Raw genomic sequence first — 144,179 nt, 5'->3', positions numbered from 1 at the left:
GGAATGTTCTCCTTGAGTTCATTACCCCAGTGCCAGTTAGGCTGTATGTCCTACCTGTTTAGAGTTAGTTCATAAGAAGTCATTTTATTTTAGACCCTCAGTGCAGTGTGGAGGGTTGGTAAGTGTTATGAGTTTTTTTCATTATTAAAACCAAATTACTAAATTCTCTGGAAATTTCAAAGCGGGCAGGTTAAGGGCAGAACCAGGATGACAAGGATAACAGGGATTTGGACCTGAGAGCTCTTCTCCCTCAGCAGATGGCCCTGACTCTCTTTTAAAGGGCCCCAGACCACCCAGCCAATCTAGGAAAACCCAATTGTCAAATAGCCCCTCTGCCTCATGGGGTCAGCTTGACCTTGGCCCCTGCATGTAGATTGCAGGTTGCATCTATGGCCTTCACTCTTTTCAAACTAATTTGGAGGTTGTGTGTTAAATTAATGGAATTAGGTTTTTAGGGCCTTGTCATACATACAGGATGCAAAAATCAGTTTGTGGGTTGCAAGGTTTTGCGTGATCTGTCTCCAGGAATGCTCCACAGTGTTTTGCTGAATCTGTTACAGGGATCAGGAGGCTACTGGGTCACCCAGAAATGGAAAACCTTCCCTGGAGCAGGGTGGGATCATGTTAGACTTTCCTCTTAGGTGTTGAAATAGGACTAGTGGTATTTATCTCATTGCATGTTTGTCTGCCAGGCCCAGCAGAGTTGCCCAAGTGCAGGACAGCCATTGATTGCCATTATGTGTGTGAGCCCAGTGACATCCAGGAGCTGAACCTGAGGTTTCCCCTTAAGGCCTTTTTTCCATTAACATGATCCCCTCTGGACCCTCAACTTCTGGAGAGTCTTAACCCTACACCACGACTCCATAGTAGAATAGGTTATCACTGTCAGGATTAGTGGAGTGAAGATGGAGGTGGGTGATCAGGCACTTCAATGCATGTGTCTGTAATTTCTTATTGAGGGGAGAGTTCTCTTGGAGGATCTCTGGAGAGGAATGGCAGGTGGTCTAGGGGAGAGACCCTGCTTTGGGGAAGAGAGAAGACACTGATAGAGCTGGGCTCCCCTGGTAAAGAGGTCCATCCTCCTCCGAGATGTTTCCTCCAAGATTCCCTGGGACCAGTTCACCATTGTTGTCTTTTGCACTGCCCTTCACCACACCTGCTATAATAAAAATTGTGGCATTTGTTAAATGCTTACTATGTGCTAAACTCTGGGGTAGATACATAATAATCAGGTCGGGCACAGCCCTGTCCCACGTGGTGGTCCCCATTTGAGAGGGAGAGCAGGTATTGAATTCCTATTTAGCAAATGAGGGAACTGAGGCCCAGAGAAGTTAAATGACTTGCTCAAGGTCACCCAGAGGCAAATGGCAGAGCAAGTATTAGAACCCAGGTCCTCTGACTCCCAGGATTGTGCTCTTTCCAATAGGTCACACTGTGCTGTCACCCTCTCTGTAGCTACCCTACCCCCAGCAATATCCCCCGGCATTTGACTGGACTTAAACTGGTTTTACCGTGAATGAAGCCAAGGTTTAAACTAAAAGCATATAAAGGTGTGCATTCCTAATACACATTTGTACATTCATTCAATCATATTTATTGAGTGCTTACTGTATATCTGTGTGTCTTGGGGCTTCTTCAGAATGAAGGCATGGGCACTCAGATGTGAAGACATTCTTTTGATCTAGTATCTGATACGGTATTCATAAATGTACTCACCTGGGAATTGGGAGAGAACAGTCTCCTCTTTCTAACCCAAATGTTTAATGCTACCCATGGTTTTGAAAAGTAGGTCAATGATCCTTTCTGAGGTTATTGGATTCCTGTTCTCTTGGCAATCCTGTCTGGCACCTTTGACAGACAAGCATTGTGGGTATTTTTTCACTCACATTGGGAAAATTGGGGGAGCCAGAAATAGAGGAATTTCCAATATTCAACCCCTTTTCTCTCCTTCCTCTTCCCCACCCTGGCATCGAGCCTTTGGGCAGGGGATTTCCCCAGTCAGTCTTTCAGAGCACACCTAGTGGACCTTTGTCCCTTCATCCCTGGGGTCATGGGCAGAAGGCAGCTCTCTGGCCATCTGTCTGGGTCATGTGGGGAAGTGAGGACAGTCATGAGTCATGCTGAGCAGCCAGAGGGTCAGACACCTAGAGGAAAGCTCAGAAAGCAAACGTGAGCTAGCAGAGATGGTAACAGCCTGTTTTAAAAGACCCTGAGCCCAAGAGGATTGAATGAGTGAATGAGCCCCTTCTCTGAGGGGGAAGGCGTGGTTTCTCCCTGAATCAGACGGCTGGGCTGCCTTATCTCCCGCCTTTTGTTTCCCTGTCAAAAGCAGAAGAGGAAGAAAGAGCTGGGATGGGTGTCTCTTTCCTCAAAGCCAGGGCAGTCAATTTGATTGGGCCTCAGGAAAGTGTTTTCCCCCCTCGCCTTCCCGGAGCAGGTGGAGAAGGGGGTGTTACTCTTCTTCACAGGGGATGAGAGAACTGGGGCTTCTGGAGGATGGCAGGCTGACTCAAAGCTGAACATAGCTCTCATCCTCCACATCCTATTTTCCTTCCCAACTGCTGTCACCTAGGCACTTAATCCCCCCGCCCCCAAGCATTTAGAAATTCACCCCATCTCCACGCCCACAGCGCTTGCGTACATCTCTTTCAAGTCTGTTGCTTCCTCTTACCTGTAACTTATTTTCAGTCTGTGTCCCTGGCTAGATTAAAAACTCACTGCCAGCAGGGATTGTCTAGTAATGCCCTGCATAGAGTAAGCACTCAATGAATAATATTGCTTGAAAGGATCAGCTCCTCTCCCATATCCTCTTTAGCTTCAGTTGAGCCTGAGCTGGCATTTTTTAGTGTTTTTTTTTATGGTATTTGTTTAAATGCTCACTATGTTCCAGACGCTTTACTAAGCACAAGGGTAGATACAAGCTAATCAGGTTGGACAGAGTCCATGACCCACATTATGCCTCATTTTACCAATGAGTTAACTGAGGAGCAGACAAGTTAAGTGACTTGTCCAAGGTCACCCAGATGAGTGGCAGATCCAGGATTAGAACCCAGAGACTTCTGACTCCCAGGCATGTGCTCTATCCTCTAGGCCACACTGTTTCTCTGGATCACAGAGTGGACAGGTCTTAATGCCCCCAGAGAGCAGTCGTTCACGGCTGTGGGAGTAACTCCATGCCTCTTGGGCTAGCTTCAGGGAGTAGAGTGGGGTTCTTCCCCAGTTCTAGGCCTGATCCACTTGGCCCAGGTCACTTGAAGCTGAAGTTGGTATTTCAACCTCCCAGAGGACAACCATGAGTCTTTGAAACTGGTTCAGAGGAGCTGCAGTGATGCAGTTTCTTCCCTGGGCTGAAACACCCGAACGAGAATGGGAAGGAGTTGTGGCGGAGCGATGTCCGAGCCTTGGTGAGTCAGTCAGTTGTAGTCAATTGTATTTATTGAGCACTTACTGTTGCAGGGCACTGTACTAAGCACTTGGGTGAGTACAATATAAGAATATAACAGACGATCTCTGCCCATAATGAGTTTACAGCCAAGAGCTTTCCCCATATGTGAATCTGACCCATCCACCATGGCAGCGGGGACTTGGAACTCTCCCTCCTCTGCTCTGTCCACACTTGTCCTCCCCTGTCCTGTAGGATTAACCGGGAAGGCGAAAGACCGGAGGGTGATCTGGCTTATGGGTAGGCTGTTCATGACGTTTTCTCTGGAGTCGGGTTGCCTTCCCCTCTGTTGTGCCTCTTTGGAGACATTCCTTTGCCTTTTAGGGTTCCAGAGGTTTCTGGGAGCTGAGAGGTGAGCTCCATGAGGGACAGGGATCATGTATAATTCCCACCTGTGTATCTTCTCCCAGAACTTAGTGTCAGTCAATCAGTCAATAATGGTATTTACTGAGTGCTTACTAGGTGCAGAGACCACTGTACTTAAGCACTGGGGAGAGTACAATAAGCAAAATTAGCACACACTTTCTCTGTCTGTAAAGTACTTACAGTCTAGAAGGTGAGACACACATTAATATGAATGAATAATTTATAATGTATAATTTAGAGATGCATATATTAGTGATGTGGGGGTCGGGGTGGAGCAAATATCAAATGTAAAAATGTCACAGACCCAGGTACACAGATGACACAGAAGAAAGAACAAGCTGGGGAAAAGGGCTTAATCAGGGAAAGCCTCTTGGAGGAGACGTGACCTTAATAATGCTGGTATAGTGTTTAACACATAGTAAGTGTTTAATAAATGGTATTGCAAGGACACCAAGATGCTCTTTTTTGAGGAATGTAACTTGGAATTTCCAATTGCAGACCAAGCACCTTCTCAATTCTCTGAGGAAATGTAGTTTTTGGCCAAGAATGTCCACCAAGAAATGCCCCTGAGTTTCTCATCTCTGCTCCCATTTGGCCTCTAGTTTCCTATGGGCCTCAAGACTCCTTGCCTGTCCAGCAGGCTAGTAGGGCAGGTTAGGACAAACATTAGCCTGTACATCGCCTCGTCTGCAGAAATGCTTTACTGAATTAAGTTCACATTTCTAGTAATTGAGTCAAACTTCATAGCCCTTTCCCTTCCCCTTGTGGAAGGAACACAGCTTCCCCGAAGAGACAGGTGGGGGAAGGTTGCCTGGCCAAATGTCTATTTGCCTTGATATCAAGACCAATTTCCTATTCAAAACTCCTTAAGAAAACATTCCCTCTTGCCCAAGGACCCTCCAGCCCAAGCCAAGCTAACACGCTCTTCTTTCAGGATGTCACCCACGTTTCTTAAAGACAATTTCTGAGGTCACTGGCTTCTGTCTGTGGGTCTCTGAGCAGGGCTGTGGGGACTGAGTCATGGACAGGAGAGGTAAGGGTAGTGGTTTATTTATTAGCTGGATTGTTCCTCTTCTTGGCCCTAAAATGCTGAGGTCTTCCTTGGCTGCCCAGGTTCCCAAAAGAACTACCACCGTGCCAAAATTTGCCCCAGCCCTTCAGGCCCTCACCAATGATTCTGTATGTGAAGCAGCAGGTCATTTTAGTTTTTATTAAACTTGGTGGCTGGTAAGGTGGACATTCATCAGGTTTAATACCTAACAGTCCAGTTTTCAGCCCCTCAATCCCCAGTCTGATTTGGATAGGACACCAGATGACATTGTGGCCATTATTTTTATTTTAAATGCTCGTCCTCCATCCTCTGGGGCTCCTGACTCTGCTCAACGGAACCTAGAAGGGGATCATAAAGGTTCTGGAGCAAGTGAAGCGGTTCACTAGGTTCAAGTGTTTCCCAACGACGTGCTGCAAAATTGCATGTGGTGTAATCACTTTCCGTTACATGGCCAGGATAACCCAGGTGACATTTCATGCATCCCGATAGCTATGGGGCTCGTCAGGGGCCGGTCAACTTGCAACCCAGCTCATTTCTCTTCAGTCTTCAGTCTTCTGAGCTTGAGAGACTCCTTCCATAGGTCCCAGGAAACATGAGGCCACATCGCCCTCAGGCTGATGGAGCCAAAGGGCCTTCTTGTCTGTTCTCTTCTTATCATCCTCAGTGAGTGACTCAGAAGTGATTAGACTTCTGTGACTCAGAAGGAATCAGAAAAGCATTAGCTTTGTCTCACACCTTCTCCACTTAATGAGAGGAGGGACTGAGGAGAAGTGTGTCAGTCTCATTGACACTATCTGCTGATAGACTTTTTCCTCAAGTTATGGGAAGGAGGTGGGGAGAGAGGAAGTTCAAAGACCAGTTAAGTTTACTTGGTTTAGCAATAGTGCTTTTTGTTGCCGACCTCTGAATTGAATTGTTCTTGGCCTTAAAATATAAAAATCCAGTCACCCTAGTTGTTAGATCCAGCACACCATTTTACCAGCCTTTCCGTATTTCTTAATCTATGAATAACTTTTTAAGATATGCCTAGTCTTCATCTGGGGTAAATAGGTGCTGATACACTGCTTTTTCTCAATCTCTCTCTGGCTCCCTTCTTCATTCTCTGTCTCTCTTCCTATTCTCCCTTTCCTCTTTTCTGAAATTGTGTTTCCTTTCACCCTCATCTTATCCTGCCAATGGCCTTCTGACTCTTGCCCTCTCTTTCTTGTCTATTTCTTGTCCCTCCATTCTCTCTTTCCATCTTGTCTTTTTCTGGTTCCCTACCTCATTTCCCCTCGTCTCTTCTTTGCCTACCACTCGACACTCCTCTCCCTACACCCTCTGTACTTCTTTCTCACATTATTATTATTATATTTAAGTCTTTTCTTTGTGTCAAGAACTGTTCTAAGTGCTGGAGCAGATACATGTTAACCAGGTCAGACAAAGTCCTTGGCCCAAAGGAGCTCACAGTTTGAGTAATATATCTCATCGTTCCTCATTATAACCCAACTCACCACTATACTTCAGTGGTCCCTGAAGAATACCTGCTGGGGAATAGGAAGCTTTGGTGATGGTGGGTGGGAGAGATGAGAAAGTTTCGGTGTTGGTTCCCACCCCTAAGCTTATATTTTTACTCCTGGTACAGGGAATTTAGTGACTTCTGGATTTCTCTCCTACTGCAGAAAACCAACCCGGCCCCTAAACAGGACCATTAGGACTGTTGTTTCTCTACACAGCAGGGAAATTCAGAGGCCACTAAATCCTATCTTCAATAAGGATGGAATTAAAAGCAGCACAGAGAAATTGGTGGCTGGGGATAGGGTGGGAAGGAAAAAGAAACCAGAAGGTGAGAAACATTTCTTGTTCTAAAAGAATTCTAGGAAAAAACCAAACTCCACAGATCTCTTATTGACCAGTTCCACACTTTAATACCCATTCCTGCTGTCTAATATCATTTCCTCCTGCTATAATCTAACACCTCAGGTTTTACCCTTAATAGAGGGTGTATATATAATTTAATCTTTTGGGCCCAATCATTCAGTCAATAGTATTTATTGAGTGCCTAAGTGCATGGGAACAAACAAATAGAAGACATGTTCCCTGTCCACAAGGGGTTTACAATCTAGGGATCAAAGACAGACACAATTTACAAATGGGAAGAAGTGCTCAAATACACTAGTTTATTAAATGCTGTGTACCAAAGTATAATGAGAAGTATTGAATGCACCAGCATTGAGTTGATAGTAAGGACGGATGTAACCTGGGTAGAAGAAAGATGAATCGTAATCTCAGGATGATGGCTATTTGTAGACATGAACCTGTTTCATTTCTAGAATTGGGCATATTGGAGTCCTTTAGATGAGCAGTGGCCCTTAAGTTCTGGGCACATTTAGTGAGCCTGGGGGTGACTGGGCTTCTATGGTTTTGGGGGTGGGAGACTAGCTCTTCCTAGGTATCAGGGAGACATAGGACTTTAGATCCAGCTTTAGCCTGCCCCCCAAGACCAGGGCAGATCAGACTCTGGGGAAAACCGGCAGTCTTGGAGTCCTGGGGACAGGTAAGGATAAGGTTGTTCTCCCCACAGGAAGGATTCAGTGGGTAGGAACCATTTAAAAGCAGACTCTGAGGGTTGGCATGGGACTAGATTGGAGGTCTGAAAAACCTTGGCAACCAATGGGAAGCCAGGAGAAATTTTGTTTGTGTAATTCAGTGTCAGTCCTTGACCCCTCTGTGGCCCTTCCACCAGTGGGATGGAACCTTAAACCTGATGAGTCACCTGCTATCAATCAATCAATGATATTTATTGAGCACTTACTATATTCAGAGCATTATACTAAGCACTTGAGAGAGTGCACTACAACAAAATCAGCTCAAGCCTGATTTGGGGGCCTATGCCCTCTTGCCAAGGTGGCCATTCATCCAGATTATATTGGTCTGTCCAGTTTTCAATTGGTCTGTCCCCTTTCTGGTTTGGCTAAGGCACTGATGCTTTATGTTCAGTATTTTAATTTCAGCACCCAGCATCCCTCTGCTTCAGCTCCTGCTGTTGAGTTCCATGTCCATGTTCACAGGGAGCTGGGAGGAGAATGCAATGGCTGGGGTACAAGTTGGGTGGTCAGGGATCCCTCTCAGCTAAAACCCCAAGATTCAGGTTACCTTTTACAGACTTCCCCAAAATGGCAATTGTGACATCATTAACACTGTTGTATCCCTTATGTCTCATTGCACTTTGGTATCTGGGTCATCTGGTGCGTTTTCTCGTCTGCTAGCCACAAAAGCCATCAGTGGCCACCTTCCCTATGGCAGGTGGCTACCCAGGTAGCTGCTTGGACATATTTCAGGATCGGCCCAGATGAGCTGCAGTGCGCATGACTTCAAGGTCTGCAGGCTTCACTCTTTCACTCCCAAACTTAAATAATAATTGTGGTGTTTAAGTGCTATGTGCCAAGCATCATGCTAAACACTGGGGTAGATAGACGATAGACTAGACACAGTCTCTGTCCCGCATGGAGTTTATAGTCCATAGAGGAGAGGATAGATATTTAACTCCAATTTTACAGATGAGGAAATCGAGGCACAGAGACACTAAGTGACTTGTCCAAGGCCAAAGAGCAGGTAAGTTGCAGGGCTGGATTTAGCACCCGGTTCCTTTGACTCTCAAGCCCGTGCTCTTGCCGCTAAACTATCCTGTTTCCAAGTCCAATATTTTCAAGCCCAAAGAAAATAAGTGTCCAATTCTGCCCACTCATCTAAAGGCACTTCAAAAGTAAAGGTCAGTGAACTGTTTGGCAAGAGAACAATGGTGCCAGCTCTGTTCACTGCCCTCTGCTCTGGGCTCCACTTGATAAGCTCTGTCGGCGGAGTCACGCCACTTTCACAATGTGGCTTTTCTGGGAGTTGGATTGTCCCAGGCTTGACCTTGGTTGAGCTTCAGTACAAAATAGCAGGCACCATTTCAATAGCATTTCCCTCGGGCCTTCCCTCCCTGCCCACCTCCCTCTTCCATTCCTTTCCCTCTTCTTTGTAGAGAGTTTAGAGAGCCAAGGGGTTGACATGAACTCACCCAACAGTCAGATTCACACTCTGCGTAGTCCAGTTTAACTGGGAGGAGCCTTCCCATTAATCATCAATGATGTACAGGCAGAATCTCATTCGTCTTTATCACCGAAGTGTTCAGCCTCTTCTAGAGATGATCAGTGGCCAATTTCATAGATGGGGAAACTGACAAAGAGTTCTGCTCTGGGGATTAAGGAGAAGAAGTCTCTTAAACAGTAAACCCCACGTGGGATAGTGACTGTGTCTGATCTGGTTGTCATGTATCTATCTCAGTGTTTACTACAGGGCTTTGCACATAGAAAAGGATGAGCAAACAGTACAATTATTAATGGGGAACATCCTACTGCATGACAGCCCTGCTTCCCCTTCCGCTGCCCTGGCTGAATCACGGGGGGAGCGTGATCCTAGTTCTTTCCATTACTGCAGAGCAACAAGCTGGTCCTTGTTCTACGTGAACAGCTTAGAAACCAGCTTCTGGTCCCATTAGCTGAGTTTTCAACCTCCTGCAAAGAGCCCCCCTTGTGCAGGACTCTGTTTCGGCTCAGTCTTTTCATTCTTACCTCTGCCTTACCCGGAACTTTCCTCACCCAACCCACCCACTAGGTAGCACACTGAAGGATGCCGGCTCCGAGTTATTTGTAAGCTACCCTCCCACCTCCCCCCAGACACAACCCACACCTCACCAAGGTGGGAGGGAGAAACTGCCAGAATGAGGGAGGTGCCTGCTGGGGCCATGCCATCAGCGGTGAAGGTTTCTGACGGAGCAACCACCTGGGACGTCTCACGTGGGACCACATTGGCAGGAACCCTGAAAATAGGTGCCTGACACGGGTGGTATCAGCCACAGCCACCTCTGCTATCTTGGCAACTGCCTGTTGGTGGACCTTTGGTGAAATGGCACAGCACTGGCACTATGCTGCGGTCACTTGGCCTGCAAATGGGTTTTGTCTGTGAAATTCTTTTGTCTGTGAAATGCTGCCCCTCTGCCCTTCTACTAGTTTGTTGCACCCATGGCAAGAACACAACAGCAGGGATGAGAGAGTGCTCGTGGCACTGGCAACTGAGGTTCATCCTCCAGCTGTCCTGTTTTCCCTGCCAACCCAGGCACTTCCTTTCTGAGGGCATTTCCAAAACATGCCCCCCAAACCCTCCCAACAACTCCAACCAGTTTACCCTCTCTGATCACACCCTCCTCTGTTCCTCTTTGACTCCGGGCTATGGGAACACAAGCATATTCCTGTGGTCAAGTTTACTTGGGTGTGGAACAACCACAAAAATGTCCATACCAACCCAAGAGAAAATAATAGAAAAAAAGAGACACAACTCATCAAAATACTTTTAGCTTGCTGTGGCTTTCTTGAAGGTTTGTGGCAGGTGCTGATTGCCTGGTTATATAATCAGTTACTCACAAGGAAAACAAACATTTGCAAACATAAAACTAGTTTCCATGAAAGAAACTATAGGGGATGCTAAGAAACCAACTGAAGGCTGATCAAAATAACACTGAAAACCCACTTGTTAATGACTGGAACCTGCTGGGAGAAAATCAGCAGGGGACTTCCAAATTTACTATGGGAGGGCCAGTAGAGTTAAGATGAGAACTGGGATGTTTATCTACTATATTGCTCTTCTCCCATCATCTACCCCCAAGGATTGAGCCCCTCAATCTTATCTGTGGGTGGGTCATCAGATCTTTTTCTTGGGTCAGGGAGGAGGATGGAGGGTTGGTGATATATGCCTCTTAATGGTTAATACTCACATCTCTACCTTTAGTAAGTGAGAGGAGACCACTGGTTAGGTGTTTTCTGAGTGGAATCAGAGGAAATAGATTTCAACTTCAGCCAGAGAGTCAGATGGGAGGAAGAAATAATTGGAACCCATGGTGACAAGATTGATACAGGATGATCTACCTGGATCGGTTTAGGGATTAGGATTCTGTAATTCTATCATTCTGATACTTTAAGCCTGAGCCTGTCTCCCTTTTGGTGGCTGGGATGGCCACTGATAGCCCTGATGAATACTGGACAGTTGCACGTGACATCACATGTAATGTAGAGATGTCATACCTTCCATTAGGCAGAAGTCCATCTGAGTTCACCTGAACCTAGAGCCTTTCTCTGGAGAGACCCCCTGGCTCCCCTGCATTTTCTCTACAGCCTTTTGTTCCCCTCACAGGTTCCTGTAAACATGGACCCCACTTCTAAGCCACAAAACCTGGTAATAGGAGCCAAGGAAGACATGGAGCTTAAAATAAGAATACTGGATATAACAGTGACCAGTACCATAACCTTACTGGACAGGGACAGACTAGCTGGAAACTGGGCTGTCCAAGATGAAAATGGAGGTAAGGACCCCATTACCCTGCTGCCAAGCTTTCCATTTGCACCCACCCCCTCCAACACACCCACCCACCCACCAGTTTATTACAGAGCAGGTCAAAATTGCACAATGTTGGCAGATTCTTAAGTGGCCCAGTCCCTTTTTGCACAAGGAGATTTTGAATGTGGGAGCATCACCCTCTATCTAAAGCACAGATTAGCCCAGTTACCTCTCCCCTGAGGCTAGGCAAACTGGAGAAGCAGCCTCTCCAGTGGACTGGGTGACCAGTGTGTTTGCGGATGAGTGCCTGTGGGAAATAGAGGCAAGAGGTGTTGCTACAGTGTATATGGGGAAGACCGGCATGATGCAGAGTGAGATCCATCCAACAACGTGAAGGAGCCTATGAGGGAGGCCCTGAGCTCCAGGCAGATGATAGTCCTGTACCTGGGTCTGTGTGATAAGAGGGGACCGGTGAAGAGGTGGACCGAGCACTGGATGAGCTCTGTCTTTACTTTTGCTTGCAGAGCCCAAAGGTCTACGTTTGGGTCTCAGAACAAGTCTTCCATGAGCAGGACACTAACTTAGACACTTAGCTAAGTGGCCTTGCAAATCATAGACCTGACCACATAAGGTTTTACTATCCCACTCTCCCAGGGACCTACGCCGATGGCAAGCTGGAAGTCATTCGTACCTATTGGGCTAATGTGCTCTGCCGCTTGCCAACTGTGTGACTTTGGGCAAGTCACTTAACTTCTCTGTGCCTCAGTTACCTCATCTGTAAAATGGGGATTAAGATGAGACCCACATGGGACAACCTGATCACCTTGTATCCCCCCCAGTGCTTAGAACAGTGCTTTGCATGTAGTAAGTGCTTAAATGCCACCATCATCATCATTATCATTATTATTTTTCTACAGCAAGATGATGATGGCCATTTCCCAAAAGACTTTATAGTAGGCTAATCTCCCAGTGCACCCTTTTGCTTGTGGAATCCACTCCTTGCTGTCAAATGTGTGATTTCAAACTGACAGTGGACTGAGTTCCCAGGAGTTTGCCTATTGTCCCTGCTCTTCCAAAGAATGGTTTCTTTAGCTCAGCTCTGGTGCCCTGGCTTTGGGTCCAATGCAGCTTGTCTCTGGAATTGGAAAGCTTCTTTGACTTCATTTGGACCCTTAACTCCTGTCTTGGTGTCTTGATGAAGCTGGCTCTCTTCCCTTGGACTTTGATTATGGGGAATACTAATGGATAGTGTATAGGCCCATCTTGGCCTGTGAAATATGACTCCTCCTCCAGGCCATCCCGAAGCTTCATACGGCATGTGCACCCAGATTAGGCAGAGTCCTGACCCCTCTGCCCTCAGGTTCAGCAAAATGAGGCCTGGAGACTTGGCTTTGGCCCCAAGGACAGGCTGCAGCAGAAGGGATTGGAGGGAGAAAGCTGCCTGCCGTTGCGCAGCAGGTGCCCTGTGACTAGCAGCAGTGACTGTTGTATCTGCTTCTCGGTTATCTGACTGGATGGCGGCTAGGACAAAGAGAGTACATGGCTAACATCCTCTTGGACTCCAAATGGGAGGAAGAGGAGGAGGAGGGGGAATGAAAGATGATGAAAGATCTGTTGGGCAAGAGCATCGCTATTTGCTCTTTCCCAATTAAAACTGGGAATCTGGGTTCTTTCCCTGGTTGGTCACCCACTGAGAAGTTACTTCCCTTCTCTGGGACTTAACTTTCCCATTGAGGAAATATTGCTTGCAGTGGATGTGTAAACAGCTCTCTGGGGGTCTTACTGAATCCCAGGAATTTCTGAGAAGTCAAAAGCCGCTTGTTGGCTGAAGGAACCCAAGTCTTTTGTGCTGTTACATCCACTTAGTTCACTGAAATGGATCTAACCTCAGGTGCCACCTGCTGTCTCTGGAACAATTTCATCTATGCCACATATGGGCTGCACTCAAACCAAGTGGGAGGCCGGTTTGCACATGATGAGGTCAGGGGATGCAGTCAGTGGGGTGCACCAGCTTTGAGGTAGAGGTCCTTGCATTATTTTTGGACACGGCCAGGCATGTGAGAGTGATAGATGCCAGCAGGCTACCCAAACAGCTGAAATGGGGAAATCATAGCAGGGTGGACCAGGAAAGATTTCTTTAAAGCCACAGTGGAGCAGAGACAGGAACATCTGGGAAGCAGCAGTTGAACAATCTGGGTACAGCAGTTAGAAACTGCACCTCTGATTTAGAACAGGGATGTAGGGAAGATAAGGGAACAAAGCAGGGATGAATGAAATGATGCAACAGTGTAGCAAATGACAGTCTCTATATGCACACGAGTGAAAGAGATTGTCAATGAGTCAGTTTTATGGGCCACATGTGCCCACACTGATAAAATCTCACTCAATAGCAACTTCTCTGTACCCAAAGAACAAGGACACATATATGTATAGAGGGAGAGTTGTCCTTTGGTTCTAAGATAATTCCCCTTGTAGTGAGATTGTATCTGTGGGTTTGATACACACTAGCACTCTGTGTCCATTAAAATACCTCTTCTGACCCCTCACCATTCCAATGAGCATTGTTCAGGCTCCAGTGATTGAGACGAAAGGCATTAGGAGCAGCATAGCCTAGCAGAAAGAGCCCGAGCTTGGGAGTCAGAGAACCTGGTTCTAATCCCGGCTCTTCTGGTTGCCTGCATGTGACCTTAGGCAAGTCACTGAGCTTCATTGTGCCTCACTTTCCTCCTCTGTAAAACCGGGATTCAATCCCCATTCTCCATCCTACTTAAACTGTGAGCCCCATGTAGGACAGGGACTGTGTCCAACCTGATTAACTTGCATCTATCCCAGAGCTTAGAACTGTAAGCCTAGTAAGCCCTTAAAGAATGCCATCATAATAAAAGGTATGTCTTGCCACCAGCAAGACATGAGCTTGAGTTGTTTTTGCAATTTTGGTAGTAATAATAATTGGGGTCTTTAAGTGCTTGTTCAATGCCAAGCACTCTACTAAGCGCTGGGGTAGATAGATGATACGCAGGACAGACACGGTCTCTGTCCCATAAAGGGCTCACAGTCTAAGGGAGCAGGAGAGCAGGTCTTGACTCTTCATTTTACAGATGAGGAAACTGATCTTTGGAAATCAAAGATTTCAGAAATGAAATCTTCTGAAATAAAATCAATTATGTATCTGGGCCTTAAGAGGCTTGTCCAAGGTCACAGAGGCACATAACAGAGCCAGAATTAGAACCCAGGTCCCCCATCGTGAGGGTTTGCCCTGAGCCATCCATATTCTCTTGCCTAGCCCTCCTGCCCAATGGCCCACATTATGGAATGTCAGGGTGGAGCAGCAACTGCCATCAAGGCCCAAGGCACAATCTCTCTGAGACTATACAAGTCCTAATCATCTTCCTGAGTGGCTAGTAAATAAACACTGAGTTTCAGGGAATTACATGTACCATGGATGAGCCTACTGACCCTGGAAACCAAGAGCAGATAACGACTGGGGGGAGTCACGAAAGCAGTGACCATCTCTCTCTGGGCTGTCACCACTTAAAGCTCTCGGGTGCTTTATTGCCGATTCCTCCCACTTGCTGCATTTTCTAAAGCTGAGCTCTCAGAATGGTGCCGCTAGTGGTGGGGATCTAGGTAGAGAGCTCTTGGGGAGTCCCGCTTTGATTTTGGAAGAGTTGCAAATGCCATAAAAGCCCAGTTGAGTCAGAGTTGAAACCTAACCATAATCGAATGCCTCCCCACTGAGGACAGAGGAAGAGGGGTTTTGTTGCCAAGGGAGAGATTTAGGGTTAGTGTAAACCTAAGGAAGAATTTCTTCAGTGGAGGATGTTAAAAACCCTGGAATGGATGATGGAAGGAGGCTGGGGATTTTCTGGGAATTTGAACAACTTGGAGAGACCTTCCGGCCCCCGCCACCCCATATGCATCTGCGTTGAACCAGAGTCATTTCTCCCGAAGGCGGCATCAGTGATTTAGATGACCTGGACCATCCCCTAGCCTTGCTACACACAGCTGTGTGGCTAGTGGCTCTCTTGTGGTTTTATCTCAACTCCTCTCCCTGAGGGCCATGAGGCCTTGGGAGGGTGGCATTGTGAAAGGATAAATGGATAAATCATCTTGCATTTCCTTTGCCAGTTTCACCATTTTGGAACATCTGAACAAGAACACTGCACTGCTCTGTAAGGCTGGAGCTGGGCACTAACAACAGGGATGCCTTGTTTTATTCTTGTAATGGGTGTGGTGACAACTCAGGGAGAGCAAGTCTGGGCTCAGGACAATAATAATAATATAATAATAATAATTGTGGTACTTGTTAAGCACTTACTATGTGCCAGGCACTCTACTCAGCACTGGGTTGGATACAAGCTAATCAGATTGGATAGAATCCCTGTCCCACATGGGGTTCACAGTCTTAATCCCCATTTCACAGATGAGGGAACTGAGGCACAGAGAAGTTAAATGACTTGCCCAAGGTCACACAGCAGACAAGCAGGAGAGCCAGGATTTGGGCCCAGGAATGAATCACTGGTATTTACTGAACATTTACTTGTGCACAGAACACTGAACTAAGTGGTTAGGAGAGTAAAGTATGACAGAGTTAGTGGGCACATTCCTTGTCACCCAACGAGTTTAAGGAAGAGCTGCTCTGGGAGCCTCCCTGTCATCCAAGACAAGAGCAACCCCAGGTGGCAGGGGCCCCAATTCAGTGCCTTGCCCAAAGCCAGCCCAGCTCCCACCACCTGGGCAGAGAGGAGGTGGGGTCTAGGCAGACCCCTCCGTCAGTGTGAAATGGCCAGTGGGTGGGGGAGAGGGCCTCCATGTCTCACTGTGCCTTCTCTCCCTGCCACCCTCTTGCCCCGATCACCACTGCTGCAGCCTTGAATGTCATCCTCTTTGCCTCGGCCTTTTCCCGGACCCAGAGTGACTCAGTGCATCCAGTAAGCTGTGTCCAAAGCCCCTCAGAGAAGAGAGAGAACGGGGAAGGGCTGGCTGGGACAAAGAATCTTGACTAACCCTAAAATCACTGAGTTATGAAATGCCAATTTCCCAGTCTTTCAGAATGCTGCACTGGTGTTTTCTCTTCCACTTTCTGACCAGCCCAGAGAGGTAAGAGATGGGAAATCCTATTTTCCTGATGGGAACCCGAGGTTCTGGGAGATAAAAGAAAGGCCAAAGTCTCAGTATCATTTGTAATACTTCCTGCTACGTCATTGTTCTTCCTTCTGCTCCCACTCTTTTTAAGACTTTTTTTTTTTTTTACTGTTCCCCCCCCATTACATTGTAAACCTCTTGAGGACAGGGAATGGGTACCTTGCTTGTGTTGTGCTCTCCCTAGCACTTAGTACAGTGCTTTGCACTCCTGAGATACTTCATAAATATCAGGCTGACAGATTGCCTGGGTGTCAGACCCCGGACCCTGTGTTCCTGAAACCAGTTTGCTGGCTGCTTAGCAAATATGCTGGAGTTTGGGAGTGGAGAGATAAGTACCTAATAGAACTGGAATGGAGTAAAGATTAACTGGCAATATTGCACCGCTGGTATGTTTAACTGTCCATAGCTCCTATTTGAAGGACTGACAGTACTTTATGAGTCTTATCTTGTTACTCTACATAACACTCCAGAAACACAGGCAAGATGTAAAGTGCTATTCTTCCTTTTTCCCAGATAGAGGCTGAGAGGCCACCTGTTACCTAAAGTCACAGAGCATTTTGGTAGCAAAGACAGGACATGGATTTGGGCCTTCTTTTTTCCTCATCAATGTATTAACCTGGCTTAAAACAATAATGGACAAGGCCACACAAGGAGGTTGGGAGTTTTCCAACCATGAAGATGTTAAGCAAACTAAAGTACCTCTATTGGGCAATCAATCAATAATGTGCATTGAGCACTTTCTCTGGGCAGAGCACTGTACTAAGTATGTGGGAGAGTACAAGAATAGAGTTAGTAGACAAGATTCCTGCTCTGAAGGAGCTTACAGTCTAGTCGGGGAGGCCAACATTAAAATACTTTACAGGTAGGGGGAACAACAGAGTATAAAGAAATGGTAATACACGGTCTGCGGAGAGAGGAGGTAGGAGTGGGGTGAGTAAGCTGTAGGCATGGCAGTGAAGGGTCTATTATGGAAGAAAGGAGAGGTCTTTGAGAATGGGATCTCTAAGATTGGAAATGAAACATAAACTAAACCTTTCTCAGGTCCCATAGCTATTAAAAATGAGGAAGGGCGTCCCATCAGGCTCAAGTGAGTGCATCTGGAAGTAGGTCTGCAAAGGCCAAGTCCAAACCAAAATGGCAGTGCCCAAGATATACAGGGGCCCAGGGCACATCAGGGGCTGACCCAAAACAGGCTGAGAACAAAGTCCAGTGTCTGTTCTGTTAGATTGTAAGGTTTTTGAGGGCAGGCTCATAACCACTAATTCTGTTGTGCTCTCCCAAGTGTTTAGTGCAGTGCTGTATACACAGTAAATACTCAATAAAGACAATCAATCCTATTTATTGAGTGGTTAGTGTGTGCAGTGCCCTGTATTAAGCTCTTGGGAGAGAACAATAAATATTGTTGGTAGACTTTACCCCTGCCCACAAGGAGTTTACAATCTAGAGGGGATTGATTGATCTGAGAGGAGCTGTCAGAGACGACCCTTAGTGGGTCACTAGTGACCCTTAGTTCTCTTGGCTACTGGGTGAGATCCAGCCATCAGTGGTCTTGGGGAAAGGGTGGTTGTGACATTTGGATTAAATGATCCACCCAAGGTCGCACTTAAATTAGTAGCAAACCTGCAGTGTGAACTTCTGGCTTCTGAGGTTCAGGTTTTGCTTCCCACATAGCTCTGTGCTCCAGAGACTGAGAAAATGTCAGCCAGCTTCTAGCCAAGAGGCTGTGGGGGTGTCCCCAAGGTGACAATGCTGAGTTTCCTTCTGGAGTGGTCACAGAGCAGTCTGAGTAGTAATAATGAGGGTGGTCATAAATGACATTAACTCTCCCAATGTAGTTTGTATTTTCCTCCCATATTCAGCTCCGCGGACAAGGTTCTGTAGTAACCCCAGGGATTGTTGTTGGCTTGTTATTCCCGACTCCTCTTTGGATGTTTCCATTGTTTCCAGCTGGGAGGGACCGGGTGAGTCCCAGCTGAAACTGTCTGGGGTGGGGGACAGAGTTTGAGGAGTTGCATTTGGCTGACTCCAGCACTGCTGCTGGTTTGGCTTTAGGGCTTCGCTCACCATCATTGTTTGAAGTATCTGCTGAGCGCCTACAGTATTCCCGAAGCCGCATTAGGCACCGGGGAGCGTGGCATGGAAAAGTCGTCTAAAAAATAATCTGTGCCCACAGGTGTTCACATTCTGGCACACCAGCACAGAAACAATAAACCAACTAATGTTAAACATTTTCATAATGCAGCTCACTGTGCACCTCCTCCTTCTGCAGCTCCATAAATAAAAAATTTCCCTTCTGCAGTTGGTATTTCTTCACCTGCCCTCTGCTCCTGCCTATGGTCTGCCATATGGCCTCGGACAAGTCACTTAACCTCCCTGAGCCTCCAAGAGGATTATGGGAATTCATTCCTTGCATTCTTTTACCCCTTAGATTTTAAGCTCCAGGTGAGACAGAGACCCAAGTCTGATCCGATTTCCTTGTATCTCTTCCAGTGCTTAGCCCTGTGCTTGGCATATAGTAAGCACCTAATAAATACCATAGCTAACTCACTCACTCAGATTCACCCAGGTTGGTAACCAAGCTGGCCCAGAGCTCATCTACTCTCCGGGTCTGGCAGGACCTCAGGTTGACCTCTGCTCATTCCTGGGACCTACTGGGGGAGTAAGGATGGATAGTTTCCCTGAGACCCAGGTTGGGAGATGCCCCCCTGCCAGACAGCCCCAGCTCACAGGCTCTACTGTTTACGATTAAGCAGGAAAGGGAGAAAGGGAGTTGAGACATCCGGGCATTTGGTGGTCGTTGCCCTTTTCTCTCTTCCTCCATAGCTCTCAGCTTTCCTAGTTGTATCAAAATAAATTTAGGCCTTCACCTTCTAGAAAAGAAAAAGCCACCCAGGACCGAGAAATAGTGGCCCCTGTTGAAGCCGACTTCCTGCTTGCCACGTCCTGAGTTAACCTCAGCTGAAGCCAAACCACATGCAAATAACGAGCCCATTCAGAGCCTGCCCATTCGCGACTCTGAAAAAGCAGCTCGGTTAATCCCGGCGGCTGTGCGGCCTGGCAACGGCCCTGAGAGTCAGCATCCTGTCTGGCTGGCCAAAATGTCGAGCCCTGCCCTGGCCACCTCCCCAAAGGGCTCCCTGTCCTCTGTGAAAAGCCCGAGCTCCAGGGACCCTGTCCTCTCGATCCCACTCGGGATGGTTACAAGAGCTCATCTGCTTTGGCAAAACTGCCTCTCGCTTAATAATAATTTTCACATTTGTCAAGTGCTTAGTATGTGCCAAGCAATGTACTAAGCACTGGGGTAGATACAAGATAATCAGGTCAGGCACAGTCCCTGGCCCATATGCTGCTTGCAGCCTAAGGAGGAAGGAGATCTGGTATTGAACCCCATTTTTTGCAGATGAAAAAACTGAGGTGCAGAGAAATTAAGTGACTCACCCAGGGTCAAACAGCAGACAAATGATGAGGCAGGATTAGAAGCCAGGTCCCCTTGACTTCCAGGTTCCTACCCTTTCCTCTAGGCCCCGCCGTTTCCCTATTTTCAATATCGTCGATATTTTTGTTTAGCAGAGAAAAAAATGCCTCAGGTTTTAATTTTGCAAGAACCATGCAATTAGGTATTTTTAACATCTGAAGTGTGGAAAGGGCAAATACAGCTGCCTTGTTACATGGGAGACACTTCCTGTGATTTGCTAGGGATTAAAGAGACCCAAGACTCAGGCCCCTGTGTGGTGATCTTGCTGTTGCTCCCATTTCATTAAACTCTGTTGATTTGGTTCAGTTGCCCAGTTTACAGTCAGATATCTCCTCTTCCCAAGGGAAAAGAGTTCATGGGAGATTTTAGGGAGGTCCTCTGTATTCCTTCTATGCGGGGCGGGGGGAAGGAGGGCATAGCCTTGAAAGGCAGCAGGAGGGATTTGAGTTACACATTAGCCACACTTTCTTGGCTCTGAAGGCCAAGAGACCCTGGATCTCATTTCCAGAGGAGGCTATGGTATCTCCTTTAGAAATCTCTGAGAGGAGGATACTATCTGGCAGAAAGTAGTGGCTGGTGAGCAGCAATGTCTCCCCCAATTCTGATTGTAATGTTGGCCCTGGATTATAGTGGCTTTGGTTTACCTGTGGATGCACGTGTCTTTCTAGGGAAATGGCTATTGACAGGTGACTAAGGGTCCACCTACATAATCTGTCAACCTTTTAATGTGGGCTCTAGCTCTGTTATGTTTCTGTGTAATAGAGTGCTGTGTTGCAGGAAAATAGGACAATTATACCTAGCAAGTTCTGTGGTCAACTTATTCAAGGATGTACCAGGCTTCTTGGTTTTGGCCCAGATCCTATTATGCAAGCATGGAGCTCTCTCGCTTCAGGCAGATTCCCGCCTCTGCCGCTTGTCTGCTGTGTGACCACAGGCAAGTCACTTAACTTCTCTGTGCCTTAATCACCTCATCTGTAAAATGGGAATAAGGACTGGGAGCCCCATCTGTGTCATGGACTGTGTCCAACCTGATTAGCTTGTATCTACCTCAGTGCTTACTACAGTGTCTGCACATAGCGAGAGCTTAACAAATACCGTTAAAAAAAAAAAAGCCGATGCCATTTGCCGTTCTGTGGGTGGGAACCTTTCAGAAGGACTGGACACCGACTGAAATCTTTCAGTTGGGTCTGGTCCTTCTTTCCTTTCCTTTTGGGTTTGCCATCCCTACATCTACTCACACATCTCGGGTCCTGCTCCCAAGCGGTGGGAGCTTTATTTATGGTGATATGCCTAAATGCCGCCACTCAAATCTACCACTCACATCAGTAGCCAGTCCTGCTGGGAGAATGTGTGTCTGAAGCAAGACTTGCTGACTTGCTGGGTGTCCTCACCTAATCCTTCCGCCACTCTGTGCCTCTTTCTTGCCGAGGGCACGTCAGCGGTCCAACCCACCAAACGGTCGCTCAGAAGAATGATGGATCAAAATGGATTTCTTGTTTGCCCAGTGCCCACTAAAGGCTAATAAAATGAACACCCAGTGCCGTTGCTCTGAAGAGGGAAAAATTATTTGGCAAAGACTGGTGGAAATCAAGAGGCTCTTACTCACCAAACTTACACACGCTGATCCCGATTCCTTTGAAAATATATCAGGCTGAAATTCTGGAGTCGGGGGAGCACAGGGAAACTACTCTTGACAGTGGCTTTCAGTGTTTTTCTGGCCTCAGACCGCATGAAAGAGAGCCGGGAGTCCCAGACGTGGCCTGGATCGATCATTATTAATTGTGGCTGACACCCGGCAGTTGATGTTTCAGTTCATCCAGAAACTGATCTGAATGGGATGCTGAAGCTCAAAGCCAAGGAGCCCAGATGGTGGGAATCCCGCTCGGGCAGGGGGCTGCTGGGCGATGGTGGGGTGGGTTGGCTCCTCTGTGCCTTGGTTTTCCAAAGAGGAAGAATGCTAACCTTACTTTACAGGATTATGGATTTATTTTTGACCATGCTAGTTGTAAATATTCTTATGATTGTCTCCCATGATAGAACGTAAACTCTCTGTGGGCAGTAAAGATGGCATTTCATTAAGGGCATTTTATTATGCTCTCCTTCCCACGTGGCTAGTACAGTGTACCATACAGTGGGCACTCAGTAAGTACTGCTGCTGCTACTACTAGAAAGCCAGTGGATAAAAATGGTGAAGAAGCCCATTTCAAAATCCATGATGATTGTGATGGGGTCTCCTGCCTAGAATGGCAAAAGAACCTCGTGAGAACCTGTCTAGGAAGTGATTGTAGTGCTAGTGGTCTTTGTTGTGCCACGCATTCCCTAGCCCCTGCCCAATCATGTTTCCACTGGGGCATGGAATGTGGCGAGTAAATAGGCAGCAGGAATACAGCAAAATGCACACAAAGGTGCTTTGTGCTCTGGTCCCACTGTTGGCCAAAGTGAACATAGCAGAGTGCCAGTCCTGGGTTGGAGCCCCACAACCCAGCGAGCGGTTGCTACGGTCGTCTTTTCTGATAGTGTTAGCTAGTTATTTTCTCTGGTTATATTGTGCTCTCACAAGTGCTTTGTACACAGTAAGCGGTCAATCAATACGATAGAATGAATGAATGAATCTGAGGAAAGCTATGGCATCGAGAGCAGGTCACCGAGGCGGCCCCGGCCCCACCTTACTCCAGAGCTGTTAGGTTCCCCTCTGAGGTCCCTCTTTACATAGGTGCCCCTTTGGAGCCATGGAACTTACCTTCCATCCACTCTAGCACTTAGAATAGTGCTTAACCAATACCACGGGTGGTGTCATAGGCATTTGGCAGAGTAATTTGAAAGCCTGGCTGTCTGCCAAGAGGCCAGCACTGATGGAAAAGCCCTAGGTGAGGGCTAATCCAGGGCCGAGTGAGCTGGGCCCATCTGAGGCTGCGACACCTGATGGCAGACAGTGCAGCAACATTCTTCACTCAGCCCTGACCTGTGAAGTGACCGTAGTACCGATTTGGCCTCCTTTTCCATTCTAAGGATAAAACGGAGAAGGAGGGGAAAAAAAAAAGCAGGGGCAGAGTGAGGACTCAGAAGGCCTAAGGTCTTGCTCCAGTTAACCTGATGGTGGCAGGTGGTAGCAGAAGTCAAAAAGAGAGACCTGAAATAGATATTTTTCTCACGCCTATATTCTTCACCATGAAAAGTCCAAGTCTGGCAGAGAAAGTGTATACTATATTGATTATAATGGTATTTGTTAAGCGCTTACTATGTGTCAGGCACTCTACTAAAGCCTGGGGTACATACAAGCAAATCAGGTTGGACCCAGTCCCTGTCCCACACGGGGCTCACCGTCTTAATATACGAGCTTGACTCACCAACCCGGGCCTTCTTGGGCTTCTAAGGATAAAGCTCCTCTCTTGGTGCCCTTCCTTAGTCTCCATTAGAAGCAGGGATTCCCTAGCTGCCAGTGGAGACTTTCTGCCCGATACCAGTGGTCTGGATGCTTCCCACTTTGAGTGTGCCTCCTCCCTCCCCAGTCGTTTACTCCATATGTAGGAGTATTTATTATTTACTTTTTGCAGAGCCCTGTACTAAGCACTTGGCATAATACAGTAGAATAAGTAGACATGATTTCTACCCTCAAAGAACTTTCCATCTAGCAGCATTGCTGGTGGCAGAACCGTGCCCGGGGTCAGTAAGCTCGCTGTGGGTCGGGAATGAGTCTGCCAACTCTGTTGTACTGTACTCTCCTAAGTGCTTCGTGCAGTGCTCTGCACGTGGTAAGCTCGCAATGAATATCATTGATGATGACTGCCACTGCACGAACTGTTAGCACTAACATCCAAGGTACTGGGGGAGATACATCTTCCCCTCTTCCTCCCCCTCAATGAAGTCTGAGGAGGTGATCCTAAAGAGACTTTCTGCCCCTAAGCAGGGGAAAATATGACTCAATGAAAATGATCATTGACACATTCCTCCCCGGACTAAGATAGCTTATATCCTCTGGCCAGGGAGGACACTCTGAGCCAGAAACAGATCAGCCCCGGGAGCAAGGTGGGGTTTTTCTGGAAGAGGAATTTCAGAGGCCCAAGAATCTTCTCTGCAAGAAGGAAGCAGGGATGGGGAGAGGAGGGAGGAATGGGAGAAGGCTGTTCAACCCCTCTTCCTTCTGGAGCATCTCTTACACATTCATTCAATCATTTTTATTGAGCACTTAGGGAGTGCAATGCACTGTATTAAACACTAAACAATAAACAGACACATTCCCTGCCCACAATGAGCTTGGAATTTCTTAAATAGTATTAGTTAAATGGTAATAGTAAATAACAAAGAGTTTCTTAAATAGGAGAAGTGGTAGTGGTGCCGAGCACAAAAATGAGTGCCCCGCACTGTACTACTGAGTTCATTCTCTACTGTACTAAGCACTTACACCCGTCCTGATCCTGCTACTCCTGTGTACCTCATTTGGATAAGTTCAGGTAGTTAAACGTGCCGTTGGCTCTCCCTAGGGTGCCATAGGGGTGGCCGATCAGTTAGCGCAGAGATGGGCAAGGCGCCCGCAGAGGTCATCCTCCCATGCCCGCGTGAGAACGGGATCAAAATGGGGCTCTCGGGCAAGCTAACACTGAGGCCACAGCCCCTCAAAGTGCAGGCTTTGTGCACACCCTAAGCAGGTATGCAAAATATCAGTGCCTGTGGGCACAGAGAGGAAAGAAACCAGACTCGGTGCTGTCACGCAGCATCTGCCAGCTGCAGTGCTCTGAGAGCTTCCTTTCCCCATACCGCTTCCCTTCTCCCCCTGTGGTTTGGGGCCAAGGCCTTCCCGGGGGACTGTGTTCTGTCTCTGCCCCCAAAGACCCCCCTGCCCCCAGCGATAGCCCAGCTGAGTTGCATCTGAGAAGGCAAACGAGATTCCCAGCCAAGGTCACTCTTTCAACCTTTTTGGGGGCCTTTGAGCCTGAAACACTTCAAGACCTCCACTGTCCGCACCGTTCTCTGGGGAGGATACTTGGATTTAACCCAGGGTTTACCATCTGACTCTTGAGCACAGAGTCAGCCGGCTCTAAATTGAGTCTTCCTTTTGTTTGGGTTGAAAGGTGAAGACGTTTGACGACCATCCGCCCTTTACCAACACCGGGCCCTGTGTCCCCGGACCTGTGTAGATACACTAAATATTTGACCCATAGCTTGGCGAAGAATCTCTGTGGCCTGGCCAGCTCCTAGTGGGAAACAAGGAGGGCAACTGCCTCTGGGGAGCCATCAAGCTCTGGGAAGCAGCATGGCCTAGTGGATAGAGCATGTGCCGGGGAGTCAGGAGGATCTGGGTTCTAATCTTGGCTCCACCACTTGATTGCTATATGACTTTGGGCAAGTCTCTTCACTTTTCTGTGCCTCAGTTACCTCATCTGTAAAATGGGATTAAGACTGGGAGCCCCATGTGGGACGGGGACAGTGTCCTACCTGATTAGTTCGTATCTAATCCAGTGCTTCGTACAGTGCCTCGCATATAGTAAGCCCTTAACAAATGCCATTAAAAAAAATAATCAGAAGGGTAGCCCAAGGGAGATAGGGGTTGAAATTTGGAGTGCACCCAGCCTCCCTCTCTCTGTAGGCTGTGTAAAAAGGGTCTTGGGAAGGGGAACACAGTCGCTCCAGAGAATGGGTGGCTAGGGTCCTCCCCCAGAGAGATGCTCCAGATTTGGGGATTCGGGCTGATTCCCAGATGGGCGGCAGCCTTGCCTAATGGAAGGAGCATGGGGCTGGGATTCAGGAGACCCTGGATCTCATCCCGGCTCTGCCTCTTGCCTGCAACTGTGTGACCTTGGGCAAGCCACTTAACCTCCCTGTGGCTCAGTTTCCCTCTTCATAAAATGGGGCTGTTACCTGCTCTCCCTCACCTTTGGACTGTGAGGAAAAGGAATTGTATCTTACCATCTTATAGCTGCCCCAGTGCTTAGCTCATAGTAAGTACTTAATAAATGCCTCCATTATTATTATTATCATTGAGTATTATTATCATTGAGTTACACTGCAGGCCCCACAAGGTGCGAGCATTGGGCAGCATTTTTTTAATCCAATCAATCGATTGCATTTATGGATTGCTTACTGTATGCAGGGCACTGTACTAAGCACTTGGGAGAGTAGCCTACCTAAAATCGGTCCTTTCAATTGCAGGTTGGCAGGTCACTGGATGGGGCTTGGCAGAGATTTTAGTTGTTTCCTTTCAGAAAAAAAAAGAATAAACAAAAAAGCCACCTTCTAGATTTGCAAATGGGCTGCGTTTATGCCCCAGTAACCCTTACTGCCTCCCCTAGGGGTTAAATAGAGAGAGACAGGAAGGCTTTACTCAATTCAACTGAGTCCACACATACTTCTTGGCCAAGGCAGCAGACTGGCTGCATAGCTCAATGGTCTGTCCTAGGAGGGAAAAAGGTCTTAATCCTATCAGCACCAAGGGAGGGGACACTGGGCTGGGAGAGAAATCCTCAAAGGTAACAGTCCCCCAAATCCATCTGGGGGGTCCAACTTCTTTCTGTTTGGCTAAAAAAGTTATGGATCTGAGGTCTTTTCAGAAATCAACTTAAGTAGGAAGAACCCAGGGCTGGGGCCCAGAATCTGGGTACAAATCCTAGCTTTGCCATGGACACACTGTGTGTCCTTGGGCAAGACACTTGTTCTCTCCGAATTTCACTTTATCCATCTATAAAATCACTAAAGCATTTCCAGTTATCTCCTTAGCCCAGAGGGAGACTGTGAAGACACCACACATGCAAGATGCTTGGATCTCTCCCTAACAAATGCTTCTTCTATATATAAAGGGTCTATGCGGTTGTTTAATTTCTTTTGGATTTCTTCCAGAAATGTACATTTATTTCAAATATTGACAGGTTTCTGAGCTCAGGACCATGAAATCGCCTTAACCATCTCCAATATGCAGTGAAATTTCCCCCTGTCTCTAAGCGCCTTCGGTTGTCATTGTTACACTTTTATTCATATTAATGTTTGTCCCCGCTAATTCTGTTGTCTCCCAAGTGCTTAGTACAGTGCTGTACATGTAGTAAGTGCTCAATAAATACCATTGACTGACTGTGCCTGTGCTTAGAGGGCAAGGTGTCCTCTCAGGTAGAGAGCAGTTGATACGGCTGGGCAAGCAAGGGACATGTTCACTCAGAAACCAGAGCTTGTAAGTCCTGCTTCATTTGGTCTATGGTTGGGGTGATCATTTGTCTGTGTCTACGTAAGACAGCCAGTCTTTCCCTGATCCGGCCCAGCTCCGACAGTGCTCAGCTTCCTTCTGCCTGGGCCCTTGTCATTGAGTTCTGGGCCTTGCAAGGGGCCCACCTGCTCATAAGGACCTTGCTGGTTCAAGCATCTGTATTACCCTCCCTTGATTAGTGCATCGACCTCCTCGCAGACCTCCCTGCCTCCAGGCTCTCCCATCCCCAGCCCATAATTCACTCTGCTGCCTGGATCATTTATCTACAGTATCCTTTTCCACACATTCCCCACTCCCCCAAAACCTCCGGTGTTGCCCTTCCCTCTCTACGTCAAGTGGAAATTCCTGGCCATTGGCTTTAAGGTGCTCAATCAGCTCTCAACCGTCTACTTTTCCTTGCTCCTTTCCTACTACATCCCAGCTTGCACACTTTTTTCTCTCAAGCCAACCTACTCACTGTGCCTTCTCATCTCTCTCACCAACAACCTCTTGCTGGCACCTTGCTTTCCTCCTGCAAGTCCCTCTCCCTTCTCTTCAATCAGTGGTATTTATTTATTGAGTACTTACTGTGTGCAGAGCACTGTACTAAACACCTGGGAGAGTACAATATAACAGAGTTGCTAGTCATATTCTCATCGAGCTTAGTCTAGAGGGACTTTGCATTCTGTAGAAGTCATCATGTGATGTCATTATGTTAACTATATGCCCATGTAGCATATGTGATGGCATGTCCACCCATCTGCCCAGTCCACAAGGGCCATCAATGAAGACCACTCTACCTGCCACTCTGCTGTAATTTCTGGGAAGGAAGGGGAGGGGATCCATGGGGTCTAACTAATAAGCTAGAGCCTTGTCACGTTGTTATTGGTCTCTGCCCATTCCTGGTCTTCACTGTCCTAGCCCAGAGGGCTGCCTGGAGGGAAATGATCTGTTTAAGAACCCTTTGCAGGGACTGTGGCGCCCCTCTCCTCGAGCCTTCCCCACGGCTTCGTGGCCCCTTCCTGGCTTATCATCGGAGCTGTCCAGACACCGTGGTGGCAGTCGAAGCCCTGGGGCCTGAGGCTGCGTTGCTAAGAATGTGGTCAGTTAGATGATCCTGGAAAGGGATGGAAAAGTACCCGGTGGTGTTGGCCGGCCCCTTCCTGCTGGTGACTCACTCTGCGGAAGCACGTGAAATAGATGCTTCTCAGAAAAGCCTAAACAAAACCAATTCCTTCCCCACTGTGACAGAAGACACCGAGTGGGGTGTTGTCCTGGAATTGTCCTGAGGGTTTCTGGGGTAGGCGGGGAAGCTCCCTCAGTCCCCGGGATATTCAGGGTCATGCCAAGCACCAGGGCTACAGCTGGTCTACCTCCTGAACTAAGGTCCTGACAACCAGTGATGGGTGTCAATGTCAGGTTTTGGGGTGGGTGGCCCTTTGTCCAGTTTTTTTTACCTGACAGCCCTGTTTTTAATTCTATTGTTCCCTGTCGGTTACAGATATGGCACTGGATGTCTTTAGTTGGAATGTCTTTATATGACACGTACACTCCCAGTTCTGCTCTGCTCTGAATTCTATGGTTCATATGATCCTAGAGCAAGGAAAGGAGTTTCTAGACTGAAAGCTTGTTATGGGCAGGAAATGTGTCTACTAACTCTGTACTGTATTCTTCCAAGTGGTTAGTACAGTGCTTTACACCCAGTAAGCACTCAATCAGTACCATTTATTGATTAACTGATGGGTTCCCCTGGTGAAATGCAGTAGGTTGGGGTGGGCTTCCTTAAGATGACCCATGTGAGGTCATTATGCTGGGAATGGAATATTCAATAAATGATTCTAAATGAGAGTGAGAGAGAGAGAACATCGTGTTTTATGCCAGAGGAATGTATTGTACTTAAAACTCCTCTGCCATCATTCAGATTCTTGTGCTCTGATATCACCCATGGTTATCAAAAAAATCCCTATTACTGAAAGAGGTGAAAAGGAGTTCGGCTAATGAAGGCAGTTTGAGAGCGGCCAGGAGCAGTTGTGGCTTTTATGTGGAGGCTTACTCGTCATTCCTGAGGGGACAGTGGGCACGGTGGCACTGGTTGTTCATTGCTGTTGGCCTGAGGCTGTGCCACCATAATTAGTTTTTGAGAAAAACATCATCCCCTTTCTTAGAACTGGATGGTGAAGTCAGACTCACGTCCCACTGGCAGTAGACCGACTCTGGGTGATACTCTTCCCTAGGGGCTGCTCAGAGTTTTCAAAAGGAGATTGGGCATGGAGACCACGCATCCCCACCAATGACATCAGAGAGGTCCTTTTGTTGAGCTCCGCTGAGGGGAACAACTCAGTTTTATCCATTTCCCAGGAGTAGCCCAGGTCCTCCAGCTGGGACTCACGCTTAGTAGCTTATGGGCTTAGCAGGGGGGCCCAGTGGAAAGAATCCAGGCCCGGATTCTAATTCTGACTCTGCCACTTGCCTGCTGTGTGACCTGGGACAAGTCATTTCACTTTTCTGTGTTTGCTTCTTCATCTGTAAAATCGGGATTAAATGCCTGTTTGCCCTTTCCGCCTCAGACTGTGAATCCCACATGGGACAGGGGCTCAGTCAACCTGATTATGTATCTACCCCAGCTCTTAGTGTAGTCCTTAGCACCCTGTAACTGCTTAACAAATAAATACATTTTAAATAATAATAGTAATTATAATTGTGTTATATAGGTTTAGAAAAATAAAGGCCTGTGAGCTTGCAGTTGGATTTGGCCCAGTTTGACAGGGCAAACGTAGAGAGGGTGGGGCAGGCAGCTACCTAAGAAGGTGCCATGGGGTGAGCTGAAGGGAGTCAGTGTTCAGTGAGACACTTGCCTGCAGTTCAGATGGAAAGGGTTTTTGTAACCCAGATTTAAATCAGCCAGTGGAGGTGTGCAAGGGACAGGCAGAGCAGCCCGGCCCAGGGCTGCGAGAAAGGCCTGGGGCCTTTTTAAGCAAAGGCTTCAGCCACGCTGCCAGTCCATGGTGGTAGAGAGCGAGCAGGGTTGCAAATGGCAGTAGCAATGAGCAAACCAGAGGGAACAGGCTTTGTTTAAACCTGGGCTCATTCGAAGATGGTGTTTCACTACACTTTGTCTAAGGTTTAACCCAGCCCACACTTTCATCCAAAATGGGCTTTTCCTCAGAGTGGTGAGGCTGGGGAAGGGGCCTTTCATTTTAGCCTTGGAAGAGGACCTGCAGGGGCTGAGACCCCTCAGGGAGGAAGTTCTGACCATTCGAGGACCCACCCCAGTGGGTTGGTGGGAGGCTTCATCTCTGGATTCCAGGGAGCCTGGGACCTGTTGTTTGCAAATTCAAGTGTCCTGACCCCAGGGGACACACCTCAACCTCTCTAGGCTGAATTTGTCTGCCTGGCAGATGGTCGCCTGAACACTTCTCAAAGCCTGGAGTTAGCACCCATTAAATCCTCAGAATGCCGCGGAAGGAAGACTATGGCTTTAAAGAATATCAGAGATCTTCATCTTTGTTCCAGCCCAAGGTTCACCTTTCTGCCTCTGACATCTGGTAATTAGTCCCTGAGTAATCAATCCTTTAATCAGTAATAATAATGTTGGTATTTGTTAAGCGCTTACTATGTGCAGAGCACTGTTCTAAGTGCTGGGGTAGATACAGGGTAATCAGGTTGTCCCACATGAGGCTCACAGTCTTAATCCCCATTTTACAGATGAGGTAACTGAGGCACAGAGAAGTTAAGTGACTTCCCCACAGTCACACAGCTGACAAGTGGCAGAGCAGGGATTTGAACCCATGACCTCTGACTCCCACGCCTGGGCTCTTTCCACTGAACCATGCTGCTTCCTATCAGTGGTGTTAATTGAGCACTTACCCTAAGCAAAGCACTGTACTCAGTGCTTGGATGAGTACAATAAAGTTAGTAGACATGATCCCGGCCCTAAAAGAGATGATAACCTAGTGGGTGAGCCCGACATTAAAACAAGTCATAGGTAGGAGGAAAGAGTCGGATCTGTACACTTGAAGAAGGCTCCACTGATGGTGAAATTAGCTTCTGACTGTGCACTTGTGCACGCGTGCGCGTGTGTGTTTGTGTGTGTGTGTGGCTGAAATCACCAATATCAGCCCAGGGGCCAGGCTACATGGTACATACAAAAAGACTGTCCTTTGTTGTGTTATCACGTTCAATGTTTTCAGCTCTTAGCACAGTCTTCTCTTTTGCCTCCTTGTTTCTCATTCCTTATGAAGCTTTTGCTCAAAAAGAGCCACTCCTTTCTCCCCAGAGAATTAATAAGCAACCTGTAGATGACAGCGTGTTCAAATCTGCAGTTGAGAGTGGGCATGGATCTTCCAGTTAATGTTGTGATTTGTCTCCATTTAGTCTCTTTCCTTCTGGAGGCCTTGGGGAGAGGATTATCAGGAAAGACTGCATGGAAGAGGAGGGTCCGAAGCGGTTTGGGAAAAGCAGAGGGAATGCAAAGGCACGGGCAACCTCAAGGAGCCATGATGGCAAGTTGTTGAGGAAGACAGAGTAAGGGAGTAGGAGAGAAGGCTGGGCCAGTGGCCAGAGAGCCCCTGGCTTCAAATTTGTCCCTATAGACTCGTGACAGCTTGTCTTCCCACAGACCAAGAGGAACAGTAGGGCTTCCAGGAACCATCAAGTGACTGCTATAAAATCTCTACAGTTGAAACAGATTTCTTTTTCTATTATGACTAGATATGCATCGACCTCAAGGACAGGAAAATTGTTCTCACTGGGAAGAAACTCAAGGTTACTAAAGTACATTTTTTCTGGTAAAAAACATTCTTTTTTCCCCACCTCTGGAGCCAGCAGCCTGTTTTCCAGAAACACTTGACCCAGTAGTGGTGGTTAATCACAGAAAATGTTCATTTACCCTGGAAGGATCTTGGGAAACGTTTGGGTGTCTGAAAGAATAGTACTAATAATAATAATGACTGTCATGTTTATTATTATTATATTTTAGGGCTTTGTGCCACACATTGTGTTAAGCACTGGGGTAGATCTAGTGCAATCAGATCAGGCCCAGTCCCTGTTGTGAACATGGGAAATGTTCATGTTCCCAAAAGGATCACAGGGACATTCATTTACCTCGAAAGGCTCCATATCAGAGTTGACACTGGGCCTTACCAGAGCTCATTAGAAGTTATTTGTCCAAACTTGGAGATTGAATCATTCTGGTCCTAGAAAGTTTGGACAACCAAACCGACCTGGTTTTGGCTGTCTCAGGAGGCGTGCCCCCCACAATTCTCTTCCCTCATCCAAACCTTTTATCAAGCCCCCAGACATCTTCGGTTGGGCCGACTGGTCAGGTTGGATAATCACATTTTATGATTTCACTTCTATATGACCTCAGGGAGAGAGCATAGGGCTGGGGGGCCAAGAGGCCTGGGTTCAAATCCCAGCTCCGCCACCCTCCTGCTGTGGGACTTGGAGCAAATCACTTGACCTCTTTGTACCTCAGTTTCTTCATCTGCAGAATGGAGATAAAATATCTGACCTGCCCACTTCTTAGCCTGGGAGCCCTGTACAGGACAGGGGCCGTGACTGACTTGATGATCTTGTGTCTACCTAGTGCTTAGCAGAGCACTTGGCCCATAGTAAGCACTTCGTAAATACCATCATTATTATAGTTGTTTATCGGTCGAAGAACCCAGTCTGATTAGGGGCCCCCTCTGCGTCAGAATAAAGGCCAAAACGAACTCCGTGGAAGACCTGTCTTCCTGAAAAGAGAGAATGAGGGAATTCTGCCCGGCTTTGCCAGACGTGCTTATTAAGTAGGGATGGGCCAGACAGTCTCACCTCCCGCTATTCACTGTGCCATAGCTTCCCCTCTGAACAGACCAGCTAACGTTCAGTAAACAGAGAGACAAAGGGCCCCTTTGGCGTGGGGTGGGAAGAACACTGCCGCTCACAGCCTGGGACCTGGGTGGTGGTGGTAGAGCCTGTTTTCCAACCCAATCTTATCAGGGATGGAGAACATTTAAGACTGGAATGCCTTCTTTGGAGCACAGTGCAACACTTAGCAGGCTTATCCGAGTAGCCAACATTAAGGGTCGTCTCTTGGCCCTTTGTATGGCTTTGTCTTCTTTCTCACCTTTTCCCCAGGGAATCTAACATCATTTCCAGATCCCTAGTCATCCCAGAGTGTCCCTCCTTCAGTCACATAATCATTTTCCAGAGGGACAAACTGAAGTTAGAGGGGCGAAGAGGCTCAGTGCCTCAACTGGGTCATCCCAATATCCAGTTTCCCGGTCCATAATGCTTCAAGACAAAGCCCCAGAGGAGTTAGGGACAAGTTGGAGAGTTCTCTCATTACAAGATCTCTAGGCTTTCACAAGCCTTGGATGCTTCAAGATATGCACCTGTCATGGCTTTCCCATTAGATTGGAAGCTCCTTGAGGGTGGTGTGTGTATACTCTGCCAAGCACTTGGTACAGTGCTCCGCACCCAGTAAGCACTCAGTAAGCATCATTGATCTATTGATTGGAGGACAGGCCCTGGAGAGGTCAGCCTGGACAGGATTTCTTTGCACAAAAGAAATTCCATTTATGATTGGAAGTGGCATGGGCCAGGCCTAGCAGTTGGTGCTCAATGCACAGGGGATCACTGCACACAGTAAGTGCTCAGTAAATAACACTGATTGAGGGTGGGGTCTGCAAGTGACTGCTCTGGAGAGCCCTCTCCTTCCCCCCGCCCCCCCGGAGCTTCCGAAGATGACCCTGAGTTGGCCTGTCATCCACAAGCTGGGCCGCCCATGGTATCTTTGCTGTGTCTCTGGGATTCTGCTGTTGATACACTCTTGAAAATAACATGGGTAGATTATATTGGAAGCCCAGGGGGACATGGCTTACATAGTAGCTTGTTCCTTATCATCATCCAGCAAGAAGAAGAGTTAGAAGGCAGGAGAGAGCTTAAGTCACAAACAATCTCTGGGTGCTGGCTGTCTGGCTCAGGGCAACCCAAAGCTGACCCAAATCTTTCTCAGAACAAGTCTGAGTTATGATCCCCGTCACCCTATATTCCATTTAGGCTTTGACAGTATCCAGATCTTTCAGGGACTGGCATTCTCCATGGCTGTAATTGATGAAAGTGGGGTGGGAGGGGAAGGAATTGTTGATTAACAGAAAGCCAGAAGCAGTGAGCTAAATTCCCAAGGCTCTTCCAGTTTCAGCCATACCTTGGGGTCAGAATGGGATGAGACCAAGGTCCGCTGGGACAGCCCCCAACTCATTGGCATAAGAGAAGCAGCGTGGCTTAGTGGAAAGAGCATGGACTTGGGAGTCAGAAGTTATGGATTCTAATCCTGCCTTTGCCACTCGTCTGCTGTGTGACCTTGGGCAAGTCACTTAAAATCTCTGTGCCTCAGTTACTTCATCTGTAAAATGGTGATTAAAACTGTGAGCCCTCTGTGAGACAATCTGATGACCTTGTATCTACCTCAGTGCTTAGAACAGTGCTCAGCACATAGTAAGTGCTTAACAAATACTATTATTATTATTGGCTGCTGGACCAACCCTGAAGGCCTTAAGCGCTAAGTGAGAAGCAGCGTGGCTCAGTGGAAAGAGCACGGGCTTTGGAGTCAGGGCTCATGAGTTCGAATCCCAGCTCTGCCACTTGTCGGCTGTGTGACTGTGGGCAAGTCACTTAACTTCTCTGTGCCTCAGTTCCCTCATCTGTAAAATGGGGATTAAGACTGTGAGCCCCACGTGGGACAACCTGATTCCCCTATGTCTACCCCAGCGCTTAGAACAGTGCTCGGCACATAGTAAGCGCTTAACAAATACCAACATTATTATTATTATTATTAAGTGCCTTGGGAAGATATTTGATGCCCGGGCTGTGTGGACTTTGGGCCTCTGTTCCCTCTCCAGTTTGGTGTGTAACTCCCTGGTGGGAGCCCTTGGGGATGTGAGGAATGCAGAAACGGTCTCTTTGCGGGAGAGCTTTACATCCAGGGCTGGCTGGGGCTGGTCTGAACCTTCAGGGGAAGGCTGGACAAGACTGGAACCAGAAGCAATCTGGACCCAGGGTGCCCAGTTTCTGACCCACTGCAGGCTGCTCTCTGGGAAGAGAGCAGCAAGTGGCCAGAGTTGGAGGTGGACCTGTGAGGGGAAGAAGTAACCTCAGCCATGCAGTTAGGCCGGGACTCACTGCAGAGGACATTTTCACCTTTGTTGACTTTCCTGGCTCTAGGGTTTTCAAGCCAGGAAATCAGCCAGTTTAACAAAGACCGTTCTTTGAGGGATGGTTCTCAGCCCCGGAGCTGGACACCATGAGCCGCTGGGGTGCTCACCTGTCACGGAGGTCTCCTGACCATGGAGTTCTACCCCTTTAGCAAGGCGGCGAAGTAGGAAAGTAATTCCCCTTCCCTGTCATTTTATAGATTGAGAAACATCCTCAAACCAGGGTGGGGCTGAGTCAAGGGATTAAGACTAGAACCTCATTCCTCTTTCCTCCCAGGCCCCAGGGTTTTAATATGCTCTTCAGGCAGAGACACCCAGGGTAAGATTGGTTCATCTCCTTTTGCAGATTTCACCCTGGGTCCTTCAGTTCCTTCAGCGCACTGCCCAGTTTCCTCATGGTGGCTAGGGAAACCAGGGCCCCTTGAGCCCACCCCTCAAGGTACCATATCACGGCACTGATGCAAACCTTCAGGACTGTATTATAGAAGAAGCAAGGAAAGGGAATCAGTAACAGGGAGTTGGGGATAAAGTCACAGGAGACCTGGAGAATTAAGAAATAAAGAAAAAAATCAAAAAACAGCAACTTTAGCAGAGCTAATATTCCTAAAATGCTTAGAGCAGTGAGCTCCTGCCGCTCTTGGCATCATATACTAAGGCATTATATAGTGCTCTGCACACAATAATCCCTCAATATCCATTGTTATATTTATTGAGGTCTTACTGTGTGCAAAGCACTGTACTAAGAGCTTGGGAGAGTACAATAAATAGCACTTCGTGATTGCAGGTGAAATGGGGGTAGAGACTGAGGCCTCCTCAGAGAATTACACTCCTGAGCCATCCCTCAGAGCAGAGAAGTCAGGTGGTGTGTCAGTTGATTGTTATAGTGAACTCTCCCAAGCGCTTGGTACAGTGCTTTGCATGCAGTAAGTGATCAATAAATATGATTAAATATATGAATGACAGTCGGGCTCCATCAGCTCCCCAGAAGGACGATAAATGGAGATGGTTGTCAATACCACCCAGATCTCTAACCACACAGGCTAGAGACACCCTTGCTGTGGGGTGAGCATGGCCTCGGCTGGGCCTCAGACTTTGCACGAACTAAAATTCTCCCAGGACATTTGAACTTCTGACTTTGCTACGACTGACCCAGTCTTTGAGCTGTTTTCATGAACCTTCTAAAGATGGTTATCTCTTCTCTTTGCCTCAGTTATCTCCTCTTTAAAGTGGGGATTAAATACCTGTTCTCTCTCCAAACTGTAAGCTTCTTGTGGACAGGGAATGTGTCTACCAACTCTGTTATGTAGTACTCTCCCAAGCATGGAGTACAGAGCTCTGCACACTCTAAGTGCTCAATAAATGCCACTGAGTGATTCTAGGGGCTGCAGTTCCCATTGGAAACCTCAGGTCTGAGGTGAGGGTGTCTAGAAGACCAGCTCATACAGCTGTGGGTGGTCCTATGGCCCCCTTGGAGTGTGATCTTGGGCAAGTCACTTAATTTCTCTGTGCCTCAGTTTCCCCATCAGTAAGATGGAGATTCAATACCTGTTCTCCCTCCCCCTTAGACTGTGAGTCCCATGTGGGACAGGGATTGAGTCCAACCTGATAATTTATCTACCCCATCTCTTAGTACAGTACTTGGCACATAGTAAGCACTTAAGATATTACTATTATTACTAATAATGATAATAAAGAACTACCCTGTTTTCTTAACCACCAGTATTCCCTAACCACGACTAGGTGTGTAATTTGAGTGCTTTCACCTCTGTTAATACATATGCTCAGAGTGGTCATGGGACTTTCATTTTTTGCAGGTAAACACAGGAGTTTAACAGCCCCACAGATGTTCCTTAAAAATGATTTCTAGTGGCCTAGTTACTTCACCATCCTGCAGAAAGTGACTGTCCATGCAACACTTTCCACTCACAAAAATAAATGCTCAAGTGTCTTTCCCCAACAGAGCAATGCATCTTGCTTTCATTTTTCTAGACCCAGGTGTGTATGTGACCCATCTCCACTCTTCTCTGTGTTTCTGCTATAGGCCTGATTTTTGTCCTTCCTTCACATTCCTTGGTGGATTCAAAGCTCCTTATCTCCAGTGCTCTGTTAACCAGCAGTTTCAAAACGTCTCACTCTTTCTGACAATGTTCTTCCCAACACCCCTGTATTATTTTTGGTGAAGACCATAGAAGTTGTGTTTCCTGGAGATAAATTTGGAATATCCCTTCCAACAAAGTTTAACGTGCCCCTCTGAAATCTTGCCTCGTCCTACGGCACAGTTTTATTGAAACTCCCAGTTTTCTATTTTGATCTATTTCTATTCTATTTCTATTTTAATTCTTTCCAACATGGTCTACAGCTGGTGTGTTTTCTGTTTTCAAATCACCAAGCCATGGGTCTTCACTTATAGTCAAGCGAGTCACCAAATATTTCTGAATGTTTTTATTCAGTTCCAAATAACTTGTTTATAGGGCTGAGCTATGAACAAGTGAACCTCTTTCATCTCGCTTCCTCAGCTGCCAGTGGCTGGCTCTCCCAACATTTCTTGTACCTTGCTGGAATTTTCTCTCTAGAAGATGTCCTATTTTAGGCCCCTGAACCCTCTCCAGTTTTTCTCCGTCCTTTTCTAAGTGTGATCCTCATAAGTGGAGAAAGCCCTGGACTAAGGGTTCTGTTGTGTGCTACATGTCTGTTGATATATCCCAGTTCCACGCTGGTTTTTAATAGCATATCATTGCTGTCCATTCAGATGTTTTTCTGTTGAATTTGTGTCTAGCCTGTTTTTCTCCACCCTGGATTGGTGGTGCTTATTTTATTTTATGAAAGGCATCCCCTTACACTTGTCTTTATTGAATTTCCTCCTGTTTTTGAAGACCAGTTTTGCGATTTGTAAATTGGCTAACTCCGAAAGTTTGTCGAAAATGTTAGGCCTGCCCAGTGTAGTTTCACCTGGATGGATTTAGTTGTGTTCTGTATGGCTTAAGTGTAGTTTTGCTTGGAGGCAGGGGGCTGGACCAGGTGACTTATTGAATGGTCACTTGTACCTGTAGGAGTCTATGAAGAATTAAGCATTACATTAAGTGCATATTTACATTTATGTCTCTGGTTTTATATTAATATGCCACCTTTCTCTACAGAGCGAAAAGCCTTTACATTCTGCATTAGTACTCACCATGCCTGTATGGGACAGGGAATAAGATTCCTTTACTAAATGGGAAAAATTCGTGGAAGAAGGTAATTAACGGTCTTGCCCATGATCCTGCAGTGAGTCATACTAGCCGAGCTGGGAAAGGAGAATCCAAAGATTCTGAATCCCAACTCCAGGCCTCAACAGATGTCTAATGGTTGGTTCTTTCTTTGTCTCTGTTTCTCTCTCCTTTGTCTCTCTATCTCTACCCGCTGTATTTCCTCTCTCTGTATGTCTCTGTCTCTATCCCACCCCCGCGACCCCGGCAAGCCTATCGCCGTTTGATTTTTGTGGCCTTGGATTTAGCCAAGTCTCTGCCGTCCTCTGGTGGTCACCTTCTGATAAGCGCAGGGATTGTCTCTGTTGCCGAATTGTCCATTCCAACCGCTTAGTACAGTACTCTGCACATAGCAAGCGCTCAATAAATACTATTGAATGAATGAATGAAGTGACCATTGTGAAGCTATAGGTGACATCCTTTAGAAGTGGCGGCTTCTAAAATGCTGGATTCAGCCTTGCATTCCAAAGCTCCCACAGGGCACCTTTGGCTCTCCCTCTTTGTAGGGAAGGGAACCGAGGGGCGTCTAATCATTCGTAACACTGGTTGGAAAGACCACTTGCTTCGTCAGACTTCTTCCCCAAAGATCCTTTCCTGATCTCCATCGCATCCTGAAGCACAGACCGCAGAGATGTTAATCAATCGATCATATTTATGGAGCACCCACTTTCTGCAGAGAACTCTGCAGAGAATTGGTAGACACATTCTCTGCCCACAGCAAGCTTACAGTCTAGAGGACATTCCAAGCTTAGAACAGTGCGCGGCACATAGTAAGCACTTAACAAATACCATCATTATTATTATGACAATAGAATTTAAGAAAAAGGGCTGAGTCGTATCTTCCTCCTAAAACTCCCCCCAATTTGAGACTAGTTATGTGGAACAAAAAGCAGTAGGCCTAGTAGGTCTTTCCTCTCAGAGTATTTCCGTAGGATTTCAGAGGTGGCAGATAGGTGTCCCAGGGAGTTGATGGGGGGAAGGGGACTGAATCCTCCCACCCATCGGAGTCTGCCCAACCTCCACGGAGTCTGCCCAATTCACCATGCAGACTCACAGTAAAGTTTTCCAATTCACGGGATGTGAGCGCAGCTCGCCCTCTAGTGACTACAGCCACACCTGGAGGGGTTGTTTTTTGAACAAGTGGAGCATTTCGGATTTCCACAAAAATAATTTAGTATCGATCGTATTTATTGAGTGCTTACTGGGTGCAGAGCACTGTACTAGGCGCTTGGGAGAGCATAATATAACAGAACTGGTAGACACTTTCCCTGCCCACAACGACTTATAGTCTTGAGGGGTACTAGTAAGAATTTTTATTAAGCACCTATGATACTAAACACTGGGAAAAATATAGAGATGAAAATTAGACAAAATCATTGGCCCTTCAAAGGCTCATCATCTTAGAATAAGATGGGATAGCGTTTGGTGGCAGACACAGAAGGAAAGAGGAAATAATACGAATGCACAAATACCATAAGGGGTCGAGTTCAGAGTCCAACCAATCTGGTGGTAAAGGGGCGTGTAAGGGCCTCAGGCTGCAGTCACCCACATCTTCAAGAGACCTATCACAACCAAAGCTTTCCAGTGCTCCAAAATCTGCAGAGACCTCGTGCTGCTGCAGTTTAAGTCCTCCATGGCCCCTCATCTGCAGGGAGCAGGACCTGAGGGAGTGTTGTGGTAACAAGGTGGTGGGGGATACCCTTGGTCTCACTAGGCAGTCTGGTGAGAAGAGTGGGTTGAGAGGCATACTGCTGCCCTGTAAATCAATCAATCGATTATATTTTTCGAGTGCCTCGTGTGTGTAGGGCAGTGTACTAGGTGCTTAAGAAACAGTGTGGCTTAGTGGAAATAGCACGGGCTTGGGAGGCAGAGGATGTGGGTTCTAATACCGGTTCTGCCACTTGTCTGCTGTATGATCTTGGGCGAGCCACTTAACTTCTCTGTGCCTCAGTTCCCTCATCTATAAAATGGACATTCAACGTCTATTCTTTGTCCTACTTGGACTGTGAGCCGCATGTGGGGCCTGATTATCTTCTATCTACCTAATGCTTAGTACAGTGCTTGGAGCATAGTAAACACTGAACAAAAAACACTATTATTATTATTGTAGACAGATGTGCCCTAGGATCCATATGTTCCTTGAAAATGAGAGTTGAGCCACGGAACTGTGGGATATGTTTTCCCGTAGTCTTAAATGTATTTTATTAGTTTCTGTTTCTGACTTGATGACAGATGTGACAACCGAGCCTTACTGATAATTACAAAGACACTGTCTAGTCCTCCCTGCCTGTCCTCTCCTCTCTTCTCCTCCATTATTCCTAAAGACTTTTCTGACCTTTTTGCACCCCAATCTTATCCCCTTCCACCCCGCACTCCCCAGCTCCTCTCAGCCTCTCACCCCATGGTGGTCAGACACGTGGGTCCCAGCCTTTGAGCTCCATCTGGCCTGGCTGCCTCACTGGTTTCTGTCTGGCTCCTATCTCTGCCCCCTCATACCTGGACTTTCCAGGCTCTGGCACTTGCCCCACCCCTCCCCTTGGGTCTCTGTTTAGCACCCACTCAATCCCCAGGTTCTAGAGGAGCTCCAATCCCCTAATCCTCTGCCAACATCCCTGTGCCCCTCCTTTCTCTAATTATGTTAATTGCGGTATTTGCTACGGGTTTAATACATGCCAATGTCTCTGGGAGAGATATAATGTAAGTAGAGCAAAAGCCATCCCTGCCCCACATTGGGCAAGTAGACTTAAGCAGGAGGGAAAACAGAGAACTCAATCTCCATTTTAAAAATGAGGAAATTGGGGTACAGAGCAGTTAAGTGACTTGCCCAAGGTCACACAGCAGGCAAATGGTGGAGCCAGGATGAGAACCCAGGCTTACTGACTCCCAGACCTCTGCTGTTTTCACTAGGCTGTTTTTGCTTTCCTCTCCACTCCTTTCGCTCCACTCTTGAGGCTGCAGTAATCAACCCCATCTTCTGTTTCCATGCATGCTCACCTCTGCCATAGATAGGCAGGGGCTGGAAACATGGAGAATTTATCAGTCTGTCGGGAATAAAGCACCAAATCATTTCTTCCTTTTGTTTCTACCTAGTGGGACTAAGGGGAGGCAGGCAATGGAAGGGCCAAGGTAGAGGTTTGAAGAGGGAAGGAAAACTGCTCAGCATAGATCAGATCACAGCAGGAACTGAATGGCCTCCAGCAGTGATTAGATGTAATGTTAGGTAGGACTTTCAGATCCTGGGTTATGGCAGCAATTAATGCCTGAAGAATCTCTGAATTCTACATACTGTGGGCATTCAGAACGATTGGCACCCCTGTACTCAATTACTTCTTCCTAACTAATTTAATTTATTTTAGTCATTTATTGTCTTCCATGCTAGACTGTCAGCCCCTTGAGGGCAGAAATCTTCTTACTAACTCTGTTGTACTCTCTCAAGCCTCCATTACACTGCTCTGCACAGAATAGGTGCTCAGTAAATAGTACTTATTAATTGATAGTGGATGTGGGCAGTGTCTGGGTCACATCCAGAAAACAGAACTCGCAGTTCAGTGACTTCTCCAATATCATCATATGAGTTAGAAGGATCAGAGAGCCCAGGGCTGATGTGTGAAGCATTTTTCTTAGTAATAAGCATGAAGACATCAGAGGAAGAAATTTTGGGGGAGATGGGCCCTCACAAATGATCCACCCATCTTTTTGCATTTCATTTGCTTCATTTTAGGTATCTTATTCAAATTCTTTACATTTTGTACTGTGCCCTGAGGTATTTAATAGCAAGAGGGCAATTTTAGAAATTGAAAAAACAAATAATCATCATTTGCATAGATCTACATAAGTGATGTACCCTTCTTATTTATATGCGAATTACTATGCCCTAGAGGCATTTACACAAGAAGACATGTAGATGATGGTGAACTTCTTTGCATAGGCGGTCCCACATCATCAGCTCAAACAAAATCAAGATAATGTACCAGCCTGCAAGGGAAATCCTATACACTCCCAAAGTTCTCCATCAGCAACATGGAACTGAATTCTCCTAGCTAGGAGGCAGTGTGGTCTAGTGGAAAGAGCACAGGACTGGGTGTCAGGAAACCCGTGTTCTAGACCCAATTCTTACACTGTCACCTTCATCAGTTAATCAGTATTGTTTACTGAGAGCTTACTGTGTGCAGAGCACTGTACTGAGCTTGTGGGAGAGTAAAATACAGTTGTAAGACTCAATCCCAGTCACAACCCCTCTGAGCCTCGGTTTCCTCCTCTGTAAAATGGGGATAAGATAGATCATGAGCCCTGTGTGCCAGAGGGGCTCTTTCTGAACTGATAACTTTGTGCTTACATTAACTAGATTTTCCCAGTCATCTACCTCACTGCTGACCTCTTGCCCACATTCTCCCTCTGGCCTGGAACTCCTTCTCCTTTCATAACAATCAGATGATCACTCTCTCCACCTTTAAAGTCTTATTAAAATCCCATCTCTCTCAAGAGATCTTCCCCAACTAAGCCCTCATTTCCCCTGCTCCATCTCCCTTCTGTGTCATCTATGCACTTGGATCTGTCCCCTTTTAGGCACTTGATATTCACCCCACTCTCAGCACTTGCGTACATATCCATAATTTATTTTAATGTCTGTCTCCCCCCACCCAGACTGTAAGCTCCTGGTGGGCAAGGAATATGTCAACTGACTCTCTGTATTGTAATCAATCAGTAGTATTTACCGAATGCTTCTATGTGCAGAGCACTATACCCAAGTGCTTGGAAGAGTACAATACACTTGTAGTGTATTATACATTTATTCATTTAATCGTATTTACTGAGTGCTTACTGTGTGCAGAGCACTGTACTAAATCCTTGGGAAAGTACAATACAATAAACAGACACATTTCCTGCCCACAGTGAGCTTGCAGTCTGGGGGAGGGGGCGGGGGAGGGGGAGAAACAGACATCAATACAAATAAACTACAGATATGTGCATAAATGCACAAAAGGAGAAGCAGCGTGGCTCAGTGGAAAGAGCACGGGCTTTGGAGTCAGGGCTCATGAGTTCGAATCCCAGCTCTGCCACTTGTCGGCTGTGTGACTGTGGGCAAGTCACTTAACTTCTCTGTGCCTCAGTTCCCTCATCTGTAAAATGGGGATTAAGATTGTGAGCCCCACGTGGGACAACCTGATTCCCCATGTCTACCCCAGCGCTTAGAACAGTGCTTGGCACATAGTAAGCGCTTAACAAATACCAACATTATTATTATTATTAAGGAGCAAGTCAGGGCGATGCAGAAGGGAGTGGGAGAAGAGGAAAGGGGCAGCTTAGTCAGGGAAGGCCTCTTGGAGGAGATGGGCCTTCAATAAGGCTTTGAAGCAGGGGAGAGTAATTGTCTGTGGGATTTGAGGAGGGAGGGCATTGAAGGCCAGAGGCAGGATGGAAGAAGAGCTAACTCAGACAGCCACTCGTATTTACCAAGCACCTACCTTGTGCACAGCACTGTACTAAGTGCTTGGGAGAGCACAATATAACAGACACATTCCCTGCCCACAGCGAGCTTACAGTCTTAGAGAACTACAAGCTAGCTACGAACTACCAGCTCTCGTCTTTATGTTCTTCAGGACCTTGGGCCTCTAGAAGCTGGATGGGCTAGTGGCAGTAACAAAGCTGTATAACCGCCTAGTTCGGCGCGCTGTGCAGAGCGAACGCTCAGTAAAACTTGCTGAATGACGGATTGCCTGGTGTCCTCCAGGCTTCTGAAACTTTCCTTCCTGATAGTCTCTGCTGAGACCCTAGAGGGAGCCTCACTCCCGTGCATCAGGCCCCGGACTATTGCGAGGACGGGGAGACGGCCTCGTTTCCATGGGAACAGACGGTGGGGTGTCTCGCACCTGGGAGAAAAGAAAGTTCAAAGTGGCACTGTAGTTTACGATTTCCAGGGGGTGGATGCCATCTCTGAGTGCATATTTTTAGAAAGATTGACTCGAATTTGAGGAGGCCTTGCTGGACTGACATTTTCCCGCTTGTCTTGTAGCTCGAAACCCTTTGTTTAACTGGCCAGGCTTCCAGAAGCCTGCCGCAATGGGGGGAAATCACCAGTATAGACCGGTTCTAAGCTTCTCTGCTGAAAAAGCCTTTTGTTATACTTCCATCTAAAGGGGGCTACCCTCAGCAGGGCCAAACTGGCCTTGGAGTTGCCCACGGCACTGTTGTAAATATTTGGGAGAGTACAATAGTTATGGATATGATTCCTGTCCTCAAGGAACTTACACTTGGATTTGCTCCCTTTTTTCACCCCTTCCTCAGCCCCACAGCACTTCTGTACATATCCGTAATTTAGGCATATTACTGTCTCACCCTCTAGAATGTAAGTTCGTTGTGAGCAGGGAATGTGAGTACCAACTCTTTTACATCGTACTCTCCCAAACACTTAGTATAGCGCTCTGCGCACAGTAGTCAATAAATACAATTGATTGATTACAGTCTAGCTGGGGGAAGGTGGAGCGAGTCGGACAAAAGGGAAAATGGGATTTTTTTCTTAGAAAACACAATGAACCAGAACATTCATTCAGTCGTATTTATTGAGTGATTACTGTGTGCAGAACACTGTACTAAGCACTTGGAAAGCACAATACAGCAATAAAGAGAGACAGTCCCTGCCCACAATGGGCTCACAGTCTGATGGTGTTGGGGGAGTCAGACATCAATACAAGTAAAATAGGCATCAGTATAAATAAATAGAATTGTAGAATTATAGATAGATACATAAGTGCTATGGAGTGGGGACCGGGGGAAGAGTAAGGGGAGCGAGTCATGGTGACATGGAAGGGAGTGGGAGCTGAGGAAATGTGGGGGTTAGTCTGGGAAGGCCTCTGGAAGGAGGTGTGCCTTCAGTAGGGTTTTGAAGGGGGGAAGAGTGATTGGCGGATTTGAGGAGGGAGGGCGTTCCAGGCCAGAGGTAGGAAGTGGGCTAGTGGACAGTGGTGAGACAGGCGAGGTGGAGGCATGGTGAGAAGCTTAGCTTAGATTTTTCCGAAGATAATGTAAAACCAAGTCAGTGTTTCTCTGGGAACTGGGAGTTTGGAGTGTGAGCCCTCTTTGGGTCAGGGACTGTGTTCAACCTGATTAACTTGTATCTATCCCAGCACCTAGAAGAGAACTTGACACACAGTAAGCACTTAACCTATGCTGATCAATCAGTGGTATTTATTGAACACTTACAATGTGCAGAGCACTGTACTAGCACTAGGGAGAGTACAATACAACAGAATTAGCAGACAAATTACGGGCCCTTAAGGAGTTTACAGTTTAGAGGGGAAGACAGACATGAATATGAATAAAAAAGTAATTTAAAACATGCATTTTAAAGATATGTACATAAGTTCTGTGGGGAACTACAGTTGTTAATATTATTACTAAGCTCAATCAGTGTTTTGATTTGAACAAGGTGAATGATGGGTTACCAGGACAGCTCTCCCTGCCTTGGGAATCAGCTTCCCAGGCTCACCAATCAAGTAGGAAGAACAGTTGGAAATTACAGTCAAGTAAGGGGTCTGTATGCTGTACCCTTAAAAAAAAAAATCCCTGAACTAAAAAATAATCCCCCTTTCTTCTTAGGTAACCAGGAACTGCTCAGTCTCGGCTGTCGTGGTAATTCACGACATCTGCGGCTGTCACGGGTGTGAGTGTTTGTGTTGTTTAGTTGTAAGTGCCTGTGTAATAAGGAGAGCTGCCATTATGCCTTTTCCTGCTGACTCGTTGGGTAGTAAAAGCACTTTAATGAGCGTGACTTGTTCAGGCAACACTGAATGCAGGGGACTCCTGTCAGCCAGATATAATCCCCAGACAGACTGACTCCCTCATCAGAAGAGCCGTCAACTCCTCCCACTCTCCAACCCGCTCCCTTCCACCCCCTCCCTCCAGTTGTTGACCAAAGCCTGAGTAGACTGGGGTAGCTTTTGATAAAAGTGGATGAAGCACGGGCAGGAGAGTCAGAAGGAGCTGTGTTCTAATCCCAGGTCCGTCTCTTGTCTGCTCTGTGACCCTGGGCAACTCACTTCACTTCTCTGGGCCTCGGTTCCCACATCTCAAAAATGGGGCTTAAGACTGTGAGCTCCAAGTGGGACAGGAACTGTGTCCAACCCGATTTGCTTGTATCTATACCAGTGCCCGGCACATAGTGCCTAACAAATACCACAATTATAATTATTGTTACTGTTTGTTCAAGAGACCTCGTGAAAAAGGCTGGAGAAGCCTGGTCAGGATTTTTAAATGGGCAGAGGCTAGAGAGGTGTGTCTATACATTCTTCAGGACAGATTTGCAGGTAATCAGGAATCAATGGGGTCTCCAAACATCTTTACCAGTTGGCAAAATTTGTATTTGTTTCCCCCATGTTTACAAATTCTCTCTATTAACCACCTGCCCTCTTATCACCAATCCATTTGGCCAAGAGGCCAAAAATATCTTTGTGCATTAAATACCCTCAGAATTACCCACAGGCCCAGATTTCCATGAAACCTCAGCCAACGGGGGATAGAAAGGAGAGGTTGAGCTCATAAAATTCACTTTGGCTGGGAAATCTGATTTTCTTGCTGGTTAAACATTGGGCACAGACTACTTTGAATGTATGGGTGCATGCATGGGGACCACAAGAGGTGGGTTAGAGTTACGAGGTTCCTCCAGGAGCCAGCCTAGCAGAGCGACAGTCAGATTTTGACCCTGTGGGAGTTCCAAAGGAAGAGTTAGAGTGCCTCAGTCTAATGACTCATTTTTGCCATGATGAATCCCTGGAACGGTCTGTAAACTCCTTGAGGGCAGGAACTTTGGTTCTATTGTTCCTACAGTACCTTTCAGGTCCCAGAGCAGCTCATTGTCCAGATGAGATGCTCAGTAAATTCTGCCCCTACAGCTGTTACTAACCATAGGCTGCATTCCCTATCAAATTGAACCTGGAGTTATATCCTAGGGCGAGGCCAGGCCAAAGATGGGACAGCTCTGAGTGGTCAGTCTCCCTGAGGGGGTCCAGCCCCCCAAAGCTGGGCCCCATTCCTCTGATCGCAGGACCAGCCCATCTGGTGTCCTCCAGCCCGCAAATCTAATGGTTTCTACCAGTCAACCCCAAGCTCTCTACCAGACCCGGCCTGAGGGCTGGATGTAATGGCTTCTCCATTCATTCATTCAATAGTATTTATTGAGCTCTTACTATGTGCAGAGCACTGTACTAAGCGCTTGGAATGTACAAATTGGCAACAGATAGAGACAGTCCCTGCCCATTGAAGGGCTTACAGTCTAGTCGTGAGGGTATCCCTGAGGCCCCCTCACCTCTCAGTGCCAAGGCAGTGTGCTAGCGGGAACTGAACTCGGCAGAACTCAGATTCCAGGGATTTGGAACTGTCCTTCCCCACTCTCTCTGCTCCCAAGGATCTGGCCAGTGGGTCAGGAGCGACTGCGGTGGCAGAAAGTAGATCCAGTTCCTGACCGTTTGAGTATCACCGCTGCAGCTGAACTGCAGGAGCGGAAGCTTTCATTCAGAGGTTTGGGAGGATGAGCAGAGGCTGGAGAGCCAGCCTCACTTCAGCCCAAACTGAATCAGACTCAGGTTGTTGATGGATTGTTCGTTTCTTTTTCCTAGTATTTAAACACCTGGAAAATGATTTTAGTTTTTCTTTCACACTGTGGCTTTAGAATGAACCCAGAATGAAAAACCACAAGCACCCAGCATGTTTCTGATGACTGAATTGCTGCTGAGCAAAGCAGAGGAAAAGGGGTTGCTAAACATCCAAGAGTCTCTAGGTTTTTCTTCATCACATTTACTCTCTCTCACACACACCCTTTTACAACTCCAATCCATTAAATCACAACATTTTATTAAACTGTACAAACAGCACTGACACTTTAAAAATTTATGTTCACAATTCTAAATTAACAAGGCGATCGAGGTAAATAACACACATGGCTCTCTACACACATGACTCTCTTATCTTTATGTTGCATGAAAACAAAACTCCCCAATAGGACGAGGATATTTTGGACGGTAGGTTTTTTTGTAATTTTGCCTTTTCCCATAGGTAGTTCCCTTTCCTTTTACATAGTGAGGCTAGTGACAGGTGACAGCTCCTGGACATGGTATCAATTAGCAGTGAATGGTTGGAAAGTTGAGAAGAAGATTTAATTGAAGGGAGCGATGAAGATTACACTTTCTTGGTGGGAACCTAAATTTAATTTCTGCTTTGATAAGATAACCAGATTACAAATTTCTATTAGGCTTCCAATGGAAAAATCCTATCAAGTGACTGGAGCTCTTCCCATTTACTGTTTTCATCTCTCATCCTGGATAATCAGGATGAATGGTTTTGCAAATCTCAAGCGACAGACTATGTTTATTGTGAAGAGATCCTGGGAAAACCTTGTTACTTTTTAAGGGTTATTTCTTTTTTCCTTCTTTTTGTCCATTTACACTTCTACAGATCCGAACATATCGTAAAATAGGTCAGCAGCCACTTGTCAGCAGCTGGGGAAAATCACTTCTGCGTCGACAGCAGCGTGCTGTTTCAGTTGGAGAGTTTGTCCGCAGTTCGTATCTGGATTCATTCAGGCCGCCATTGACGGGGGCTGCATGCTCAAGTGCAGAGACGTAATTTACGGGATTATTCAGCTGTTCAATCTTTCACAGTTCAGAGTACTATCCTTCAAGTAAATTGCTACATTGTGATGGCTGGAGTGGCAAATCCGAACTCCCCAGCTAGGCCTCCCTCTGACACCTGGACATTCACATTCAAGAGCATTCGGCAAAAGGAGGGCCAGAGCCGAAACCAAAGTGTCTTTAGTGAAGTAGGGCTGGTTTCCGCCACAGGAGGGCTGTCCCGGGACCATCTGCTCCCATGTTTGAAACTTGGGGGGGTTGAGCGTTTCCCCTTTTGGTGCCAGGGTGTCATGAGGGGCCCAGGAAGTGTTCCTTGAACCGGTCCCCAGGCAGAACCTTTGGCTAGACAGGCTCTGGGGAGTGCGAGTCTCAGGAGAGCATCCTCTCCATTTTAGGGTTAACGAAGGAAAAGTTGCTGAACATATTTTGGTCCATGCTGTTTATCAGTGCTCTGTCGGCAAAGGACAGCCGGGGTTTCTCATTCAGGAACTCGTTGTCGAAGTTGCTGCAGTCACTCGGTGATTTCTGTCAGGAGGAGGAAAACGAACAAAGAAAAAGCAGGTGGTGAGATTTAAACTCGTTGATTTCAAGCGAGCCTAGGACCTGGGCTTCGGTGAGAATACAAATCCCTGACTGGGGCCAGACCAGCTTGAGATTGGGCTTTCCTGGCTAAAATCAGACATCTGGCCATCCTCTGAACCAGTAACCATTACCCTTGTTGTCTTTGAGCTTGCGCTCTCCCCGCCCCCACATTACCCTTGGAGAACATGCCAGACCAGAACCACTCTCTGCCATGGACTGGAAGTGCTCTACCACCTAAGATTCCCTAAAGCTTGGATCAAAGCTCTAAAGCTTGGACACTCGAACCACCAAGTAGAGGGGAGGCTGCCCTGTGAAATGGCAACGGGATCTGGGAGCTGGCCTTTAGTAGGAACTGGCCCCTGCGGTCACTAACCCTGACAGTTTTGCACATTGGGTCTCAACACACCCCAACTCCCGGCCTATGGCTGCATTTTTATTGCACCTCCCTCTGCACACTCGCATCTCTTAACTTGCCCATCCTCCTGCTCCCGGGCATTCTCATTCTTATTTGCCTGCAACGGGGAAGGCATAGCTCAGATTACTCCTTCCTGCTGAGCTCCATCCAGTTCCGCTGGGGGTGCTTTCTGCGCACCCTCCCCCCGCCCCCCGGGTCCAGCATCAGTGCCTCATTTCCAACTCCACACCCACTAGCATGACCCCTTTCAGAATCTCTGGTCTTCTTTCATATCATACACATGATAGATGCCAGGCACCCTCTTCTAGCTCTCTGATTTCTTTTGTACTCATCAGTCGGATGACCCGTTTGCAGACATGTGCAATCCTAAATCCCAATGAAATAATAATAATAATGAGGTATTAAGTGCTTATTCTGTGCCCACACCCCCATGGGGATCACAGTCTAATGCGGGTGGAGAACAGGTATTTCACTGCTATTTTACAGATAAGGAAACTGAGGACCAGAGAAGTTAAATGATTTGCCCTCAGTCACACAGCAAACAAGTGCAAGAGCTGGGATTAGCAAAGACGCTCAGTACGTGCTCTTTCCACTGGCCATGCTGGTTGTCTGGTGAGCGACAGGATACAAAAGATTTGGGGAGAAAGTAGACCTGGAATCATTGGTGTCTGTTGTCACTGGGAGTCAGGACCCCATTGGCAACCAGTGAGGTCAAAGGCAAATACTCAGGTTGGTTTTTGTGGGCAACTGTGTGCACTTTGGGGGCTGTGCAGTAACTGACCAAGTTTACCCTGAAAGTTTCTTTTTCTTGCATCAAATTTGACAGACTCTGAGAGATCGTCTTCCCATCTCCCTAACACATCAACTTCAGTGCCAGTAGAAAATGTCCTCCAAGCCACACCTAATCTGTCTTTTCAGGGAGTCCACAGACCGGGGCTATAGCCATCTGAGAACGCTCCAGAACTGGACCAGCCCCGGGAGACTGCCCATCACCATCACGTCTTCCGGGGGCTTGCCTGCCGCTAAGGACTAAGGAGAAGTGAGGAGAACGTGCAGCCGGGAGCGGTGAGTCCTTACCACTTTGGGTTTGAACGGTGGTTCCATCTGCCTCTTTTCAAGCTCGTCCCAGCGGATCCCCTGGAAGAAGGCATGCTGACGGATGTTCCCCTTCACTCCCAACCTCCTCTCGGGTTCCCTCACGAAGAGCTAGGGCGGGTAGAAAGGAAAATGGGTTAAGTTCCCGGGACGAGTTGGTCGAGGGTCTCTGTTCCAGGACTCGGAACGTCTGCTGTTCCCAAGCAGGAGGTGAGGGGATGGCCAAAGGCCCAGTTAGGGGCAGCCCCGGCCAAGGTTGGGACAAGCCATGCAGAGGGGGAGACGTGGGTGGGGAGAAAGGGGAAGTGGGACTCGATTCCAGTGTTGTCACTCTTTCTCTAGACTATGAGGGGCTTTGCTTCTTACTCTCTCTGGGAGTTGATTTCTCTGAGGAAACAGAACTAACAGGTAAAATGGCTGAAAATGATGGTCAAGCCCCTTGCGGTTATACCGAACTGTTATTCATGAATAAAAGAGTCAGGGTGGGTGGCTCCTTGCCTTGCTAGGCCAATGGCCAAATCTCCGCATCAGTCCCAGGGTGTGTCGATCAATCTGTGAGCTAGCCATTTGCTGTTTATTTCACAACTGCCCACATTGCTGCTTTGGACTTAAGTATTGGAAGATCCACCTCTCTGTTGTCCCTACCACCGAATTGGGGTAAAATCTTGCAGTTAGGTTTGTTGAAGCATCATATAGTTATCCACTTCTCTGCAATGAACAGGTGTAAACCAAGCAACAGTTTGTGTGAACCTGCAGGGGGCTGCCCGAAGCCTGGCCCAGGTGTCATTTTCCAGAAGCCCCGTTTTCCTGTCGGCCTGTTACCAGCCCGGTGCACTGGTAGACTGCAGTTTAGCCACCAAGGAAATTTCTCCTTATGCCGTCCTGCAGTGTTCACAAATTTGAGCTAGTGGAAGCATAGTTCTTTCCAAGTCTCTTGACCCAGCTCAGGCAGTCACTCACTCAACTGGGGTCAAAAGAAAATTGTTCAAAGACAGATTGCTGAGCCCCCAGAGAAGTTCCTCCCTCTTTCCCACTGTCCCTTATCCTTCCGGCTCCCCTGGTCTGTCAGAGGCTGAGATAGGATGGAAAACCTTTTTGTGTGTAAATAAAACCTGTCTTGGGTTTAAAAGAGCAAGACAGTCTGAAAAACATCAGCCCTCTTTAGGTGCTGGAATTAATGGTGGCTACAGAGGGCCATCAACTTGTTTTTCATTTTAAAACAGCTCCCAAGAAAAGTTTGTTTTCCAGGTACAGGGCTCTCTAATACAGGTAGCAGGCTCTGGTATAATAGGAAAGTTTTTCGACTAAGTTATTGGTAATTGACTGGCCTGAATGAGGGACCATGGGCAGTATTGTACCATCAGTTATCCTAGATTGCAGAGGTTGTGTTTTGAAGTTCCTCGCATCACAAAGAACTATGGGTGCCTGACCGGCACCTTGTGGGTATGTAGAACAACTTCTTTCCATCAGAGTGCCTGATGGGCAGGAATCATGTCTCTTGCTTCTGTTGATTTTCCCCGAATGCTTAATAGAGTGCATTGCATCCAGCGGATGCCTGATATAATTACTTCTTCCAACATTCTGTCACATTGGAGCCAGATGGGCATGCACTGTGGGAAGAGAATTCCCTAACTCCTCAAAAATGTTCTAAAACCATCACACAATGAAAATGTGTTAGAGCAGAAGTAGACTGTGCTGATTTTGCAGTGGCAGAAGTAGGTTGTTCATTGCTCAGGAGCATAAATGTGTGTTTAACTTGTTTCTGGTGTCTGTATTAGTAGAAGTAGTAGAATTTGTTCAGTTTTCTGTTTGCTAGGTCTGCCCAAGGAGACTGTTTTGTGTGGTGAAAGGACACCCAATCTGTGAAGGGGCCAATCTACCAGAGGCAGGACTGGGCTGTCCAGCCAAGGCTAACAACTGCCCTTGATGCCAGAAGGACTGTATGAAAGAAGGAACACTTAGTTCTGAATGAAGTTGAAGGGTCCTCCCGATGCCTTCAGGCCCTCTCTAGGGCCTCCGGTGGGCGTGCTGAACTCCAAGTTCCTCATCAGCATTTCGGAGAGTGCGGGAACTCCCATCCTGATTGAGTGGCTGAGCTTCTTGCATTTCTCCAGAATTCCTTTTCTCCCTTCCTCATTTAGAAGCAGGAGGTGATGTAAAACCCTAAACTTCCCGCTTCCCAGTTCTCCACAGGGATAAATTACAGTCGATCCTGTGGCAAATCACTCACCCATGGAGTCAGGAGATGAACCTCACCGTAGCCTTGTCAATAACTTTGGGAGAGGAAGTCTGGGAAAATAAATTTTTGGGAAGAAAAACTTGTCTTGTCCACCAAGGCTGTAGAAGGGTGGTTTACATGGGTAGGAAGTAGCTCGTCTCTCTTCTGATGATATCCAGAATGCAGTCTGAGTTGCTTTAAATTTATTTTTGTGTCTGGACCAGAAATCAGACCAAGGTGGCAGCAACCTGTCATCAAGGCTCAGCACCTGTGAGCCAGGGAGAGAATTCTCCAGGCATGGAGAATCCCCTCCGACCCCACCTGCTTTCGGCCTCCCACTCCATTTCAGAAAACATCTTTCTGTAAGCGGGATCCAAATTTCTATTTGAGGACATTCACTTTCCATCATTTCTGCCCCATAAGGGAGGGCCCCGAGTTTTGAATCAGCCAGGAAAAAAATGGCATTTGTTCTGCAATAATCAGCTGGACAATCCTCTCCCAGCAGTAATTCTCGATGGATCTCAATCTTGACTGACGAATAAGAGTCCCATACAGTGTATAAATCAATGCTCTGCAAATGCTGACTCTAATAGAATTACAGGACTAACCCTGTGGGGCTTCATACTGTCTGACAGGACTGTGATTCTGCCAAATGCCATTTCCTTTGTGCAACATTCTGCTTTATTCAGCATTCTGAGAGTTGGCAGTTTTACATTATTACATTTTAAATTCAGTTATTCCTCACAGGATGCTCCTCCAGAAGCAAATTTGCATTTGATGGATGAGAGAATTCAGGCACAGAGAGTTGCCGCAGCTTGCTCAGAGTCACCCAGCAGTTGTAAAGCCAAGGCCAGACCAGAAATCAGACCCTCCATGCCAGGATTTTATGTGTCTATTGCAAAACAGCAGTCAGGAGACTCCGGTTGATGTAGGGGATTATCTGTGCCATGTGCACAACAGGATATTTGAGCCTCACAACCCTGAACAACCAGGTAAAGAAACTGCAGATAATTAGAAAAAATAAAGTTTCGATAGCTGGGCCAAATTGGGTGTGTACCACCCAAGAGAGAAAGATAGAGAGAGGAAAATTGGATTTGGTCAAGATCCCAAACTTCCGATGATCGGCTGGGAGTTATGATGGGAATAAAATGATCTCAGGCCTCTAAGATCTCTGGAAAACTGATGGGATTCTTATTGTTTGAGGGAAAGATGCAGCAGAGGCTGGTCAAGAGAAAGAAGAAATAGTAGCTTGGCTTTTCAAAATAAGCTAGTGGGGCCTAGGGACTAGGCTTTCCCCCCTTGCTGCATGAGGTGATAAATAGAAACTTTGTCATATTTCCCCCAACCCATCCTCCTATCCACTCCCCCCCCATCTATCCATCAGAATTGATTGCAAACCCTCTGTGAGTGGAGCCTAATCCTGGGCCCTGTAGGAAGTGAGTTCCAAAGGAGAAAACAATCCACTGTCCCTGCCCTTGAAGTGCTTGCAATCTAAGGGGGAAAGAGGGTCGATACTAAGGTAGATCATTTAAATGGGTTGAAATCCCATCTGAGGCCCCCAGGGCTACTGATTTGTAATCCTGAATGGGATCCATAGGGCGTGGTCGGAAGGGCCCAGTGTCTGGGGGCCGGGGAACCTGTCTACTTACTTTCACCAAGATGTCCCGGGCGTCCTTCTCCAGCCAGCGGGGGTAGAAGGGGTTGTCCATGCGGATGGAGTGGAAGAGCTCCTCTTCGTCCTGGCCATGGAAAGGGGACTGGCCAATAAGCATTTCATAGAGGAGGACACCAAAGGACCACCAGTCCACTGATGTGTTGTATTTCTGCCCCAAGAGGATCTGTGTAGCCGGAGGAAGAAAGCAGATGGAAAATGTGGGTGGGGGATAAAAGAGGGGAGTTAATGCTGATCTGGCTTGAAATATGGGGGTGGGGGAAGATGTCAGAAACAGAAAGACAAACCTAGGTATATGGTATCATGTGAATGTGGTCACTCAAGGTCTCCGATAATGATAATTATGGTATTTATTAAGTGCTTATTGTGTGGAAAGCACTAGGGGTAAAAAGCTTGTGAGGTGAGTTCCTGTCCCATAGAGACTCACAATCTATGGGAGGAGATGGAGTTTGTTGGAAGCAATATCATCATATAGGCTGGAAGTTTATGTAAAGCTAATGCAGTCATGGGTCTCTGAGATTTGATCCCTGATTTTTCATTGACTTGCTGTAACATTCTGGATGAACTGGACTTAATACTTGCATTTTTTAATTTTTTTTATGGTATTCGTTAAGCACTTTGTGCCAGGCACTGTACTAACGCTGGAGTAGATACATGCTAATCAGGTTGGTCAGAGTCCATGTCCCTCGTGAGGCTCACAATCTTAATCCCCATTTTAAAGATGAGGTAACTGAGGCCCTGAAAAGTCAAGGGACTTGCCCAAAGTCACACACAGCATTTGTATGGACCTTCCATTTTTCCAAAGTGCTTGAACAATTATTTTACCCTGTCAATACCGTTGTGAAGTAGGGAGAGCCAGGTATCTTATCCCCATTTTATAAATGGGGTCTCAGCTTCATGGAAAAGATATTTAGCATGCAATTGCCCTGCTTAGTGGGGTGCTAATGAAAGTGCCAGGGAAGATGCATGTGGAGTGGGATGAAGGAAAAGGAGGGGTAATATATTCTGGTGTGTGGTGGTGGTTGCAGTTAACACATAAGCACACCTCTCGCATACTAATCAATCAGCCAATCAATAGTATTTATTGAATGCCTGTCTACATAGCAGTGTACTAAGTGCTTGGGAGAGTACAGCAAATTAATAAATTAGTAGACATAATCTTCAACCTTAAGGAGCTCCTCTGCCAGCATAATATACTCCCATCCCCCAGTTGCTGAGGATGTATGGGGTGAGTAGGTGTGTGTGTCTTTGTGTGTGTAGGGGGCTTGCCCCTTCACATGTTGTCCCGCCTCAGTTCTAACTCCAGGCCCTAAGAATTTGTTGGACATACCTACCTCTGGAGCTATGTAGTCAGGGGTTCCACAGAAAGTGCTTGTCTTGGCATCTCCGAACATGTTCTCCTTGCACATCCCAAAATCGGCTATTTTGATGTGTCCGTCTTTGTCTAAAAGGACATTGTCCAGTTTCAGGTCTCTGGAAAACAAAAGGAAAACCCAACCACCTTTACGTAACAGCAGATAAGACGTGGAGGACGATCGCTGGGGCCCCGGGGAAGCCCAGGGAGGACGCGGGTTCCGGATCGCTAGGGGACAGGGCTTGGTCTGAAAGGGCCGACAGTCCAGATCCGGGACCTCTACATCTAGTGTCTTTAAGCGGGTTGGAGCAGGAGAGGAGTGATGGCGGTAGCCGAGGACGAGGAGGGGATGCCCCTCATCTAGAACGGGGAGGACTGGCCACGTATTTTCTTGCCCTCCCAGCCTGGTGAGTGGTGACTGGTGTAAGAGCTTCACTTTACTGGGGCTCAATCTCTCCATCTGCAAAATGAGGTGCGGGTCCTGGGGCCTTCACCCAAAAGACGAGACATACAATAGAGCTCATTCATTCTGGAAGACGGTTTGCCAAAGCCTTATGTGGGTCAGTCATCGGTGAGCCTTTATTCTGCAGTGGCTATGTGTTCCCAGCTCTGAACTGGATTCGTATTTATAGCTATGAGCGCTAACCCAAAGCCACCTGAGTGGAAGTGCACTATGGGAAATGGCCGCTTTTGGGGTTGGTCCGGTGACCCGGATTCCACTTGCAGCTCTTCCCTGGCTTCACTCGGCAACCTTGGGCAAATGTCTTCAACTCTCTGTGCCCCCAGTTTTCACTTGGAAACTGGTGGTGATTGTGCAGGTAATGAGACCGCAGGAAAAATGTAGAAATAATTTTTATACAGGTAAGGAACCATATCTACTTCAAATGCAGGGGATATGATCCACAATCAAAAGCTTTTAAAGAGGTATGTGTTTTGGGATGTGTGGGGGTATAGTAAATTCTAATTTATCAAAATGATTATTTTCTTTCTCTCATACACCCTGCTTTTCTCTTTTGATGAATAATCGGGAAATTGCATGAGGCTTATGTAACTGCAGTGTTAAAATGGTCTTGTGGGATTTATGAGCTTTGTATGTCAGTGGTCCTAGGAGTCGGTTCTAGTCCTGGCTCTGCACTTGTCTGCTGTATGGCCTTAGGCAAGTCACTTAACTTTTCTGTGCCTCAGTTACCTCATCTGTAAAATGAGGATTAAGACTGCGAGTCCCATGAGGGACAGACACCGTGCCCAACCTGATTTGCTTGTAACCACCCCAGTGCTTAGTACAGTGCCTGGTACAAAGTGCTTAACAAATACCATAATTATTATTATTATTATTGTTACCTCATCTGTTAAATAGGATTAAGACTGTGACCCCATTTGAGACATGGACTATGTCCAATCTAATTACCGTGTTATCTACCTCAGGATTTAGAACAGTTCATGGCACACAGTAAGCACTTAACAAATATCATAAAAGAAAAACAAAATATCTACTAAGTGCAAGTTATCTTTGGATCTGCTCTTCTAAACCCCAAGGGGCAGATCCCCAGATTAGTTTCCTGTGCCAGTAACAAGGTACTTCTCCACCAAGGCCCCTTCCTGAAGCACTTACATCCCAGAGAAATGGGAGGCCCTTGGTGGGGAAAGAGGTTTAACAAAGACTCCCTCTGAGCCCTGAGTATATTTCCCCACATTCCACTCCTGTTGGTCAGAGCTGCCCAGGCTCCTGCTGCAGGGAAGGTGTGTGTGCAGGTGTATGTGTGGGAAGGGAGGGGGGAGGGTTGCAAGGACCTTTCATGCCGCACTGCAGAGCTCCTGTGGGCCACTTAAAAAACAGAGTGGATGAGACTAGAGACAAAACTCAGGGTTCTGGCAGCCCCAGAAACCCCAACAGAAAGAGGAAATCGAAGAAGGGTAAATGAATCGTGCGGTTAGCTGCCAACGAGAATACTCTGAGAAGAAACCCCAATAAAGCAAAGAAGAGAGAGCTCTGCTACCTCTTCTGGAGTTGGAGTGACAACAGACGAGGCATCTGCAGGACAAATAGGAATGAGGATGCCTCCAGCCCGCCAGCTCTTGTTATAGTCTCCTTTTCTCAGGGGGTTGTGGAAGGTTTCCTAGTTGTGTTTTTTTTAATGGTATTTGTTAAATGCTTACCATGTGCCAAGCACTGATCTAAGCACTGGGGTAGATACAAGCTCATCAGGTTGGACTCAGTCCCTGTCCCACATGGGGCTCACAGTCTTAATCCCCTTTTACAGATGAGGTAACCGAGGCACAGAGGAGTTAAGTAAATTTCCCGAGATCACGCAGCAGACAAGTGGCAGAGCTGGGATTAGAACCCAGGTCCTTTTGACTCCTAGGCCCGTGCCCTATCTACTAGGCCACGCTATTTTCTCCTTGAATAAAGCAGAGAGAGGGTAACGATTTGGAGACTGCTTTAGGATAGACATAAGCCAGAAAGGGGAAGCTTCCTCCTGGCAAACGATACCCATTTCCTTTGGCTTTTTACCCAAGTGCTGAGGTCACACAGCCAGGCCCTGGGCCCAAATCTCCCCCTCCAAAAAACAGCTGTTCAACGAGCTGGGTCAGCCATGGCCGAGGGGGTGACTATTAACCAAAGCCACAACAGCCTTTCAGACGCAAAAAGAACTTACCGGTACACAATTCCTTTAGAATGAAGGAACTGCAAACCACAGATGATTTCGGCAGCATAAAACCTAAAGGAAGGAAACACGGTATTGATACACTGCCAACATAGATTCTCATTTTTAGCTTTCTAGGGCAGCCAGAGTTCTTGTGCATGTTGCTCTAGGGAAATATTTCAAATGAAGATGCAGTGGTTTAGGCTAGTGACCGTTTTATGCTCAGAAATACTTGACGAATTGTTCATTCCTTTGAACATTTACTGGGATTCCATGGGTGCCAAGTAAAGGACACTGCTGATAGAACATCCCCACCTGCCCCTTCAAGCCCAGGTACGACTGATTCAGAACAATATATGAGGCAGAGGGGAAGAGTAGGGAAAGGGAAAAGACTCCACCTTCACATCAAACAGAAACTCTTTACCATCAGCTTTAAAGCACTTAATCAGCTCATCCCCTCCCACCTCATCTCACTGATCTACTACAGCCCGACCTGCACATTTCACTCCTCTAGTGCCAGCTTACTCACCGAGCCCCAGTCTCATCTGTTTCGCCGCCAACCCCTTTCCCACGTCCTCCCTCTGGCCTTGAACACCTTCCCCCTCCATATATGGTCACTCTCCCCATCTTCAGAGCCACATCTTTCCCAGTTAAGCCCTCTTTTCTCCGAATTCCTCTCCCTTCTGCATCGTCTTTGCCCTTGGATCTGTACCCTTTAGGTGCTAGGTATTTACCCCGCCTTCAGCCTCACAGCACTCATGTACATATCTGTAGATTATATTCTCTCTCTCTCTCTCTCTCTAGACTGTAAATTCGCTGTGGGCAGGGAACATGTCTCCCAACTCTCTTGTGTTGTAATCGCCCAAATGCTAAGTACAGTGCTCTGCACATAGTAGGCACTCAACAAATCCCATCGATTGATTGATTGTCTCAAATGGGGAGAGGGAAAAAGTGGGAAGTTGCCAGGGTGAAAGAAAGCTAACATAGAGGAAGGGAAGGAGAAAGGATGAAAACTCCTTGTGGGTAGGGAATGTACCACTTCTTTATTCTGTACCTCCCAAGCACCTAGTACAGTGTACAGTCCCAAGTGGGCACTCAGCAAATGCTACTACTGCTACTTAAAAAGATCTGGGCTGCCACACTTCAGTTTTTGGCCCATCTGAGTGGGCCAAACTCTCACTCTGTCCTCCACAAGGATTGCGACCCCTGGCATCGAACCAGCCCTCATCCCTCAGCAGACCAAGCAGAACGTTGGTCCAGCCATTGGGCTGAGTTTGGCAGTTAACTGGGGCTGGGGTTCTGAGGAACCAGGTGCTGAGGCAGACACGCCCTGGCTGCGGTGACACCGCGGTGTTGCTACTCATCTCACACACTTTTGCTCAGTCATTAGGGCCTCAGCTTTCCCTTTCTGGAGGCTGCTCCTGGAAGCCGAGGCCCTTCCCAAATCTTGGCCCCTTGCTGGTGTGGCAGATATCTACATGCTCCATCCGCCTCAGTTCCCCAGAATAAGTCAGCGGGGCCCTACCGAGAACAGCCGTGATAGTCCCGTCCTTTCCATCGGCCGATACCTGGCCGACACGGCCGGCAGAGCCACATCTATTTCTCGAGATTATGGATAGGAGGCAAAGGCTGGGGATGTTGATTGGTACATTCCCTAGGGGTGTGTTTGGATGTCACAGAGGGCAGCCATGACGCTTTCTGCAAGCAGCCTGTTGCCAGTGTCAGAAATAGAATCCTGGGCTGGATGGACCATTGATCTGACCCCATATTTACATTGTTTAGATTCCTAGGAGATGATTGGTTGAAAGACTGTGGGCCCCCAGGGACCCTATATCACCAGGCAGAGACCTAGGGGATCTACTTAATGATTTACTGACAAATGTCCCCCCCAACCTTAGAGAGCATCTTATCAGAGGTTCTCGCTGCTGCTGGAACTTATGCATCACTCAACCCCTTTAATCAGAGCCCTTGCCCTTCTCATTTCAGGGCAGATGGAATATAATTAAACTCCAAACAAGGGAAGTTATTTTCTAGCCTAAACCAATTTTCTGTGGGTTCAGGAAAAGTGAGCCTGCCCTTGATGTTAGCATGGCAACCGGAAATGGGAGGTTGCTTCCATGCCTGGACAAATAAGAACCCATGGAATCCATCAGGGAAAAGTAACCTAGTTTGTGCTGTCTTCATCAATCAAATTTCAGTACTTACTGTATGCAGAACACTGTACTGAGCGCTTGGGAGAGTACAACATAACAGAGTGGGTATGAGTCCTGCCCGCAATGAGCTCACAGTCCAGAGGCCTTACTTGCTCCACTCTTCCCTCCCACCCATCCATGTTTGATATGGATGGGGAATTTAAAAATCTGATTTCAAATAGAAGGCAGCAGAGTAAAGTGTCGACTAGAGAGAGGAGAACCTGGAGGCAGGGAAACCAGGGAGGAAGCTGATGCAAAACTCCTCATTTTCCCTCTCATCTTCCTTTAGTACTTTACCTACCTCTGTCCTAGGATTTTCTGTCCTGATCCCTCATCCAGGGGCAGTTTAGGGCTAATGAGGTGAAGTGGATTCCCATAACCTCTCCCAGATTACTTGGCCAGAGGGGTGGGTTTTAAATTTAGCAACTCTGGGGTTTTCTAAAACATTAAGTGCCTGGGATAAAACTCCTGAAGTAATGAATAAAATAAAATGGGGTCCTGTGTTTCTGGAGACGTGTTCCCCTCCCCCTCTTTCCTTCCCCTTCCACCCCACCACCCCCACAATAGGCCTAGAGTGCCCAGAGAGATGCCCAATTGTGAAGCATGGGTATGGTGGTGGCTCTTGCTGAGCAAGAAAAACAGGACATCTGAACAAGCGTAGGCTCCCGGTAGACACACAACAGATATTAACCAGCAGCAACAGTGTCAAAGGCCAAACATATTATGGGGCTCTTACGTAGCTCTGACAAGCTCAAACTTGTGGCAGCTCTGGATGTGGTACATTAGGTCTCCTCCATTGAGGTACTCCATTACAAAAAAGAGGTTTTCCTAGAGGGAAACAAAACAGTTTTAGTCTTTTTCCTCTACAAAGAAGGGATTCCCTTTGGAAGGGCCCTTTCCTCCCCCTTCCTTTGCCAAAGGAACCCGAAAGCTGTCGGCTTAGAGGGTTGGGACTGGAGACCCTTTGCCAGCCGCCCTAGGACATGCCAGTGCCCAGATTGATCAACAGAGCTTAGCAGCACGGTGTACTTCCTGATGAAGACAAACAGGATTTTCAGGGAGGTTTGAGAGGGTGGGCCCGGACTGGCCCCAGAGGCCACGATTCCCTTTCAGGCAGGTCGCCCCAGGACTCAGTGAGTTATTTCATTTTTGGAGTTCACCTTCCAAGGGCTGACCAGGGCCCCCATGCAGATCCCTGGAGATCAGCCTGGAAGCGGAAGCAATTGTATTAGAGAAGCAGCTTGGCTCAGTGGAAAGAGCACGGGCTTGGGAGTCAGAGGTCATGGGTTCTAATCCCGTCTCTGCTGCATGTCAGCTGCGTGACTGGGCAAGTCACTTCACTTCTCTGTGCCTCATTCCCTCATCTGTAAAACGGGGATTAAGACTGTGAGTCCCACGTGGGGCAACCTGATCACCTTGTATCCTCCCCAGTGCTTAGAACAGTGCTTTGCACAGAGTAAGCGCTTAACAAATACCATCAATATTATTATTATTACAGATGAGGAAACTGAGGCAAGAAAAGGCTAGTGACTCGCCCAAGGTCCAACAGAAGGCAAATGCCGGAGCTGGGATTAGAACCCAGATCTCCTGACATCCAGGCCTGTGCTCTTCCACAAGGCTCTGCTGCTTCTCAGTCTTGCTATAATCCACTCACACATGTTTATGACACCATAAACATACTGTTTTACTGCTTTGGCTTTCAATTTCCGCTTGTAAGTGAGGTCATTTTTAGCTTCCATATGACAGTCCAATTACATTAGGCCCCCTGGAAGAGATGAATGGCTGAACCACACTCAAATGCCTTTGCCTGACAAGAAAGCTTGTGATGCACTATTTAATACCATTTGCTTGTATATTAATTGACTTCCCAATTTACAAAGTACACCCTCTGGATAACAGCCTCTGAAAGAGTCAGTAACCACAGTGAAGGACCTTCACTGTGTCTCACACTCTGTATCTGACAGGTCGTTTTGAGTACCTGATGGATGGGAACCACTGCTTGCTCACCGGCACTTCAATGGTGAAAGCACTATGGCTCTTATCACGCTAGAACACAGCCCTGGTAAAAGTGCCAGAAAAAGCAGGGCTTTCTGCCCAAAGTGTTGAGATTGCAGATAATCCAGTGGATCAATGTAGAGAAAGTATAATTCTGAAGATTATAGTACATCAGTCTGGGAGTGCAGAAACAGTTGTTTGTATTCTTCTGGTGATTTTAAGGGCTGCTCTCTTTTCTTTGAACAAATTCTAGGAATTTCACGTCTGGTGAGCATAAGTTTTTGTGAGCATTTTCTTTTTCTGTCTTTTTTGCTGATGTATACCAAAATACTGCTTGGGGGCCTGTGCCAGACATTTTTCTTGGGAAAAAGGGAGAGGAGAACAAGATTTTCCACATGGATATCCTAATGCCCCAAACTTTGGCAGTTATCCAAGAACCTAAAAAAAAGCAGCTTTGCCTTCTTTGAAGAACAAATTTGAGATATGCTGATTTCAGCAATTTCTCAGTCCAGATCCTTTTAATTAGTGTGCTATTGTTTGAACAACAACAACAAATGACTTGTGGATGATGGAGTGGAAAGGGTCTATCAGGATGAGTGACATTGATTCATGCCGTCATCTAATGCATGAGCTCCGAAGTGGTAACAAACACTTTGGAGTTTGGGGCCGTGGGATAACTCTCACTCTTTGACAGAACATCAACATGACAGTTGCCCGTGGTGAAGAAAACACCAAAAGCTCCTGCTAATTGTTGTCTAGATGGCTGTCCTGTTGTTATGAGATGCTAAGTTGTGGACACACTGGAGAGAGGAGAAAATTGCACTAAGAACCTTTCCTAGTCAAAACTGTGCAAGTGTGCGTCATTCTGGGAGCTAGGAAATCTAGCTCCATAAATAACATTTCCAGCAGCAGCACTTTTGAATCCTCAGGGCAGTGTATACCTAAATGCTTAGATCCAAAGAAACGTAAAAATAAAATACCCATTTGAACCCACATACAAATCATTATGCATATTTTATATTTACATTCACTTAGGAAAAAAACTACCTACTTATCTGCCTGGTATCTCTGTTACTCATAAGCGCAATACTTCCTGAATGGGAAGCTGTCTGACTAAGTAATAGAGGGGTGGGAGAGGCAGAACAGCCTTGTTTGGGCCAAAATTGCAATGCTGGATGCAAATTCTAGTTCCCTAATTCTCCAAGGATTCTCGGGAGGGCTCAGTCTGCCTGGCGTTTATACGTAGGAGCATAAAATACATCTATAAAAGCTAGGAACACGTGCATATTCAGAGCTCATTGTGGGCTGTTGTATGATGATAGGTGAGTCATTTCCTTAATGTTCTTGTTCAGTGTTTATCCAGTTGTTTGAACATCCTTTACAAGTGTGCTTAGAGTACAAGCTTCTAGATGACCAGGACTAGTCTCTTTAGCACGTGTCTAGCCGAGGGAAGAGATGAGCTGGGAAAAGAGGGGTTTTTTTGATGATGATGACCTAAGTTTTTTCAGGGAAGAATGGGACATGGTGCAGATTCAGTATACGGGGCATCAGCTGTAAAGTAGCAACCCATTCGCCACCCGCAAAGAAATAAGGGGGAAGGCAGGATCGAAAATGACTCCGTGATGGTAGTAGAGTGACTTTGTTGTTTTCTCATTAGGATGATTAAATCTCTCCTTAATAAAAACATGAAAGAAAAGGGAGTACTGAAAATTAGGAAGTAATGAAGACCTCGTCAACACAGCTGTCCAAATATAAAGCAGAGAAGTGAAGCCGTTGCCAAATGGGAGCATATGCAAAGCTACCAGGCGTGGATGAATGGATGGCAAGCTGCATTAAGGGAATTAGTTAATGATTTTACTGAACCTCTCACAGTTCTTTCTGAAAATTCAGGAAGACCTTGGCAAGCACCAGTCCAGTGAGAAAAAGCAAATGCAACCCGGGTGCTAAGAGAAAGAGGTCAGGGAGGAGAAGATGGGTGGGAGAGAATAGTCTGAGTAATTACTGACTCAATGAATCAGACCTCAACGTCTTGAACAATAATGGCACATACTCAATTCGATTACCTGCACCAGTGGAGGGGAGAATTGGCTTGACAATGCAAAGCAGAAGATAATACAAACAAGAAGCAAAGCTTGGGCTCCATCTGGGGCAAAGAGGGGACGGCTCTGGGGCAGTGGAGCTTGGAGACCCACTTCAGGGGACTTTAGGGGCCCAAATGTGGTAGAAGTTCAGAGGGAAAGTTGAAAACAGTTTAAAAATCTGCCATGAAAAATCCAAAGAGGGATAGGTCATGGATAAGCGAGGGCCAACCGTTAATATAAACAGGAAAAAAAAATCTATTAGCAGTGAGAAAAGAATTCTTTCTTGGTACCATGAAAGAAATCTGGAGGCCCTTTTGCCAACTGTAAGGCAACACAGTGACATCACAAGGACACACAATATAAAAGGCTTTGGCAGAAGTTCACAGAACCTATAGAGTTGCTGAGTTTCTCATCAGGAGACTCCCGGCCCCTTCATTGCTCCAGACCTGTTGCCTTCCCTCCCTGTTTTCTTTGAACACTGACACCTACTCTGGGCTCCGGAACTCAGCAGCAAGAGCCGGAAGAGGGAGGCTGGTGTTTAAAAATAAAAATACGGGACACAAATGTGTCCAGTGTTGTACCAGTGTCCGTCAGGGGACGACCCAGCCAAAAACCAGAGTATCCGGTATATAGCCAGACAAATGACCATCTTAAATCCTGCTACCCTCAACAGCTCTCCCACTCATTTGTTTACTTGAAAAATTATTCTTGAGCTTTCATTTGAAGGCAGACATTCTGATTTTCCCACCACCCTCTACTTGAGACCATCCAGCACTCAACTTGCTACCACCAACGATCGAGAAACTGATGTGGGAGAGACCTTCTGTTCCTTCTGTTTTCCATATTTCTCAGTGGGCACCGAGCTACTGCAGATATGGTGACCCTGCAGTGCTGAAGAGAGATGGATGGAAGGGTGAACAAACAGGCAGATTTTCAGGTAGGGAGGCAAGTGGGCATAATGAAATGGGTGCTAATTAGGTTGGTTAGAGCCAAGGCTACACTGTGGATATGAGTGCCAACTCTTTAGAATCCCATGCCTTTCTGAAGGGAGAAGGCAGAGCTCAGAAATTACTCAGGGAAATTGGGAAGTTTTCATGCATAAGATCAGCTTGTTTCCATGGTCAATTTATGTTTGCCACTGTTCTTGTGTGCTTGCTTTCTAGCAGACTGCTTTGGCAGATTTATCGAGTACAATTTATATTTCTCATGAAGAATCACACTACGGTTTGGCCTCATTATCTCTGTTTACTTTAGAAACTCACTGTCATGCCTCCCTTAGCCAGCCCAGGCCAAAGCCCTTCACCAGAGTACCAAAGGGCAGCAGTGATGGAGCTGGAACAGTGAATTGTAACTCATCTGGCACCCTGAGGTTCTCAAGGAGATCATCTTCTGACCCAGGGAAAGAGTAAAGCCTTGGTCTATCTCTCTGAGTTCTTCTGTTCAATAGCCCTAATTGAGAAGTGTGGCCTAGGGAAAGAGCATGAGCCTGGGAAAATGAGGGCCTGAGTTCTAATCCCAGTGCTGCTACTGGCCTGCTGTGTGACCTTGGGCAAGTCATTTAACTTATCCTTACCTCCATTTCCTCATCTGTAAAATGGGGTTTGGATCCTCCTCCCTCTGACTTAAACTGTGAGCCCCATTTGAGACAGGGACTGTAACAGACCTGATTATCTTGTACCTAACCCAGTGCTTAGTCCAGTGGTTGGAATATAGTAAGTGCTTAACAGAGTATGGGCTGAAAGGGTAGGATACCTTGGTCTGGAATGTGCAGTAAACGTGGGTCAGGAAGGGATGCTCCCACGCCAGGGAGAGGACTCGCTTCTCCACCATCGTACACTCAACATCATCATCCATCAGAACCACATCTTTCTTCAGGGCTTTCACGGCAAAGAACTGGTTGCTTTTCTTCAGCTCTGCCAGGAACACCTGGAAGGGATGAAGAAGAGAAGAGGCCATTTCAGAGATGGAAACAAGATGACTAAGCAAGAAGGACTTCCCTTCTACATCCCCCTACCACTTAGCTTTGCTCATTTGCTTAAGTTCTTCTCTGACATTTACATGCCACAGGTTGACCCTTTTTAAAATGGCTTCCGTTGTTTTGTTTACAGAATCAAAAGTAATGGGATGGCGGTCAGGATGTCGTTCCTCCCCCCTCCCAACCACTCCCACAAGAGTAGGAAGGGAAAAGAGCACAGGGTGGACATCTGAAGACTTGGGTTCTGACCTTGGGAAGTAACTTAAGCTCTCTGGGCCTCCGTTTCTTCATCTGTAAAATGGGGAGAAGATTCCCACATCCTCATAAAACTGTGAGCTCTGAGCTCCAAGCAAAGAAAAGAGGAATAGCAATAATAATAATAATGATGATGATGATGGTATTTGTTAAGCGCTCACTATGTGCCAAGCACTGTTCTAAGCACTGGGGTAGATTCCAGGTAATCAGGTTGTCCCATGTGGGACTCAGAGACTTAATCCCCATTTTACAGATGAGGTAACTGAGGCACCGAAATGTTAAGTGACTTGCCCAAGGCCACACAGCTGTTAAGTGGCAGAGCTGGGATTAGCACCCACGACTTCTGACTCCCAAGCCCATGCTCTTTCTCCTAAGCCATGCTGCTTCTCTGGAAGGGGAAAGGTGAGAAGAGAGAGCACATTTCCTGAGTCTCCCTGGAGTGAAGGGAAAGCTGAAGAGCAAGTTCTATTCTCTCTAGTTCTGAGCTCCAGCCTCCTTTCTGAGTCTCGCCTAGGGCCTTCAGCCAGCATCTGCCTCCTCTCAGGTACAGAGTCCTCCAGAAGCCAGCACTGGGGGTCCTGCACTGCCCTGTTTTGGCGATGGCAAAGGCTAGCCAAATCTCAATCAATCAAGGGTCTTTAGTGAGAGCTTAGTGTATGCAAAGCACTATACTAAGTGCTTGGGAAATTACAATACAACAGAGTTGGGAGACACGTTCCCTCCCCTCAACAAGCTTATCGTCTAGAGGGGGAGATAGACATTAATAGAAACAATTTATGTATATATACATAAGGACTATGGGACTGAGGGTGGGTGACTATCAAGTGCTTAAAGGGTACAGATCCTAGTGCGTAGAGATGAGGAAGGGAGAGGGAGTCAGGGAAGAGAGGGCTTGATTGAGGAAGGCCTCAAGATATCTTCACAACAGGGGTTTGTGGCTTTAACCTAGCAGCGTGGCTCAGTGGAAAGAGCCTGGGCTTGAGTCAGAGGTCATGAGTTTGACTCCCGGCTCTGCCACTTGTCAGCTGTGTGACTGTGGGCAAGGCACTTCACTTCTCTGTGCCTCAGTTACCTCATCTGTAAAATGGGGATTAACTGTGAGCCTCACGTGGGATGACCTGATTACCCTGTATCTACCCCAGCGCTTAGAACAGTGCTCTGCACATAGTAAGCACTTAACAAATACCAACATTATTATTATTATCTTTTTTGTTGTTTTAGTGTCATTTGTTAAGCACTTGCTATCTTCCAGGCACCACACTAAGCACTGGGGTGGATACAAAATGATCAGGTTGGACACAGTCCAGGTTCCATACTGGGTCTCACAGCTTTAACCTCCAATTTATAGCTGAAGTAACTGAGGCAAAGAGAAGTTATATTACATCCCCAAGGTCGCCCAGCTGACAAATGCGGAACCAGGAATAGAATTTAGGTTCTCTGACTTCCAGGCCCACGCTCTATCCACTAAACGACACTGCTTCACCTTCTTATTCACCTTATTGAAACTGGAGAGAACCAAGTGGGTAGAAAGGAAAAGAAACAACATCTTATCACCCTCTAAAAGACCTCTAATGGTAATCATTTCCTTCACTAAAACATCACAAAACCGGCTATAAACCAAGAAGCCGAAAAGGCAGTTTCCAACTGCATAATGCGCATTGAATTTCTGGTAGCTTGTTATAATTGCCCATTAATCAATGCTAAATAACAATGAAGAGTGGCTCTAGGATTGCCTACTACACCCAAATCAACATGAGTTTGCTGTGGTTAATATTATTGCCGAGAAAGTCTAAAAGAATCAGTGATGATCAGCCGAAGTATGCTACACAGGCTATCCTGAAGGCGATGGATTGTTTTATATTCCCAAACTCGGAAGGGGGCATTCTGCATTCTCAGAATGCTCTCAGAAGAGCATTCTGCAGCCCTGACTGACCCCTGCTGAATTATTTTTACCTCATTTACTCTGCAATACCTCTTGGTAAATCCTCCTGTTAAAGCCAGGTTAACAACAAGCAGGTGTCCAAGCAGCAAGCAAGCAAATGAATTGGGTATTCTCCACTATGAGTACCTATTCTCCACCAAGATTTCCTCAGGGGTTAAACCCAGGCCCGTGAAAGCACAAGGGAGGCCATGAGTGTCTTTGGTGGATTTGCAAAGTTATGTTATTTATTAACTGCTTACTATGTGTCCAGCCCTGGGCTAAGAACTGGAGTATTTACAAGACAATCAAATCAGTTCCTGCTCCACCCAGGACCACAATCTAAGAGGGAGGGAGAAGCACAGTTTTACCCAAAATTTACATATGTGAAAATTGAGGTATAGAGAAGTTAGGTGACTTGTTCAAGGTCACACAGCTCTGCAGTGGCAGAGCTAGGACTTTTAGAGCCCAGGGTGCCCTAACTCCCTGTTCCATCACTCAGATTCTGGATAGCTATTTATGGCAGAGGTGAGCACATGCTTGGGTACTTCAGAGGCGTTGGGGGAAAGGCAGAGACAAGCAGGCTTTGGGCCAGAACAAATAGTAGAGATTGAAAGTGTGTATTTTTATTGGGGTTATTTGTAAAAATCACTCTCAGAGGTTGGCAATCCTGACTGGGAATCACAGGATGCCCCTTCCAAAGTGAACTACGCTGTTGCTGAAGTTCCTCCTCTTTCCTTCTCTCCCACACCCCATGAAAATAGGGTTCTCTCCCGTAGGAAAAACCTCAATCAATCAATCATCTCTATTGAGTGCTTACTAGGTGCAGAACACTGTACTAAGTACTTGGGAGAGTGCAATACAGAGAATTTGCAGACTCGTTCCCTGCCCATAACCAACTTAGAGCCTAAAGGAAATATACCTGAGAAGTAGGCCTTGTGGAAAGAGCACAGGCCTGGGAGTCAGAGGATCTGGGTTTTAATCCCAGTTCCACCATGTGCCTGCTCTGTCACCTTGGGCACGTAATGATAATAATAATAACTGTGGTATTTGTAAAGCACTTACTATGTGCTAAACGCAGGGGCAGATACATGCAAATCGGGTTGGATACAATCCCTGTCCCATGTGGGGCTCAGCCTCAATCCCCATTTTACAGATGAGGGAACTGAGTCACAGACTAGTCACTTCACTTCTTTGTGCCTCAGTTCCTCATCTGCAAACTGGGGAGTTACCTGCACTCCCTCCTACTTAAGCTTGTAAGCTCCGGTGGGATCTGAATATCTTCTATCTACCCCAGCGCTTCCTACAGTGCTTGGCACTTCGTAAGCCCTTAACCAGTCCCTGAATTATTATTAAATAAGGCTTCAGCTGCCGACTTGCAGGATGGGGTGTGAATTTATGCATTGACAAGACCTTTGTCTTGTCTTGTTATGAGAAGCAGCGTGGCTCAGTGGAAAGAGCCCAGGCTTTGGAGTCAGAGGTCATGAGTTCGAATCCCAGCTCTGCCACTTGTCAGCTGTGTGACCGTGGGTGAGTCACTTAACTTCTCTGTGCCTCAGTTACCTCATCTGTAAAATGGGGATTAAGACTGTGAGCCCCACGTGGGACATCCTGATTCTCCTGTATCTACCCCAGCGCTTAGAACAGTGCTCGGCACATAGTAAGCACTTAACAAATACCAACATTATTATTATTAACATTATTATCCTTGGTTCTGTCTCCACCCCTCAACCAATCAGTAGTATTTATTGTGGGTTTTACTCTGTACAGAGCAATGTTCTGAGTGCCTGGGAGCGGAGAATAGAGTTAGCAGACATATTCCCTGCCCTCAAGGAATATGCTCCCATATTACCTGGATTGACAGAGACAAACTCATTTGTTCTGGAATCTTACCTTGCCAAAACTTCCTTTCCCCAGCATTTTATGCAAAACAAAATCGTCAATGGTGAATTTCATTTGGAGGGACGGTGGTGCTATGTCAGATTCAGGTTCGGGTGCAATCTCTGGCCTCATCACCTCTTCTGGCGGCAACTCCCATGAGATGCCCTGGGGCTCTGAAATATGTAAGCCAGTCATTGTCACAGACATTTGGAAAGAGAGCAGTTTTTCAGTCATCAATCCATCAGTGGTATTTATTGAGTGCTGATTATGTGCAGAGCACTGTACTAAGCTCTTGGGAGAGTACAATACAATAGAATTAGCAGACATGATCCCTGCCCATAAGGAAATGAGTTTACAGTCTAGGGGAGGAGACAAAGCAGTTATCCAGCTTTCCACTTGCATTCCCTACTGGGGAAGCCTCAGCTATGGGAGAAGAAGGATGGGAAGAAGGGAGGGAGGGAAAGAAGGAGGGCTTGAAGCTAAGTCTGGAAGAAATCAGTCTTTAGCCAAGAATTTTAACAAAAATTGACCATATGATCTCTGCTTCAGATTGAGCGATACAATTGAGGCTACCTGCCACGGCTAGGAATGACATTTTGGGGAAAATCCTGACCACTTCTCATGAGATTCTTTACTATGGAAGGTGCTGCTTCAATTTCCCTTGAGAATTCCTTTTCTGCAGCTAACGGCTTCTCCTATTGGAAAGTTCTCCCTTGTGTCCTACCTAAATCTCTCCTGCTGCACATTATGTCCATTTCCTCCTTTTGGCTCATTGGTAGAAATGAGAAACAGCTGTTCACCTTCCTCCACTGTGTATTGAAGCCTGTTTTTGGATTGCTATCCCTCCTGCCCTGAGGAAGTTCCCTGGGCAGAGAGGCTGCTCCTAGGGATGGCTGTAGGTCTCCTGAGACCATCCCAGGCCCAAACCTGGACTCTCGTTAGGGTCCCCATTTATCCACAAGTCACCCTGAGGTTGGGAAAGATTTCCCTGATCCAGGCCCCAGGTGGGAAATCCTTGGTGCCAACAAAGTGGCATCCTAGGGTCAATTATCTGGAAATCACTAAGGCTCCAGAGACCTCAATAAAATGACCCTGGGGTCCAAGAAGAAGCACCAGTTTCTTTCCATTTGGAGTGCACTGGGGGAAGGGAGCTGGGGATTTGGAGGGGATGAGTTTCAAAGAGCTAAAAGACCAGGAAGCCACCATTTGGGGTCATTCGAGTTCTGATTGAGCACTCTTAGGTGTCTAATCAGAGAAGCAAAATGGCCTAATGGAGAGAGCCAGAGGACCTGGGTTCTAGACCTGGTTCTGCGACTTGCCTCCTGAAAAACCTTGGGCAAGTCACTTCACTTCTTTGTGCTTCAGTTTCCTCATCTATAAAATAGGGATTCAATATGGGTTCTCCCACCTCCTCAGCTTGTGAGCCCCATATGGGACAGATACTCTAATAATAATAATAATAATGTTGGTATTTGTTAAGCGCTTACTATGTGCAGAGCACTGTTCTAAGCGCTGGGGTAGACACAGGGGAATCGGGTTGTCCCACGTGGGGCTCACAGTCTTAATCCCCATTTTACAGATGAGGGAACTGAGGCACAGAGAAGTGAAGTGACTTGCCCACAGTCACACAGCTGACAAGTGGCAGAGCTGGGATTTGAACTCATGAGCCCTGACTCCAAAGCCCGTGCTCTTTCCACTGTGCCACGCTGCTTCTCAGCAAGCAGCTGCTTGCTGCTACTCTGCCTGACTGGTGATCTCGTCTCTACTCCAGTGCTTAGTACAGCGCTTGGCACATAGTAAGTGGTTAACAAATACTATTATTATTATGATTATTACTATTATTATTACTATTTTGCTTGAGTACTGGAATGAGTGAGGTTGGCAGTCCAATTCAAAAAGCTGCAGGAGCCCCCAACCCCATCGCCCAGTGGAGTTGGCCCCTGTGGACGGTGCCCAGTCACCCGAGCAAGACCCTTGGTGAGTACCGCCAGGACACCTGTCAGGAGAGCTACCTTTTCTCCCCGCAGTGGGGATCGGTAAAGGCAGCAGCGTTGTCCCTGGCTTCGTAGGATTGGTGAGTCCGATCTCGACCGGGCCTTCTCTGAAGATATGTTCAGTGTCCCGTAAGGAGCGAGCCTAAGTCACAAACAAAGAGTTGATCTCCCTGGCCCTGTCTGGGCCAGCTCAGTCTCCCCGACTAGGCTTCCCAGGGTTGAGGGGTAAACTCTGGGGGAAGACTGGGACTTGGCTTCTTCCATTTTCCCAGCTACCTCCACTGATTTTCCAACCCCCCGTCCTCCCACTTGCTGCAGGGACCTCGCCAGATCCAGTGACTAGCTGCTCACACTTAAGTTGGACTGATGGGGTGGGCCTGCTCTGTTGGCTGTTGCCTCCTTTGGGCGCACCCTTAATTCAATTTGGCATCTGGGGTTTGGAGACAGCAGGTTCCACTGCACTCGAGCCCCAGGCGAGAGTCGAGGCAGTGCATTCAGTCTGGCGGCAACTTGCCCAGATCGAATCATCTCTAAAACTGAAATCCTCCAAGGCTGCAGAAAGCAGAGTTGATTGGAATCTCAGGGTCAAAGAGGTCCTGGCAGAACATCCCCCGGAACCTTTTCCTCAGAAATCTTGGACAAGTAGCTCAATTCAATTTTAATAGTTTCCTTTTGGGCGGGGTTCTGGCAGTTCACCACATCTTGGGGAACCTCTAGGGGCCCTCACGCTACCTGCCCAAGACATTGCGTTGGACCAAGGGGGGATGACGGGTGGCCCCTGCAAAACCCACCCCAGATATCGGCCCTCTGGGAGAAGGAAATCCCTGTGGTCATTTGACAGAGGGTTGGCTTACCTGCTGTGTGCTCTCGATCATCGCCAGCGCTTCAGCCATGAGCTTCTGGTTGACCCCGCAGAGGTTTGCCACTTTCTTCTGGCATTTGTGATGCACGTTCATGCCGCAGGCTGGGAGGCGGAAAGTACCAGAGGATTAAGTGAGGGCTACAAGAGTGTTACAAGCTGCCACACCCTCACACCCTTCCTTCTGCCTGGAACTCCCTTTCTATTCACATCTGGCAGACCACGTCTCTTCCCAACTTCAAGGCCCTCCTGAAATCACATTTCTTTCAGGAAGTCTTCTCCGATTAATCTATCATCCCCCCCACCCTACTTCCCCACCTCTAGCAACTTCAGCACGTCCACTTTACCTTCAAGGGAAGTGGGGAGGTACAGTATTCTTATTCTTAGTAATGTTATTATTTTTATATGTTATTTAAAATTTACTTAGATGCCAAGCATTGTCCTAAACACTTGGATCCTAGAGACAATAATCAGGTAGGACACAGTCCCCATCACACAAAGGACTCACAATCTAAAAGTACCTCGAAAGCTACATCTTTAAAAATGGCTTTGTTCTGCCCTGGATTTAGAGCCATTGGTCTCAATGGTCATGAGTGTCGATTTATCAACAAGTCTTGCAAATAGGTACATTTTACCAGCCCACATAATTATCCCCAGCTAAAGAAGCAGTTGAAGTTCGGGCTTTTTCGTCTGGATGTTTTTTCAGGGTGGCTTCCTGGGTGAGTGAGTAGGTGGGTTTGAACTGGTCCCATAGGACTTTACTGCACCCTGAGCATGGTGCCGTAGCGGAGTAGGAGAGAGCCAAGAAAATGGCCGCTGGCAGGCTCACCAGAAGGATATTAATTTTTTCAGCTTCTGCTTTCCTGAGTTATGGCTGATCTAAAGTACCAGTGAAGGAGTCTCTTGTTTAAGGCGTGACTAGTCTTGCACACTGTTAAAAGCCAAGGGAAGTACTTTTCAGAAGGCCAAGGAAGATTAAGTGTTTGAGCATCAGAAGGAAAGACATTAGCACCTGCGGTATGAACTCTGTTCAGTTTGTCTTGGACACTCTCCGAGGAGGATGCTAATTCTGCTAAGGGCCTTGCTAACAAGAGTGCTCCTGACTGACAATAGTTCTATTTAACTCTTGGTACTGATCCTACACCTGGGGTGGGCTTTCCAAGAGCCCAGCCTCATCCCCAGTGGAAGAGAGTGTAAGGAAAATGAAAACCAATGTGCCAGGGACACGGGGTCAGGTGAGGTGCCCTGCCTCTTAGCCACAAGGCCTGACCTAGCGACTTAGTAGTCTAGTTTTTCCATAACAAAAAGTAGCACAAAGGATGGGGAAGTCAGACTGGTCGTGGCAGCACCCGAGGCAGGATGGCATGGAGAAATCCAGGCAGAATGGAGAAGAGTGGAAAGGTCTCATAACACCCCAAGATTCTTTGACCCTATGGCAGATCAGGGATCTGGACAAAGAAAATGGAAGTGTTCCTGTATTAGATTGAGCCTGGGTCCTAAGTCTCTGTGATTTACTTTGTACAACAGCATGCAGTGAGCCTACTAATGAGAAGCAGCATGGCCCAGTGGATAGAGCGTGGACTAGGGAGTGAGAAGGACCTGGGTTCTAATCCCTTCTCTGCCAACTGTCTACTGTGTGACCTTGGGTTAGTTACTTAACTTCTCTGTGCTTCAGTTACCACAGCTGTAAAATGGGCATTAATTCTGTGAGCCCCATGTAGGACATGGACTGCGTCCCACCTAATTAGGTTGCATTTACCACAGCGCTTAGTACAGTTCTTGGCACATAGTAAGCACTTAACAAATACCACAAAAAACCCTTAAGTACCACTGAAAACACTCGGACTGTCTGCTGTTTTGTCTCGATTCCATAATGCAACTTGATATAGTATAATGCAAATTGGTATAGGTACAAGGTAGGCAGGTGGACTCATTCCATTCTCTCCTACCGACTGATATGTAGCATTGTTCGGGCCCACTCAATGTGCCTCATCTCGTCTCTCTTCCCACTAGCCTCTTGCTCGTACCCTCCCTTCTGCCTGGAACTCCCTCTCTGTTCACATCTGGCAAACCACTTCTGTTCCCATCTTAAAGGCCCCCCCGAAATCATATTTCCTTCAGGAAGCCTTCCCTGATTAATCTATCATCTCCCCCACCCTGTTTCTCCACCTCCTGCCTCTTCAGCATGTCCACTTCACCTAAGCATTTGGGTACTCACAACCCACTCTCCCCATCCCGTTGCCCATATGTACATATGTTTATACTTCATTGCTTCTCTCTACCGGTGATTTATTTTAGGATTCATCTCCCCCACTAGACTGAAAGCTCCTTGAGTCTGGGATCATGTCTTCAAATTACTGTACCCTCCCAAGCACTTGGTCCAGGGTTCCTCTGCATAGAGTAAAAGCTCAAACATATTGATTACTACATCTATGAACAGAAAATACTAGGCGGTCCCAATAAAGTCACTGAGGACCTCCCCGAAGGCCCCCTTCAATCTGGTGATCAGCAAGCGTGGAAGGGTGCAGATCACAAACAGAATAGAGTCACTTGATAAAGACCCGTGCAGGAAGGAGGGGGAGGCGGTGAGGGTGTGGGGAGATGGAGGAGAGGCAGGGGGAGGCTAGGCTGGAAAGGAGGACCAAGACACTACTCTGCTTCAGCTCATTCATTTCTTCACTGAATCCTTGCTAGTAAGACTGTAAATTCGTTAAAGGCAGGGAACGTGTCTTCTGCTGTATTGTTCTCTTCCAAGCACTTAGTACAGTGGCCTGCACATAGTAAGCTCTCAATAAATACCATTGATTGGTTAATAAAATTAATATTTTTAATGCAGGGGGATTTCTATGTTTGGCTGGGAAGCACACACATTTACTGTGAACAAAACCAGTCTTCATTGTGATGAGCAATTCTACATTTACTTAAAGCACCTAAATTAAACCCGGTGGGTTTGGCTAGCTTCGGTCAGACTCACCATCACACTTTAACCCTTGTTTGGCCAGCCCCCACAGCAGAGTCCCGCAGTGCTCGCAGAATGTCGGACTTTTGTAGTTGTAGACTTTGAATCGATGTGGCATGTCGATTTTAAACCTCTCCTTGTGGAACTAGAAGGAAAAAAAGGAGGAGCTGAACACATGGGGGCTGTAGCACTTCACACTTTTTCTGCTATTTGTAACCCTGAAACGTTACTTTTGTGGTTTTATTCTTAGCCACCTCACAGTATCTGCAATTTGGTACATCCTGTCCACTCCTTTTTATGTGTGACATTGCAATCATTTGTTAGTGCCCATTCCCCTAACTGCTTCTGAGACAGGTTGTAGGTGTTATTCCTATTTCTCAAGTGAGAAAACTGAGGGCCCAAGAGTTTAAATGACTCATTCAGAGACAGAGTCTACCTAGCCCCAGGGAAGTGAAGAATCCAGCAATTATCCAGTTGATTGGCTCCATGCAGCATCCCAACTGGATACTTCAGGACCTCCCCTCAGTCAGAAAACATAAACTCTGGAATGTTTTGGGTGGGAAGCACATTGATTCGCTTCCCTTTCACCCAAGGGACAGGGGCAGTGTCTAATTAATAATAATAATATCAATAATAATAATTTTCTGGTATTTGTGCATTCTCTCCCAGCACTGGAGAAGGCAGGTAATGTGTCTGTCAACTCTGTTGTACTATACCACGTACGCAGTACAGTGCTCTTCACACAGTTAAATGCTCAGTAAATCCCATGGATTGACTGATTGCTCCGCACACAGTCAGAGCTTAATTAATACTATTATTATTGCTATTTCTACTGCTGCTCTTACTCCTCCCCTCCTCCCTCCCCCACACCCCTTCCACAGGCCAGGCAGATCCAGTTAATGTCCCCGCAAAGTAGGTGAATGGCATTGGGGGGCTAAAACAATTGAAATGGGGAAGTAACTTTAATGAGGCCAGGGAAGATCTCTGGCAGAGGCTGCAGTCTGACCTCAGGTGCCTGCATTACTGCCAGGTTTTACATGCCAACAGAAGGTTTACAAACACAGAGATGTGCTGTTTTTAAACTAAAGTCCTTGAGGAAATTCCTGTCCTGGCAGCTAGATGACCAAACAAGTACTCCTGTCCCACCTGTAACTTCTCCAGTGGGCCAAGGCAGAATGCTCACTCCCAGGAGCAATTCAGAACAACACAAGCAGGTTTGAAGAGAGGGTTGGACAGATTCCTCCTTGTCCTCCAGGCCAGGCTTTTCCTCCAGGGAAGAAAACCTAACCCTGTCCTAAGGGGCTAAAGGGCCTAAAGGGGGCTAAAGGGCGCATTATCCTGAAGAGATAGCTCCTGTCCCAAGGTAAACATTTGCCCTCAGAGGGCATCTACTCTACTCAGCTACATAACATTCAGGATTGCAGCGGGTACATGGATATTTTGACTAGTCTGCTACCGAGTTTACGGAAGACGCAGGGTTGGCACTCGAAACTGACACTCTGGGGGCCTTGTTGTGTGCTCTGAGACATGGAGAGGCTGTGAAAGCCCCAGTGAATTCCATCTCCTCATGCGTTGTGATCTAAAAGACCTAGTTAGTCACCCGAAGGTCTGCCCTGGTAAAGCTAAATATCTCAGCCCAAAGGAATGCTAAGAACCTACCATAGTTTCTCGGCTGTTGACGGCAGATCCTGTACACTTCGCTATAACTTTATCAATGCACTTCTTGTGAATGGCAGCATTGCATTCTAAGAAGGATACATACGAGAGAGCACAAAATGGTTGAGGAACAACTAAATGACAATAACAAGCCCTTGCCTTTCCTTGTGTACTGGAGTAAATGAGAGGTACAAAAAACCCAGGTTTTCTTGGGGAGGAGGGAGGAAATCAATTACCCTCCGCCCCCCTCCCCCCCCCCCGAGGGTGGATGTGGGGTTTCTGTGACAGTGACTCCAGACAGGCTCCAAGACTACTTCTTGGAGACCTTGGGTTACTTCTGTCTAACCCCCAGGTGTTGCTGGGAGGTGGAAGACTGGGGATCAAACTCCAGGTGTCCTTTAGGGGGAAACCGGCATCAAACCCCAGGGGAACAGGACTTGGCAACAAACTTCGGATGTCCTTTGGGAGATTCCTCCTAGCCCATTTCCTAGTTTCCAGAAGCTGAGGTGGAGCAAGCCGGAAAAGTTCCTCAGTGTCATCTTGCAAAGCCAGTTGCCTGGGCAAGTCTTCTACTGAGAAGCAGTACTTCTACTTCTACAGAGAAGCAGCGTGGCTCAGTGGAAAGAGCACGGGCTTTGGAGTCAGAGGTCATGGGTTCGAATCCCGGCTCGGCCACTTGTCAGCTGTGTGACTTTGGGCAAGTCACTTAACTTCTCGGTGCCTCAGTTACCTCATCTGTAAAATGGGGATTAAGACTGTGAGCCCCACGTGGGACAACCCGATTCCCCTGTGTCTACCCCAGCGCTTAGAACAGTGCTCGGCACATAGTAAGCGCTTAACAAATACCAACATTATTATTATTATTATTATTACTGGGCCGGCTTCCACTTTGGGGTGGCCAATAGAGAGGCTGGGAAGTAATTGGAGCCATCCCAGCACTTTGGAACAGTTTACTGAGTGCTACTCTGGGGAGCTGGCAGGGAAGGGAGATGAGCATTCCCTAGAAATGCAGTCAAGTCAGAGCAAGGAGGCGTAGGCTGACGAGGCTCCTGCGGGGGAAGGATGGGCTGGAGCCAAGATTTCCGGGTTCAGTGGTAAGATATTGAAACATCTTTACTTACGGCGACACTGATAGCCTTGCTTGTTAAGACCCCTGGAATAAAAAACAAGGTGGGTTACCTTTGGGATATCAGAGCAAAATAATTCTTCAGAGTTAAAGCCGTCAAGTCACACTGCCTTTTGCATCTCAACATGTTTTGGTTTTTTTTAATGGTGTTTGTTAAGTGCTTACTATATGACAGGCACTGTATTAAGTGCTGGGATAGACACAAGCTAATCAGTTTGAACATAATTCATGTCCCACATGGGGCTGAAAGTCTTAAACTCATTTTACAGATGAGGCACAGAAAAGTTAAGCAACTTGCCCAAGGTCACAAAGGAGTCAAGTGGCTCCTTAAAATCAGGTCCCAGGCCTGTGCTCTATCCACCAGGCCATGCTGCTTCTCCATGCTTTACTTTTATTTAGCCATTAACCACTGTGCAGATAATTCTCATGTATATTTTCTCTATGCATTCTGCTAAAATTTTATGCGTTCATCAAATGAGAAACCGCTGGGTTGAACTTTGAGAAAGAACAAAAGGTCCGACAGAAATGGGCAGTAATGGGGCATATCTCCAAGACGTTTGAGAATGGGGACAACCTCTAGAGAAGCAGCGTGGCTCAGTGGAAAGAGCAAGGGCTTTGGAGTCAGAGGTCATGGGTTCGAATCCTGCTTGGCCACTTGTCAGCTGTGTGAATTTGGGCAAGTCACTTAACTTCTCGGTGCCTCAGTTACCTCATCTGTAAAATGGGAATTAAGATTGTGAGCCCCCAGTGGGACAACCTGGTTCCCCTGTGTCTACCCCAGTGCTTAGAACAGTGCTCAGCACATAGTAAGCGCTTAACAAATACCAACATTATTAGTACATAACTTTTTGCTATATAAAAGAGCCTTAGAATTGACATTCAGTTTTCAGATATGATGCTGTGTGCTCTCTCTCTTTCTCCAGATACATACACATAAGGCCAAATGTCCAGTATTTCCTAATAAGAGGACAACTCCTAGTGTTTAACTTCTTGTACTTCCTTCTCAGCTACATTCCACACTCAGGCCATCATGGGTGGTACAGCAATGATTTATATTCACCTTGGGTACCTGGGAGGATTAAACACTGAAGGAGTAACTTGGCCTAACTCTGACACTTTCTTTAAGGGGATGGTGTGTCAGGGAGAAAATGTTCACTAATTGGAATACAAAACTGACTGATGAAATCTCTAATGAGTCTACTCAGCATTTGCACTGCCCCTGTTAAAACCTGATGCTTTCCATTACAATTGAGCCTTTTGTTAATTCTCCCTGTCCATCAGGGAGAAGAAGTCCCTAGCTCACCATTTTCAGAGGAGAAAAGACTCAGGGAATGATGGGAAGTTTAGTTTTAGCTCTGCCATGTCTCTGCTCTTTGTCTGTGACCATTTAAGCTGAAGTCAGTGTCTGTTTTAGGGCTGTTTGGACTCATCCTTCCAGGAATCGGTTCCAACGAGAGATTGTTTCCTGGTGGCAGTAGTTTGGGGGAAAAGTTGGGCTGGTAACAAATACATATTGTTTTCAAACGGGTAGCCAGGCTGGTAATTAAGTCAGCCCTTTCAACTCAGTTAGTTGGCCAAGGCAAATGGAGCCATAGGCCCCCAAATTGGAGCATTCCTTGCCAGGCTGGCAAAGGCAATCAAGTAAAATGCATAAACTTAAGTCGACAGATGAAATAGTAAACCTCCATACCAGACAAACTCGTGGCAAACAGAACAGAAAGTTGGTTGGGGGAAAAAAGTCGCCGTGAACTCATGACACTTGACGTGGTGGACTTTAGCTTGTTTGATAGCTCCTCGCCGATGGTGCAGGGCAAAGAAGCCTTCGGTCTCAAATTCACTCAGCTCCTTGGTATCTGTGGGGCAGAAGGAGATAAAAAGGAAGATTCTGTGATGAGTTGGCTGAGACAAGTCAGAGTCGGGGAGGGCGGCAGAGAGGTCTAATGCAGTTGCAGACATTTGTGGTCTTCAGAATAATGAACTTTCAAATACCTGTCATTCATTCCATTTTCCTAAGTGCAGGGGAAAGTTGAAGCAGTTATCCAGATAATCTTTTGTTTCACTTTAACTGTGGTCAGTTGACTTCTTTGCAAGTTTATCTTTCCCAAGAACTAAGTCACAAAACCTGTCATCTCCTCTTCACTATATCCAAGGGCATTACAGCCATTAAGGGGCATGATACAAGAGTTTAGTGGAAATACCTATGGTATAGGCGTTGAGATCTATATTCTAGGTCTAACTCACCCATGGCTTTCTGGGTGACCCTGGGCAAATCAACTGGCCTCACAATGCCTCTGTTTCTTCATCTGAAATAATGGGACTAATAACTCCTTCCTTCCCTCACCTTACAGGCATAGTGTGAGAAGTTAATGTGCTTTAGGAAGATAAAAGTGCTCAATACAGTTATTATTATTATTATGTTTTTAATCTCTTGGTCACAGAAAATACCTGTGACTTTCAACAAGTTGACAGTTCTCCTTTCTTAGTCTAATGAGAATATGTCTAGATTAGGATGTAGGGGGGAATCGTAGGGTACCTACTCAAAGCATTTTGGGTTGTGATGAGAGGCCTCAGACTTGAGGTATGGGAGAGGAAAGGAGGAAGAAAAATGCCTTGTGAGAGAAGGGAGAGGAAAAGGGGGAAAACCATCTAACTTTGAAATTATAGATGGTGCTGGGACAGTCCCCTGTTCCTATTTGTTGCTAAAAATAAACTCACTAGATTTGTCATGCAAATTAATACCAGCCCACAGTGCCTTAAACCCAAGAGAAATCAGACAGGGCTTAAAAGAAATCGGGAAGCATTTTAATAAAAAAGGAAAAGAATCTGACCCGTGAGCTAATTTCTCTCCCCACTGCATAAATTGCATTGTGGAGAGCGCTTCTGATCTCCACATCATCCTTCGGCCCAGAGGGCGACCTTCCATGCTGAATACTGGACGTCCATCATGTTGACAAAGGCAAGAAAACAGCAGTAGCTTTGCAATTGAAACCAAGGTCTAAAGCAGCAATTGGCAATTTCCTGTGGCTGGGTCCCAGGAAGCTGGGCTGGGAGGAAGGGGGTAGGGGGCACTGCCTTCTCTGGAATGACAATGGTTGGAGGTTGTTTCTCCTCCAGTGGCTCTGGGGGTTCTGCAGTGTCACTGTATTTACCACTTGCCCCCTCCTGGGCTGCTGCCCTGGGATCCTGCTCCGCCCACCCCAGGCCCTCTGCTATCAAAGGAGGCACAGGAGCCAGGCAGGACAAGGCCGGCTGGAATTAGGCTGGGATCTGGAAGCGGTGGCCCAGGTAACCCTGGACTAAACCAATAATAACAATAGCAATAGTAATCACAGTATTTATTGAGCACTTACTACTACCAAGCACTGTGATTGGCACAAAGTAGATCCAAGACAAACTGGACCACACAATTCTTGTCTCACATGGGGTTTTCTGTCTATGAAACAGAGAAAGAAGGTATCTTCTTCTGCTTTAGAAATGAGGAGACTGAAGCCTGGAGAGGTTAAATACCTTGCCCAGGGACTGTCTGTGCTATTGTTGCCTATCTACTTGTTTTGATTTGTTGTCTGTCTCCCCGATCTAGACTGCGAGCCCATTGTTGGGTAGGGATTGTCTCTATCTGTTGCCCAGTTGTACTTTCCAAGAGCTTAGTAAAGTGCTCTGCACATAGTAAGTGCTCAATAAATATGATTGAATGAATGAAAGGGACACTCAGCAGGTCAGGGACAGGCCTGGCACTCCAGTCAGGTCTCTCGATTCCCTGTCCTTTACACTTTCTACCATTAAATGCAATTTTCAGTTCAACTGGGGGCAGTGAGAGAGAGAGAGAGAGAGGTTGAGAAAGAAGGAAAGAGGTAACCATCTCTAGCACTTAAAACAACAGGGAGCTTGCCAGAGGCTAGGGTGACCGATCTAAAGAGGATGCAAACTATTCCAACAGTGTTCGAAAAGCAATTGGGCGGGGGCAAGTTATGGTGAGGTCTGGGCCCCAGATGAGTAGGACTGTTGTAAATACTACTCCGGTACATAATTAGCCAAATTCATTCAAACGCATTTACTGAGGGCTTACTGTGTGCAGAGCACTGTACTGAGCACTTGAAAAGTACAATTTGGCAACAGAGACAATCCCTACCCAACAACGGGCTTACAGGCTAGAAGGGGGAAGACAGACCACAAAACAAGTAGACGGGCAAATTTAACTGAGTGCCCTGAATGCACTTTGCAAATCTAAATTGCTTGATGACGTAGTGATTGGTCTGAAACTGTTCCTTCTGACGCTGGAGTGGCTCACTATTGAACAGAGCGCTTAATGCCAGGGGAGGAGCATTCTAATAAAAGGCACCAGAGCTTCAGCGTCTTAGAGGCTGGTCAGTGCCATGGGCTGCTCACCCCTGCCCTACCCGCCTATTCATTCATTGTGCCTCGTGCCCCACGGGGAAAATAACTGGGCAAGACGAGGGAGCACAGCACACGAACCCTGAGCACGGACTGCAATTTCCTTCCTGCAGGTTCTCAATCCTGAAGTCTCTGGTCCACTGTTCTCAATGGGAGAGACCATCTCTATGAACTAGGCTCTGTCTCAACGTGGAAAGGGAAGAGATGAAAATATGCAAATTCAGTGGTGGAGAGGGAAATTATTGCCTGTCAGAGCCCTGACAGTATTTCTAGTCATTCATTTGCACCCAGTTAAATGTTTTGCATATTGGTGGGGGTGTACTATATTTCTAACTCCCTCCTCCCTCCCCGCCACCCCCGCCAGTCTCCATCCCACTTCTGAGGACATTTACCGAAAGTCAGAATTTCTCTAAATATCAAAGCTTTCCCAGTTTGTCACGACGGCTGTCGCTTCCGAAGCCCATGCCGTATACTTTCTTGGTTTACTGAGCTCATTGCCTGGACAGTAAACCTGCCAGTAAGATTCCCTCTGGCTCATAGGAAAATGGGGTCCTTTATTGTATGTACGCTCTGTACGTACACTGGCAAAGCAGATGCTGGAGTTGGCCGGGAGAGATAGGTTTAAATGAATAATTGAAAGATTCATTTTCAAAAAAGTTCTCCTAGGCTGGTGAAATGGTTGGTTGTGGTGCATCATTTCGTGTTTTTGCCATCTCTTATTTTCTCCCCTGTTCAAATGGCAAACAGGTTTACAGTAATAGGATGACTATTCATGAATATTCAAGATAGAGACCTTTAAAACCTTTCCTGAAATAACTTGAATTCAGCTGAGGAATTGTAAGATTTACATAAAACGGGTGTGGGTTTTTTTTTATGAGGGTCTTTTTTAAAAACGTGCATATTTTCCTAATCTCCATGGGTCCTATAATTCAGTGTTCTTTTTCAGGGTATTAACACAGTTCAGTATATTTAACAGAATCAGTATAGATTATAAATACACTGCACAGGTCACTTAAACCTGTAAAATTCTATACCAAATACATGAAAGAAACAGGGTAAGACCTTTCCGATTCTTAAGGATTATGATTTATTTAAGCCAGAATTCTGTACACCTGAAAGATTTCCAAGCTCAGTTTTCCTTTTGCTTGGTTACAAAGGCTGGGATAAGTAACATCTGACCATCCTCAGTAAACTTTGAAGTGCCTAAAACAAAGCCTAGTTTGTTATATACCTGTTCTCCCTTCCCCTTCAACTGTGAGGGCCCTGTGTGGCAGGAAGTGTGTTTGGCCTGACTATCTTGTATCTGCAGTGCTTGGCATAGAAAGTAAGCACTTAGCGGCTCCCATTATTATATATTGTTCAATTAGAGAAGCAGCATGGCCTAGTGGATAGAGCATGGGCCCTGGGAGTCAGAAGGACCTGGGTTCTAATCCTGGCTCCACCACTTGTCTGCGAGTCACTTAACTTCTCTGTGCCTCAGTTACCTCATCTATACAATGGGGACATGGACTGTGTCCAACCTAATTAACTCGTATCTATCCCAGAGCTTAGAATTAGGCCTGACACAAAGTGCTTAACAAATACCAGAATAATAATAATAATAACGATGATGGTATTTGTTAAGTGCTTACTCTGTGCCAAGCACTGTTCTAGGTGCTGGGGTAGATACAGGGTAATCAGGTTATCCCACATAGGGCTCACACTTATAATCCCAATTTTACAGATGAGGTAACTAAGGCACAGAGAAGTTATGTGACTTGCCCAAGATCTCACAGCAGACAAGTGATGGAGGCAAGATTAGAACCCACATCCTCTGACTCCCAAGTCCACGCTCTTTCCACTAAGCCATACTTACTGAAGAAAAATGAACCACATTCCATTAGAACCCCATGGTTCCAAGTGATATCGAGATTTGATGATTGTCTGGTTTATTTGATCATTGGAACTAGCCTGGATCATCTAATAACCCAGAGTGAATATCTTGGTTTCATTTGTTTAGTTTGGGCATTTTAATTGTTCAGATTAATCAGCTAACTTGGAAACCTCTTCACTTTCTTTTCCACACCTGGACAGCTCAGGGCCATGGGTTCTTTTCTTCATGTTGTAAACTCTGAGAAGGGAGGGGGACCCCAGAAATATCAGTATACCTAGCCCTTCCCTTTTCTATTTCAGTCCCTCATTCACCAGAAAACAAGGCTCTGGGAGCACTGTGGCCTAGTGGAAAGAACAGAAGCCTGGGAGTCAGAGGACCTGAGTTCTAATTCCGGCTCTGACGCTCGACTGCTATGTGACTGCTGTGTGATTGTGAGCATGTCACTTAACTTCCCTGTGCCTCAGTTACCTCATCTGTAAAATGGGAATTAAGACTGTGAACCCATGTGGGACAAGGACTGTGTCCAACCTGATTAGCTTCAATCTACCCCAGCATTTGATACATACTAAGCCCTTAACAAATATCATTGAAAACCCCCCAAACTGGTTGCTTATCTGTAGAGAAGAAACCCCCACCTTAAGGCCCCAAAACAGAAAGAAATATCACTTGCCGCTCATTTCCAGAAAGTATCTTGCATTCATTAACAGGCGACCTTGGGGTTTCAGCTCTAACTGGTCGAGAGAAGGAAAGAAAAGATCAGTCATCCTCTGGGTGACACCCCTGGCCAAGTGTGATGGCGTTCACTGAAATTCAACGGCTTGGCTCGCTACTTAGGCGGTTTTAAGGGACAAGGTTTCAATGCACATTCCAACCCATCCCCCCTTCCCCCACTTTTCTTGATTCAGCATAATTCTCCGCAGCATCTGGAGCAGACCCTAACGTGGTGCATTCTGCTGCTACTGCACATGAACCACTTCAGTAATTCATCGTGCCCAGTTTAGAGATAGGAACATATGGAAGGAAGTGGGGGGAAAACAGAAACCATATTGGATTTTAAGAACAGGCATGCAAAATGGACAACGTTCTCTGAGTCCCTACACCTCTGTCCTCAGCTCCTGCTGGTGACGGGAGTCTGTTTTTCCGAGGGGGCCAGTAGCAGCGCATGGCTCTGGTGACTAGGCAATTGACTAGGTCTGATGGGCTTTTAAGGTCAAATGATAATGATCTGTTTTCTGAACTTGACCTTTGCAAAGGTTAATAGTGGCCCCTAGAGAACTGAGCATTGGATAAAGTTCACTTTATCCCCCTGTACTCTCTGATGTGTGCTGGGGACTGATTCATCAATGCCATGATAGTCTGATTGGACTGATCAGCTTTTGGACTGATCATGTGTCAGGTGAAAGGTGACATCCCCATAAGTGATCTTAGGGCAGTTGGTACAAAATCAAAACCTTTTCGACCCTCATGGCTCCAAAGTCTCCTCCAGACTTTTCATGGCAGCTGAAATATTAGATAGTAAGCACTAGACTGTAAACTCCTTGAGGGCAGGGATTGTGACTGCCTCTCCTAAGCGCTTAGAACAGTGCTCTGCACATATAAGTGCTCAATAAATATCACTAATTGATTGATCAAAACACTGATCATATTGACCAGCTCCTTGGTTTCTGCATCTTTACTTCACCATCCTTTTTCCCAGCAATGACACTGGCCCTTTTTGACTGGGAGGGTCCCTATAAGTCAGGAGCTCCAGTGAAGGTGAAGCTGACAGAGCAAACATTTACCCATACTTCTGTCTTCCCATTGCTCTTCCTGCATCTCTCTGCGAGAGGATAGAGTTCCACGGTGGTTTCCGAGATCATGTCTATGTTTTTGCCCTTCACAATGATCTGCATGACCCTCCCCTTGTTGATGTGGGCATCGAAAGTGCTGTCCCACGGCGGGTACATGGTTGGCTTCTTCTGGACGTACACTTGTCCATTCTCTGTGAATGAAGAGACAATTCAAAGTCATTCCTCTCGGCTGGGGCTCTGGACCCGAGACTGATGAATTTGGCATACGGGGTATAGTTATCTAGAATGATCTGGCTAGTTCAGTCCAGGAGAATCTTGTGGAGCTTTCTTTTCCTCACATAAATTTTCCAAACCACCAGGTGACGGACTGTTTGAAACTGGTCGGGTAGTGAACAAACGGGTCGATGAGCTAAGCTACCGGTCGACATTGCGGGACTAGGACTTCTAATCCCCATACTGACAAAATGTTGCCGGGCACCTTGGACGCATGCGATACTAAACCTGCTCCGGCCTCCTTATCCTTAAAATGAAAATTCACATCATAGAAGAAAAGGCCTGTCTCCTTTTGAGCCTCTAGTGGGGACAACACTTTTTCAATCAATTATTCCACCTTTCCAATTAGTGCTCACTCTCAAACACAGCAGACCCTTTAAACTGCTGTAACCACAACTATAATAATAATATTGATAATAGTGTTGTTTGTAAAGCACCTACTCTGTGACAAACACTGTGTAACACACTGGAAAAGATACAAGATAATCGGATAGAGACTGTCTCTACATGGGACTCAGAGTCTAAAGAGAGAACAGGCACTTAATCCCCATATTACAGATGTGGAAACTGAGGGATGGAAAAAAAGTGACTTGTGCAAGGTCACCACAGCCTGGCGAGTGGCAGAACTGGGATTAGAACCTGGGTTTCCTGACTCCTAGTTCTGTGCTCTTCTCAACAAGGCTGCTGCTTCTCTCTATTCCATTTCACAACTAAAGAACATTGAGCCTTCACACATTTACCATATTTTCTGCCATATGTAGCACAAGAACTCAGGATAATAGTTTTTTTCCTCTCGAATGGCAAAGGGGCAAAATTACAACCATAGATAATAGCCTAATAATGATAATTAGCATATTAAGTGCCAACATTTTCCATCCTGTATTTTTTGTGAGGCAATCTCCCATATTTGGAAAAACAAAAATATATCCTGACCTTGAGTTTCTGAATAGCCTGGCACCCTGGGGAAGGCTGAGGTTATGGAGGCAGAACCTCTTTAACTGTGCATCAACATGAACACCAGCCCAGGGTTACAAAGGAATTCAGGTTGGCCTAAAAGACAGGAGGATGTGAATGTGAATTCTGAATAAAAACTGAAACCACAAGCATTGGACTTGGTACCAAGCTGCTTCTGATGCCTCTCATCAAAGACACTCTGAAACTCTGACAAGGATAAGAGTGGGAAAGAATGAGTGCACATTTTGTTGGTAGGGTAACATTCTTGCAAACGGATGAATATTTTTAACTGATCTGCCAGCTCTCTTCAGTAAGAACTCTTTACCTCTAAAGCCTTTCCCCTCCCTTCAAACTACTTCACATTTTTCTCTATAAATGAAGAAAGCATTTTTCTCTCAGCAAAAGGGAACAGAATCCTGGCATACCAGGTGCCCTCTGGCCTTAGTCTTTTTGAGTTTCAGGCTTCCAGCGAGCATATCCTGCACTCTCTTAATTCTCTTCTTGCTAGCAGCAAGACCTGAGTGCTTTGGAAATTATAAGCCACATTCCTTGATATGATAAACCATGCAATTTTAGAGTGTGAGCTCCATGTGGGACAGGGACTGTGTCCAACCTGATTAATTAATCTACCTCAGTGCTTAGAACAGTACTTGACCCAGAGGAAGCAATTATCAAATAGAATAATAATACTGCTAATAATAACAACTCTAAGGGTTCATGACCAAGTCCCTCCCTAACAAGCAAAATCCAAGTGGTAGAAACATGCAGTTTCCAGATTAATCCGCTCCTGGATAGCGGGTGGCCCTCTGCAGGTTACTGCCCCGTTAATGCACAAATTCTAGCCTTCCCCTCTCAGTTCTGGTATGACCATACTAATGGATTCAGATTTGTCAGAAGCATATGCCAAATCTCGGCTTCAGAGGAGAGCGTGGCCTAGTGGAAAGAACCTGGGCCTGGGAGACAGAGGGCCTGGGTTCAATTCCTGGCTCTGTCCCTTGCCTGCTGTATGACTTGGGGCAAGTTGCTTGCCTTCTCCGGGCCCAAGTTTTCCCATCTGTAAAATGGGGATTCAATCTTGTTCTCACTCCTAGTTAGTGAGTCCCCATGGGTCAGGGACTATGCCCAATCTAATTATCTTGAATCTACCCTAATGCTTTCTAGAGTGCTTGGCAAGAGTAGGTGTTTAACAGGCACCATAATTATTAGTAGTATTAATTACCAGCTGCAGCTTGAGTTTGGCACTGAGCATGAGAAACAGAAGTATTCTAATCCCGGCTCCACCACTTGCCTGCTGTGTGAATTTAGGTAAGTCTCTTAACTTCTCTGTGCTTCAGTTACCTCATCTATAAAATCCCTCATCTATAAAATAGGGATTCAGACTGTGAGCCCCATGTGGGACAGGAACTGCGTCCAACTCAATTTGCTTGAATCACTTCAGAACTTAGTAAGTGCCAGGCACATAGTAAGTGATGAACAAATGTCACAATTATTTTTCTTCACTTGACACTATTTGGCTTTCCTGACTTGGTTATAAAATCAGTGTTGCTATTGCTTGGACCACTGGCCTCCAAACCCTGTGACTGGCTTGGAGATGACTTCTAGGAGCTGGAGCAAGTCCAGGGGTGAGGAAATGGGGAAAGAAGGAGGATAAGCAGCAGGGAGACCGGGATCATGTCTTTTATCTCTGTTGTCCTCGCTCTGCACACAGTAGATGCTCAATAAATATTACTATTTGGTTGACTGAGAAAGGAGGAGGGAGGCAAGAGTCATCAGGATTGTAGAGGGAGAGAAGACTGGCAGTTCCAACCCGTGGAGGAGAGAACCCAGCTGGAGAGGGAGTAGGAACAGCAATGGTAATAATAATAATAATTATGGTATTTGTTAAGCATTTACTATGTGTCAAGCACTATACTAAGTGCTGGGGTAGATTCAAGATAATCAGGTTGTCCCATGTGGGGTTCACAGTCTTAATTTCATTTTTACAGATGAGATAACTGAGGCACAGAGAAGTTAAATAGCTTGCCCAAGGTCACAGAGCAAAGTGGCGGAGCCAGGATTAGAACGCACAACCTCTGACTCCCAAGCCTGTGCTCTTGCCAGTAGGCTATGCTGCTTCTCTAATTAAAATGGCCCTGAGATGAGTCCGTCACTGTCTTTCTGACACCTCCCTTTCTCTTATTCCAGCTGCTGCTGCTGAGAGTAATAATACAGCTAGTAATGATAATATTTAATGTTGGTATTTAATGTTGGTATTTGTTAAGCGCTTACTATGTGCAGAGCACTGTTCTAAGCGCTGGGGTAGACACAGGGGAATCAGGTTGTCCCACGTGGGGCTCACAGTCTTAATGCCCATTTTACAGATGAGGTAACTGAGGCACAGAGAAGTTAAGTGACTTGCCCACAGTCACACAGCTGACAAGTGGCAGAGCCGGGATTAGAACCCACAACCTCTGACTCCCAAGCCCGGGCTCTTTCCACTGAGCCATGCTGCTTCTCCAATTGTTAGGCACTTGCTATGTGCCAAGCACTTCACTAAGCACTGGGGTAGAGATAAGATAATCAGGATGGACATAGTCCCTGCTCCTGATTGGGCGCACAGTCTAAGTTGGAAGGAGAACAGGTATTGAATCCCGATTTTTCAGGGGAGGAAACTGAGGCCCAGAGAAGTGAAGCAACTTGCCCAAGGTCACATAGCAGGCTCCTATGCACACTCTCGTCCTTGTTTGTCTTTGCTTCCAATCTTTGAGCATCCCAGTGCAGGCGCAGGTGAGTGAGCTTCTGAATGAGGAAGCAGAGCTCTGCACAAAGTAGATACCGTTGATATTGTTGATGTGGCTTTATCAATGCTATCAAGAGAGCATCAGGAAGGGTGGGGTAGTGACTTTTACTGCATTTTTCCAGAATGTCCACATACCAAAATGATCTCAGACTAAGTCTTACGTGTGACTAACATGTTGAGGGCAGTGTTTCTTGATACCGTACATACCCCAAGTTCTCCTAAAATGCAGGGGTTCTGTTCTCACGAGAACACACGAGATAAGAAAATATCACTCTGTAGAGCTCGCCCATTCCAACTTCACCTGCACAAGCTGTTTCTTCCCACACCACAGTGCCTTGTGCCCAATGGGGCTCTTGTTGTCCGATAAATTCTCCCCAATTCTCTAACGATGTTCCGGTCACAACATGTAAAGAGTTAAGTCCCCCTCCCTGTGTTCTGGCAGATCTGGGGGCCCCCTACTAATGCTCAGCACCCTCCTGCACTCCGTCCAGCTAGCGGACCGAGCCGCTACCCCACCAGCCAACCTTTCAGAAATCCAAAGTCTTCTCTTTATCTGACCGGTCTACTGATCCCCACGGCTGCCTAGACCAAGTTCAAACACGCCAGCCACACAACCCTCAGGAGGCAAATGCCAGCAAGACCAGTGTCTGACCGGGGAACTGGATTCCTGAGGGCGGTTAACTCAGAAGCAGCTTTGAAAAGGCAGGTGTTTTACACTTCAAAGATTTCTGTGACACTTGAAAGACTTTGGTTTGGGAGCCCCGGGCCTTCTCTCTTCTAACCAGAGCCAGGGAGATGTGTGTGTATGTGGTATGGGGGCCGGGGGGGTGGCTCAGAGGGCTTAAAGGGATGTCAAGCAGGGACCCCATTTCTAGCTGCCCTGTGCTTGGCTGCAGGGACATTAGCCTAGGGGAAGGGTGGATATCTGGACAAGCAAACTGCTATGGGAATGGGAATGCCAAACCCAACCAGCAGACAGGGATTTTACTTCCCAGTGGTCCTGGACACCTAGGATACAGTCAATCATATTTATTGAGCACTTAGTGTGTGCAGAGCACTGTACTAAGCACCTGGGTCAGTACAGTATAACAGAGTTGGTAGACATATTCCCTACCCACCACGAGTTTACAGTCTAGAGGATAAAGAGTAGTAATGTGGCTTAGTGAAAAGAGCATGGGCTTGGGAGTCAGAGGTCATGGGTTCTAATCCCGGCTCCGCCACTTATCAGTTGTGTGACTTTGGGTAAGTCACTTAACTTCTCTTTGCCTCAGTTACCTCATCTGTACAATGGGGATTAAGACAGTGAGCCCCACTTGGGACAATCTCATTACCTTGTATCTACCCCAGTGCTTAGAACAGTGCTTGGCATATACTAAGCGCTGAACAAATACCATTATTATTATTATTATTAAAGAGACACTTCATTCTGAGCAAAAATTATCAGATACAACTTCCCAGGGCCTTTACAGTAAAGTGTTTGACAGTCCACTGCCCGATACTGGCCGATCTCTGCCGAGACACACATAAAGTCATGTCTGCTTCAGTGAGAAAGCCAAGGAGGGAGACGGTGGGAACTGTCCAGGCAGCCTAAGGTCTTAAAGGCAGGAAGTTTGTCAGCAGGCAGAGAGAAGGTAGGTGGGATGAAAGGGGAAGAAAGCTGTTTGCAGAAAGTGGAGAGAGCATGGATCCGGGAGTCAGAAGACCTGGGTTCTAATTCCAGCTCTGCCACTTGTCTGCCGCATGACCTTGGACAAGTCACTTAACTTCTCTGCGCCTCAGTTACCTCATCTGTAAAATGGGGATAGAGACTGTGAGCCCCATGTGGGAAGTGGACTGTGTCCAACCTGATTAGCATGTATCTACCCCAGAGCTTGGTACTATGTCACCATTAAAAAAAAAAGAGAAAGTAGCCAGCCGCACCTCTCCTCCCGAAATCACTTATCCTGTAAAAGCAGCAGGAAAGGAAAAGGCTCTGCTAGAAAAGGGTCTACCAGAAGCATCCTCAGGACCATCCACTGCCCTTTCTTTTCTGTCAGCAGCAGGTTTTCTACTGCCCTGAATCATCCAGATAATTGCCGGGGCAGACCTAGGCAAGGTGAGCCCCTTGGCTCAGTCCGCTCACAGGGCAGCCGGCCCCGCAGCCTGCAACTGGCAAGCTCCCACGCCCCCTGCTCTCTGGCTTACCTGACTCGATGGATTCTTTGACCAGCACGGCACAGTACGGGTTAACCACCTCCCCCTGGCACGGCTGAAAGGGGCCGCTGTCAAAGTTGGACAGACCGATCCGGAGGAAAGGCGACATGGCAGCTCCTTGAAAAGAGGCAAAAGACAAATGCTATTTCATATCTTGAAAAATAATTTTTCTCCTCCTCCTCCCCCTTTCTCTGGTGCCTTATCACTGACAGCCAGGGGTCAGACAGCACTAGCTATCCAGCAGGGCAGAGAAGCTTCCGCTTCCCTTTCCGCCAGTATGGTTTGACAGCACCCTACACGGGCAAGGGGCTATCGTCTCACGGACTTGCCCAGGGTAACGAGCCACCAAGAGTTCTTTGGAAGTGCTTCCAGCCCTGCTCAGAATGAGTGGCACTTGCCCTTTCGTGGAACTTGAAATATAGAATTCAGAGGTATTTGCGTAGTACCTACCGAGTTCCGGGTACTGAACTAAATGTTTTGGGGGAGTACAAGAGAAGCAAGACACCTACAGTAAGGAGAGATTGGGGTTCATGTTTGCATTATGGGACCTTTAGCGACATTCACTAATAAGCACATAAGTTTAGGAAGCATCCAGATATCTCAGCCATAATGCACATTGCGGCTACCCAGTTTTTTCAGTCAATTGTATATATTGAGTGCTTACTGTGTGCAGAGCACTGTACTAAACACTTGGGAGAGTACAGTATAACAGAGTTGATAGACTTGATCTCTGCCCACAATAAGCTTACAGTCTAGTTTTTGACAGAACACTGTTGGGGAATTGAGGAATGTTCTTCCAACAGAGTGAGTCTGTCCAGATAGAACGCAATGCGGCATTGGTGAGTTTTCGTGAGCACAGAAAACAAGTTGACAAGAACGTGACCCTCATGTAACTTTAAACCTGTGAGTTAAGCATGACAAGTCAGTTCTGCCCCTCCTATTTATATTCTAAATAAACCTGTCTCTAGGCATTCAAGGGCTAATACATATTTATACATTTGAAATGCAACTGCATGGCCTAGTGGAAGGAGCATGGGAGTCGCAAAAAGTGGGTTCTAAACCGCTGGCCTGTGTCTGATCTTGGGCACGTCATGTAACCTCTGTGGGTCTCAGTTTCCTCATGGGTGAGATAGGGTAATATATTTTCTGCCCCTGTGGACAGGTACCATGTCTGATCTCCTCTTGTTTCTCTACATGGTAAGCACTTAATGAATAGTGTAAATATTATTAAAAATGGGAGTGTTGTCATCTGATTTCCTGTGCAAGGGGGGTTGACTGGCTCAGAGATTATTTCAGTAACTTGTTAAAAGGGGTCTGGGCATGCAGAAATGGCATGCCTATGCTGGGCCTCAGGTTACTATTAGTAATAATAGTAAGTGCTTGACGAATACCACTATTATTATTATTATTATTATAATACAGTGAATGCATAACAAATACTATACTAAGCACGGGAGTAGATGCAAGATACTCAGGTCAGACACAGCCTGTGTCACACATGGGGCTCATAGTCTAAGTAGGAGGGAGAACTACTACTGAATTCCCCTTTACAGTTGAGGAAACTGAGGCACCAAGAAGTTAGATGACCTGCCTAAAGTCACACAGCTGGCAAAGGCAGAGCTGGGATTAGAACCCAGTTCCTCTGAGTCTGAACACTAAGTTCTCTCCCCGGCTGACAAATGACCACGACTGCCCTGACTCCCACAGGGACAGAGTGGGCTAATCCCTTTCCCATCTCTCCCATCCCAGCAAACAGGGAGCCCCAACAGCCACCCAGAGACCTATCCACCCAAAATCCACCCCCGCCCCCAACATACTGCCAGAGGTGGCATAGTTTACTACCAGACATCACTGCTGCCGAGTCGAGCGGCAGCAGGGGCAAGGGAAAGTGAAGATAGCCAGCCCAGTCAGATGGGTGCAGCTGCCCTGGTCGCCTTGCTGCTGGCTAACCAGAATTCCTGGCACGGAGCTCACAGGGCAGGCAGTGTGGGGCAGAAGGCAGGAGGGGGCAGCAGTAGTTGCCCTGCTCCAGAGGTTGTTTGGTTTCAAGTTGCTTCCATTCTAGCCGCCTGAGGACAATTTATTCATTCATTCATTCATTCATTCAATAGTATTTATTGAGCGCTTACTATGTGCAGAGCACTGTACTAAGAGCTTGGAATGTACAAGTCGGCAACAGATAGAGATAGTCCCTGCCCTTTGACGGGCTTACAGTCTAGAGAAGCAGCGTGGCTCAGTGGAAAGAGCCCGGGCTTTGGAGTCAGAGGTCATGAGTTCAAATCCCAGCTCTGCCACTTGCCAGCTGTGTGACTGTGGGCAAGTCGCTTCACTTCTCTGTGACTCAGTTACCTCATCTGTAAAATGGGGATGAAGTCTGTGAGCCCCACGTGGGACAACCTGATTCCCCTGTGTCTACCCCAGCGCTTAGAACAGTGCTTGTCTGTCCGTCTCCCCCGATTAGACTGTAAGCCCGTCAAACGGCAGGGACTGTCTCTATCTGTTGCCGACTTGTTCATCCCAAGCGCTTAGTACAGTGCTCTGCACATAGTAAGCGCTCAATAAATACTATTGAATGAATGAATGCTCTGCACATAGTAAGCGCTTAACAAATACCATCATTATTATTATTATTATTATTAATCGGGGGAACTGCCAAATAGACTCCTGGTATCCTGAGAGAATTCCTGGCCCAAACCCAGCTTGAACCCACGATTCTGGGCTTGGGAAGCCACGGCTGCCCCAAGAGTTGGCCCGGTAAGGTCCTAGGCTCAGGCAGCTGCGGCCTCCCTCCAGTCTCTTTCCCCTTCTCCACTCAGCATCCCCCTGTGCAGGGAGGGAGATTTGTGGATTCTCACCTCCCTCCCCCAGTGGCCCTCTCATTGGCCGAGATGCACATCCATCTGTCCAACCTGATGGGAAGCAGCGTGGCTCAGTAGAAAAGAGCCTGGGCTTCGGAGTCAGAGGTCATGAGTTCGACTCCCGGCTCTGCCACTTGTCAGCTGTGTGACTGTGGGCAAGTCACTTCACTTCTCTGGGCCTCAGTTACCTCATCTGTAAAATGGGGATTAACTGTGAGCCCCACGTGGGACAACCTGATTACCCTGTATCTACCCCAGCGCTTAGAACAGTGCTCTGCACATAGTAAGCGCTTAACAAATACCAACATTATTATGGTCTTGTATCTACCCAAGGGCTTAGCATAGAGGTTGGCATCTAGGAAGCCTATAATAAATACTACAGTTAATAATTGATTTGTGGGCAATAAGCTCTGCTTTTATGATGGAAATCTGTTCTATCCTATTTTATGTAGCTCCTGTTTCCTTAGCATTTGGGTACTTTGAGATATTATTACAGTAGAGTGTAAGCTCCTTGAGGGCAGGGAATGCATCACTTCTGTTTTGTAGCAGTGTAGCTTAGTGGAAAGAGCACGGGTTTGGGAGTCAAAGGTTGTGGGTTCTAATCCCGGCTCTGCCACTTGTCAGCTGCGTGATTATGGGCAAGTCACTTAAAGTTGTGTGCCTCAGTTACCTTATCTGTAAAATGGGAATTAAGACCCTGAGCCCCATGTGGGACAACCTGATTACCCTGTATGTACCCCAGTGCTTAGAACAGTGCTTGGTACATAGTAAGCGCTTAACAAATACAATCATTATTATCATTATTATTACTTCCCTCGCACCCAATGGGCACTCAATAAATACTATTTCTACTGCTTCTTTAGGTTTTTTCAGGGCACAAACCAATCCCAAAGAACTAAAATTGGGAAGTGGAAGAGGCCTGCCACACCAAAATCTGGGACTGTCCCACTGAAATTGAGATACCTGGTCATTTTTCTCAAGGGACTAAAAAGTGATAAACTCAGGCAGGATTTCTCCCTTCACATCTCTGCAGGAAAGTGGAAAAAGAGATGACAGGATAACCACATCATGGACTGGTCAGGAACCCAAGAGTCCTAGCCAGCTCCCCACAGGAAACAGCATCGACCCCCAAAAGCCTGAAGGCAGATCAGCAGTACACATTACAGGCAATAACAATATTTTGATTTTGGTATAGCTCTTATTTTCCCAAAGCGCTTTCACATCAATTATTTTATTCTGACACCATACCTGTGAGGTAAAGAGGGTCAGGTATTATCTCATTTCATAGATGAGAAACCAAGGCCTAGAGGGGTTAAATGACTTGCCCAAGGTCACAGAACAGGCCTGGGCAGAGCCAGGATTAGGCCCTATGTCTTCTGACTCCCACATGCTCTTATATGGTGGGGCTTGCCATTAAGAAAAGTTTTGTGAGGAAAATGTAAGAGTTCCCCCTGTGAGGAACTCCTGAAAGAATCAATACAACCTCGAAATGAAGTCCAGCACTAGAGTGACCATTTAATCGCAGGAACTCAAGATAGGTTGACCTTTAGCAGCTCTGCCTGGCTCGGGGAAAAAAGCTCAGCTCATTATGGGTATTTGGAAATCCTGGCCTTAGAATAGAAGGGAACATCTCCGGTTACAGAGGGTTTCTGAGTAGTGGATCTTGTGAAATCCCACCTCCTCATTCAGGGAGGCTGATCTACCTCTGGGGATGCGAGCAAAAGAGAATTCCTCCCAACCTTTCCCAGTTGGCACAGCTCAGCCCTCACTCTCCACCACACAAAATTATCTTGAGCCTGTGCTCATATGGAATCTAAAGCGATTGTTTCCCGTATGTGTTTTCTTTATATGCGTACCTTTGTCTGGGTGTCTGTTTAAGGCTTTTAGAAGTGTGTCTGAGTCGGTGTTTCTGTTACTTGTCTCATTATATATCCTCTAATACACTCCTTTTTGTCATTTGTATTTCACAGGTCGTTATGTCCCTAGACAAAAAACTCCTGTATTTAACTGTATTGCATTCTCCCAAGTGGGCTTAATACAGTTCTCTACACACAGCTGGAACTTAAATAGTGTTAATACTACTGCTAGTACTTATTCTGCACACAATAGGAGCTCAATAAGTATTACGATTACCACCTTCAAATTAACATTGATCTGCTAGAGGGAGGTCTAGGCCCTCTGCTTCCTGGTATATCTCAGAATTTTCTGTGTAAAATTGAATGGAAGATTGTTGCCTCCCCCTGTGCCAGCCCAAGTGGGTAGCTCTTTGGGCTTTACTGGCTGCTTGTTTACCAACCTCTCTCTATATATATCAGGTGCCCCTGTGGGCAGGGACCACATTTCAAGGAGACACAATCTCCACAAATGGTCCTAAAGTACAAGAACTTGAAAGTGCAAGGACAAGGCAGGGCTGGTCCTCATTTTTCTTCCCCCAGACTCTTAAGATGTTTTTTTTTTTTTAGATATGATCTTTTTTCCCTTGCAGTGTGATTATAGTTCAATGGTTAACATCCTCATCCATCATAGAATCGCTCTGATGAAGGTATTGGGAGCTCCAGGTTATGGAATTTGGAGGCATTTAGTCACACAGTAAGTCAGAGTTACAAGGAGTTATTCAGGCCTCCTGACTCCTCAACCATTTCTCATCCCACAATCCCCTGTTGCCTCCATTACTTTGCCTGCATTCAGGGCAACAGTTGTGCAGAACATGTTCAAAGCCCTCCTAAAAATCCTGTTCCAACAAGCCTTCCCCAATTAACTCCCAACACCCCAAGCCATATCCACCAACTTAATAATAATAATAATGTTGGTATTTGTTAAGCGCTTACTATGTGCAGAGCACTGTTCTAAGCGCTGGGGTAGACAAAGGGGAATCAGGTTGTCCCACATGGGGCTCACAGTCTTCATCCCCATTTTACAGATGAGGTAACTGAGGCCCAGAGAAGTTAAGTGATTTGCCCACAGTCACACAGCTGACAAGTGGCAGAGCCAGGATTCGAACTCATGACCTCTGACTCCAAAGCTCATGCTCTTTCCACTGAGCCACGTTGTATCTACAACTTCTACCTGTAGTACTTGAATCCCATCCTGAGCACCTATATACCTGTGTATAATCTGCTTTGTGGCCTTGAGTGAGTCACTTGACTTCTCGGTGCCTCAGTTCTCTCATCTTTAAAATGGGGATTGAGACTGTGAGCCCCGTGTGGGACGGGGACTCCATCCGACCCGATTTGCTTGTATACACATCAGCGCTTACTACAGTGCCTGGCACATAGTAAGCGCTTAGCAAATATCACAATTATTATTATTCATTGTTCTTTCAATTATTTAATTCTCAAGACTCTTAAATCATTTTACCTTGGAGTTGGAGTGTCAACTCCGCGTGGGCAGGAAACTTGTCTCGTCTTTCTGGTGTTCTTGCCCAAATGCTAGTAAAGTACATTGCATTCAGCGAGCCCTTGAAAAGTGCCATTATTACAACCGTCACTATTACTACTGTGAATGGAAAGCTGAGTCGACTCCATTCGACAAAAGCATGAGAAAAATGAGTAATCCCACTGAGGGCAGCGCACCTTAAAAGGGAAGAAGTGACCTTTTAAAGACATTACTAGTAGCCAAAAGAACATCTTGGAACTCAGGTCAATGTCCTGCAGAATGGCTAAAAGAGCAACTCACCACACCTGATCACATTTACAGTAAATCGAGGAGAAGATAAGACAGAATTCTGTCACCGCCTTTCCTGGAAATCTGCCATTGAACCAGCATCATCTTTTTTTTCTCTCATGTGTGGGGCCTATGCCACTGAGAGCCTCTGACCTGGTTTGTGTGTATGACGATAGTCTTTAGCGGTGAATGTTCTCGGTCATGTTTTCTTCCTGCAAGGTCTAGTCACATCTCAGCCCCTGACTCACCAGTATGAGCCTGGGCAAGTGAATCCACCTGGGTCAGGTTTGCGGTGCTCCTTCTGTGTACTGAGGCAACACCACTGACTTGCATTTATATGCCAGTTTTAATTTGTTTTTAAGAGCTAGGTGATCTCATTTTTTCCATAGGGTCCCTCCAAAGTAAAGATTATTTTAGCCACCGGGATGCCCCATCCCAGTGAGTCAATCACAGATCTCGACCTTGGATTCTGATCTCCAATCCAGTGATTTATCCCAGCCCAGAAGTTTTCAGTGGAAGGGGGAAGGGAGAAGGAACCTGGGAGGGCATAGGCAATGCAGGCATATTATTGGAATTCTGGAGAACCAAGCAAGGAGCTGAAGATGGGACAGAAGCAAGTGAGAAAAGGATGTCTTGTCAGGACCAGTACCTGGTATCAGGTACTGAAGTACTGCAGTAGCACGTTGGTTTTTTTTCAATTCCTCCTGTGGATGCTGCTTCTGCCCTTGGGTCTGTCAGACTGAAGGCTTAGTGAGCATTTGTGTGTGGGTTTGAAGGCCTGTGGGAGGATGAGTAAGTGCATGTGTATCTGGGTGAAAATGTGTGTGAGGGATGGTGGACATGAGGGAAGCCCTGAATGGTTTAAAATAGAGGAAACATGGAGGGGTGGGGATGCGGGGAGGTTCCTGAGGTGAAACGAGATCATGGAAGTCCCGGTTTCTGAAGAAGGTTGAAATTGCCGTTCACATGGCCACACCGTCTCTGATTTCTTTCCTAGAGATGTCCTGGGCAAACAGCAAAGAATAGCTATAAAGAGTCTGGAGTCCTTTAGGAAATGGACAGGCTAAAGGCGTGGCCAGTATTGCCACAGATTCTCTCAACAGCTGGGACACATCAAATCTTTCCCTTCCAGACATCCATCCAATTGAAGCCAACACAGCTCTTCCAGAGCACTTCCCTCTCACAGACCGACCGAGGAGATGATTCAACAGGAAATTCCCAAGTTCCTTTCTGTCGATTCGGTGATGGACCTTTGGAATTTGGGGCAAACGTCACAGAGGCAAGAGAATAATGAATTAAAAACACCATCCCAATCTGAAAAATCTGCCAAGCTCCCTAAGGTATTAAAATTCTGAAGAGTTCAGTTTTCTTCAATCAGAATTTTCATCATAAAAATACAGTAATTTACACTCAGTTATGCCACAGTGTGCTTTCATTACAGGCTGTGGTAAGGGCGCCCTCAGGGAATTAGGGAACTTTCTCCCCCAAGAGCTCAGAGAGCCTTTGATTGGGAGCTATGAAAGAAGGGGACTCTGAGAAAATCACCCACCTCCAGCATGCAGGGGAAAGGGGCTGGAAGTTGCTCCCTTCCATTATAAAATCCTGAGTTTTGTTAGCCAGGCTCATACAAAGGAACAAACCTGAAATCTAGCGAGGACAAAATGGCTCCTTCTAGACCATTCTCAGCGATGACCTCATATCACTTGAGTTATGCAAGATACTTACTGACCCTCTGACAAGCTCTTTTATTCTTTAACCCAAAGCCGGTGCTCAAAAAAATTATTGCGTCTTTCCTACCCCTGAAGGCATCAAAGGAAAAAAATCACTGAAGTATCCTCAAATCCTGTCCATGCTGCGAAATGACCCAATGATCAGTGTGAATAAAGAAACAGCTCACAGGAAATGGCTTTCGGAAAGTAAGGTCTGATTCACGGGGCCACATGACTAAATATTTCAAATGAAGTTCAACAAAATTAACCAGACTCAGGATTAAGACAGGATAAAATTTTGCAATGGCCCAATATATTTTACTGCAAAAGATAAATCAACAACCAAACCAGATTCTGTGAGACTGGGTGAGGTTGCAGTGTAATTATACTGTACAGTCGAGTCTCCTCTAACAATATTAATAATAACTGTGGTATTTGTAAAGGGCTTACTTTATGCCACAGACAGTACTAAGCGCTGAGATAGATATGAAGAAATCAGGTCAGCCATGTCACTGTCCCACATGGATATCATAATCTAAGTAGGAGGGAGAGGAGGTATTGAATCCCCATTTTACAAATGAGAAAACTGAGGCCCTGAACATTTGAGTGACTTGTCTAAAGTCACCGAACGGGCAAGTGGTGAAGCTGGAATTAGTACCCAGGTCCGCTGACTCCCAGGCCCGTGCTCTTTCTACTAGGTCACACTGCTTCCTCTGGGGGGTTTCATTCTTGGAGAACCTTATGTTAAAGAAAATCTAGTCAGAGATATACACACACATGCACGGCATGCTCATACACAACCATTACTTCCAACTCCGTATGGTGTTCTATCCAGATAGACGCACACTGTTGAAAGAAATTCTCCAGTAGCATTCTCTCCAAAACATAGGATGCAAACAAGCAATTAAAAGCACTGGGGAAATAAAAATATGTGTTTTATAGGACTCAATAGAATATTCAAATGAACTCTTAAGTACTAATCCCAATATTTTTAGACTGTGAGCCCGTTGTTGGGCAGGGATTGTCTCTATCTGTTGCTGAATTGTACATTCCAAGCACTTAGTACAGTGCTCCGCACACAGTAAGTTCTCAATAAATACAAACGAATGAATATTAAACCTTGCTCTACATCTAAACTCTTAGTTATCAAACAAATTGCTAATCACTTTAGCCACTTAAATCCATTTTTTACCCCCAAACCTGAACAGTTTTCTTTAAGTGATGGTTAAAACTTGAAAAATTTTCATTAAAAAGTCACTAGGCCTTTCTTAAAACTGTAACTGCCCAAAGGAACCTATGTGGATTTAGAAGTCATCTTAGCTGTGTTAAATTTAGTTAAAGTTGTGTTATTAACTTTTCAGCTACCTCTTGCAATTAAGTGTTCATTTATGCTTAGCCTCAGCATTTGTGTATACTATATATGTAAAGTCAATATTTCTGTAACTGAATCGTCCATTAGAGCACAATCTCCTTGTAGGCAGGGGATGTATTTGATGCTTCTTTTGGGTCTTCCCAGTGCTTTAGTTAAGAGCATTATAATCAGTAGGTGCTCAGTAAATTCCATGACTTCTATTACCATTAGGGTATTGGTTAGTTGAATTGTGAATATTTCCACTGTGGTCAATAGACTTGGCATTTATTTGGGATGTGATAGCTAGAAGGTTTGACTTTTAAAAAATGCACCATAAATTCTTGTATATTTCTGGGGTTTTCCCTTCCCTCCATTCTATAGAGATCTGCACCCACTGTTAGTTTTTGCTCAGCTCTTCCATTAGACTGTAAGCTCCTTGTGGGCATGAAACATACCTCAGGCTTCTGTTGTACTTTCCCAAGGACCACATACAGCTTTGCAGCCAGTGGGCCCTCAAGTGCTATTCCCTTCCTGTTCTGTGAGTGTCAACATTCTTTTGGCTCCAATTATTTAGTCATTTGTGTATTTGCAAATGCCAGAAAGTAGTATTTCCAAAGAACCATTTGCCATGCAGATGTTGTTAAATGAATCATGAAAATAAATGCTAAAGTGTTTTGAAATCACAGCCAAACTTTAACCAGTTAAACATTTCTCCCCAAATGTATATATATATAATACACACACACACACACACACACAAATATATATTAAAATATATATTAACCTGCAAAACATACCCTAATATAATACACTTAATTCTCCTGTAACATGAGGGTGGTATTGTTGCAAAACCTTGCTTAAGAAAAACTGGTACTGTAGTACTCACCCATTTGGACACTGCACACATACACGCATGTGTGGGAGCAGTTTGCTATGATACTATGACACATCCAACCCAAACAGGCTCGTGTGGTCGGAAGGATATTCCTTCATTCCGTATCATCATTCTAGCTAGAATGTGTAGGGAAAACCCATGCTAAAACAGAGCCAAGTATACTGTAAAAACTCTGGTACCCTTGCTTTGAATTTCAGAGAATCCTGCATTTCAGACTTCTCCAGGACAATTACACTTACCCAAATGGATCCAGACTTTCTGGATTTGATTCCTAGATTGTTCTTAAACAGAAAGCATGGAAAAAAGAGGTGCTTATGTAAAAAGCATGGAAACTCTAGATGATGTGAAAAGTGACACAGCAGGATAAATGAGAACACAAGGCATGTTTGTTTCCTTCTTGGTCCCTCATCATAACATATTACAGGCTTTTTCCCCCAAATAATAATAATGCCATTATTATGTGTGTATGTGTGTGTGTGTGTGTGTATGAGAGAGAGAGAGAGAGAGAATATTGTTAAGCATGGTGCAGAATCAACCAGCTTCTGATTGTGGCTCTCTAGATTCCCACAATTCCTCTCTGGAACTCCACAAAAATGAGAGGAGCTAAGCATTCTTTTCCAGTTTTCCCTGAGGGCATCTGAGATCTTTCTCAGGTGCCTCTAGTCTCCGAGTGTTAGTGACTTTCTGCCATTTCACAATTTGAAATTCAAATATTGGACTTTCTTGGGTAAGGAGACCAATTTCTATTTAAGTGGCAGGAAAGAAGGAAGTGTGTGGTGAGCGCTTTCCCTTTAAGTGGCCACTGGGTTAAGAGCCTCCTTGTCTTGACCAAAATGCTGCCCTGCAGTCTTAGGAACCCTGGGAATCCTGGGAGAGGGAGGCCCAATTGTCTAGTAGTAGACAGACCTGGTCAGGGAGTCAGGAAATTTGAATCCTTTTCCTGGCTCTGCCACTATGGGTCTAGGTGACCTTAACCTCACTGGGTTCCCCTCTGTAGGTCAATTAATGTATTTATTGGGCATCTGGGAATCACATTGCATTCTCCCAAGCGCTTACTACAATGCCCTATATATAGCTGCACTCAACAAGTACTCCTGGCTGATTGACTTGTGTACTGGGCACTTGAAGAATGTACCAAGGTGCGAAAAGCGATCCCTGCCTTCAAAGGGTTTACAATCCGTAAAGTGATCACCATCCACTTCTTACCATCCTCCGGTATTTGGGGAGGATCACAGAACATCTGGACAGAACTGAAGTCTCTTTGGAGAGATCTGCTCTACCTTAAATAATTACTGTTTGTTCTATTTAATCAGGCAGAGGTGCACTGTCTAGCCAGCTGCTGCCTCATGGCCCCAGCTGAGCTCTCTGTTGCTCATCGTTTTCGGGGGAGGAGATGATTAAAAGGTTTTATTCATCAGAGCTTGAGCTCAAGAAGCTCTCCTGTGGGGCTTTCACCTCAGCTGCTCCCAATTCAGAAGTCACCCAGCTCTTTTAACTTTTCCAAACACTAGGTCTGGGGTGCTGTGAAAATGCTGACCTTTCCACCTTCCATTCCTTTTCACCAGCCCTTCCAGGTTTCCACTTCCCAGGCCTGTACAATTCAGATTTGAAACTTTCCCTCGGATGGGGCAGGATTTAGAGACTGCCCTGGGTGGTTCAAACGAGCATGGGAATTGGTCTGACTTGATTAACTTGTTTCTACTTCAGCACTTAGTCTAGTGCCTGGCACATAGTACACAATTAACTATTATTATTATTGTTGTTGTTCCCTGGGTAGCTGAGCATTTGGAAACACCATCTATATCTAAAGAACAGATGTGGCTAGGGAAGAGATCAAACAATGAATGATACTGTGTGAGGAGCTTTGAGTTAAACACTTGGGATATAACAATAGAGTTGGCCGACATAATACCTGTCCTCGAGGGGCTTATAGTCTAGTTGGGGAAACAGACACTAAGATAAGTTACAGGTGGGAGGAAGGAAAAGAATCCTACATAACAAAGAGAAAGATCTCCAGGAAACAAGAGAAATCAGTCAATTCTTGATGGAATAAGCTCATTGTGAGCAAGGAAAGTGTCCACCAAATCCGTTATAATGTTCTTTCCCAAGCACTTAGTACAGCGCTCTGCACATAGTAAATGCTCTAAGTATGACTGATTAATGGATGAAGGAATGCAGGGTGATGATGGAGTCTCCCATCAGCAACGATGGATGGGTCTGGGAATTCAGGCCTGAAAATTCACCTAGAGGATTGTGGGGCTTAGTGGTGTGCACAAGGACACTGGCATCCTCTCATCCCTGCTGTGGTCCCCAAGACCACCAAGCAAGGAGGCAGGCAGGGGCATAGCACATTGCAAAACTGTATGTGAGGCAGCTAAAGGCAGAACTGGAATTAGAAGCCAGGTCTCCTGTTTCCAGAGCAGTGCTGTTCCCACTGGATCGACATCAGGGCTAAGACATGCAGTAATGCGAGTCCCAGCTTGCACAAGAACTAAAATACTTAAGCTGCTTCTGTGGATGCACGAGGCCCAAATCTGGACTCCAACGCTCCTGATGGCTTGAATTGGCTCCAAGCTGGGTCCCAAATTCGAACTAACTTCCCCTCTCCATTCCTTTTGCCTCCAGAGCTGACATCCATGTCAAGAACTGCTAAATTTTCTCTATTCATTTGTCAGGAGAGGAAAACCTCTTACTGTGGGGGTGCCTTGCAGCTCATTTCCACTCTACCCACCTTCAAAATCCTCCTAAAATCACATCTCCTCCAAGAGGCCTTCTCTGATTAAGCCCTAATTTCTCCTATCCACCCTCCCCTTACCGTTGACTATGCATTAGAATGTGTCCCCCTTAAGAACTTGGATACTCACCCTAACCCCACAGCACTTATACTCCACTTATACTTTATCATTTTCCTTATATGTAATTTATTTTAACATCTGTCTCTCCCCTGTAAACTGTAAGATCCTTGTGGGCAGGGATCATGACTACCAACTCATATATTGTACTTTCCCAAGTGCTTAGTACAATGCTCTGCATATAGTAAGCTCTCAATAAACACTATTGATTGATTGGAAATGGAGCACACCCCAGGTTTGGGCAGACACTGGTTTTCTTAGGTTTTTAACAGAACCCCAAGAAGTCATGTAATCAGTCTGGACCCCAAGTCTTCTGAACCATCCCAGATTGGGAACAAGTGTTTCATTGCTGCTGTTGCTGCTGATGATGATAAAGAAAAGTGTCCATGTGAGTCTTAACTAAATCCAGGAGAGGATATTTCACCACAGCCTTCCACCCACCATAGATTTATTTCAGTGCCTAATAACCTTGGCCATCATGAAATTCTTCATTGTAAATGCACAACATTTCTTCTCCTGAAATTTCAGCCCAATTACCCCACTTGTCTCTGTCCTCAATTGAAGTAGAAAACATAGAAGTTGGTCAGCATCTCCCTAAATACTTGAATCTCCTTTGCCACTTGCTTGTCTTCTTTTAGTGTACCCTCCCCAGGTGCCTGGTACTTGGTAGTAGTAGCCTTCTCAATCAACACTGATGATGTTGGTTGCCAATTCTCATTTTGAATTCAGGGATGAAAAAATAGGGCACTTCAGGTGGAGCAGGAGAAATGAAGAAGTATTTGGGCTAGTGCAAAGGACACAGGCCGAGGAGTCTGAGAACCTGGGCTCTAACTGCAGCTCTGCCACTAGCCTGTTGTTTGCACATGGAGAAGTCACTTGACGTCTCTATACATTACTTCCCTCATCTGTAAAATGGGGACTAAATACTTGTTCTCCCTCCTATATAGCTACTAAGCCCCATGTGAGACAGGGACTGTGAGACTGAACTAAGTGCTTGGCATATAGTAAGCACTTAACAAGTACCACAGTTATTATGGGGCTTGGGAGCAGCAGCCAACCAAGCTCTGAAGACCAGTGGCTCAGTAAGACTAGGTTCAGAAGCCCATGAGAAGCAACGTGGCTTAGTGGAAAGAGCCCAGGCTTGGGAGTCAGAGGACGTGGGTTCTAATCCGAGCTCCGCCACTTGTCAGCTGTGTGACCATGGGCAAGCCACTGAACTTCTCTGTGCCTCAGTTACCTCATCTGTAAAGTAGGGATTAAGACTTTGAGCCTCCCGTGGGGCAACCTGATTACCTTGTATCTACCCCAAGTGCTTAGAACAGTGCTTGGCACATAGTAAGCGCTTAACAAATATCATCATTATTATTCAGGCCCACTCTGAAGCACTCAGGTCATGATGGAGACCTGCAGAGAGTGAGGCTGTGAGTTCTGGTCACAAAGTTGTAAGGGTGAACACCTGTTCTCCCTCCCTTCCTCCTTTTTTATAAGTCCTTTAACCACCTCTCCTTGTCTCATTTTTTTAAATCCCTTTCAAGCATTTTGGAGGCTCTTCCCTGGGTCATCTCCAGTTTCTCCACATTCCTTCTAAAATGTGGAGTCCCAGACTTGAACACGTGATTTTAATATGGGCCCGAGTATGGCAAAAGTGTAAACAATGGAAAGAATTGTTTCGAATTCTTGCATGTCAGAAGATACTAAGAGGAGAGGGCCCAGAAGGCACTAAAGGAAAGATCCAAAGGCCAGAAGCAATATACAGGTTAGTACCAGAGTACTTTTGAGTTAACTGTCAGATCCTTTTTAAAATAGGAGAGCAGCACTAGATTCATATTTAGGGTCTGATATAGCAAGAAAGTCTTTTGGGATGGGCACTAATTCAGAATAGAAACTGATATATCTGTACCAATTCCTGTTCAATCCTTGTTATTCCCCCTGCATTCACTCTTTGTAAATAATTTTTTCTCCATCCATCCGCCCACCCTTTTGGTTGTCCCCCTTGTCTGATTCCTACCTGTGTATTCTTTCCCAGTACTTAGTACAGTGCTCTGCACACAGTAAACACTTAAGAAATACCATTACTGCTGAGCTTCTACCAGGCCGTTATTGTATATTGCTCCCACTGCGTTCTCCCAAGCACTCAGCAGAGCACTTTATCCTTAGATGGTGCTCAATAAATACCACTGATGATAATGAAACTAACACACTGCATCTTGCTTCTCACGGAGAGTCAGTGTGAGGGAGGAAGCTAGCTTGTTACTTGCCCACTAGAGAGGGAGTCAGGAACCCACTTCTGCCCACGATCTGGCTGTGACGCCTGAAATGGTATGGAGACAGCATGGACTAGAGGAAGGAGCTCAGTTGTGACGGTCAGGTGACTTAGCTTCTGGTCCCCTTTCTGTCATCGGCTTGCTCCGTAACCTCGGGCAAGTCACTTAACCTCTCAGGGCCACCGTCTCCCCCCTTTGAAAGTGGGAAATACTACTATCTGCCTTTCTCTGGCTGGCAGGGCTGTTAAGAGGATAAAATGAGATGACCATGGTGAAAGTGCTTTAGAAAAATCAAAATGCCCTCCGAATTCAAGGTAATACAGATCACTTAGAATCGCTGTGCCTTGGTTTCCCCATCCAAAAACCAAGGCACAAATACTTGCTCCAGCCAACTTTAGAATGGTCTTGTAAGGATGAATTAGATTGATTTAAAAAAATGTAAAGCTTTGGGGGAAAGTCAGTATGTAAATTCAAGGTCTAATTATCATTATGTTTCACCTCTACAATATCGCCAAGATCCGCCCTTTCCTCTCCACCCAAACGGCTACCTTACTATTACGGGCTCTCGTTATATCCCGGCTAGACTACTGTGTCAGCCTTCTCTCTGACCTCCCTTCCTCCTCTCTCGCCCCGCTCCGGTCTATTCTTCACTCCGCTGCCCGGCTCATCTTCCTGCAGAAACGATCTGGGCATGTCACTCCCCTTCTTAAACAACTCCAGTGGTTGCCTATCGACTTCCGCTCCAAACAAAAACTCCTCACTCTAGGCTTCAAGGCTCTCCATCACCTTGCCCCTTCCTACCTCTCCTCCCTTCTCTCTTTCTACCGCCCACCCCGCACGCTCCGCTCCTCTGCCGCCCACCTCCTCGCCGTCCCTCGGTCTCGCCTATCCCGCCGTCGACCCCTGGGTCACGTCCTCCCGCGGTCCTGGAACGCCCTCCCTCCTCACCTCCGCCAAACTGATTCTCTTTCCCTCTTCAAAATCTTACTTAAAAATCACCTCCTCCTAGAGGCGTTCCCAGACTGAGCTCCTCTTCCCCCTCTACTCCCTCTGCCATCCCCCCTTTACCTCTCCGCAGCTAAAGCCTCATTTTCCCCTTTTCCCTCTGCTCCTCCACCTCTCCCTTCCCATCCCCACAGCACTGTACTCGTCTGCTCAACTGTATATATTTTCGTTACCCTATTTATTTTGTTAATGAATTGTACATCGCCTTGATTCTATTTATTTGCCATTGTTTTTACGAGATGTTCTTCCCCTTGACGCTGTTTAGTGCCATTGTTCTTGTCTGTCCGTCTCCCCCGATTAGACTGTAAGCCCGTCAAACGGCAGGGACTGTCTCTATCTGTTGCCGACTTGTTCATCCCAAGCGCTTAGTACAGTGCTCTGCACATAGTAAGCGCTCAATAAATACTATTGAATGAATGAATGAATTATGTTGTTTTGGAAAAAAAAAACCCAACAAAAACGATTAATGCATCCATTTGGCTTTTAACTCCTCTGCAGTTCAGAAGGCATCAGTCATAGGAAAATCATCTTCTCAATTTACTGACCTTTAACTCATTTCGAAACTAGCACCTAAATCAGCACTACCCAGAGAAAATTCACTGCTGTAAGGTCACACAGACAATAAGCAGTGGGGACTCTTCTCAGCTGTGGGGTTCCTCGGTGTACCAAAAAAAAGAAACAAAAAGGAGCCCCCTAAACTTTCTGACAGTGAGGTGTGCAGCTCATCTGTGCTCCCCTTTGAAGTCGCGTGTTCGTTAGCCCAGCGGTTCCTGTATTTCGGTTCAGTCAGTAATTGGTTAGCACACTTCCTGCTGTGTTTACTTTTAAAAAAGGGAGAAAAAAAAAAATCAAAACAGGTGGAGTCTTGGCTTCTGAAAATACCTAACACTGCGTCAGCATGGCTTGTGCTTCCCGTTGCTTCCTGCACAAGACTTGTCTGGTTTCAATCTCTCACTCAAAGATGAAGACAAAAAAAATGAAAAAAGGGAAAAAAAGTGAGAGGGAAAAATATTTGCCTTGAACATCTTGTCTTTTTTTGTTCCTCAGAGAGTTCTCTCCCCGCCTCCTCCCCTACTGGGAAGCAAGGCAATTTGGCTCTTAGGTTTCTAGTAGGTCAGTAAGAACCACTGTTTGTGGTTATGTAAGAGAAAACCAACACCTCAATGTAATGTCAAAATGTTGCCACTAGTGATCAAATAAGCCACCTTCTCCGTGAGCACTCACTGACAATGGATTCCATTTTAAGCCACAGTGAGCACAGGATCTGTGTGGTGTAATCCACCCCTACATACACCTGGAGCAGTCACCCCATTGGAGCCTTTGCTCTGGAATTGGAAAATGGGGGCTAACAAGAGAAACGTGAGAACAGTTTCCCAACATGACTACCATTGGAGAAACAGCGTGTTCTATTGGATATAGCATGGTCTGGGATTCAGAAGGACCTGGGTCCTAATCCCAGCTCTGCCATTTGTCTGCTGGGTGACCTTGAGCAAGGCACTTTACTTATCTGTACCGCAGTTTCCTCATGTGGAAAATGGGGATTAAAACTGTGAGCCCCACGTGGGACAGGGGCTGTGTCTAACCTGATTAGCTTGTATCAACTCCAGTGCCTGGCACATAGTAACTGCTTAAAAAAAAAGTGAATTTGACAGTAGGATGTGCCCAGCTCACTAAAGACTCTCAGAATAAACCCAAATTTTCCCTGTCAGGGGGCATAGGCATTTCTTCTGGTGGTGGTGTAGAGGCTACTGTGTGGAATGAGCAGAAGAGCCAATGGCTTAAGCTTCTGCTTTAAACACAGAACTATCTGAGGCATCTGCTGCCAAACGACAGCTCGGTAAAGCTCACGGCAATTACGGCTATAGCTACCCGGAGCAGGTGATCGCTTATCACTGGCATAATTCTGCTTTCACTGAGGGGCATCTCCTGGGAGGAAAGTGGGCTGGAAAATGGAGTCAGAAACCTGGTACATATTTTTTGTTCTTCTCTGCAAGGCCGGTTGAAGATTAGTCATCGGGAAAATGTTCTTTACAGGAGGAATCAGAAAGCCTTCAGAGGCAAAGTAGCCACAGCAATGGTTCCATAAAGCTCTGAAATTCCTTTCTTCCAAGACTCAGTTGATGTTTTCACTCTTGACTGGCACAGGGCCATCCTTGGGGATAAACACTCTTCTTGGCAGATGGGCTGATAAGCAAACATCATCACCTCAAGTGGGTACTTTGTAGGTTAGGTAGACTTTAGCACGATGGAGTTAGTGGGCAAGATCCCTGTCCTTAAGGAGCTTAGAATCTATTGGGAGAGACAATCAAATAGAGTACAATAACTAAAATGGGGGGAGTCCCCAGATATACCACTCTCCAGCCTGGGACTTGGGACAAAGTCAAAACCCTTCCTTTCAGGCACCAAAAATGCTTCCTGGGTGCCCGTGGGCAAGTCACTTCCATTTTCTGTGACTTAGTTTCCTCAACTGTAAAATGGGAATCTAATTTCTATTCCCCCTCATAATTAGATGGTGAGTCCAATGTGGGTTAGGGACTTTGTCCAAACTGATTGACTTGAATCTACCACAGCACTTAGAACAGAGCTTGACACATAGTAAGCAGTTAACAAATATAATAATAATAAAAATGTTACAGGGAACTTGACAGCCAGTTACATCCAGGTCAAGCTCCTCTAGTAGCGCTTGACCAGGCCAGAACAGACAGTCATCCCCGACCCACCCCTAAAAGACATTTACCTCATTCACAGAGGTAACAGAGAATATGTCTCATTCCCAATGGGATAATTAACCTTCCAATTCTCAACTCCCATACTCTCCCCTTGGTCCAGCTCCCCCCATTACTGTGATATTGCTGTGTTTGTAGTTTAGGGTAAGATTCTTAAGTTTGCACTTTCCATTTTGATTTTCTTTTACTTTTTCCTTTCATAAGGACCTCAAAAGAATATGGTAGATTTAAAATGTAAGCTGCAAAAACACTGGGCACTTTAAAGTTTGATTTTCTCTCAGGTTTTTGGGGAGATGTTCCATCACTCTTACATTCCTTATTGAAGACTTGAGATGAATGGCATCGGCTTATTATTACTTCCATTTCCTCTTCAGTTCTGCTATTAACTGGATTTTGGAATAGCCAGAACACACACAGACACATCCAAACACATACAGGCACACACCTCTCCTCTCTCTCAGTCATTTTCATGGAGTGCTTTCTGTGTGCAGAGCACTGTATAAGCGCTTGGAAGAGTACAATATAATAGTATAATGGACACATTCCCTGCCCTCAACGAGCTTACAGTTTAGAGGGGGAGACAGACATTAATGTAAATAAAATTACATATATGTACATAAGTGCTTTGGGACTGGGAGGTGGGATGAATAAAGGGATAAGTCAGGGAGACACAGAAGGGAAGTAGTAGAAGAAGAAAGGCAGCCTTAGTCAGGGAATGCCTCATGGAGGAGATGTGTGGCTTCAATAATACTTTGAAGGGGTGGAGAGTAATTGTCTGTTGGATATGAAGAGGGAGAATGTTCCAGACCAGAGGCAGGGCGAGGGCAAGAGGTCGGTGGCGAGGTAGACAAGATAGAGATACAGTGAGAAGGATAGCATTAGAGGAGTGAAGTGTGCGATCTGGGTTATAGTAGGAGACTGGCGAGGTGAGACAAGAGGGGGCAAGGTGATTGAGTGCTTTAAATCCAATGGGAAGGAGTTTCTGTTTGTCAGCTTTGTGACTGTGGGCAAGTCACTTAACTTCTCTGTGCCTCAGTTACCTCATCTGTAAAGTGGGGAATAAAACTGTGAGCCCCACGTGCCACGTGGGACAACCTGATCACCCTGTATCTACCCCAGTGCTTAGAACAGTGCTATGCACATAGTAAGCGCTTAAGAAATACCAACAAATACCAACATTATTATTATGTGGAAGTGGATGGACAACAACTGGAGGTTCTTGAGGAGTGGGGAAACATGGCCTGAACGTTTTTGTAGAGGAATGTTCTGGGCAGCAGAATGACATATGGATTGGAGGCAGGGGGAGATACAGGAAACAGAGTGGTCAGTAAGGAGGCTGATAAAGTAATCAAGGTGAGATAGGATAGGTGCTTGGATTAACATGGTAGCAGTTTGGATGGAGAGGAAAAGGAAAAGGTGGATTTTAGCAATGTTGTGAAGGTAGAACTGACAGGATTTAGTGATGGATTGAATATTCGGGTTGAATGAGGAAGGAATCAATCTCTTTCTCTCCCTCTCTGTCTCTCTCTCTCTCTCACTCACTCCAAAAATCATGTTTCCATCTGGGTGAAAGGGAAAAATCTATATTCTCTGATGTGGAATCACTAATAAGTATCCCAAATATTTTTATCTGTTTCCTCACCGAGAAGCACTTAAGTGATCAAATGAATTAAATCAGTGTTCCTCTCTCTTCTACCATCATAAAGGGCTACTTGCCTCGAGTGGCTATTGCAGGGCTAATTTATCACAGACCTCAGACAGCTGTAAAGTTCAGGAAAATATTGTGGAAATTGTGTTACTCTCCTTAAGGCAAGGAATAGGTAAGCACTCCACAGTAAGGACTAGAGAATGACAAGATCCAAAATGGAGACTTTCTGGTCTACCTTTCTGACACAGGTACCCTTCTGGTCCTCATCCTCTCTAAAATCCCTGCTGTCCTTTTGCCCCTATGCACAAAGTGGAAAGTTGGCTATTCTAAGGGGAGGAGAGGAGAGAGGTGCTACTGTAGATTGAGGTGGATGTTGGGGATAAAGGGAAAGCTTCTCCATTCAAATCTCTAAGATACATTTTGCTTAAACTTAGTAACAACAATCTCAAGAATGAAATAATGGGCCTCAGACTATCTGGTGCAGTTAATTTCATCACTGATGTTTTACCGTTGGGAAAACTGAATGAGAAAAAAAACTAAAGAATCTGCCAAAGACCACAGAATGAGTTCACACAGCAAACAGAGGCTTCAAACCTTTAGTATCCCAATCCCTTTTGCTAAAACATTGACAGCGCTGCCTTTCCCCCCTAAAGTTCATTAGGAGGCTTTGTTTCCCACTGTAATGTAAATTAATGTCCTATTAATATTCCTCATTAGAGGGATTTACTAAAGACACCGTCTCACTGTCCTTATTTGTGATATTGCACATATTAGTCATACCATTTTTATTGGGGAGCAACAAAATAGCATTGTTACCAAAAATGGAGAGGTAATAAAATGAATTCCACAATGCTTTCCTTGTTGGAGCACAACCACTTTGGGTCACAACTCAACTTTCCCCTTTTACTTACCTAATGTGTACAGCTTGATTGTCTACACTGCTCAAAAGATTCAGCTAATTGCTTTGCTTGGACTGCGTGTATGCCTCGATCTTCACTGGATGAATGGTTGGAAACCGTGGCTAGCATTTGAAACAGTTTCCATCCATGATTCAAGGGTGGCCTTGGGATTGTGCATCCCAACTCTAAAGCCAGGACTTCTCCACGAAGCTGTTCCTACCCTGGTTATATTGGCCCCTCACCAGCCATTCCAGAGAGTGACACTGGCAGTCCTCAATCCTCTATGTTAGCTATGGGAAAGTTTGCCAAACCTCATTTTGGGCATTGTTTTGACCTCTTCAAACAAAACAACTTTAAATAACTTAGCAGATTTTATCCATCTGTTTGTATACCTACATCTATATATACACATACAGATAAAGATATAAATATAGGCATGTGTGTACTGCTACCTACCTATCGATATCTCTCTCTGTATACATAGAAATAGGTAGGTAGATAGATGGATAGCTATACACTAGTCCTTCCAATTCAAAGAAGACACCACTAGCAGCAGTGTGTTTGTGTGTGTGTCTGAAAAGACCAATGTGGGACCCACAGTTCTGGCCACACTGTACATACAAAAAAGTGGTCCATTTGTGTATCGGCATACTCAGTGTTTGTGGCGTCTGGTGGTTTTCTCTTTCACCTTGTCTCTTCTTCCTTTGAACTAATGAAACCCAGCAGTTTTGAATTGCACCCCTTCTCCTTTCCCCTTTGCACACTCTGGTAGATGCAGGGCAGATGGACCTCAGGAGGCTGGTATGGTGGGATTTGGGGGATGAAGAGTCTAGTCTGAAGGGGTGCACAATGGAGGCACAGAGTGGGAGGCTCCTGTTGAGGGTGCAGTTTGTTGTGGGCAGGGAATGTGCCTCTTACATTGTTCTGTTGTACTCTCCCGAGTGCTTAGTACGGTGCTCTGTACACAGTAAGCGCTCAACACGAATGTTGCCGTCAGAGAGTTTGCAGTCCAACAGCAAAGGCCAGAAAAGACTAAAGGGATATGGAAGGATTAGAAGGCACTGAAAAGACCCAGTCTCCCTGTCCAGGGCACTATTATTTACTATTTATTTATTAATCATATTTATTGAGCACTTACTGTGTGCAAAGCACTGTACTAAGCACTTGAGAGAGTACAATATAAGATCAAACATATTCCCTGCCCAAAACGAACTCACAGTCTAGAGGGGGAGACAGACTTTAATATAAATAAATAGATAAATAAATTACAGATATATATAGATATAGACGTGTGCCCTGGGGAAGGGAGAGATGAAGGAGCAAATATGAGTGGCACAGAAGTGAGTGGGAGGAGAGGAGGGCACAGTTAGGGAAGGCTTCCTGGAGGAGATGTGCCTTCAATAAGGCACTACTTCATCTAGGCCTAGCCTTGGGTGGAGATGCTAATAAAGTATGATGTAAAGCAAGTAGCAGGAGAGGGAAGGAGAAGGTTGCAAGGGGCCTGAAAACTCTTAAAACTGGGGAGTTGAGCCCTGAGTATACTTATCAGGAAAAAAACCCACAATTTTATCCCTTCTTCTGGCTATACATATTATCAGAGTTTTGTGTGAGTAATTGTGTCCCAAGTAGATAAATTATCTCCTTACCAATTCGGGTAATGATACATGAAATTCTGGAAAAGTAACACAATCACATTGCAGATGCAGGCAATCACGCTGCATCAGCACGTGGAACAATTCCCTGCTATTTGGACCTGGTGTATCTGTAACAACACAACAGAAATTATCCAAATGATCTGCTGCTTTGATAGAATTCTTCCATTTCTGCACCCATCACCCGAACCCCCCCTTTCTTCTTTCAAATCCAGTTGTCATTCTGCCGGAAGAAATACTTTCCATTTCGGAAAAGTGGCGGGGAGAGAGCGCTGGGTTGTCGGGAGGAGAGGGAAGGGGCAGAACCGGGGGTCTCAATTCCTCCTAGGTCCTTTGTTTGACTGAGTTGCTACTGATGTAAGGAGCAAGTGGCAGCAATTACTGCTTTCCTCCTAAGGGGAAAAAAAGTATCTGGGGTGGATCTTAGCTCTCGCAGGAACGCTTTAGGAATTCAGCCAGCAATCCCGATTCCAAGGGTTTTCAAAGAAGCATTTCCCCAGGTCAAGCGGGTGCCTTGGCTTGATTATGCTCCTGTTGCTAGGGTCTCGCTTGCCTAAATTCCTTCCATTTATGTGGCTCCTCATAAAGCTTAGGCATTCTTTTGGATCTGCACATGGCAGTTCACCAGGGCCTGATTTCTCAGCATTTCTGCCGTCTGTTCTCCGGGGAGTGCCTGAGGGCCTGCCATGGATTGACTGGTTGAGAGCCCCAGAGCTTGAAAAAAATACGCTCTGAATGAAGCAGTTGGAGAATTATCGACCTGTGTAAAAGATTCTGGTCAAGGACCATCTGATTAACATTTAAAGTTCTGTTTACTGGGCAAGCTTGCTTTAACTGAAGCTGACACGACTTTATCTATGAGGGTATAAGATAGGTCCACCCAGAAATTTAATGGACAGGTTTTTATTTTTAGCTGTTGGCAACTTGCATATTTGGGCAGATGAGTAATAAATAGTGCTATTACTCTAGGTGACGCAATTGAGGTCATTCCCTCTCTTTTAGTATCCACGTGCCTGTAGGGGTGAAGATTGGTCTGATGGGTGCCAGGGAAGTGTATTGTAGCGCAGAAATATATGGACACTTGGATGAGCTCTGTCACCCCATATATAGTCAAAGGAGAAGGAGAGTGGCCTTTTGGAAGGAGTGCAGGCCTGGAAGTCAGAGAATATGGGTTCTAATCCTGGCTCCGTAACAAGTCTGCTGGGTGACCTTGGGCAAGTCACTTAAGTTCTCTGTGCCTCAGTTACCTCATCTGTAAAATGTGGATTACGACTGTGAGCCTCATGCGGGACAGAGACTGTGTCTGATCTCTTGTATCAACCCCAGTGCTTAGATCAGTGCCTGGCCCATAATAAGTGTTTAACAAATATCACAGTTATTATTATTATATGGTATTCAGTTGAACTTCCTGGGTCCCTAGTTCTTGCATAGCCTGGTTTTGGCTGGATCCCCGCATTCAGAGAATGCAGCAGTGTACAGAGAAAAATGGTCGGCAGGCGTTAGTGTACAGTGTGTGGCTTGCTGACAATCATTTTTGTTGGTGCCCTTGAGATAGAAGAGAACTCCAATACTAAGTCCATATCCTTTGGGCATACCACTGTAGACTGAGGCACTCATCACCCCTAGTGATCGTGGGCATTGAAAAGTGGATAAATGGTGACAACGCCAGTATTTTATATAATGGTATATTTAGAGACCAGTTGGATTTTGAGCTCATTGGAGATTTTCGTGGTCGTGGAATTTATTTTTCCTTGGGAATGGAAATCACTGTCCACAATAACTATTATTAAGATTACTATCTGTACATGCTTTTTTTCTTTACCTTACCTATGAGGGTTTGTCCCTGTCAAACTGGGGAGAAGTATAGCTTGACTTTTTTAATGGTGCCATCCTCAGTTTTCAAAATTACTAAAATTCCTGCTAGCTATATTTTGGAGTAAGATTTTTAAGACCACATGAACTCGCCAAATTGGTTAAATGGCCTAATAAAATTTATTGTTAAATAGGAAAATTTCCATTATATTTGTATGGAAACCCTCAGGGGAAGCAGCGTGGCTCAGTGGAAAGAGCCTGGGCTTCGGAGTCAGAGGTCATGGGTTTGACTCCCGGCTCTGCCACTTGTCAGCTGTGTGACTGTGGGCAAGTCACTTCACTTCTCTGTGCCTCAGTTACCTCATCTGGAAAATGGGGATTAACTGTGAGCCTCACGTGGGATGACCTGATTACCCTGTATCTACCCCAGCGCTTAGAACAGTGCTCTGCACATAGTAAGTGCTTAACAAATACCAACATTATTATTATTATGTATATGAAAACCTCACCAATAATATTGTGATTTCGTCCTTCAAATGCATTAAGTAATCTGGAATTAAACTCAACCTTATTTTTGTTGACTGCCTCTTATGCAAAGTCATCGATGTCTTTGAAGTCACTATCCATCTGGGTTTTATTTACAGACAGCATGTTATAAATATAAAAATATGGTACATATTAAGAGTCTCCTCTTCAGCTACAGGCAAGCTTTTCCATTCCTTCTGTCATTTTCCCTTGCCCTGAATCCTGTTTCATAACTATCCAACAGTATGAAAACATCATCTTTCATCATGGCCATTAAGCTTAATTTTATTCTAATGATGATCAGAGCTCACTGTCCAATAGACCAAGCGACTGACTTTTGAAAAAAATTATTGGAGATTATTATTTAGACAGTGGACTCTTAATCCCCCTCAGGCCAGCAAAATCACCCTAATTTTAGGGATGAAGAAATCAGTTTATACTTGAGTGCAAGCAAATCACACAGCAGGGATTAAACTCATAAATACCTAGCATTCAGCCCAGGCCTTAGATTCTTAGGCCTTGTGACCTCTCCTTTGCCGTGAAACTGCTTTGAAAACTAGAAGAGAGTGAGAGAGTTTTCCAGAATTTTAAAATCGCTTTCAAAAAGCTCAAATTGACCCAAAAACCACCCTAGAAAGATCAGGCCTTGAGGCTGCCACACCAGGGAGGTAGAGAGGTAGAAAACAGATCCACAAGGGCAATAAAAAGGTACTTAGCCCGAGTAAGAGCTGTACACAGAAAACCACAGCTGATACCTAGCAGCTCAACTAAAGATAACACTGATAAAGTGCAAGGAGATAAACTAGGCTAGTTATCTGAGCACATAAAACAGATGTGAGCAATGGATGGAGGATTATGAGAAGTCCTGGAGAGGAGGGAGGTTGGGGGGAATGGATGAACAGGCTTATTGGGAGAGCAAAGTCCTATTAAGGAAATGTCCGCTAGTCTTCCCTAATGTTGCGGTCGTCATGGTAAACCAAATTTGCTGAAATCTAATCACCCAAATGACTCTCTTTCAAAAGGAGGGAGCTAGGATTGGGGGCAGAAATGCCCTGAACGTATTACTGGGAGCCTAAGTGCATTAGACGTATACCTTCAATGGTCAGAGCCAAAGTCGGGTGTGAGGGGCACTTGCAGCATGGCCTGATGGCAAGAGCACGGGCTTGGCAGTCAGAGGATGTGGGTTCTAATGCCGGCTCCTCCGCCTGTCTACTGTGTGACCTGGGGCAAGTCACTTCCCTTCTCTCTCCCTCAGTTACCTCATCTCTAAAATGGGGAATAAGACCGTGAGCCCCACTTGGGACAACCTGATTACCTTATATCTACCCCAGTGCTTAGAACAGTGCTTGGCACATAGTAAGTGCTTAAATACCATAATTATTATTACTATTATTACTAAGTGAAGGTGGATCACGCTTCCACGGTGTCAGGGCACAGATTCTTGCAGCTGTCTGAAAACGTCTCAGGGACACTTCACTGAATCAAACCTGTTGAGTCAAGGTAAGCGGCTCTGGGATTTGTCGTGCCACAGAACTACCTTGGACTCCAGGGCCTTACATCCCGTGAGCACATAAGCCAAACCCCCTCCTGGGTGCTACAACTTTTCTGCCCAAACTTCACGAGGTGAAGCTGGGGAGCCACGAAATCTGGACTGCCAATGGGGTGAGGGGTGACAGGGGAAGGGGTGGGATAACCCATGCAAAACTGCAATAACAGCAACAGGCAAAGTTAAATGAAACTAAAGCCAGATGCAGCCACCACTGCCGCTCTATCCAGGATGCCACCGGAGGGGTCAGACTGGGGATCAAACTCAAGCTGCCATGTCAGCATACCTAACGCTCAGTCCCAGACCTTAGATTCCTGGGTCCTTTGATCTCTCCAATGCCAGAGGAGTAGTAGTAATAACAATATTTATTAAGTGCTTACTCTTTGCAGAGCGCTGTACTGAGCTCTGGGAAAGAATACGTTGGTGAGAAATGAAACTGACCACTACTCTCCCCACCTTGAAAGCTTTATTAAAATCACATCTTCTCCTCCAAGAGACCTTCCCAGACTACCCTCATTTTCCCTTCTGCATCACCTATACACTTTGAACTGTACCCTTTTAAGCATTTTATATTCACCCCACCCTCAGCCCCACAGCACTTATGTACAGATCCATAATGTATTTTCATGTCTGTCTCCCCTTCTGGACTCTAAGCTCTTGGTGGGCAGGAAACATATCTTTCATACTCTCCCAAGGGTTTAATAGAGTGCTCTGCACACACTAAGCACTCAATAAATGCCATTGTTTGATAATTGATTATCACACACTTCTTTACTTCTATCACACCCAAACAATTTGTTTATCTAAGGTAAATAGTAAATGCTTTGCTTCTAAGATGTAATTGTGCTTGCTTTCTAGTTGTTTTTTGCTAATCCTGACACAAATTGGGCTGGAAGCAGGGAGATTTCCAGAGTTATTTGAGAATTGTGTCAGGGTCCTGATATTTCAGGCAGCTATTTCATGGCCCCTCCTCATGTCACTGTCTCAACTGGTTCCCCCCTGCCCTTTCCCCCCAACCCCCCACACTAACTCCTCCTCACAAGCAATATCTCCCTGCATTGGTGCATTGGTCAGGGAGAAGGGGAAGGTAGTGGTCCATAGCAGTTCAAGCGGTCATCTGAATCAGATCCCTGCCTCCAGGCAGATGAATACCTATACTCTCCAGGACAAGATGGTTGCCTAGTTTTATTTTTATGGGCTCTTTAGCTACCTAGATTCATACCTATGAATCTATCTCATATTCATTCATTCCTTTTTCACACATGATCCCCAACCTACCAAGTTAGTACTTCAATCCATGTTTAATAGGTCTGGGTCACTGGAAAAGCTATGTATCCTGTGACCCACCAGGATCCCCTTATCCCCAAACACAACTTTCCCTGGAACTCAGCTTCAAACTACTTTTCCCTGGTTTTGCGCTGAGGAACTAACCAGCGACTAGCGCTTTTCTTTGGGAGCGAGAGGAAGGGTGGAGAGCTAAGGCTAGATTACTAAAGAGGAATCATTTGCTTTCTTCTCCGCAATCTCCTCATTTAGCAGCGTGGCTCAGTGGAAAGAGCCTGGGCTTCGGAGTCAGAGGTCATGACTTCGACTCCTGGCTCTGCCACTTGTCAGCTGTGTGACTGTGGGCAAGTCACTTAACTTCTCTGTGCCTCAGTTACCTCATCTGGAAAATGGGGATTAACTGTGAGCCTCACGTGGGACGACCTGATTACCCTGTATCTCCCCCAGCGCTTAGAACAGTGCTCTGCACATAATAAGAGCTTAACAAATACCAACATTATTATTATTTAGCTGTTATAGAGACTACAAAAAGCCCATTTCCGGCCAGAGAAAATATGGGATATTTTGTCAGTGGAAAAGATGATTAAGAACATAGAAGATACCTACAATTTCTGCCTTATGCTGATGTTGCCACCTCTCGTAATGTCCAAGGAAATAGCAGAAATGAAAGTCCAAGGCTTGATTTACATTGGCATCTTTTTGAGGTTGCTCCCTGGGAAATCTTGATTTCTATGGCACTATTTTTGTGGGGTTTGGGGTGGGTTTTTTCCTGTGGGGAGGAGGATACTTCTCCAGACATCAAGCTGATTGTGGCCTACCATTCTGGGGTGGGAGGGGGAAAATCAAATAGCAGCTCTTTTTTTCTGCAGTGAAAAATATTCTTACTGCTTCATGAGCCCTTTCCTCCTCCGGATCTCAAGTGTACTGCAAACAGAATGTGAGGTTAGATGACAGTGTCACACCTGGTTTTTTGGTGGTGTTGTTTTAAAATAGTATAAGGGGGATCCGAAGATTACGTGGCTGGCCAAAGGTGCAGCATTAAGAGACTGGAAACCAGGAAATCTAGGGATCTATCTGTTCTCTGCCACTGGCTCAGTGTTCAATCAATTGATTGATCAATAGAATTTATTGAGTGCTTGCTCTATGAAGAGAATGCTCTATGAGAAGCAGCGTGGCTCAGTGGAAAGGAGCACAGGCTTGGGAGTCAGAGGTCATCACTTCTAACCCCAGCTCCACCACTTGTCAGCTGTGTGACCTTGGGCAAGTCACTTAACTTCTCTGGGCCTCAGTTACCTCATCTGTAAAATGGGGTTGAAGACTGTGAGCCCCACATGGGACAACCTGATCACCTTGTATCCCCCCCCAGCACTTAGAACAGCGCTTTGCACATAGTAAGCGCTTAATAAATGCCATTAAAAAAAGAGCACTGGACTAATAATAATGTTGGTATTTGTTAAGCGCTTACCATGTGCATGGCACTGTTCTAAGCGCTGGGGTAGATACAGGGTAATCGGGTTGTCCCACGTGAGGCTCACAGTTAATCCCCATTTTACAGATGAGGGAACTGAGGCCCAGAGAAGTGAAGTGACTTGCCCACAGTCACACAGCTGACAAGTGGCAGAGCCGGGATTCGAACCCATGACCTCTGACTTCCAAGCCCAGGCTCTTTCCACTGAGCCACGCTTCTTCTAAGCACTAGGGAGAGAATTCAATGGAGTAAATAGACACAATCCCTGCCTTCAAGGAGTTTGCAGTTTAGTAAGGGAGACAAACACTAAAATAAATTACAAATAGGGAGATGCGACAAAGTTTAAAGATATGTACAGAAGTGGCAGTGGGAGAGGGGGTGAATACCCAAGTGCTTAGGTAAGGAGGAGTACAGAGCAGCATTCCAAGTGGACACCCAATAAATGCTGCTAATCCCACTATTATTATTACTTGATTGAATTAGAAGAAAAGGACGATGTGAAAAGCTTTTTTGAAAATGCCCTTTGGAAAAATGACTCTACAGAGACAAGGCATATTACCCTGAAAACTGGGACGCAGTATGGCCTAGTGGATAAAGCACGGGTTTGGGAGCCAAAAGACCTGGGTTCTAATCCTGGCTCTCCCACTTGCCTGCTGTGTGACCTTGGGCAAGTCACTTAACTTCCTTGGGTCTCAGTTTTTTCAGCTGAAAAATGGGGATTCACTACCTGTTTCTCCCTGCTACTTATACTGTGAGCCCCTTTTGTGGGACAGGGGCTGGGTCCAACCTGATTAACCTGTACCTACCACAGAGACTAGACCAGTACGTGACACACAGTAAGTGGTTAACAAATATCATTAAAAAAATTGGGGTAAAAAGCCAGCTCACCCCCAGAGGGCTTCTGCAAAGAACAGATGTAATTGTGCTAGGCTAAGCTGTTGGCGTGCACAGGAAAAACTGAAAGTGTGCCCCATGTCCCAGGGGATCCCTGGATTTTGGGGGTCTCCCTTTTTACTCCTCCCATTCTTGATGTACTGTGGTCACTCTAGATTCACTTCCCAGCTATGGTCCTAGAGGAGTTCAGCTGGGCATTGCTCCCTCACCGGTCCTTCAGCCTAGCTAAGACTGCAACATTGGCTGTTTCGCTTCTTTTCCCTCCTTCCCTTACTCCTGCAGTGCAGTGATAAACCGGGAATTCTGATTTCCGGGTTGGAAGACCCCGGTGTGTTCCTATGACAGATCTACGAACTGTATTGGAGTGTAGAAAAATCCCGAACTTGGGCCGACACCTCCTTCCATGCCCATTTGTGGCCAACAATCCAGTCCCCACTGTGTTCATGTTCAAAAATGATCCCTTGTCCCAACATTGGTTTGTCATTTGTAGAACCCAACTATATCCCTGAGTCACCCTATATTCTTGTGAGCCACTCTTCGGGGGCAGTAATTGCTACCTAGCACACCTTTCCTTACCTGTATGTTCCCTTACCCGGTAACAGACCCCACAGACATCCATTAAACAGAAGTGACCTCTTGGGTGGGGAGGGAGATGTGTAGCTGATGACAGACATTGCATCATTTCTAGAGAATCTTCAGGCGACAGGGTTGCTAAGTGGAAAGAGCATGGGACTGGGAATCGGGAGACTTGGGTTCATGTCCCAGCTCCACTCCAGGCCTGCTGTATGACCTTGGACAAGTCACTTAAATGCTCTGGGCCTCAGTTTTCTCATCTACAAAATGGGGATAAGATGGATTGGGAGCCCCGTGTGCAACAGGGATTGGACCTGATCTTTGAACCTTGTATTCATCCCAGCCTTTAGTATATAGTAAGCATTTGATAGAGTACATTGTTATTTTATTATTAGTAGAATCATTATTAGTATTATTATTATTGTTATAATGTGCATCACACACACATCCCTGCCCCAGCCTCAAAGTATCCTTGCCACACCCTTGGCAAATTTGTTTTCAACAGGCATTCTAGATTTCTATCACTTGGCTGTTCTCACTGAGTCCTGAATGATTTGATTGAAACTAAAACTCTGATCTAGATACAAAGAAAACCCAGATCACCTGACCCATCACTTACTCGTCTCCTCAGGCAGTGGTAAACCTCAACTGCAGCCCCTCATCTGCCTGGGTTCCCCCCTCCACACACAATTTGTGTTCAACACCTACCCCTGCTTGGCACCTGCTGGGGCCCCAAATTCACATCAAGGGCAAAGGGCCACAGTAAGTACTGTGCCAGTCCTTCAGATAGGCTCACTGTGCCAGGCCAGTGCCAGACAGAACTGCAAACAGAAACGGGCTCCAACGGAGCAGCTGCAGCTGGGGTGAGAGCGACTGCGTGGAAAACGGCATTGCCCCATGGCAATGTCTTTCTACTCACAGGGTAGCAATAGAGACTGTGAGGTAACCACATTCTGGCTTCAGGCCAGTATCATCTGCAGCTCAGGCATCAGTTTCCATGTTTGGAGGCAGGGAGCCGCCAACCCAGACCCTCCCTCCCTCCTCCCGTGCCCTCACCACTCTCCTCTGCCCATGCTCACCTCTGCTAGGGCAGTGTGGGCGCCATGGAGGTTCCCAGGGTGGCAGTATCATTTTCTAGGGCTCTAGCCATGTTGTAACAGATCCTGAAGCGAAAGCGTGATTGCTCTACGACCCCAGAAGCTCAGGTATAAATTGGAAAATGGCAGGATCCGACAAAGGGCAAGGGTTAGAAAAGCAGAAGAGATCAGGGCAGCACAGACACTCTGGCCAGAGAGAAGGTATGGAGACTGGAAAGAAGAAAGACTCCCAGTAGGGGTAGTAGAAACGATGGTATTTATGGAGCGCCTACTGAACGCGATGCACCATGTTAAACACCTGGAAAGTACATGGATGCACAGGACACTGACTGCCCATAGGGAGCTTTCCCTTCAGTGGGGAAGAAAGGCATAGAAATATTCACAAGCAGTGGAGTAAGAGTAAATAAAATTGAACCAAATATACATTACTTCACAAGTGCTGAGGATGGAGAAGGGCATAAACACTCAGAGGAAAAGGTGTTTCAAGGGTTAATAAGGTTTGGCTACTGATAGTCTGGGAATACTCGTTTAAGGAGGTGGGAATTTAGGAGGGCTTTGAAGATGGCCGATTTGGGGAGTATCGGATGAGAGGGAGTGAGAAGGATGATAATGGACAGGCTTGAGCTTGCTTTTTTCCTCGAAGAAGCTCCAGAGCCTCATTCGCTTTCACAAAACCTCGGAGACGCGGTCCCGCTGACAGCTTGGCTCAGGGGCTAGGAAGTAGTTTGGTCATTCCTGAGTCTGAAAAGTCTAATCCTAACTTGCTGTGAGAACCCAAGCAAGCTACATAAAAGATCCAGGGACTAAATGCAGATACTTGTCTCCTGGCCAACATACTATGGTGATGGGCGGAATGGCTCCGGGGGATTAGAAAGCCTTTTGTGTAGGGTCATGTGCATGCCAAGCAAGAACTCTTCAATCCTCAGCTCTTGAGTGGCAGCATGATGAAATGTGTCATCACGTTGAGTTCGTATTATTTTGGCACCAGCTTCAGCCCCCCGGGCACCTTCTCAGCTAGCCTGAACCCTGTGGAAACTTGGGGGCACCTCAGGGTGGTTTGAGAGACTCAGTGATGTGACAGTGGGGGTCCTGACCCATTTCAGGCCAAGGACATCCTTGAGCTTCCCACAGCTTCTGGTCCAAAGTTTCAATGGACCTAGCCAATCCCAATGTGAACCACAGCAATCAATCAGTGGTATTTATTGAGCGTTTACTGGGTCAGAGCTCTGTACTTGGGTGAATACAGTATAACAGAGCAAGCCAGGCACAGAGGTCTCCTTTAGAGCCTGCTAGAGCCACAGTGGAGGATTCTTTCCTTCCCAACTAGAGAGGGTTCCCAAACCAGGAGCCATCCTGGGCCGGCCTGGTATGGCACCCCCCAAGTCTGACCCAGCTTGCTGTTGGTTTCACAGAACCTGGCATCGCTAAGCCACGGGGAGTTCAGGGACCTTGGAGTCCCGGAAAACTCCAAGGAGTGTTTGCTAGCACTGGAAACTGTTTGAGTACTCTTCTGAGGAAGGACCAGGGTAAATATTTAAACAAACGGCAAAGCTGGAATAGGGTTTTTTATGAATTGCCAAAAGCACCAGGCACCGTGACAGCACCCTTGGGTCCTGTCCCCTGGAAGCCTCTAGACTGAACTGTGGGAAAAGGCCAACTTTGAAGACTCTCCTGTTGCCTCGCCAGTGGTTTTCTCACTGGTTGCAGTGGCTTGAACTTTGGCATCCAAGGTGGCTGGTGACCTGCTCCTCATGTGGTAATTTACACCGGATTCAGTGTGGACAAGTTAGAGCAGCACCGGGATTCCCCCCCAGGCCTGGTACTAATTAGCAAGTGAATGCAAACACTTACAAGGCCCTAGGTAAGTTGGTAAGGACTTCCTTCCAGAGAAACTCCGGGGTAAGAGGCGCTCCGCTGCCAGATCTTCTAAGCTGTTCACCTTTATCAAATGACATTATTCACAAGAATTCCCTTCGGGTTTAAACTACAGCCAGGTACTAGGTGCATTTCAGTTCTTTCACCCTACTCCACCGCATTTGAAAAAAAACCAAACAAACCCAGCTGAAATATAGTGTTTGGCTAAAGGATCTCTGTACAATATCCAGAGTTTCATGTATTACCCTAATAAGATGAATGAAAAGAGGCCAGGGCAGTTTTTAATGATTTCTGTATTCAGTACTGATTGGTTTGAGTTTCTCTTCCCATGTTTAATTGAAATAACTTAGAAACCAAAACAATAATATTCCAAGAATCATCACTTGGGAAAAGAGCTGCTGATGTAATTCTCATGTTTTGGGAGGAATGCTAAGAAAATTTAAAAAGAGTCGAAGGACACACCAGGGCAATAAAGGGAAGCTGTCGTAGGAGTTACATGTGCTGACTGCTTCTGATCTTTAAAAAAGAAAAAAATGGAAAAAATCACAATATTTTTCTCTCTGGACTTCTGAATCACACCTACTTGCCTTTGCTGCTAGATGCATCTTTCATTTCTGTGAACTCAGCAGAGATGGTTTAAGCTATGGAAAAGTAATTATGCTTTGGACACAACCACATGTCCCAAATTTATTATAATGAAAAAAGATTTGTTAATGAGAAGGACAATTGTCTTAGAAGCCGAAGGAATTCATATTGTTCTTTGAGTCCCAGGATGAAATTGTGGTTCTGGAAGTCGGCAAGAGTGCTCCAAAGTAGAATTTGATTTGACCATGGCTGAGAGAATCAATCTAGAATCCCATGAGATGGTGCAGGTTTATGGCTTTTTACTGCCCAACCAGGCTAAAGAAAAGACCCAGGAAATTTCCTGGAAAGACAATAACCCAATCCTTGGGCACAATGGTGTGGAAAGTACCTAATGTCAAATTAAGTATAACTCTTTGAGGGGAGGGTGGGAAAAGGAGAGGAGAGGAAGGATGGCCAAAGAAGGCAGTTTTGGGGGATGAATTTTCATTTATTCCTGAGGCAGGCAAAGATTGCCTGACCAGAAAACACGGATATAGAAATAGTCATGGGGAACTCATACCGTCAAAAAGTTACTTATTATTCTCACCAATCAACTATTACTAAAAGGCTGGTTCAAAGTTTTCCAGTTGAATTTCAACTCTGCTGGATAAAGGATTCCAGAATCTTATCATAGACTTGCATCGTAAACTCACTCTTTCTCTACCATGAGCCAAATCTGATTCATGGCTAGGCAAAGGAGGATTTTTTTTTCCTTTCCCATATTGCTAGAGAGGAGCAGACAGTAGTATACAGCAATAGAGTAAGAAAGTTTATCAGGGGAAGCGGACTGGACAGTGACCTATTTGGGGAATATCAGAGCACAGATTATGTCGTTACTTCTATTTATATTAATGATGTATATATAGCTATAACTATTTATATTGATGCTATCGATGTCTGTTTACTTGTTTTGATGCCCGTCTCCCCCCCTTCTAGACTGTGAACCCATTATGGGCAGGGATTGTCTCTGTTGCTGAATTGTTCTTTCCAAGCGCTTAGTACAGTGCTCTGCACACAGCAAAGGCTCAATAAATACGATTGAATGAATGAATGGGGAAATGAGGAAGATATTAACCTAACTTTAGCGTTGCTCTGCAAAGCCCAGATTGGAGAGAAGCAATATTATTATTAAACCTGGGGCGAGGTACCCATGCAAACCTACCAAGTCCTCAGGCCAAGAGATTTATCTGTTTGGTGCTTTGAACCACCATTTGAGAATGAGAAGGAAGTGGAAACCGTAGCCGACTATTCTGGAGGATTTATATGATCAAAAACAATTTTCGTAAATACGTCTTGAAATAAATCAGTCAGGAGTAGCCGCAGGTAAGAGACAAATGTTTTGAGGCAAAAAAACAACAACCGGTAAACATAACTGTTAACCTGGAGGAGTTTGACAGCAATTTTTTTTTTTTTTTGTAAGAGGAAGGACGGGGAGGGCGTGTGTCTACACGTATGTAACGCTAAGTCAACGGAAGAAAGAAACTAACAAGATCGTTGTGCACCCACCACCTGCTGGAAAACAATAGCACAAATAGCTGGAAACCCTGCAAACAAGAGATCCTAAAAACAGCTGTGCATAACTTCGGATGTAATTTGCAAAGAAATCAGTCAACGTTCCCCCCCATCCTGTTAGACTCAGCATATTTCAGTGGCCGGCGAACACATCTGCTGCCAGCCAGGCATATCACCAAAGTTACCTTGCGATTATGACAAAAGTGAATCATGATAATCAAAGGGCCGGAGGCGATTCAGGAGGTTGTGCAAGGCAACAGGACTCGCCTCCCAAACATCCCTGGCCCCAAAACTTGCTTCTCGAGATCAAGTCCCAGGAAGCCAGTTAGTTGAGTTCTAATTATGGCATTTGTTAAGAGCTTACTATGTTCCAGGAACTGTAATAGAGGCTGGGGTAGGTATAAGCAAATCGGGTTGCACAAAGTCCCTGTCCCATGAGGCCCAGAGAAGTCAAGCGACTTGCCCAAGGTCACACAGCAGACAAGTTACGGAATTAGAACCCGTAACCTTCCGACTTCCAGGGCCGGGCTCTATCCACTAGGCCAGGTTGCTTCTCAGCAGGTTTTAGGCCCTCGGCGTCACTCATTTGAACGGAGGGGCTTTGGGGAAGAGCCTGACCAGATTAAGGTAACGAGGCCAAGGAGGAAAACATAAAGCGGTCCCTTCTGACACCTTGTACAACACGCAATTCCGGGAAGGTCTTCAACCCTTCCCCTTCCTGCAGTTTAGCTTCCCTCTCCCCAGATAGATGAAAACTCCTTGAGGGCGGAACACTACTGTTCTCCCCCTAACGCTTTGCATAGCTTTGACATACGGTGTTTTGCATACGTTAAGCGTTTAATGATCACCGTTGTTTGATCGATTGACGGCTCCTTTCGAGATGCGTGGCAAAGGTGCCTAGTTATAGCCTCCTCAAGCGACACTGTTTTATTTTTCGCCACTGACCACGCGATGAAATCCTATTCCCTCTGGCCCCTGCCCACTGCCTCACCTTTTCCCTCCCCTGTCTAGCATGGGGCAGGCCTGAAGACCGTAGTGCAACTTTTAGCTGGCTCGGTCACTCAAATCTTATCTATAATTCTATTTATTTATATTGATGCCTGTTTACTTGTTTTGATGTCTGTTTCCCTCCCCTCTCCCCCCACTCTAAACCCGGTGTGGGCAGGGATTGTCGCCCTTTACTGCTGAATTGCACTTTCCAAGCTCTTAGTACAGTGCTCTGCACACAATAAGCGCTCAATAAATCCGATCGAATGAATGAAATTAAATGAAATCACTGGAAGACAAAGGGCCCCGAGGCTCTCCTTGGCCGAGAGAACAGCACGGACCTGGAAGTCAGAAGGACCTAGGTTCTTATCACGGTTCTGCTGCTTGTCTGCTCGGTGACCTTGGACAAGTCCCTTAACCTCTCTGTGCCTCAGTTCCCTCATCTGTAAAATGGGGATTAAGGCCGTGGGACGGGGATTGGGTCCAATCTGAACGACTTGTATCTACTCCACAGCTCAGTGCAGTGCTTAACAAATACCCGACTCCACCACTTGTTTGCTATGTGACCTTGGGCAAGTCGCTTCACCTCTCTGGGTCTCAGGGACCTCATCTGTAAAATGGGACTGCGAGCCCCACATGGGGCAATCTGATTACCTTGTATCTACCCCAGGGCTTAGAACAGTGCCTGGCACCTAGCAAGCGCCTAATACCGTAATAATAATAATAATAATAATAATAAAAACGGGGATTGAGACGGTGAGCCCCATGTGAGACAGGGACTATGTCCAACCCAATTTGCTTATCCCTACCCCAGCGCTTAGTACAGTGCCTGGCTACCTAGTAAAAGCTTAACAAATACCATAATTATTATACAATTTAAAAAACCCCTGGGATCGCCTCCCTCTTCCCCCAGAACAGTGAGCACCGTTCACCTTTCTCTGTCGTGACCGACTTCACTCACCCAAGGCTGTTTACATCCCTCTCTCCGCTCCTTAAAGTCTTTAAGCGGCTGCCCCCGGGCTACAGTGTAAACTCCTTCGGGGGTCTCTCGTCCACTCCCAAGCACTTAGAGCAGCGCTCTGCACAGAGTGGGCGCTCAACTCCTCCTAGCGATGGGTGGGGTACCCGGGAGCGGCCCTCCCCGCGACCTGCCTGCGGAAATCCAAGGGAGGGCCGGAGTTGGGGGTGGAGGGGTGACAGGGGGCTGCCCTCGGCTTGGTTGGCAGTCAACCCGGCCGGCTTAAACGTTGCCCGAGCCCGCTGACCAAGGGGCGAGGCCACCCTTCAAGCGGGCCTCGGGCTCTCAGGGCCGCCCTTTCCTCGCCAATGCCCCTCGTGTGGCCCTCCGCACCCACAGGCCAGCCGGCCGATGGGGGAGATGATAATAATAGTGGTATTTATTAAGCGCTGACTAGGTGCCAAGCACCGTCCTAAACGCCGGGGTAGATACAAGGTCATCAGGCAGTCCCACGTGGGGCTCACAGTCTTCATCCCCATTTTACAGGTGAGGTCACTGAGGCCCAGTGAAGTGACTTGCCCAAGGTCACTCAGCAAACAAGCGGTGGAGTCGGGTATTCGTTAAGCGCTCACCATCTGCCAGGCACTGTAATGAGCTCCGGGTCGGATACCAGCCATGCAGGTTGGACGCGATCCTTGTCCCACGGTCTGCATCCCCATTTTACAGATGAGGGAACCGAGGCCCAGAGACGTGAAGTGGCTTGCCCAGAGGCAGCCAGCAGACAAGTTGGGGGAGGCGGGATGGGAACCCACGTCCTCTGAGTCGCAAGCCCGGGGTCTTTTCCGCTAAGCCACGCCGCTCCTTTGAGGGCAGGGGGCAGGGAGGCGGAGGTCCCGGGCCCAGCCCTGCCCGCGCCCCACCCTCGCCCCGTCGTTGTTGAGTTGCCTCTCCCTCCGCTCCCTCCCTGCAGCGGCTCCGCCGGGGCCCCGGCTCCTTATCCGGGGCCTCAGCCCGGGCCGGGGGGCACGGCAGGGCAGGGCAGGGCAAGGCAAGGCAGGGCAGAGCAGAGCGCCCCTCTGCCAAGGAAAGTTGGCGCGGAGGCGGCTGTACCTCCCCTTCGCCCCCGCTCGCCTTGCCCGGCCCGCGGCCGAGGGAGCCCCTACCTGTTGGGTGGGCGCTAAGCGCGGGCTGGTCCTGCTCCGGGGGGCTTGGGGGGCACGGAGGGCGCAGCGAGGAGAGTGCTGCTCCCCCGGCCGCCGCGCCGGGACTGGCGGCTTGGGCCGGGCTGTGAGCTGGCCGCCTCCTGTGGGCTGTGTGCTGCGCGCCGCGCCTCTGCCGCAGGGGAGGGGAGGGGAGGGGAGGGGAGAGGCCCGGGAAACGCAAGAGGGGCAGGACGAGGGACCAGGGGGAAGAGAGGAGGAGGAGGAGGGGAAATGGGGGACTCAGAGGCACCGGGAGACTGGCAGCCTCTCACCTCGGTTCCTCTCTCTCTGCTCCCTCCAGCCCCACTGCCTGCGAGGAGGGGGTGCGTGGGTGCGTGTGTTTGGGGGCGGAGGGGGCTCACTTCATTTTATTGGGAGGGAAGGGCTTCGAGATGTAGGACAAGCCGCTACCCCTTTAGAAGGGGCCCACCGAGGTCGTCCAGGTTGTCGATGATGGTATTGGTTAAGCGCTTACTCTGTGCCAAGCGCGGTTCTAAGAGCTGGGATAGATCCAAGTTTATGAGGTTGTCCCACGTGGGGCGCATGGTCCTCATCTCCATTTTACAGATGAGGTCACTGAGACACAGAGAAGTTTAAGCGACTTGCCCAAAGCCCCAAATCCGGAAGAGCCGGAATCGGAACCCACAACCTCTGACTCCCAAGACTGTGCTCTTTCCACTAAGCCACAGTGCTTCTCTATGTAAAGGGTAGACTAGGAGTTGACAAAACGCCACTGATATACTTCAAGGATTTCTCCTCCACCTCCACTTTAAAATAATGGTGCTGTTAGGCGCTCAGTATGTGCCCGACACTGGACTAAGCGCAGGGGTAGATACAAGATCATCAGGTCAGAACAACTCCCTGTCCCACAAAGGGCACGTCTAAGGGTAAGGGAGAAAAGGTATTTTATCTCTATTTTAAAGATGAGGAAACTGAGGAGAGAGTACTTAAATGACTTGCCCAGTTCCTCTGAGCCTAGTAGCCCCGTGCTCTTTCCCCTAGGCCATGCCTTTGCCCTGCACTTGCAGCCGGAGGGATCTCGGTTAGAATCAGAGAACTTCCGGATGGTAAGGGGTGCTAGGAACTAGATAGGGACCCCGAGAGACGATTTGAAACTTGGTCAGGCACCTTGTTTGTGGGATAGTTTTACTGCAGTCGTGCCGGCAGGAAGATCCTATCTGAAGGTCTATAATTGTAGTATTTCTGTGGTTTGCTTTACTACTTGCTAAGTAATTTAGCAAGCTACCCTTAGCGTCTCTCTTGAGTGGATATTCTGTGATTTATGAAGCACTGAACTTTTTAGCCAGAGAATATTTTGCTATTACTACGTATAACCATTTTTGACCAACAAAAATCTGCTAGGCTTGGTCCAAATGAAACAGAGACCTCATCGAAGAGAGAATATGCCAGGGTTTTTGTGGAGCAGGGAGTCCTGGATTCTCTCTGTAGGGTCCGGTTTCAATCCGGACAGCCTGGTTTTCAGCTGGCCTGTCCCCTCTGTCTGGGTTGGGCAGTGCACTGGATGCCTTTCTGTCTGGTCCTTTTATTTGTAAGCACCCAGCCTCCCTCTCCCTTGGCTCCTGGGGCTAAATACCATAGCTTGGAAGTGTTGTCCCACTTTAAGGGGGTCTGAGAGGGGAATGTAATGATTCTGGAGCAAAGGAGAGGCTCAAGGGACTCCCTCTCTGGAGACGCACTTTAGGTTTTGGGGATTTCCATAAAGAATCACTCTGTGTATCTTTATGATACCAGGTGTGTACTTATGACATCACTTAACCTTTGAAATGTACATGATGTAACATACATCCTCTGCTTCCAGAAGGGGCAGAGGAACGTCCAGTGTTCGCCAGTCCCATGTGGCCCTCATATCTCTCTGGCTGAGAAAGGGTGCCCTTCCCAGCCCCTTCTTCTTACTCCCACCAAATAAGACATTTTATCTGAGGTCTGCTGTTCATTCATTCATTCACCACACCTCACCCTTCCCGTCTGTTGGCTTTAAACCCTCCAAATACACTCCAGCACAGTGTGGCCTTGTAGAAAGACCACTGGCCTGGGAGTCAGAGGACCTGGGTTTTAATCCCAGCTGCACCGTTTTTCTGCTGCGGGACCTTGGGCAAGTCCCGTAACTTCCCTGGGCCTCAGTTTCCTCATCTGTAACATGAGAATTCAAAACTGGCTCTCCCTCCCTTGGACTATGAGCCTCATGTGGGGCAGTGACTGCGTCTGATCTGCTTATATTGTATCTACCCTAGCACTTAATACAGCACTTGACACTATATAAATGCCTAACAAATACCACAATTATTATGTCTTTGGGCACTGACCCTGCACCTCCATCACCTCTACTTAGATGGACTGCATATAAAGTTGAGGTAGCAGGGACTGTGGGTACTTACTAACTCTTTCCCCCATCCACCCTACGCTGAAGAGAAGAGGCCTGGGGGAGAAGGCAGTGAACTTTCAACAGCATCTTATTCAGAGCTAAGTCTGTCAGCCCCTGCTAATAATGTTGGTATTTGTTAAGCGATTACTATGTGCAGAGAACTGTTCTAAGCGCTGGGGGAGATACGGGTCATCAGGTTGTCCCACGTGAGGCTCACAGTCTTCATCCCCATTTTAGAGATGAGGTAACTGAGGCACAGAGAAGTTAAGTGACTTGCCCACGGTCACACAGCTGACAAGTGGCAGAGCTGGGATTCGAACCCATGACCTCTGACTCCCAAGCCCATGCTTTTTCCACTGAGCCATGCTGCTTTTCGCTTTTTATTCAATAGGATTTGTTAAGTGCTTCTTATTTATTAGACACTCTACTGTGGGTAAATACAAGCTTGGATATAGTCCATCTCCCCCGAGGGCCTCACAGTCTTAATCCCCATTTTACAGATGTGGTAACTGAGACACAAAGAAGTGAAATGATTTACCCAAGGTCATTCAATCATATTTATTGAGCACTTACTGTGTGCAGAGCACTGTATTAAGTGCTTGGAAGAGTACAGCAGCAGACAGGTGGTGGAGCTGGGATTAGAACCCAGGTCCTGCTGACTCCCTGGCCCAAGCTCTATCCACTAGGCCATGCTGCTTTTCCCATAAGCTAGACCTCTGCCATTTAGCTGCTGAATCACAGACAAAACCTACCCTGTTGGAGTGAAAGCTCAATCAGTCAAACAGTAATAATTATTGAGCATTTCCTGTGCGCAGAGTATTGTACTAAGTACTTGGGCACGTACAGTAGTTAGCAGTCATGATCCCTGCCTTCCCAAATATAAATATATATAGTGCAAGATTTGGGTGTGGAGGTGGGTGGCGGATAGCGGATGTGTGAGTACATAAGTTCTCCAGGCAGGGAACATGTTTTATGCTTCTGTTCTACTTTCTCAAGCTCTTCGTAGAGTGTACTGCATTGCACTAGATAAATGCCATTGATCCTCTTCATCCTCCTTCCTCAGCTCCTTCTTGTCTTCCTCTTTCTGCTCCTCTTATACCTCCTCCCCCTCCTCCTCCTCCTCCTCCTACTGAAAACTGGCCGGCACAGTGTCAGGAGGGAGTGAATAAGGGGTCCTACAGTGAATGGGGGTAGATGATGGAAAATCCCTGCCTCGTTTTACATCCTGCCCCTCCCTCATGACTCTGTGAAGCTAGCTTGTTCCCAGAAGCGAGGGGGAGGGGTTAAAAAGGTGGAGGGGCCTTCAGCCAACCCTGGATCTTAGCTGAATTTATTTCCATCAATTAGTAGGTATTGACAGAGCACCCTCAGGGTGCTTAGGTGCTTTGAACCATGCCCTTAGAGTGCATTTTAAAGAAGGGTGGCATTCCCTGCTTCTAAGCCGCTAACAGTTGTAAGCGGTCATAGAAGGGGCAGTAGCCCCAGAGACTCAGAGCCGGCTGCCGCTGGTTGCCCAACAGTCTGGCTGGCCTGGTCCTGGTCAAAACCCTTGACCAAAACTGGGAATGTTCCAAGGCTTAAAAGTAACTCAGTAAGTCTGGGCCAGTCCCTGGTTATTTCTGGTCTTCAAGACCTTTGGAAGACTCAGTCCATTAATAAATATTTATAATGGTATTTATTAAGCACTTAGTAGATGCCAAGTACTGTGCTAAACAGCAGAGTAGAAACGAAATAATCAAATTAGACCTCATAGTAATCATAACTGTGGTATTTTAATACGTGCGAAGCACTGTATTAAGCACTGGGATAGATTCAAGGCAATCATGCCTGACCCAGTCCCTGTCCCACACTGGGCTCATAGTGTGATGGGAAGGAAGATCAGGTATTTAATCCTCATTTTACTGCTGAGGAAACCAAGGCCCAGAGAAGTGGCTTGCCCAAAGTCACCCAGCAGGCTTCATCCCTGTCCCAAACTGGAGTCACAGTCTAAGAGTTAGAGAAAGCAGATAGCTCATGCCAAGTGGGCTGGGAAGTCAGAGGACCTAGATTCTAATCCCAGATCTGCTACTTGCAAGTCATTTAACTTTGAGCAAGTCACTTAATTTTCTCATTCTCTGGGTAAATCTCTCCCTGTCCCCACCTATCAATCAATCAATCATTCAGTCAATCATATTTACTGAGCGCTTATTGTATACAGAGCTCTGTATTAAGTGCTTGGGAGAGTACACTATAACAGTGTAACAGAGTTGGTAGACACATTCCCTGCCCACAATGAGCTTACAGTCTAGAGGACTGTCAGGCCCTGTTCAGGCCCAAGGAGTCAGCCTGCCCCTGACACCTCTCACCCTGCTGCTCCACCACGCTCACTCGTCCTGGCTTTTCCAGTGGACACCAGAACCAGAGGAAGCTGGTGGGGGGAAATAGTCGGGCCACTGAGGGAAATCCCAGGGGGCTGTTGGCCTACACAGTTTCTGCTGAGCTACTCGAGCCTGAGGCCCACAGCTTCCCTCCATCTCCCTGTTCCTCATTTTCCTTCCTCATGCCTCCCACTGGGCAAAATCAAGGGTCTGGTGGGTCTGGGGCAAAGGAAGCTAAGCGGACCCTCACAGGCCCCAAATCATCTCACCCTTCCCAGAGGATTCCTGTTCTCCCATCCCCAGCACAAACTACCCTCCCTGTCACTGCTGGGAGGTTTTATAACTCGGCAGCAGCTCCAGCAGCAAATATCCCTCTGCGGAACAACGGTGGGGAGTCCCTGAGGGAAGCGGGTCCACTATGTAGGCCGACAGGCCCGCCGTAGGTTCAGGGGAAAGAGCCTGGCTCTGGGAATCCGGAGACCCAGGGTTCAGTCCCTGTTTTACAAGTAGTGGCATGCCTGCTGGAGCTGTGCCATCAGGGGTGAGGGTTTCTTTTTGAAAACTCCCCTAGGGCATCCTGACAGGTAGACAGGCCCAGCAGGAATCCTGAAAAATAACTGGCTTCTCTGGGTGACAAGGACCAGAGCCTCTACTGAGGGAACTGCCAGCCTGGTTATAGTGCTATAACCCACATCAGCACTCCGCTGTTCATTCATTCAGTAGTATTTATTGAGCACTTACCGTGTGCAGAGCTGTTCTCCCTTCAGTCATAAATGGGTCCTGTACATTAAAAAACAAAACAAAAAACCAAAGCTTTGTGGGTACTGGGCAAAGTGCTGCACCACTACCCACCTAATCGCTTGTTGAACTCTGAAGCTCATCAGGAATAACGATAGCCACGCAGCCAAGGGCAGAGAACATCAGTTTATGCTCTGTGGGGCTGTGGAAACGAAGGGGCTGGGAAGGAAGGAGAGCAGAGCTTCGGCTCCAGCGACTGCTGCTCCAGGCGGGAGTCTGCTCTTTCTCCTCCTGCCCTCCACAGTTTCTTTCCTAATAATAATAATAACTGTGGTACTTGTTAAGTGCTTACTATGTGCTAGGCACCGTACTAAGTGCTGGGGTAAGCAAATCGTGTTGGACACAGTCCCTGTCCCACGTGTGGCTCACAGTCTCAATCCTCATTTTACAGAGGAGGTAACTGCCGGCCCAGAGAAGTGAAGTGACTTGCACAAGGTAAACAGCAGACATATGGTGGAGCAGGGATTAGAACCCATGACCTTCTGACTCCCAGGCCTGTGCTCTACCCACTACACCATGTTTTCCTCTCTGGGGGTTCAGCAGAATGGCTTAGTGGACAGACCATGGGCCTGTGAGTCAGAAGGACCTGGGTTCTAATCCCCACTCTGCTAATTGCCTGCTGTGTAACCTTGGACAAGTCACTTAATTCCTCTGTCACGTCTGCTGTGTGACCTTGGGCAAGTTACTGTCTTCTCTGTGTCTCAGTTACCTCATCTGTCAAATGGGGTCAACAGTGCGAACCCCTTGTGGGACAGGAACTGTGTCCAAACTAATTAACTTGTATTGACCCCAGGGCTTAGAACAATGCTTGGCATATAATAAGCACTTAACAAGAATCATAATAATAATTATTATTCAGAACAGGCTTGAAGGACTCTCCATTCTGGTACAGGACCAGTGCCCTGGTGCACCAGCATATGCCACCCATTTACTGCCAGGAGTCCAGAATTCCCTAAAAGGCAGCTGCAGGATTGATGAGAGAGTCTAGAAAAGAGAGTTTGTGCCAGCGTGTGAGTCTCCTTATCTCACTATTCCAATGCCAGGGAAAAGAAGCAGTGTAGTCTAGTGGAACAAGCCCAAGTCTGGGAGTCAGAAGACCTAGGTTCTAATCCCTGCTCTGCTAATTGTCTGCTGTGTAACCTTGGACAAGTCACTTAATTCCTCTGGGTCTCAGTTCCCTCAACTGTAAAATGCGATTAAATACCTGTTCTCCCTCCTACTTGGTCTGTGAGCCCCATGAGGGACAGGGACTATGTCTAACCTAATTAATTTGCACCTACCCCAGTGCTTAGAACAGTGTTTGACACTTAGTAAGCACTTAATAAGTACCATTAAAAAAAGAAATTGGGGTATTGTGGAGAAGGGGAGCTGAACACTGTGGGAGAGAGGGGTGGGCTCTGGGACACTGAAGGAGAGAGGGGCAGGAGCTGGAACACTGTGGGGGTGAGGGGTAGGGGCCAGGACACTGAGCAGGGTGAGGGGCAGGGACTTGTTCATCTGTCTCTGGGAAGGAGTAGCTATAAAATAATTGGCTTTGTAAATGTGTAAGACATATCGAAAGATTTTGAGGGTTTAATAGACTTTCTGAAATCTGCAAGATTATGAAATTGAAATTGCGTTAGGTACAATAGACTCTTTGGGAGCTCCACTTCCTGGAAGCCTCACCCTGAGTCCCCGTTGCTGAAAAATGGTATGTTCAGCCTACCACTGTTGAATGTCAGGCACCCCCAAACCCAGTCCCACCCCTAGCTGTCTAACCCCTAGCTGGCTCATGTAGGTGTCACCCACTGTGGCTACTCAGAAGTTCTCCGCGACTTTATTTCCTGGAAGAGGAAATGATGTTTCCTGAAGGGACCCAATTTGGGTAGTGACGTTCTGCTTGAAACGTAAACTTGCTCTGAACTCTCTGCCATGTTCTGTTTTTCTCCCTTGGTTTCGGTCCCACATTCTTGTGCAGCGGTGCTGTCCACTCCTCACCAGCTGCTGAGCCTCCTCTCAGCTGTCAGTATGGGGAAGCCCGACTCCAAGTTGGGAGGAAGGTTGGAGCCCTCGGTGCTGGGAACCTCATGAGCCTATTTTCCCTGGCAGTTGGGCACTCTCTAAGCGTTCTTCTCCGGCCCCTTCTGCCAGCAAGTGATGAAAGCATTGGACACGGTTGCATTTTTTGCAAGCAGGCCTGGCCCTCTTCCTACGAGGTTTTCCTAGAGACATCTCTCCAGTGCCAGCTGGAAGGGATGTTTCCTGGGAAAGAAAAGCATTTGGATAACAAGCCTCCCCATTCTTCCCCACCTCCTTCTCTCCCCTCCCCTTCTTCTAGGCTATATCTCTGGTGGAGAGTTGGTGATGAGCTGCAGAGCCTCTCCTTGCTGCCAGGATTGTCATTGCATTGGACATAGTAGGGAGAAAGGTGAACAGAATAATAATATCTTGAATTTATAGAGTGCCTTTATTTTCCAAAGCGCTTCGCATTACTTATCTTATGTCAATTGTCCCAACATTCCTGTGGGATAGGGAGAAGCGGGTATTATTATCTGCATTTTACAGATGAGGAAATTGAAGCCCAGAACGCTTAAGTGATTTGCCCAGAGTTACACCGCAGAGGCCAGTGGCAGAACCCAGGTCCTCCAACACCCAGACCTGGCTCTTACCACTGTACCATACCACCTCTTGGTCTGAGCAGGAGGCTTGGGTGCAGCGGTTGGATCAGGCCACGGGAAAGCAAATGAATCGTCAGTGTGGAAGCCTCAAAAGAGCCCTGCCGGCTCTGTGGGACCATCTTGCAGCTAGCCTGTTTTTGGAGGCTGTAAGCCACGAAGTCGCAGGATTTCCAAAAAGTGGCCTGACTGTGTCATGGTTAGGTACAAATATTTCAATAAGGAACTGAAAGAACAAGTTCCATTCGGAGTTTAAGAGTGGACAAGTGGAGCCTGGAGTTAGCGATTCCAGTGCGGAGAGGAGATATCTGAATTATTCTGAGGGCTGATGAACAGGGTAAAGACATTTTAACCCCTCGGCACCCCTATACATACATCCCCATCCAAAGAACCCCAGTCCCACCTCCACAGGGCATGCTTCCCAGATGTGCTTCATCCGTAAAATAGGGAGAAGATATTTGCTTTCCTTGATCGTGAGTTCCCTGTGGGCCAGAGACTGTGCCGGATCTGATTAGTGAGCATCTACCTCAGCACCGTGCCTGGTACCTAGTAAGAATGGAATAAATACCATAATTTATGGTACCCACATTGCCTTCTCAATCTGCTTCTCATGGCTCCAGGCACCTTTCCCCAGGACTGTTAGCTCGGCAGTTTATTCAGGTGTCAGCCGGGGCTCTGCTGAATACACTCTGTGTATTGCAAGGGCTTTAGCCGGTGGAGGTGAAAACCACTGGCTCCCAACTCTTCATTGTCTTTCATACAGAGAACAGGTTGCTTTTAAGAGACACATATACACACACTCCTATCCCTAACCTGAGAAGCTCACACTCTGCCATAACCAATCATACACACATTCCACATACTCACATTTGGGACTGTGCTACCCTGAGTGCTGATGGTTATGATGAGATTTTTTTGCACGTTTCAGGCATCTCTTCCTCACCTTGCCCCCTAGCAATGTCACCGATATCCAGAAGGTTCTGATTCTCTCGAGTCTCTCCCTTCCTCCTCTACCATTCCCACCTACCCATCAGAAATTCTACCATACCACCGGCTTCCTGGTAATTTTCCAGATTGTCTGGGTGAAAGTACGTTCACGTTTCAGTGTGAATTTTGGGTAAGAAATAGTTTGGAATTGACTTGTTTTTAAGGCACCGAAGTGAATTTTAAATGCAAATGCTAGACTAAGCATTTTGAGGAGAGAAAACAATACAGCAGGATTGGGCAATGGAGTTAAACTGCACAAGAATCCCAGAGCTCCCAGTTTTGTGATGCAAAAGCTGCCACCACCCGAGCTCACTCACATCCTTTCTTCACTTAGAGTTTATATCCTGAAACAGATGGTGTTTCACAGTCAAATCCCATTTCTGATGAACTTTAAAAGGAGAAGTTGAAGTCCAAGAAATTTCAGAGGGAGTTTGAAGAAGTGAGGAGAGTGGGAGATGATCTACAAGATAGGACTGAGGGGGCCCAGAGGGCTATAGGATGAGACCTACATTTTGCTACCAGACCTACCAGATTTGGCCTCCGAGTAGCCTCAGGACAGAACCCAGAGTTCAGGTGAGACGGACGTAATCTGTCCAGCAGATTCATCGGGCACCAATCAGGCCTTTATGAGCCAAACTGGTCGTCTCAAGGTGACGAGGGTTTAGTCGAGAGTGAGACAACAGCAGTCCCCAGAGGATTTGTTCTGTCTCGCCCCCGGTCATCACCAGAAATTTGACTCTTCCACCTGACATCTGGGGGAATTAACCCCCGTAATGAAGTTTCCTTATTGTAAACGTGATATTCATGAGTCTGTGTCTGCATGGCCCAGAGATGTGTTTTGGTTAAGGGGTGGGTGGAGATGAGGCAGTTTCTGTTCTGAATAATTTAGTAGGTCCGATTCTACCGAGAATTGTCAGCTCTCCTCTCGT

The 144,179-nt window shown here is 46.6% G+C and overlaps 1 protein-coding gene across 4 annotated transcripts; it reads right to left on the bottom strand.

The window, feature by feature from the left end:
* Positions 1-48,269: 48,269 nt before the first annotated feature.
* PRKCQ (protein kinase C theta) lies at positions 48,270-134,152 on the bottom strand. 4 transcript variants are annotated; one of them, XM_007656960.3, is made up of 18 exons: positions 134,033-134,147; positions 94,184-94,309; positions 87,985-88,184; positions 86,874-86,934; positions 81,629-81,791; positions 79,934-79,965; positions 78,816-78,901; positions 77,172-77,301; positions 74,193-74,302; positions 73,357-73,480; positions 71,357-71,517; positions 67,068-67,241; positions 61,976-62,067; positions 59,060-59,122; positions 56,383-56,521; positions 55,026-55,214; positions 51,141-51,269; positions 48,270-49,591 (listed from the first exon to the last, which is right to left on the bottom strand). In XM_007656960.3, exons 2-18 carry the CDS (start codon positions 94,299-94,301, stop codon positions 49,436-49,438), a joined length of 2,127 nt encoding a protein of 708 aa, XP_007655150.1. In that variant the 5' UTR covers positions 94,302-94,309; positions 134,033-134,147; the 3' UTR covers positions 48,270-49,435. The 4 variants fall into 4 exon arrangements, with proteins under 4 accessions (XP_007655150.1, XP_001509836.1, XP_028933778.1 ...); XM_001509786.4 differs by lacking the exon at positions 134,033-134,147 and adding an exon at positions 101,363-101,711; XM_029077945.1 differs by lacking the exon at positions 134,033-134,147 and adding an exon at positions 89,200-89,316 and having other exon boundaries at positions 94,184-94,257.
* Positions 134,153-144,179: the final 10,027 nt, after the last annotated feature.

Source organism: Ornithorhynchus anatinus, chromosome 13 (genome assembly GCF_004115215.2).
Source record: "Ornithorhynchus anatinus isolate Pmale09 chromosome 13, mOrnAna1.pri.v4, whole genome shotgun sequence".
NCBI classification, from domain to species: Eukaryota; Metazoa; Chordata; class Mammalia; order Monotremata; family Ornithorhynchidae; genus Ornithorhynchus; species Ornithorhynchus anatinus.
Note: the sequence above shows the minus strand (reverse complement) of the source record. Positions and strands in the feature narration are given on the sequence as shown.

Bases quoted from the DNA above. Each gene is read 5' to 3' on its own strand.
- PRKCQ (XM_007656960.3), bottom strand. From the start codon at position 94,301: ATGTCGCCTTTCCTCCGGATCGGTCTGTCCAACTTTGACAGCGGCCCC. The intron at 81,792-86,873 runs GCAAGTGATATT...TCTGCCCCACAG, and splicing joins ATACTTTCTGGAAATGAGCG to ATACCAAGGAGCTGAGTGAA. The intron at 67,242-71,356 runs GTAAGATTCCAG...CATCCCTTCCAG, and splicing joins GGAAAGGAAGTTTTGGCAAG to GTGTTCCTGGCAGAGCTGAA.